A 144,179-nucleotide genomic window follows, 5' to 3' on the forward strand; every position below is an offset into this window, starting at 1 on the left:
AAAGCACAGAACATATACACAGCACTGGATACCATGAGCAGCATTCAAATAATCTAAAGGTAAGGCTATTTCTCAGACCATGCACCTGCTAGCTCATCCTGATCACTGCTAGGTATGTTTCACCTTAAAACTGACCATGCAGCCTGATGTGATGGATGCACCAAGCCACAAAAGTTCCACAGAAACCATGTTCTGATACCTGTTGTGAAGTATATATGGTAGTCTAGGAAGATGGCCCAAAATGGCCTGCTATTGTTTGTAATTTTATTGTCAGCTACACTCTGTGGTAGTGGATCTGGTCTGCTTGCAGAAGGCCCTAGGTTCAATTCCTGGCATCTCTAGGTAAGGCTGGGAGAGACCCCTCCCTGAAACCCCATGAAGAGCCACTACCAGTCAGTGTAGACAATGTTGAGCTAGTTGGGCCAATGGACTAACTCAGTATAAGGCAGCTTCCTATGTTTGTAGATAAAAAGGCCTTCTGACAGTAAGCCACTGTGTGATTAAGTACTTTAAACATCCAGGCTCTAACATCATAATTTACTCTTGAGACAAATAACATTATTATCGTATTTTTCCGTGTATAAGACTAGGTTCTCTCCCCCCCTTCCTTTCCTTTCCTTTTTTTGAAATACTAAAAATTAGCTTTATATTGGGGCTCGTCTTATACACGGGTAGTGCTTAAGTTGGAGTCCCCAAAAATACATGGGGGCATTTATACACGGAAAAATACGGTATCTTCACTTTGGTGTACTTCGTATTTATAGTTAGCAAAATGCAAATGGAGCCTGAGTGCAGAAAGTAAAATGTCGGTAAGATTTTACTGAGCAAACAGGACAAAAACAGCTTATGATCTGAGAAGAAACAGATGGGCCTTATTTCTTATTTCAGCATAGTGCACACAATTGCTGCTTAAAAGGGAAGCTTAGATAGTCTAGTTTTAGCCTTTTAGTTTGTAACCCAGGGTGCCTTAAGGGAGACTGGATTCTCTGGTATTCCCCCCCCCCCACACACTTTCTCCCTCTCAAAACAATACTAACACAAACAGTCTTGTAAAAGTTAAAAATAACATTTACTCACTCCGGATTCTTGTTGCAGAGTAACAGATACAGCCTTTTGTTCTGGTAGGATTAAAATGGTAATCCAGTTGCAAAGACATACCTTAGTCCAGTTTAAAATGGAGTCTGAGCTGGAATGAGGTCAAAGAGCAACGAGCAACTGCCCAGCCAGGTGAGGAGATTATATGTGGCCACACCCTCCCCCTGTCAGGGGACAATGGGAGTGGCTCTAAGTTCCCTCTAGCAAATTTAGAGGAAAACTCTTTGAGCTTCAGCTCCTATCATGTGCCTATCTAGCAAACACTCATTGCTGGTTTGACTGCATTGGAAATATCCCACAGTTCCAAGGGAACCAGTGTAGGATACAGTTTCAACATTGGAGCTTTTTCGGAGCAAAACATTATTTTTCTTAGTGCAAACACAGAATATACCCTTATTATAAACATGCTGAGTCTGAATCCAGCTAATTCTCCAGATTAAAACATGTGGAAGTTGCACACGCCTATACAGTATTCAGATCCACCTTGACATGAGAGGCAATACAATTTTCAGCTAATACCAACAACTGGTGCAGGTGGTTACTAAAGCCCTCCTCAACACATTGCGCTGCAGTGCTGGGTTCCCATAAGGTTAAAAAAAGACACAGGGGTGGAATATGATCCTTTACGTCACCAGGTCTTTAGGACACCGTGAGGCAGATGCAAACGTCTGAGCAGAGAACAAGAACTCCTTCGTGAGGACTGTGGTCAATGCCATTTTTCCATTTTAAAAAGGGGTGATAAAACGAAGAGAAGCCAGATATACTGGTCTAACACAGCTGGAGGTCCTTCTGAGCACGCCTTTTACATTGGCAGCACTACTCAAGTACAATTTGTCTGTGAGAAAAATCTGACACTTGTAAGGCAGCCAAAGCCTTCACAAGCTGTAGTGCCAGCTGCATCGGCCTGCCTGAGGCATTGAGCGAACCATCTGAGCAAGCTGCAAGGAAATCTCTGCCACACAGTTGGGGGACATGAACTGGATACATTCCCTGAATGATCTCTGTTTATATCAAGTGGCAGACATTTTGTATGATTATCCCCCTGCTTCCTCTCCATTTTTATAAAAATAAAAATTATTATAATTTTAAAAGGACTAGCCTGTAAAAGAAGATGATGAAAGATTATTATTATTATTATTATTATTATTATTATTATTATTATTACTACTACTACTACAACTATCACTATTATTAGTAGGAGTCACATTAATTAGCCACAAGGAAAGATGTGAGTTGAATTGCTGTGTGACCTTATTACAGCTTAGAGATCTTAATATGTTTCTGTAGTGAACAGTCAGGAGCCGGAATGTGTTGTAATTAGCTGTAAAGAGCTCTGACAGGATCGATAATTTGCTCATTGATCTTTTATATCTCAAAAGCTGCTTTGCACCCAGAATTAACTATCATGTGAGCCGAGCTGTGTCACTAGTACATTCCTAAATGAGGCAGCCGAGTGAGGATGGGGAAGAGAGTGAGCGAACATGATGTCTTTCATGTCCAGAGTTGAGATAAGTTTCTCTTGTCTCCAGCCAGTCTGTAGCTGGCAGCAGCCAACTTCAAAGATGCTGCCCTCATCGCTTCTGATCCAAAGCAGGGATTTTCTCCTTTTTGGTGTCCCTCTGCTCTGAATAATTCTCCGATTTGGACACACATTGCTTTCCACTTAAAGGCTTTTGGCAGGAGCGTGTCTTTCTGAGCACACTGGCTGCTGGGTAGATGAATTGGTGGTGTGTAGTGATCAAGGGGGAGAGCTTGGCACATGCAGTAGATAATGCCTAGGAGTTCAACTGAAGGACAAAAGGGAGACGAAACATCAGGCCACAGACTGGGAGATAGACATTTGGCCCCTTCTGAGTCTAACCAGCAGGGGACATACTTGGAAATTGTACAGCAAACTTCCCACACACACTGATTGTGGGCCCAGCCTTGCCTTTATGCCCATGACAATATCCTGGTTTGTAACTACGGTATATTTTCATGGGTACAGAGTTGCAAGGCTGTAGCTTGTGTGAAAAAGAAAGGTATCTGTATTTGCCTTCGAACGCTTATACAGTATACTGTACTCTGTTGCAATCTACATATGAAGATACAGGCCACATTCACAACAAGCATTTAAAGCACTTTGATATTACTTTTAACAGTCATGGCTTCCCCCCAAAGAATGCTGGGAGCTGTAGATTGGTTATGAGTACTGAGAGTTGTGAGGAAACACCTATTCTACCCCCTGAGCGACGAATCCCAGAGTTCCCCATTAAGAGGGGTTGGTTGGTAAATAACTCAGATTTGTAGCTCTGTGAGTGGGACATGGGTCTCCTAATAACTCTCTGCACCCTTAACAAACTACATTTCCCAAGATTCTTTGCGGGGGAAGCCATATCAAACAGCTTGAAAAATATCGTGTGAATGTGGTCTAAGTACAGTCAAACCTTGGTTTACGCCTACCTCTGTTTGCGTCCGCTTCGGCGAGCGACCGCCACGGACCCGGAAGTGTTTACATCCGGGTTCCACGGCATCGGATGCGCAGATGCGATCTGCGCAGCTCCCGCATGCGCAGAAGCGATCTGCGCAGCGTGTGCGCGTGCAGAAGCACTCTATCGGTGCTTCGCACATGCGCAGAAGCATGCCTTCGGGGAGCGACTGCTTCGGGGAGCGACCGCCAACCGAAGTACCACTGTATGGAAAAGCTCTACTGTACTATAGTTGAATTCCACTTAAAATTGCAACAAACCAATGGCTACTATTCAGGCACAATGGGCAGTATTGAACTAAGTTTTACTCAGAGTAGATCCGTTGAAAGTAAAGACTTCATTAGTTTTAGTGGTCCTATTTTGAGTAAATTGAGTAAAATTCAGTGGAATGCCACCCAATATATGCCTGGGAAAGTGGGCACTGAGTTCCTACCCTACTTCAAAATAATTGCTAGTTTCTAAAATCCTTTCAGAATTGCACAGAATAGATCCAGGTAATCTCCGGACATAAGGCCAAGCATTTTCAGACATATATTTTGTTGCCGGGGGCTTATACTCTTCTATGAGATTCTCTGGGGATCCTTGTATGCCACCGTACATGGATTTTTCCTCCCCATCTACTAGATTTGCCATCCTTGGCTAAGCACAAAATGCCTGAGGGCGGCTTCATGCACCATGTTCCCAAAGCAGCAAAGAAAACCCAGCAGGAGAGAATTCCAGAGTTTGAGGTTGACATCACTATGGTGCTGAGTTTCCTATTTCCACACTAGAGATTAACTTTATAAGCACCTCTTATGGCATGCTGCACCTATGCTTGGCATATGTAACGCGGTTTTAGTTTGCTTGAAGCCATAGAATCAATTTGGACCAAACATTTCAGGGTTAATGCATAAATGTCATTCAAATCTTAGACAACTTCCTGATTTTTTATTGGAGCAATGATATCAGACTGTTGCCTAACATCATTAAGATCAGTTCTTATCAAACCAGACAAAAAGAAGAGGGGCAAATGTCCCATCTGCCCAACAGCTTGTAAAAAACAACAACCCTCATTTATTGCCCACATTTCTTCTAAGTAGCTCAGTGGGGCATCCAGGTTATTTAGTGAACTTCACAGGGGCGTACCCAGGATCAAAATTGGGGGGGGCAAGGGGGCAAGGGGCGGGAGGGGAAGGGCCACAGTGGGAATGTGGGCGGGGCTACGTGGCCTGCGTCCTCCCAGCTCTTCTGAGGAGGCAGCCCCAGGCTCTTGTTCCCGGCGCGAAGCTCCAGAGGTGCGCGGGGAACGCAAGCCTGTGGCTGCCTCCTCCACTTACACTCCCCGCTCCCGCTTAGCGCTCCTCCGCTTACGCTCCCCTCGCACCTCTGGAGCTTTGTGCTGGGAGCCGGAGCCTGGGGCTGCCACGCTGCGCCCCTTAGCCTTTTGCTTCTAGGGGGGGCAATTACCCCCTCCTGCCCCCCTGCCCACGGCACTGGTCGCCCCTCTGGGAAGCTCGCCCCATCGCCCGGGTGCGCTGTTTCTGCCCCGAGCGCAGACGGCTCAGCCTCCTCCTCCTCTGCTTCCCACCCGGCTCCCCACTGTGCCTCCTGGGCTGGCTCCGCAGCCACTGTCCCTGGCTGAGCTGCCCCTGCAGCTGCTCTGCATAGACATCAAGGCACCCAGCCAGAAAAGTGAGTGTGAGTGCCTCGATCCGGGGAGAAAGTGGGGGGAGGGAGGATCTTGGAAGGGTTGAAGGAGCCTGCAGTGTGTGTGTGTGTGTGTGCGTGTGTGCGTGCGTGTGTGCGTTTGCTGCTGCTGACTGACTGTATTTCGAATTGGGGGAGTGTCTGTTTCTCCTGCTGCAGGGGAGAAAACTACAAAGAAGTGACTTCTTGGTGGGGGTGGTCGGGGTGGGGTGGGGAGAACAAGCGAGGATCCCTCCGTCTCTTACGTTTACACCCCACCGCTTTTGCAGCTCGATAGTGGGAGGGGGAGAGGAGAAAGTGCGATGGGTTATGAAAAGGGGAAAGGGGGGAGGGCTGGTCTGTTTCTTTCTGGCTGGGGCCACGCGCCCCGCTTTTTGCATTGAGATTTCTTCTTTCTTTTTAGCTTGGGGGGGGCCAGCTGGCTTCTAGAGTAGGGCAGCTGCCCTAACTTGCCCCGTGGTGGGTACGCCCTTGGAACTTCATGTCTAAGAGAGGATTTTAACTTGGCTTTCCTCATTGCTAGCCTGCCACTCTAACCACTACACCACATGGACTCTCACATACGGTATGTGTATATAGTTTAAGAGCCTGTTAAAATAACCTGTTTTCCTTAAATATATGCTGATATCTTCAGTTGAAAAATTGTTTAACTCTCAAGAAATGCATATAACGTCAGGGGAAAATGTACAAATTATAATCCTTTGGCACTTTCCATTTACACAGTGTTTTACAGTATAATTGTGTTTTCTAGGAGGGAAAAGGAGCCAGTACTCACCATGAAATTGTTACAGTAAGAGCTATGCTTTTAACATTTTTTGGGGGGGGGAGGTGCCGGTACAGTGTACCCCTAGGGAAAAAAACCACTGGCTTTGCCAACCCTGTGAAGTAAGTTGGTATAATGGCAATTTTAATTTGATGGCAAAGCAAGAGAACAGCATGCCCAATAGTTCCACAGTGGAAGTGGAATTCAAACTGAGGATCCATAGAGGTTTCTGAGCTTCAGCCAGGCTGACACTGATTTTGGGAAGCAAAGTTTCTTTAAAAGAAAGAAAAAAAGTACTCTAGTCTAGAAGAATACTCTAGAATTTAAAAACTCATTTTTAGAAAAAAGATGCTGATAAATTATCTTAGAGTTTGAAAATGCAGGATAGGTTTAAATTGAGCTCCCTTATTTTCCACTGCAGAGCAAATAGGAAGTAGTAGGACATTTTTCAAGATGTTTCAGTCTGGCTCCAACATCCTGCCTGTCTCAAAATAACTCTTGCTTTAGCCTGACTGAGGAAGTTTATTTTCCTCGGATCCTGTCACACATTGCACTGTGCTAATCAGAAGCATAGGTTGTAATTTTTTTTTTAAAAAAAGCATTTGCATGGTTTTCTATGAACTGTAATAAAATAATTAGGAACAATGAAGCACTCTGATGCCATGTCATGTATGAATAAACCTTACCTTAACCTTCTTGAGAAGCAGCCCCATAGATGCAATTATTGATGATGATGATGATGTAAATTTGTATGCTGCCCTTCATCCAAAGATCACAGGGCAGTTCACAACATTAAAATACAAAATGAGAACACAAAAGACACAATACGGTAATTGAAAATGAAAACAAACCAATAACCCTCCTTCTTTCCTTCCTAGCAATAGTGCTCTGAACAACTGGGGTGGGGGTTGGTGGAGAAACCACAGCTTGGGAGATGTACACATTCTGTGGCTGTAGAAAGCCCAAGGTTCACTTCCTGGTACCTCCAGTTAAGAGAGTCAGGTAGGAGGTGATGGAAATTTCTCTCTGTGCCTGAGACCCTAGAGAGCTGCAGTCATTGCAGAAAATACTAGTCTTGATAGATAAAGTATGTGGTTTGTCTCCAACTAAGAGTGGATCCACTGGTATCAATGGATCTAAGTTAGTCTTGTTTGTTGTTTTCATTGGGTCTACTGTGAGTAGGACTGACATCATAGGCAATCTTCTGACCTGATAGAAAGCAGCTTCCTATGGCGATTGGAGTGATTTGATTGAAAAGCTTTCCACCAACTCTTGTGCTACAGTGCAGTTCCACCCCGAAGGCAATAAGACAGCACCTACTGTGTTATATGATCTGAAGGAGTCTGAAGGAATGGATTTTCTGTTTTTTAAATAACAAAGTGCATGAGTAGTAGAAAAGAGAAGGCTCTTATTGAGAGAATCCCCAGGAAGACTTCCAAGGGATTCCTTGATCAAGTCTAACAATATGGATCAGCTATTTAAGTTTAAATGCATCACATATAATTTTAGATCTGGTAAATTGAAGCTTGCATATTGGTACACTGAAGCTTTGATTTGTAGCTGCCATATGTATTCTAACCAGATTTCTTTTCTGGGGGTCACAGGGGTATGCATACCCCTAAACATTTTTGGATCTTTTTACTTTTGTCCATTTACTGTATTTATTTCCCCCAATTTGAACTATAAAATGGTGATGTAGAGTAAAAATGAGAGTACTCCTAAACATTTTTTTAAATAGAAAAAAAAGCACTGATTCTAACCCTTTTTTCTTATAAGGGCTGCTGGAAGGGAAAGCCTAGTACATAAAAGTTATCAAAATCAACGTTTGTCATTTATCCACATGGCCATAATGATATTTTCTTACCTGCTTAAAATATTTTTGTTTCACTAGCATTTTTACAGAATTAGTTTGATTCGGTGTTAATAATTTGTTCTGTATTTTATATTACAATTTTATGATGTTTCAATGATTTAATTTTATACTTCATTGCAATTTAAAAAATGTTGGCTGTGCTAAATGTTCCTTTAAACAAATGAACATATAAAGTAAAACAACTTCCTCAGAAAAGAAAAATGAAGAAAGTCGCTTGTTTTAAACACAGTTGGCTTGGGGGTTTCCAATTTGCTTGTTTTTTAACAGATCACTCAACTCCTGGAAACAGTGTGGGCTTGGTATACAGTGGTACCTCTACTTATGAATTTAATACATTCTGAACGCATATTCGTAAGTCAAAAAAATTCATAAGTCGAAGCAACCCTATCTAAAAATTCGTAAGTAGAAAAAATTCTATTCAAGATGGCAGACGGAGCTCCATTCGTAAGTAGAAACATTCGTAAGTAGAGGTACCACTGTAATTTAGAGTACAGTGGTACCTCTGGTTAAGAACTTAATTCATTCCGGAGGTCCTTTCTTAACCTGAAACTGTTCTTAACCTGAGGTACCACTTTAGCTACAGGACATCTGAAGGCAGTCCTGTTTAGGGAAGCTTTTAATCTTTAAGAAATTAGTGTATTTTAATATTTCTGTTGGAAGCCGCCCAGAGTGGCTGGGGAAACCCAGCCAGATGGGCGGGGTATAAATAATAAATTATTATTATTATTATTATTATTATTATTATTTATTCATATCCCGCCCATCTGGCTGGGTTTCCCCGGCCACTCTGGGCGGCTTCCAACAAATACCAAAATACATTAAAATATCACAGATTAAAAACTTCCCTAAACAGGGCTGCCTTTAGGTGTTTTCTAAATGTCAGGTGGTTGTTTATCTCCTTGACCTCTGATGGGAGGGCGTTCCACAGGGCGGGCTTATATGAGCTATAGATCATGCAGGGTCTAAGAGAATTAAGTGGAGTTATCAACTTATTATGTTTATATTTATTCTGCTTCAGACAAGGGATTTTACTTGTAGATCTTTTTTTAACCTAAATGTATTTTGCACCATTCAAGTCCAAAAATCCAAGCCACCCTTTGCTGTGTAGATGACTCTTCAAGTGACGTACATTACCAAGCAACTCAGCACTCTGCAGATTTAAATCTGATCGGCAATAACAGGTGGTTGCTGTGCTGATTAACCTTGGAAAGATGACCCCCCCCCCAGGGACTATTAATTTACATCTGATGGTTGTGAGATAAAGTAAGGGTTAATTAAGGAGCTGTTCCCACAGGGAACAGACGATGTTCAGGTGGAAAGAAGAATAAAGTGATGCAAAAGCAAAACAAACAAACAGGGCAAAAAGAGCTGCCTGACACATCAGCATGGTGCACAACTGTGTGTGGATGCAGAACACTCCACTGTTGGGGAGAAGTTTTATATCAGTGGCACCCTGCAATCTGAGGGGAGAACAGATCCACAGCACTATCCAACTCACAGCAGAACTATTAGCAAAGGATGTAAGGCAAGACATGCATTCTGAGTGCCTCTGTAGCTCAACAGACCCTATTCTGAATCTTCTTCATACCCATAGCTGCCAAGTCTCCCACTGAAAAATGTGGGATCAGCAGCGGCACGGCACCGGAAGTTGCTTCTACGCATGTCTGGACATGCATAGAAACAACTTCCGGTGCCGCTCTGCCCAATTTTCGGTGCCCTGGACATGCGTAGAAGCGACTTCCGGTGCCGTGCTACCCATGTATGGGCACCGGAAATTGGGTGGCACCAGGACCCAAAATGGAGCCTCCATGGCAGGTAGGAAATCTGGGGGACTTACGGGATTTTTTTCCAATCCGGGCTGCCAGCGGGAAATGGTTTAAAATACAGGGGTTTCCCGTTAAAATGGGAGACTTGGCAGCTATGGTCATACCTTCTTCTAGTATAGGGTTCATGTCTTTTCTTCTTCTTCTGCTAAGGTTCTGGTTTAGCACCCTAGTTTAGATCACTTAAGCTTTGAGAGTGTTGTCATGAATTTCAGAAACAGGGGATAAATTCAAAGCCTTATCTTTAGGTAACAATTTTTATTTTATAGTATGCTTTACATGGGGATTTCTGATTGAAAACATCAGCATGGTTCTATGACCAGTTTTAGAGTTTTACATGAACCAAATTCTGGGGGGGTCTTTTGAACACCCAGACGTCCAGAGATTTATTAAGCTCAAGCCAGCAAAGTGTATTCTTAGCAGGGATTTCATTGCCAAGTGAGAGGACAGCATGTCTGCTGGACTAATTTGCTGCTTGCAGTGATAACTATGAGCATGTGGGCTGGGTGCCCCACCCAGGCGAAGGAATCTTAAGGAGAGGCAATTTTGCTTCAGCCAAGGGATTTTGTTGGCTCCGTACAATTCAGGCAACATAAAGGCATTCTGCATGGCACTGGAATAGTTGCAGAGGGGGATCAATGACAAATCTTTTAAAAGAACTGTATTTACAGGTTTCTTTCACTTAGCTCAGTAGCAGCCAGTGGCGCTTGAGCGGGTGGAGCTGCATTGCTCTGCTGACTTCTCAATGCCTCATGTTGCTGCTGGTTACCGAGAGGGAGAAGAGGTGGGGCAAGCCAATAGGGAGCTTGGCATCATCCGGTGCAGTGGCAGAGCCAATTCACCACTGCTGATGCTTCACTGCATCATGCCAAGCTCCCCGATACCTTGCCCCTTGCTCCTGCAGTAACTGGCAGCAAAGCATGATGCTGGGAAGCAGAGCAACACAGCCCCAGTTGCACTGACCCACTGGTCACTACTGATTTAGTCTACAAGCCTATTTCATTTTGTAGGACAACATAGGAACCCAGTCTTATACTGAGTCAAACCATTGTTCCATCTGAGAGGAGATGTGATAACCTTCTTCAAATATCTTGAGGGTTGTCACATAGAAGTTTCCTCTTGAGCTATCTAGGGTAGGACCTGTACCAGTGGATTCAAATTACAAGAAAGGAGATTCCCACTAAACATTGGGAAGAACTTTCTGACAGTAAGAGCTGTTCAACTGTGGAATCGCCTCCCTTGGGAGATGGTTAACTCTCCTTTCATGGAGGTTTGTAAGCAGAGGTTGGATGGCCATCTGTCATGGATGCTTTAGTTGAGATTCCTGCCATTGCAGAGGGTTGGACTAGGTGATCCTAGGGGTCCCTTCTAACAATTCTATGATTCTATCTAGCTCAATCTTGTCTACACTGACTGGCAGCAGCTCTCCTGGCTTCCAGGCAGAAGCCCTTCCTGGGTCTACCTGCTGATGCTGGGGATTGAAGCTGGGACCCTCTGCATGCAGAGCAGATTCCCTACAACTCAGCTATGGCCCTTCCATTCCTGAGAATCTTGGGGTTTAGCCATTTGAATAGCTAATTATAGGTGAACATATTTTGAAGAGAAGTGCCGGTACTCATTATGAAAAGTTGCCACCCCTTTCTAACATTACATGGATAAATATTTGCCGTGGGTGTCAGAACAGTTCCAAAGAGGCTACTACCAAGCAGCACCTCCATCCTAAACATTTATCGGACTGCATCCTCAAAGCACATGGAGGTTGCATCACTGTGGGCACAGCAAGTTTGAACTTGAGCCACAGTTCACCGAGGGTAAAATGGTCAAGTGGGGCAGGTCCACAAGGGTTGAAATTCAAATGGTTGTCTGTAAAGGGGAAATGACATGTTTAAATCTAAGCTTTCCTGAAGCGAGGAGGTTTTTTAACTCTCAGCCTCAGCCAAGAACATGCACTGGCGATCCTTTCTGCCCTGATCCTTCTGGACTGCCCCAGCTGCCATCTACGTGGGTGATGTCAGCAGTGCAGTGTGTGGGCTCTCTGGGCATCACTTTTCCCTCCGGCTGGGCAAAAGAATGTAGCACTTGCTTGGCCAAAGCAGGGAACTGAAATCTCATGGAATGATATCACAGGGCAAGAATTCTCCAGGCAGAAACTTAATGGAGAAGCAAGCCCCGAGTTTTATGCAGTCAGCATCCAGTCAAATGCTTCCATGCCGGCTTGCTGACTATAAAGAGCAATGGGGCAAACAGCCAGGAGCGAATGTAGCATTCTGAGCTCAGTTTTCATCCAACATCCTGCTTCAAATTTGGTTTGTAATCAAGTCCTTTTCTTTAGTCAGGGTGTTCTGTAGAGTCTATTACCGACTCTGAGCTATCTCAGCGATCGAGCCTGGCATAGATTTTGCAAGTTCTGAAAAGCAAAATTGTAGAGGAGCAAGGAGGGTGTTGTTGTTGTTCTTTTGCCAAAGACAGGCATTTTAGATATCACAAAGGAAAGGTGTCTAGGCTAAATGCGTGGAAGGAAACCCACCAGCCCCAGGCCTCCCTGATAGCTGCATGTTCAGCATGGCATTGAAAGAGAGTCTATGACTTGGTTCTTGTGTAATTTATTTATTTTAGTACATTTGTATACTGCCCTTCATCCATATATAGCAGGGCAGTTCACAACATAAAATACAATATAAAAGCATGAAATATATAAGGGAGCTGGGAACTGTAGTTCTGTGAAGGATAAGCCAGGGTTCCCACAACTCTTTGGGGAAGGTCAGGTGCTTTAAATGTATGGTGAATACTGTCAGGAGGTCCTACACACAAGTAGGAATCCGGCAGAGATCCTAACAAACACATAGCCTTAGTGTAAATGAGCAAATATGTTGGTTTCTCTATAAAATATTACAGCTACTTTTCTTCATCTCTGGCTGTGCTGCTGTAAACTAAGCCATGGATTCATTTAGCATTATGTCTGAACCCAGGATCATGGTTTATCTTGCTCCAGACAAACCATGAGCTGCATCCAAGCTTTGAGGCATGACTTACTGTCTGTGGTTTCTCCAGGAGAAACAGACCAAGAGTCCCGGCCGGTTTGGATATAATGCTAAGCTGAACATGTGCAGGAGACTTTGTGATTGGGGGCTATAGAGTTGCAGAGTCTAAAGCAGGCATTCCCAAACTGCGGCCCTCCAGATGTTTTGGCCTACAACTCCCATGATCCCTAGCTAACAGGACTAGTGGTTAGGGATTATGGGAATTGTAGTCCAAAACATCTGGAGGGCCGAGGTTTGGGGATGCCTGGTCTAAAGTGACCTGAGGTTTGTAAAATTCAACCTCCAACAGAACAACAGGGGTGGCATGAATCATGAGAGAAGCAATGACCAGCTTCATGATTTCCCCCAAATTGTGATTTTTTTACACAGCACATACAAATATGGTTTTTGTGATATATCACTATGTTGAATATAATGGTACCTCGGTTTTTGAAAAACCCAGAATTAACTTGCTTCGGTTTTTTAACGCTTTTCAGAAGTTGAACTTGCCACATGGCTTCCATATTGAGTTTTCCATAAGTAAATGCTTTGGTTTTTTAACGTTTCGGAAGTTGAACTGTCTTCCAGAATAGATTACGTTCGAAAACCAAGGTACCACTGTATTATGAAACTATTACCATGACGTTGAGTTCAAACCAATTTGGGATGATGTATAGATACATCGCCCAGTCCTAAAGCCATGTAGTGGTTAGAGTAGGTGTGTGGAACAAAATCTGACCAGCAGGTTGGATCCTGTGCTCTCCACACCTGTGAACCACTATGACAGATCCATAACGCCACCCACCTGTCAATGCCTAGGACTTTGCTGTAATCCTTACAGCACAATCTATGCACTTAGCTGAGTGTAAACCTCACTGAACAGTGTATTTGCTGTAGGATTAAAAGGCATTGGATTGCATTGTAAATTGGCCTAATGCCTGACTCTCTGACTTTCTAGATGTCATATTGACTTTGTAGATATAACCCACTTGTTTGAGCAAATGTTCAAGCCTGGGAGCTCTGTATTACAAGATACTTCAAATGTAGTGGAATTCAATAGAATCACTGGCATTTTCATGACAAGCCATGTGCAATCAGAATGAATATGTAACTTAATGGGTAGAAAAAGAGCAAAGGCAGCAAAGAATACTACTCGAATCAGCATGCCTAGAATCTGAAGAGAAGCCTTTGTGGACTTCTGTGGTTATTGATCCAAAAGAAAGGACACCTGGAGGGTGAGAGAATGGTGTCACAAGGAAATGCAGCCATACGAAAAAAGGCTTGTACAGCCTCTGTACAAATAGAGACAATAAATTTAGGGAGGTTAGTGGCAGCTGCCACACACCCTGCGTTTAAGACAGCATGGTCCTATTTGTATAGTGCACCAATGTTCTCTGGTTTAAAACATAAATATGTGCCCACAGGAACAGGAGTAGAAATTCCTCCTACCTTTTGGCACCCCAGACTTATAGATTCAGGACTGGCATATGTAATTTGGCATTTTAAAGAAAGCTAGGATGTTCAGTTTTCTTTAAGGCAGGTGGTCTACTCATCATGCAGCCCAATTCAAGTTGTTTTGGCTGAGATTTCCTGTGCAGAGAATAGGAATTAAAACAAAACAGTTGTGTAGCATCAATTCTTAACCAGTGCCCTGCAAGCTTCATAGTCGTAGGAATGCTTGTTATTGTGACTAATGCAAACCGATAGCCCCTGTAATTTGATGTTGCAAGCCTGGAGGCAATTTGTAGCCTACTTTAAATAAATCTGTGGGAAACAACATGGATAATGAATATCTCCAGATATTCCCTTTCTGGGAGAGGGGAATATATGTTGGCATTAATGAGGGAAGAAAAAAATTCAATGGTATACCACATGCGAGCTCAAAAATGCAGCTCAAGACAGAATGCAGCCATGGATTTCTGTGTGTGTTAGGTTTATTTTTTAAATATACATGTGTTACAAATCAACCTACTTACCGGTATTTCCCAAGAATTGGAAACAAATGTGTTTCCAAACACCCACCCACACCCATTATCACTATTTGTCCATCACTATCTCTGCTTCTATAATATTATATATTATTGCTGCATGCGCCCCAATCTCTGAGCAGCAGAAGACTCCAGGGGTTCCAGTGTTTGTCCAGGATTCAACTTCCTTGGAATGAATGCCAATGGAGACAGTGGTGTCATTATTACGGTATTATTATTATTGCTTATTATTATTGCTTATTATTATTATTATTATTGATGACACAACCTTGATGGCAGAAAGCGAGGAGGAATTAAAGAACCTTTTAATGAGGGTGAAAGAGGAGAGCGCAAAATATGGTCTGAAGCTCAACATCAAAAAAACCAAGATCATGGCCACTGGACCCATCACCTCCTGGCAAATAGAAGGGGAAGAAATGGAGGCAGTGAGAGATTTCACCTTCTTGGGCTCCTTGATCACTGCAGATGGTGACAGCAGTCACGAAATTAAAAGACGCCTGCTTCTTGGGAGAAAAGCAATGACAAACCTAGACAGCATCTTAAAAAGCAGAGACATCACTTTGCCGACAAAGGTCCGTATAGTTAAAGCTATGGTTTTCCCAGTAGTGATGTATGGAAGTGAGAGCTGGACCATAAAGAAGGCTGATCGTCGAAGAATTGATGCTTTTGAATTATGGTGCTGGAGGAGACTCTTGAGAGTCCCATGGACTGCTAGAAGATCAAACCTATCCATTCTTAAGGAAATCAGCCCTGAGTGCTCCCTGGAAGGACAGATCGTGAAGCTGAGGCTCCAATACTTTGGCCACCTCATGAGAAGAGAAGAATCCTTGGAAAAGACCCTGATGTTGGGAAAGATGGAAGGCACTAGGAGAAGGGGACGACAGAGGACGAGATGGTTGGACAGTGTTCTCGAAGCTACGAACATGAGTTTGACCAAACTGCGGGAGGCAGTGCAAGACAGGAGTGCCTGGCGTGCTATGGTCCATGGGGTCACGAAGAGTCGGACACGACTAAACGACTAAACAACAACAACAATTATTATTGCTATTATTAGTATTATTGCTAACAGTGTTTTCTTACACATACATACAGCCTGAGCATAGGACGCAGGGGCTCACAGCACAAACACTCTCCCCATTGCCTCCCCATTAGGCTTCCGGGAAAACCTCAAGTCACAGCTTAGGGTTCAGCACAAAGCATGCACACATGTGCACACACAGATGTCCTCTTGCCTTATTGTTCTCCAACCTAGAATGTTGTGGCATCTAGCTAGGTGAGACGGAAAGAATCTCACCCATTTATCTCCACAGCAACTGACAACCTCTTTGGACATGCAAATGGCTGTACTAGCCAAATAAGACCTTAATAAAGGAATTGGTTTGGCTGGTTCAGCAGCTTTATTCCTTCTAAATTTTAACCTCATAGACACAGGAGTCATTGGTTTGGAAGGTACCCACACGTATCACCCCCGCCCCCCCAGTTATCAGATGAGTAAAGTACAGTCAAATTCCCCTGAAACAAATGAACTTGGAAAATGTATTGTTTCTTCCATAACACTGTAGCTTTAAGCAACACAACATGTTGTAGTAACCTGTATAACTTGAGGATAACCACCCACTGTTACCAGGAAGGGAATCAAGTGTGCAACTGCTGAATGGATGAGCCCCAAAAGTCAAGAAAGAGCGGCACTGAACAATTGGTTTAGCAATTGGGTGTCATTATGTATTATTGTAGGGATGACAAAAGTATATATTATTGTTTTAAAAAGCACAAAGTATATCTTTCAGCTGGTGCGGCACATAGCAATTAGGAGATAGGGTTTTGCAGCTCTGCAGAAAGCATAGTCTCTAATTCCAGTTGACACTGCCTAAATTAATTGTACTTGATCACAATGGAGCTTTAGAAGACTTTAAAATGTTACCTTTTATATCCTATAGCGCCACCAAAAACACTAGTCTCGGCAGTCAACCACAATAGTTGTTCTGCCTTTTCTTTTCCTTGTGCTTCCTTGCATGGTTGAAAATCAAAGTGTTTAGATGAATGCATCATCTGGTGCATAGTAAATAAAACATAAAGGGCAGGATAAAACGCTAGCTCCCGAAGCAATGAATGTGTGCATTCCCCTGCGGATATCCTCCAGCTCTTGAGGCCCCTTCAAACTACAATGTGACATAGGAAACACTGGAAGAGCAATGGCTGGTGACAGACATGTCTCCCATGGCTAGTTGCAGCTTTCTAGATCAGGGGTCAACAACCTTTTTCAGCCATGGGCTGGTCCACTGTCTCTGACACCATGTGGTGGGCCAGATTATATTTTGAAAAAAAAAAATGAACGAATTCCTATGCCCCATAAATAACCCAGAGATGCATTTTAAATAAAAACACACATTCTACTCATGTAAAAACACCAGGTACGCCCCCACAAATCACTCAGAGATGCATTTTAAATAAAAGGACACATTCTACTCATGTAAAAACACACCAATTCCCAGACCGTCTGCGGGCCAGATTGAGAAGGCGATTGGGCCGCATCCGGCCCACAGGCCTTAGGTTGCCTACCCCTGTTCAAGATACTCAGAATAAACATGCATGATGGCCTATGCATGACCTTTGCACTTCTCCCCGAAAATCTTAGCTGTGGAAGGAGCTGAGAACATCACTGGGGGGTTCAGGCACACTGGGCCACATCAAACTTGCACCAGACCTCACAGAAGTGTGCAGGCAGTACTCATACAAAGGAAGGCTGTATGTACAGCTGTTGTGCTTATGCAAGGTTTAATCTTCTCCCTCCCAATTCACTGGAAGACAGATAATATAAAACCCCAATGAACGATAGGTGCTGCCCTTCTAATAATTCTGATGGGTGTGTCTCTTTCTCCTGCATGGCTATTTTATTGTAGTTTCTATAAAGGGGCTAGGAAAGACCTAATATAAAATTATTTTTATTAAGGTCCCAAAATATATAAAAAAGAAAATGCATACAAACAAACAACCACTATTCTCCCCCCCCCCAAAAAAGCAGGATAGGTATGAGATCATGGATAAATCAAAATCCAGACAATTTGGTAAAAAGAAGAAGAGAGAAGTAAAAAGACCAAATATATCTTATTATATAGTCCTTCTCTGGCCACTTTTCTGAGTCTCTTATTGCTTCAGGGCTCCAATAAGACCATCGCAGAGCAAATGGGAAATGTTTCGAATACCGTCATCTGTATTAGACCACTTAGGATTGAGATAGAGGTGTGTGTATGTCTATGTATAGTTCAGCATTATATGCCACCAAGGCCATCTGAGCCTCAAGCAACAGCAATGGGTCCAGAAGTACTCCCAAGCTGCATACCCTACTTACCGTATTGGCCTGAATATAAGCGACACCTTTTCTCCAAATTCTGACAGCGGAAAGTTAAAGTGTGGCTTATATTCACAACCTTCCCTTTCCCCCAACGGCTTGGAGGATGCTTAGGAGAAGCGGGCGGGCTGCATGCCATTGCCCCACGCTCCTGGGCTGCTCTTGGTGGGGTGGGGGGAGTCACGCCACTTTGCCGGCAGCCTCTCCCCCAAGAGCAGCCTGGGGGTATGGGGCAATGGTGTGTAGTCTGTTCACTGCTCCCAAGCCTCCCCAAGTTGCCAGAAAGAAGGGGGAAGGGGAGAATGCTGCCGGCAAAGCAGTGCGTCTTTCCCCAGAAGCAGTCCAGGTATTGTCTTTTTTTCTTTTCCTTCCTTCAATTTTAAAGGTGCGGCTTATTCTTTGCATCTTATATTTGGGCCAATATGGTATACAGCATCCATAACAATACCGTATTGTTAGAAGAATGAGGCTTTTATTATAGAAAATTCTAGCATGATGGAGCAGTATTCCTGCCCACCTCTCCAAGCTTCATGGGCAGATATAATTTTCATGCTGGCATCACTTTTTAAGCAAGGAGCAAAGCTACATTCTGATGCTTGGAAAACAGAGTCATAAATCTTCAAAGATCTTAGGCTTGCAGAGATATTATGCTCTGGTATGCTGGCATACTGTGAAATGCTATCTGATGATGTATTACAGGAGGGTGTGTGTGCCATCATGCTGACGCCAAGTGCAGAAGTGTGAAAAAAGTGAACACTTGTTTTGGAAATGTAAGGGGAGCAGCGGTCAAGGGCCATGTGAATTTCCACCTGGATTTTGCCTTTCAGGGTAATTTCCTCCTTAAAGGCTGTCAATTTACTTCTTCATTGTCTAATATGTCCCACTGCCAAAAGCTGCAAACCTGCCGAGAAAGTTCTTTACGAGGCAAGCTGGTTCATTCTGTGCAAGACGATTTTCTTCTGCTTCAGTATTCTCTGACTCATCAGCACCAACTTTTTATAAGTCCCTATTTGCAGATACACAAAGCTAATATGACAGAATTTTTTTTTTTAAGTTTGGTTTCCTTTGAAGGAGAAATATTTGTTTTATTCGCAAATATACAGGTAGAGCATAAATGGAAGCAGATCTGCTGCCTCACCTGAGATTTCCAGAGATAGGCATTCTGCACCCCCAAGATGCACCCAGCCTTCAGTGAGCCCTCTGCTTTTTCTCTCTACTTCTGGCCTTGTTTGTCTGAAAAACACACATACCTTACATCAAACACCTGCCTTTGAGGGATGTCACCTTCTCCAAACTCAGATTGTTTTCTCATTCCAAACATCCAGAGAAATCTCAGTACTGAGGAACCATAGCATAACAATTTCATCCTACAAAGTCGTCTACTAGCCATCCTAGGCCATGAAAGAACATTAATATTCTTTTGTAAATAAAGCCCAAACTCTGATAAGGCTGTTGCTTTAAGGCAGAGGTGGGGGGAGTGTGGCCCTCCAGATGTTGGATTCCAGTTTCCTTCATTTTTGACCATGTGGGTAGGGTTGCCAGACTCAATAGAGGACAGGACTTCTGTGCCTTTAATTGCCCTGCTCATTTTGAGTCTGGAAACCTTTGGGTCTGCTGGTTTCTCTTTAAGGTTTCCAGACTCAAAAAAGAGCAGGCCAATTAAAGGCACAGAAGTCCTGTCCTCTATTGCGTCTGGCAACCCTACATGTGGGTTGGACTTGATGAGAGTTGAAGTCTACCACAGGTTCCCTACTCTGTTTCAAGGCAAAACCATAGTGATGGACCCATTCACAATCATCAGAGAGTAGGTCCACAACGCTACTGTACAATTAGGTGTAAATATATTATACACACATAGTCAGTTCCTGAATTCAATCCTATTGTCACAACCGTGCATGGTGAAGAATGGAGCTCAGCGCAGTGCTTGTAGAAAGGAATGATGTATGTAGAAAGTAGCATCTATTCAGTTCTGTGGAATTAGTAATTGGCCAGATTTGGATGTGCCATCACTTCATGTGACTGTCTGAAACTGTCCATAGGATGGAGGAGAGCCCTGTGCCTGACATTGTGCAGCCTAGCATGCACACACACAGAGAGAGACCCTTAAGGGACCAAGCAATATAATGGCTCTATCTGTGCCTCTGCTTTCAAAATGGTGGACATTTTGCTAGTATTAAATAACATTGGTATGTTTCAATTCATTAACATTTTGGCTTGCTATGAAATAGGACAGGCAAAAGAAACTACATCTTCACCCAGTGGCCCTGAGAAATTTGTTCTCAAAAGATGACCGCTGATTGGGATGGCTTTAAAAGAGAATTTTAAGAATTCATGGAACATGAGGCTATCAATGACTACCAGCCACGACGGCTTTATTCTACCTCCACAGTCAGAATTAGTATACCTATTATACCACTTTCTGGAGATCCCAACTGGAGAGAGTGCTGCTCGTGGTGCTTCCTATAGGCTTCTGACTGGCGATTGTGAGAGCAGGATGCTGAGCTAGATAGGCCTTTGGTCTGATCTAGTATGGCTCTTATGTAATAAATAATAATAATAATAATAATAATAATAATACATCATTTATACCCCACTCATCTGGCTGGGCCTCCCCAACCACTCTGGGGAGGTCCCAACAGAATACCAATAATAATAATAATAATAATAATAATAATAATAATAATAATAATAATCGATAAAAGATCGAACATTAAAAACTTCCCTAAACAGGTCTGCCTTCAGATGTCTTCTAAAAGTCAGATAGTTGTTTACTTCCTTGACATCTGATGTGAGAGCATTCCACAGGGTGGGTGGCACTACCAAGAAGGCCCTCTGCCTGGTTCCCTGTAACCTCACTTCTCACAGTGAGGGAACCACCAGAAGGCCCTCGGAGCTGGACCTCAATGTCCGGGCTAACGATTGGAGTGGAGACGCTCCTTCAGGTATACTGGACCGAGGCCATTTAGCACCAACACTTTGAATTGTGCTTGGAAATGTACTGGGAGCCAATGTAGGTCTTTCAGGACCAGTGTATAGGGTCTCGGCGGCCACTCCCAGTCACCAGTCTAGCTGCCGCATTCTGGATTAGTTGCAGTTTCCGGGTCACCTTCAAAGGTAGTCCCATGTAGAGCACATTGCAGTAGTCCAAGCGGGAGACAACCAGAGCATGCACCATTCTGGCGAGACAGTCTGCAGACAGGTAGGGTCTCAGCCTGCGTACCCGATGAAATTATTAATGCCTGCTGTCTCACTTTGTGAATACCCATTCCAAACAGGAATTCATGAGCCAGCTAACAGAACTTCTCTCAGAGACAGAAATATCATAGTATACCGAATATATCTTTGAGGGCACCACTGACATCCTTTTACGCATGTGCTGCATTTTAATTTAGGCAGACTGCAATTCATTAAAAATATTCACTGACTGTAAAAAAATATCTGAAGCTCAATGGGTTTTGATAGGAATGATATATCTAAATGAGTGCCTGGTAACAAACTTTTTTTGGAGGGGGACTCAAACTCTGTCTGTACAATGGGAGATACAAAATAGGAAAATATGTTCTAATTATATAAATGAGACACAAAGGAAACCAGAAAAGGCCATTGTACTCCATGCATAAAAAAGAGATTAATAACCCCCAGAGTGTGGCATATTTTATCTTCATTTTTAGTAAAGAAGGGTATATTGAACAGGTCAGTGTTGAAGGGGAGATGAATGGGACCAGGGAAAAGGAAGATGGTGCTCAGGTTAATAACCCTTTGGTAGCTGTGTAGCTTAGGGCTAAAAGTCTCAAATTATTTCCAATTGTTCAAGATTATAGCAGGCCACTCCTACTTTGCATCTGGTCACCCTGTTGACTATTCAGGTAGAAATGTTATCATTACCGTTATTATTTATTAAATTTATATACTGCCCTTCACCCGGAGACCTCACGGCGGTTCACAAGATAAGGGCCACCTGATATACTGAAATATTAGCACCCTCCTCTACACACCTGTAAGGTTATTTAGATCAGGGGTGATAGATCTATGACTCTATAGATATGGCCATGCGGGCAAGGACTGATGGGTCTTGGAATCCAACAATATCTGGAGGGCTGGCCACGGATTCTCCTGACTTAGCTCGTCTGGGTTGCTGCACCTCATAAAATATCACAGGGTGTTGACCCCAAAGGGGCGAATATTCTGCCCTTTCATTATCCATCAGCTACTTTCAGACATGTAATGATACATACCGGTATCTTTCCCCAGGCTTCCCCAGACCCGTAACATTGTGATTACTGAATCCCTGTTTTTACAGTAGAGTACTGCTGTTCTGGTTTTTATGTGGTATCTGTTTTTATACAGTTTCTTTGTTTTTATGTTGTATTTTTGTAAGCTGCTTGGAGGTTTTTAAAGGGTAGGTTCGAAGGATCATAAATAGATAGATAGATAGATAGATAGATAAATAAATAAATAAGCATCATTAATAAACGCAGCAGTACTTACCCACCTAATTTTTAACATTCTGTTTGGTGGCAACTGATGGATAAAAACAGGCACTTTAATTGGGGAGAGAAGCAGCTGCTCTCATTTTATACTGTTACACTCGATCCACTTTGATTGGCGTGGCAATTCCAAGGCATAATGCTTCTGTTGATTTGGTTTCCCTTTGGAAGGAGGGCGCTGGAGGCAGATGACGTTTCATAATTTTTGAGTTTGTTTACAAATATATAGCTTGATCATAGGGGGGGGGGCAGCCAGCTTAAGCTTTCAAAAAGATCTACTTACGCACACCAGATTTTCAGAAAGAAGCAGTCCCTCAGGAGGTACATCCCATAGCTTGCTCTCTTCTTGTCACTTTCTCAGTGGCTGTGCACATAATATACATTTAAAGCACATTTGAAGTGCATTTTCTTCCTCAGAGAATTCTGAGCACTGTGGTTTGTTGGGTGTGCTGGGAATTGTAACTCTGTGAGGGGTGAACTACGGTACCCAGAATTCTTTGAGGGAAAGAATGTGCTTCGAATCTGCTTCAAAGGTTTTAGTGCAGGCATCCCCAAACTTCGGCCCTCCAGATGTTTTGGACTACACTTCCCATCATCCCTGACCACTGGTCCTGTTAGCTAGCGATCATGGGAGTTGTAGGCCAAAACATCTGGAGGGCCGCAGTTTGGGGATGCCTGTTTTAGTGTGTGTTCTCCAAAAACAGTAGCCTGACTTCTGAATTATTTGTTGTCCTCACATCTGGCTTGCCCCACCTGTCTGGCTGGAGATGAAACAGCAGGGTAAGTCATGCTCCTTGACTAACTCCTTGGCCTCTGGGGATATTCATTTGTAATTCCCCTAACAGAAGATATGGCTGGCAATTTTGTCACTCCTTATTAATTAGCATTTACAATCATTCTCAACCTATTAACCTTCTCCTACTCACCCACCCCCATCTCACAACACTATTTTAGTTGAACCTGATTATATGGCTGCTGTTGCTAATAGCAAAGCAAATGAATCACATCCCAGCATTATAAACATATATTTGTATGTTTTTAAAATAGTTTTTTTAAAAATTAGTTTTTAAATATTTTATGTCTTTGATTATTCTGTTGTTCGTTATCAAAATACATTCAGAGACTGATCATGGGGGTTGTTGTATACTTCCATCAAAATTAAAATGTAATTCAGTATTATCTGATGTGTTCATTTTATCCAAGTATTGTTAATACTACAATTAAACAAAACCACACTTAAAGATGTACTTTCATATCATTAGCTACACACACTTCTTCATAGCTTTGCTCCTTAGGGGAAAAAATACCCAGGAACTTCAAAAGGATCTTAATACCCAAATAATCCTACCTATTTAAAAGAGGCATTTATAGAAATAATTAGCTAGCCCTAGTAAATAATCCACTGGCATTTACAATAACCACCCTTACTGGAGCTTGGAATAAATATTTTGTTGCATATAAAGCTATAAATAACAAGACTGATGTCAGACACAACTTGGATAGAATGGAAACTTGGGTGAACGGGTTGCACAGTGCTAAGCTATGCTTGCATCTCTTTTGATTATGGAAACAGCAACCCAGCCAATGTCAATGTTTACAAGAGGAGGTGACTAGTAAAACTAACCAATAATGAGGTTCAGTGGGTGACTATACAGTAGTTGATCATATGTTGAGACATCTATGGTCACTGATCAATCTCACTGTTGTTTGGTTCTACTGTTCATTCCTTTAGGGAACCAAAATACTGAACTTATTTCCCTTTCCTGCTTAACCAAAGGGGATGCAAACACATATGAACATCTAAGCATGCAGATTTCATATAACCAAGTTTCCTTTGTTTTCTGTGGTAGCTGGTGCCCACTGGAACTGGTAGGGTGGAAGAGACAGAGAAGGCCAATAGTAGGTGAAGCTAGATCTGGGGGACTCTCATTCACACGAAGTTTTAAAGCAGAGATTGGATGGCCATGTGTTAAGGATTCTTGAGCTGTGGTTCTTTAGCAGGGATTGGACTAGATGAGCCTTTGGGTCCTTACAATTTTATGATTCTCTGATAATGGTAGGCAGAGACAGACAGAGGCAATGACTGGCAGAGTTTTGTCCCTGTCCTTCTCCTAGCTAAATTCTACAATGGCAGCCCTGCAACTGAGGAGGAGGAGGTGGGTGGGGCTGAGAGACTTCAGAGAAGTGTGACTAGCCCAAGGTCACCCAGCAGCTGCATGTGGCGGAGCACTCAATCGGAAGCTGTGTTGGACATTCCAAAAAACGTTCACAAACTGGAACTCTTACTTCTGGGTTTGTGGCGTTTGGGAGCCGATTTGTTTGGGAGCCAAGCCGTTTGAGTACCAAGGTAGCACAGTAGTTGTAAGAAGGCAGATAGACGGAGGCTAGCTATGGACAAAGTGAGATTGCTGGATATTGTTTCTCGAGATCTATGCAGCCCCCAGGTTAATTTCCCAAAGAAATATTTATTCCTCACTTGGTGGGCAGGGAAGAAGAGGAAGAATGGGAGGAGAAGGAGTGATTCCACTTACTTTGTTCCAGCTTTATCCATGGCTGGTTTCAGCTCCATCCAGAGTTGATATGTGGTGCGTGATGGACTATTCCCAAGAGAATGTGGTTGCCCACCTGTTTTAAAGCATGGTTTATTCTCAGCTCCCACAGAAGATGTCAACCTTAGAAGAATCATTTTCTTTCTGTATGAATGGACTCGTGTGAAGAGTTATGCAAATTAAAGTGAATTAAAAGCGAACTGAATGCTCAGCAACATTATCATTAATTTCGTTTTGAAGGTCGGTGGTTTCGAATCCCTGCGACGGGGTGAGCTCCCGTTGCTCGGTCCCTGCTCCTGCCAACCTAGCAGTTCGAAAGCACGTCAAAGTGCAAGTAGATAAATGGGGACTGCTAAAGCGGGAAGGTAAACGGCATTTCCGTGTGCTGCTCTGGTTCGCCAGAAGCGGCTTTGTCATGCTGGCCACATGACCTGGAAGCTGTACGCCGGCTCTCTCGGCCAATAATGCAAGATGAGCGGCAACCCCAGAGTCGGTCACGACTAGACCTAATGGTCAGGGGTCCCTTTACCTTTACCGTTTACCTTTCCCCACAAGACTAGGACTAGTCCTAGGTAGATAGTCTTTTCTTTTGAGCCATGATTTATGCTACTTTGAAATAATTTTTTAAAAGAATGTCTATCCTAATGCACTGTAGCGAGAGTAATGAAAAAATCATGCCTTTTAATCTATTATGAAGCAATTAAGATGCTGATGTGTGTTTCTAGCTGATGATCATCTGCTGTACTAATGGGGCCTGTAAATTTATCAGTGGGTGGGAATGAGACGCCTCAACTTTATTCTACTTGAGCTTTTTGGATTGGTATTCAGCTTGATGTCATATGAGCCTGACAAGAGCAGGCCCTGTGAAGTCAAGGAGAAATAATGCCTAGCATTCGCATGTCCTTAAACAACCTGTACATTTTGTAAAATATCAGGGAGTTTTATTAATGGAGCAGAGGCTTAGAGATGAAAGAAGTGTTGAGCACCAAAGGACAGACTGGAAGTCTATCATGTATTACTTTCAAATTGCTAATGAGGAAAATGGCAATGAAATCCTGGAGACCTTGAAGCCTATTTGAGAATCTGGTGTGGGTGTTTCACACCTTTTCCTGCTGCAGAGGAGCACACGAAAAATATATTATTGTGCAACCTTATGCTTGTCTGGTTGAAAACAAGTTCTACTCAGTCCACTTATTACCAGGTGAATGCATATAGGATTGTAGCTTTACACCACAGTCCTAACTATGTCTGCTCAGGAGCAACTCCTATTGAATGGTGATTATCCCCAGGTAAGTGGAGTTAGGGTTGCAGCTTTAGAATGTGATATTTAAGCATGTACTTGATTGTCCTTTTGAAACCAATGGAGAGCATTTCTAATATTCTGAAATAGTGCTGCTAACTCCAGTTCAGGCAGAGAACAATGAAAGTGAGAAGCTTCTAGGAAGCATGGCAGAAATCATTACTTTTAACCAACAAGTTCTGTGGCCTCAGTGATTATGACTTTTTAGATTTTAGAATGATAGTGTCAAGCAAAGAAAAAATGCCAATGCAGAGAACAATGCAGAAGAGCAACAGGCAATGTATGTACAGAGTTTAGATTCCTATATTCCAGCCGTGATAAGATCAGAATGATGCTGCAACAGATTGCAAGTCACAGGTTTCTGGAAGCCCTGCAAAGAACCAATTTCTAAATTGCTACTTACGGTAGTTTATACAAAAGAATGGGTAACAGCCACCAGCTGTAATATAGTGCTGTTATATAATTGTAATATAATGACAATTTATACATTCTTCAGACATTCCCTCTAAACAGCTTTGATCCTGAGAGGTGCCAGCAAATTGCATCGGGCTTTCAGCCTTCTGTCAAAATGTGCAAAATGTTACGAACGAAGCTGCCCCTTTACAGTTTCTGTCTTGCATGCGGCAACTTTTTAAATGAGAGCCTTGCGTCATTTTTTTTTAGCCATTCCTGCTAACGCAACATACTGTGTCAACCGAGCTTTGATGGAAGCATGTCTGGATTATCAAAAATAACTTGTGAGCAGAGACGCAACAACTGACTCCCACTACAGCATGCAAAGTATTTGTGGCATGTACCTAAGGTTTCAGGAGCTTGCAACTGTGATGAATTGATGTGCCTGCGCATGCACCAATCTGTGCATGCATCACCACCCCCTGTAGGCTGTCAAGTGCTCTACATGCACACATCCATGGAGTGAGTTTAATTCAAACATCAACATGGATACAGTACTACCGTAGTTGAGTTAGTGGAGTGTTGCTCTTTATGTCCACAAGACTGCACACTGTCCTCTTGAGCTAAAGGTCAAGAACTCTTTTTTCCAATATTACTCCTCTTCACTTGGCTAGGTGCTGCAATTCCTTCAGATATACAGTAAGTGGCGAAGGGCAATGGAAACATAAACAAAAGGCTTAAAAGCAGTAATGTGGGAAAAGCTTCTTTAATTCTCATGCTCTGAATAAGATGCGATGGCAAGATCTGTGAGTTGAACTGATGATATATTTCACAACTGGCATAAATAATTCTGGGATACATTGGTTTTGAATATAGACAGTATGGAATGGAAAGGCAGAGGGCAGACATTTAGAAATTGAATGCACATCCAAGGCTAGTCAACCTGGTGACCTCCAAATGTTGTTGAACAGTATCAGATGCTGGTAGACTACAAACTCTCACTGTGCCTGACTATTGGCCATGCTGGCTGGTGCTGATGGGACTTGTAGTTAAAAAAAACCCCTTTTGTAGTTCAAAAAGAAGACCAAGGTGGTGTAGTGGTTAGAGTATTGGACTAAGGCTTGGCAGACGGGTTCAAATCCACACTCAGCCATGAGGATTGCTGGGTGACCTTGAGCCAGTCACTTTCCTACCTCACAGGGTTGTTGTGAGGATAAAATTGGGAGAGGGAGAACCATTTCCCTGTATGCCACCTTGAGCTCCTTGGAGAAAGGGTAAGACATAAATGTTCCATTGTTGTTGTTATTCCAACAACAATAACAGGAAATCTAGAGACCACCAGGCAAGAGAATGGTGTCCTAGTCAATGTAGCATATCAATTGGAAGTGCAGATGTGGAAAATATGTGGAAAAAATGAACAGTAGAATTAAGAGTGTTGTTTTGCCCCCAACATTGAACACAACCCTAGGTTTTAAAAGGGTACGAATGTTTTCTGGAAAAGCATCAGGCAGGTTCTGGATACATTATCTGAGGTGGGTCTAGCATGGTTTGAATACATTAGTTCTCACCTGCATAGTCCAATATGGCAAGAGGTCCCTGATGCCAATGACTTCCAGTAATGCGAGAAGCCAGGTTGAAGCACATAAAGTGATGCCTAGTGGGGGATGGCTCTTAGCCAAGAATGAGGAACCTGGGGCCCTCCAGATGTTGTTGGAATACTAGATATCAGATGGGTCAATAGCAAAAACGAAATAATCTGTATTTTCTTTTTCTTCATCATGGAAGTGTTTCCCATATGTAATGAAAGGTAAAGGTAAAGGTAAAGGGACCCCTGACTGTTAGGTCCAGCCGTGACCGACTCTGGGGTTATTGGCTGAGGGAGCCGGCATACAGCTTCCAGGTCATGTGGCCAGCATGACAAAGCCGCTTCTGGCGAACCAGAGCAGCACACGGAAATGCCGTTTACCTTCCCGCTGTAGCGGTAGCTATTTATCTACTTGCACTTTGACGTGCTTTCGAACTGCTAGGTTGGCAGGAGCTGGGACCGAGCAACAGGAGCTCACCCCGTCACGGGAATTCAAACTGCCGACCTTCTGATCGGCCAGCCCTAGGCTCTGTGGTTTAACCCACAGCACCACCCATATCCCCCATATGTAATGAAACCTATCTCCAAAGAGCGGAAGCCAAAATGCAGCATCTGCCCTTGTAAATGAAAAGCACATCCAGGTACACCAACACCTGGGACTGGTGCCTTGCGCACTGCTTTTAACCTGGCCAATGTCACACTCCTGTAAGTGGCACCAAACAACTAAAAGAAAGTCCCAGCTGAGATGCTTCTGATGGGATGGAGGTCCCTGCGCTGGAAGTGTGAGCTGATCTTTAGCTTCTGTGACACAGAACTCTTGGTACAAGCCACTGGCATTTATGTCTTAAGGTGGGATGGATAGCCTATGGCCCTCCAGATGTTGGCCTACATCTTCCATCATCCTTGGCTGTGTTTTCTAGGGCTGATGGGAGCTGCAATCCAATGACGCAGGTTTTCCATCCCTGTGGAGGGGAGGGTGAGGAGCAGAGAAAGGTGGTGTACACGGAGCGATACAATAGCAACTTTGTTTTCTAGTTTTATGCCATTAACTAACAAGCAAATTCCAAACAGATTGTGTTCCCACATAAAGATAAGACAAAGAAATGAAGTTGCATGCAGGATATACCTTCTGAATATGAAAACACCCTCTGCTGCATATCTCACCGTATAATATTCACTTGATCATCACCATCTCTCACAGTATGATTTTACAGTCTGCTGCCTATGAAATGCGCTAAGAAAAAGATGTATCCTTGGGTGTTTTTCAGGTCTGGCAACACCAGACCATGTTACTCAGGTTTTTAAACATGAATCTGCGCTCTGTGAAGAACTGCTATGACAAATATAGGGCTGCTGCCAAAACCAGTAGTCCCAGATTGCAGTCTTCACCAACCTGGTGCTTTCCACATGCTTGAACTAAAACTCCCAGCTAGCACAGCCAGTTACTGGGTGTTGTAGTCCAACACACTGGGCAGTAGCCAGCTTTATTCATGTATTATTTTTATGTATAGTCCACCTTTCACCAAACGGCTTGAGGGGGAGTTACAGAAACATAACCATTAAAACGAACACAATCTACAATTAAAATCATAAAATAAAAACAACAAAGGCAACTAATATCAGACTAGAAAAAGAACAGCACAGAACTCCAGTGCAATGTCCAAGACGGGAAGCCATCCACCCAACCAAAGATTAGCAAAGGTTTCTGAACCAAGCCCCCCCCCCCCAAGTCATGGCCACATTCACACCACATACATAAAGTGTGATGATACCACTTTAAACAGCCATGGCTTCCTCCAAAGCATAATGGGAACTGTAGTTTGTTAAAGGTGTGGATAGTTGTTTCTAAGAGCTACAGTTCCTGGGGTGATTTGACAATCAATTCCTTTTCACAAGGAACAATGGAAACTGTCACTGTGAGGGGAATAGGGGCCTCCTAACTACTCGCAGCAACTCTAATAAACCGCAGCTCCCACAATTTTTTGGAGGCAGCCATGCCTGTTATGGTATCCTAGCACTTTCAATGTACGGGGTGAATGTGGCCAGTGTCTGGTACAACTTTTGTTTGCATAGCAATGTAATTACACCGTGCATTTCTCTGCCCTTGTGATACCATGGGCTGTTGCATGGAAAAGCCGATCTGGGGTCATGCAGTAAACCACACTGCACATCATGAAAGGGGAGGGTAAACTTGACGCGGGGCTGCCATTTTGGACAGCAGCTTTATTCTTCTTAATCACAGGTAGTTCTTTCCCCAAAGGAACACCTCTAGCATATTAGCACCAGGCAGACACTTGGCAACACCATAATGCAATGGCCTGATGATAGCTCACCAGACTCCTCCTTCCTCCTTCCATGTATGTGGCTTGAGTCTTTGCAAGCTACTGTTGAGCATGAGTAACCCGCCTTAGCTTTGGGCGTGGTTTAGAGTAAGAGTCCTGAAAGACAGACCCTAAAAGTTTCCCCAAGTCATAAAAACAACCGAGCCGCCTGAAGTGTAACTAAGCCAAAATAAAAATAGGCAGTTCACCTGGCAGCTCTCCGTCTTCTGTCTGGATCGGGGACAAGAAGATCAAAAGGAAAAAGAAAACACAGGGTCATGCGTGTTGGCTCCACAGCATAATCCATGAATGCCTTGCCTCTCCCTCTTGCTGAGATCCTCTGGGTCTCAACTCCGGCTCCCTTGCTCCTCCCCTCTGCTCTTCTGCATCTGTAACAACCCCTTCTGCCAAGGTTATAAACAAACAGTAATAAAAGAAATGAACTGAAATAGCCGCATGCAGCTAATTGAAGCTTATGGACCTCAGCTGCATCCAGGAGGAAGACTACCCCAGATACAGTGAATACTGACCAGCACATGGCCTGTCAGAAATGATGATGATTTCCAGTCCATTGTGCTTCTCTGGGCTAGTGGGTTGTTTGCTTCTAATTTGCAGAAGCCTGGCAACTCATGATGTGCATAAATGGCAGATGGACTTATATAGCTCACATTCCTGGTTCTGGCTTCAAGTGCCTTCAGGTTGTGCTCAAAATCTCATAATGCAATGATGAGGTCAAAGGCCTCACCAGAGTGCAAGACTTTGTCCAGCATGCCAGGACCACCACAACCCCCTCAGCTTTTTCTTCAGGCAGTGCCAATGGAGCAGAGGGTTTTATGAGTAGTTAGGGAAAAGAAATTCTTATTTTCCAAACGAACTGTAGTTATGTTTATGTATGCGTAGGTGGGTGTCAGGCATTTCTAAAAGAAAAGAAAAAACTTCAACACTTCACCTCACCAGCACTACAATTCCCAGGATGCTTCAGGGGAAATTAGTTTGTAGTGAGAGATATGCCCTACCCCTTTCCCTTAAAAGTTGTCTTAAAAACAACAGAGCAACTGTTGATCTTGCACTGCTGCAGCACTTTCTCTCTTGTTGCATATTTTGATATTCCCATTAAGACTTAGATCAATACTTTTGAAATAACTCTAAATGTGAGACAAATAAACATTTTAGAACCCTATAGGTTGGGGAAAAGTAGATTAAAAAAAATCTGGCAAGCAGGAAAAAAACACCTTGGTGTAACTTTTCAATTGTGGATTTTGCAATTTGGGAGCTGTTAATTTAGGTAGGCAAAAAGTGTTTGTCAGGATGGATGTACATACCTAAAACTGATTTTTCCACTCTGCTGCTTTAGGCCACAGCTTTTGCTGGTTTACAAATCTGGGGACGAGAGAACTTACAATGAGTGGAAGAGCTCCTTAGTGCATCAAAATTACTGGTCACAATGTGCATAAATGTGGGATTGGTATTACAAAAACGGTACAATGTGTGTGGGGGGAAATCTTTTCCCCCCAAAATTGCATATGGCTAAAAATTCTGTATGAAGCCTAGAACTTCATACAGTCTATCTACTGCATATTACATACCAATTTCCCCTCATTTGGTTCACTATCAGGCAAGAACCAGCTAGTGTTCTCCTTGCACTCTCTCAACACAACACAATAATAAGCCTCACTTGATGGCCTAGCTTCTTACAGATAGTATCTGACAGTTCTGGATCCCCAGGATAAATGGCCATTTGGTGCCTTCCAGCACCAAATAAACTCTATAGCTATGAATCATCATCAGGAAGTCATTCATGTGGAATGGAGAAAAACGAACAATAAGAGTAATGCGTAGATTGGGGAATGGAGAAAGACATTTCAGTTGCTATGGCTTTTTACTACAGAACTGCTTGTGGTCACTACTAAACCTTACATAATTCTGCATTCAACTCACTGTTAGTCATGTGAAGCAGGTATGTTTGGTAAAAACAACCTGAACAGCTACATATCTGTGTGTCTTCTTATGCGATCCATGTAATGTTTCTATTTGACATCTGCAGTTATGAATTTAGGAAGCTCTTATTCAGAATATGGTCTTATCTCTTCCTTCAGACACCCCACCCCCATTATATTAGTAGCAGGAAAATCTCATGAGTGGAAAGCCTTTTCCTTGCAGTGGTTTATGCAGTCAATATAAACCATCTTAGTCGTGTGTTTGTGATTAATTGACCTTCTTATGCAGAGCTCACACCATGGCCTTAGTTTAATAACCACAGCGGTAACTTGCTAGCTACACACAGAAAAGCAAATAAACTGGTGTGTGTGTGTGTGTGTGTGTGTGTGTGTTTAAAGACAAATGAAAACATGACCAGCATCACTATGCAGACCAATTCGGTTCTCAAGGTCTTTCACACAGAAGGAAATTTTCTCAGTCTCGTAACTGCAAAGCAAAATCTTAGGGAATCTGGTGGTTTTTGCTATACAGTGGTTTCCCCCAAAATGGTTGGTACTACCCCCTAGGGGTGGGTGGAAGGTGCTGGAGGTAAATGACTATCAGACTTTGAAAAGCTGATATCGCTTGGTCAAGTTTATCAATTTCATTGAACTAAACAGTTTTAATTGGATTTTGAATGAATGAGCAATTAATTGTTAATGTTTTGAATTTTGCTGTGTTATCATCCTCCTTAGTGGTTCCTGAATAGTGCTACTTATAAGGTGGGGCAGGGGGCACTGGAGTTGAGTTTATGGAACTCAAAAAAGGTTGGGAACCACTGGTATAAAGGTTCAGTTCCTGCCAAATGTAATGATAAAAGTATGCCTCTTTCTGACTGGGTAATGGGATGAGCCAAGGATGTCTCCTATATATTTTAAGATGTGGGGCCAAGCCACATGATTAGTTAGCATGTCTAGAATGTACCCCTAGAGACTGATTTGTGCCTCTGATGAGAAGGTTACATGATAGCTTCACCGTATGATGAGCTTGCAGCTAAACCCACAAAACAGCCAATCCATTAGTTTTGTAGACTGCATTGTGAAATTGGCATGTAGTTTCAGCCTAGGTAACCTAGCTACATGGTTATGTGAATAGTCCCTACGTAGCACATTAAACTTTTAGCACTGGAGGAACTATTTTGGGGATGGGTGAAAAGGGAAAACATTATACAACCACTGGCTATAGTGTATTATTAATGCATAGTTTTTGGGGGGAGACTGCTTGCCAATTCAGGTTGCAAGGCATCTCCAGAGCACCAGGTCTTGTTATCTGACATGAACACATGAACAGGTTTACTGTCCACCCACCCACCATCTTGGGGCCATCCCATTCATTCTGCTTCACATCCTGACCACAGCCCAACAAAGAATGAAGTGTACTTTGAAGTTTACTTTGGCAAACTCTTTTTTGGACTCTAATGGCTAGCATGTTTCACCTAGCTATCCAGAAAGGGGTTCTGATGGCATTTGAAAAGGCTAAAATAGCTGTGTATGAAATTAGTACCAAGCAGCTAAACCACTTTGCTACATGCAAGCAATAGTTACTTCCAGGTTGAAAAAGTTCTTTTGTTAAATTGGAGAATGTTGATTATTTCAAGTCATTGATCTGGCACAAATGATTCCCATTGGTATATATATATATATATATATATATATATATATATATATATATAGGCAGGGAGCCTCATACAATGCCTTGTGGATATATCAGCAAGGCCATTATACTAGTGTATTTTCTAGAAATCATAGGTCCTAGTTCATATAGCTAGTGATTCACCACATAATTGTGTCTGGGAGTGTCTAGGGACTGCCACAGGTTTATGTGAAGGTTGTACATGGAACCACCATGATTAAAAACACACAAAAGGCCCATCTAGTCCAGCATTCTTTTCTCGCATTGGCCAATCAGATGCCTATGAGAAGACCACTGTTGAATGTAACAGTGCTCTCTTCACTTGAGATTCCCAGCAACTAGTATTCAGAGACATATTGCCTCTAACAACAGTTCGAAGAAAGCCATTGTGGCTAGTAGCCATTGATAGACTTATCAAGGATTGTTTAAATTTGCCATGATTGTGCAAATGAAGTATATGATTCAGGTGCATATGATACCTTTACACAATCCCAGCTGGACAATCTTGCATATTCTTGGTTACAATTGCACAGGGGCTTCTGGATATCTTAAATGGGTCACAGTTGCTGCAACTGTAAAATCTTCCCCGTACATCACACTATGCAAACCCCTAGCTTTTCTGAAGCTTGGCACCTCATTCTGAAAGGCTGTATTTCTGTGAAGGGGGCTGAACTTCAAATATGGAGGATAAAGAATCAGGAGGCATTTAGTACCATCTGTAACTCCCTATAGTTCCAGTGACCTAGCTCAAGGTATGAAGGCGGAATTTATAAACAGCAAGAGAAATTTGCAGCACATGCTTCTTCTTCCCCCAGGAGATTGCGGGCCTATATATCAAGTGCTAAAATAATGATTGCACCATCAGGTCACAGTAAGACAAGAATTCCCAGAGGATCCATGTTAAGCAGTATGTACTTCTGCATTCTGATCCTAGCAGGAAACCGTGTAGTATAGTTCACAAGCCAAATTACATTTGACTTTCTTTTTGCATCATGAAATATATTGGCACAAAATTGTAAGGGAAGGCTACATGGTCCCAGGTTCAATCCCTGGGTTATGCAAGCATGGCTGGGAGAGACTCCTGGTTAAACCCTGGAGAACTGTTACCAGTCAGTGTAGACAAAACTAATGTAGTGCCCTCATATGTTGTTGGACTACAACTCCTATCAATCCCAGCCATCATGGCCAATAGACAGGAATCGGTGGACCTGAAGTTGAACATCTTGGGGGGGGGCACTATATCGGCTAATGCTGGTATAAACAATAATGACCAAGATTTATTATGGCAACTTTCTATGCTCCTAGTTTCCAAGCACTGTTTTACCTTAGTAAGAAACTGATTATATAGTGAAAAGGGGTTAAAGTCTTGTGAAATTGAAACACTGCCTGTAACATGTTGCTTATTTGTTATTCACCATTTCACAGACTGTTGAAAACAGAAGTCCCAGAATGCTAAAATCCTCTGTGTATATTTCAGTTACATTGCACCATCTATTTTAGTTGAATGCATTGTTGTACTAATTGGTGACTTGTTACCATTGTTCTCATATAATCTATATATTAAGTAGGCAGTTGTATGAGTTAAGGATTTAGAGACCACTTTCACCAGTTATTACCCCCATCCTAAAATGTCTCTGTACAACAAGCCTCCAAGCATGTTACAATGAATTCAGGGTACCATCAGAATCAGACATTATACAGCTTCATTATCTTCTACTATATACACTCATTTTCCCTAAATAACATTTATGCATGCCATATATATGTGCACACAGAAATATCTTCACAATTATGTATATTGCAAGTGCCAATTCAGTAAAGCAGGCTGAAGATTGTGCCCGCTTTTGACAGTTTTCAGCATTATTATTATTTGTTTCAATTACAACTTTGTTCCAAGTACCACAATAATTTTGTTCTCAATTTAACATCCTCTTTGTCTCTAGAACAAGAATGGGAATGAAGAACATCTGTTAGCAAATGTTTCAAGTGAAGGGAAAACTGGCTTGAATACTTTTTTTAAAAATGACAAATCCTGTTTGATTGTGCTTTTATATTGTTGGATAGCTAGCATGCATCTATGTAATTTGTCAGCAGGCATGAAAATTACCTAATTAAATAAGTAAGAAAACTTTTCATTTTCTCCGCATGACAAGAGTGTTACTGGGGCAAACTCACCATTTAACACAATTTAAATAGGACATATTAACAATTTCTGTTACAAACACCCAGTGGATATTGAGAAGCTTAATAAAACATAAAAGGGTTTATCTTGTAAAACAAATTTGGCATAATCATTTTTCAGGCAAGGTAAATCCTTTGCTTGTCACTGGTTGAATCGCCTTGTAAACTGATATATTCACAGTATTAGGACTGCATTTCATTCCAAACGCATGCTGGAAAGACCTGAAATTTCATTACAGCCATGAGTATTATAGCCAAATAAAACGTTAGTCAAGCATGCTTTTAACAATTATTGTAATGCTTTCACTCTTTTTTGTGCCTCTAGTTAAGAAATGGAAATATAGTTTAGAAAGGGGTTATTCTATAGAAATAACTCCAATGGCACATTTAGGAAAATGACATTGAATTAAAGGAAGTTTTCTATATTTTATGATGTGATCTGTAACTTTACATGTGATCATAGGGTAAAGATATAGCTAGGATGAGTAATTTTGGTGAGTTAATATGCTACTCGGTTTGAGCCCACATAATGCCTAATGCCTCTGAAATGAGGACTGTGGAGTGCTTTGTATTCAATAAATGAACAATTTTATAATGTTAACTCTGGCCTTTCACTCATTCACTTTATAGAAGCATTATTCATACTACTGAACTGAAAACTATATACTGTAAAGCATTTAATCTGTATGAGGCAATGGAAAGGATGGCAGGTAAGACAAGAGATTTTCATTTGTAAATGATACATATCGTTTGCTAATCAATTTCACATTCGTTAAGTTGGGGGGGGGAACCACAGGCTTTCAAATATATATTAAGAGAAAACCCATACACATTAGTAACAATTTCTTTTTATTAGAGCAAATACAGTTAAGAAAACTGTACATTATCCATTTTGGGTTCCAGAATTATAAATTAAGAAGCTCATTAGATAAAGAGTTCATTCACAGCAAGAAATTTTAAATAGACAAAGTAACATATCATTAAGTACATTGGCAGATCAATGAACTGTCCAAAATGTAGTGTACAGTATACAACCATCTATAAATAGCCTTTTATGTAAAATACAGCTGTGCACATTTTAGAAAAATACCAACAATTTTTGATTGGAGCTTCGTTTTTTAAAAAAGCTTATAAATCATACATATTTATAAATGGAAATAGCATGCTTAAATTTATAAACATTTTCAAAAGCCATGTTTTTTTAAATAAACATGTAATAAAATGTAAATGTCAGTTACAAAATTATTTTAAGCAATAACTTAACAGGGGTGAACTGTAGATAAGAAAGTGTGTTTATATAGGACATCAAGGCTTGTTACGATTTTAAAAACCTGAATCTCAATTAAGAAGTAGTTTTCTAAATTTAAAAGTAAAACAAGTTTTCCTTCCTTAACAAACATACAAACACAAGTTGTTAAACGTTTCATTTGCTGCCTTTCTGCTTTCTTCACGATTTCCACACTGGTCAAAACACAGGATTCTCAAACCCACTTCTGCAAAAAATGCCACTGTATTACTGCCCTGCTTTGAGCTGTTCCAGGCTATAAAAACTATCCCTTATTCACTTCCATTTTATGGGCTGCCTCTTACAATTGCTAATGTAGCTATGAAGAAAACTCACTATTAAACCATGCAAATAATAATAACAACAATAATTATAATAATAAATTACAAATAGGATAAAACTCCTGAAAAGTATTCTTTTCTCTCAGATAAACCCAAATCCAAACCCTTTACTTTTTATTTCTAATTAAAATGCTGACTTTCAAAATGACCACTCCACATACAATTTTCCTATAAGTAAACAAGCATGCTTTTGAGTAATATGGAATACAGTAACTACAGCCGGGGTGGGGTGGGGGTGGGGGGTGGATCATATCATCAAACACAGGACTGTAAATCTAGTTAAGACACAGAATCCAAATGAAAGTTTGAGGCTTAAGTTTTAACTGGCTGAGGTAAGATTACAGACTCATTTTAACAACATTAAAAGGCATCAAACTGATAATCAGTCATTGTTAAATGCTCTACCTGAATGTATTCAACATGAAGCCTGACCTTTAAAAATATTTATTTATTATGTTAATGAACAGTTTCTATTGTGCAATCAGGCAAGACTGTAAATGCCAGCAAAATTTTGCAATATTGAGTTAAGACTCAAACTGCTGAGTGGCACACTTATCAAAATATTCTACCTTGCTCATCCAGTACGCCGATACATCCCGATAAATTTCACAGCATAAAGAAACAATTCTGCTTGCCACTGTCACTAGGAAGATATAAATGATGGCTTAAAACACTGTTGCATATTGCCTGATAAGCCTTCGAGGAAGATGATTTTACCAGTTTAGGTAAAAAAAAAAAAAGTGAAGAAACTGACCCTTCTAAGAAAATATCTGTACTGCACATATGCTACAGACTTTGTTTTTCTGAAGCAGGTGAAAACTACTGAAGTTTTCTAGGCTGGTCTACATTATTACATTATGGCTGTACAATGATTTTAAATAAATAGTAAATTAACAGAATCATGCATGACCAAATGAAACACGATCTCCCAGAAAACTGCAAGGAGATTTTAAGAGCAGCAGGTAATGGAATAAGACTGGTGAGTGATGCTGCTAACTATTTCTTCTAATGAGATAGGAGTGAATACTGGAATCACTTCCACAGCAACAGAATCCTCTGACCACATTCCTCTGGCAGTCGCTTTTCCCATCTCCCCCACCAAAAACATCAGACGGCAAAATAGTAAGGCAGCTGTTAGCTTCCATCATCAAAAGTGCAGCTCTGTACATTTCCAGTTTAGTCACACTCTTTGCTGGAACAGATGGAGTAACCAACGCACTTTACTTGTTGGGCTGCTTCAGCAAGCTTGTGTGTGCGCACGCTTGTGTGTGAGGGTATTTTTTTCCACCTTGCTTGCTTGCTTCAGCTTTCAGAGGACCTCAAAGCCACAAATCCTCAGCAGAGGAACTGCTGCTCAGGCCCCTGGCTGAGTTTTCCAAGTTTCATCTCTCTTGTGTCCCATCCTAATTCCATGCCTCCTTCCCTGTGTCTGAACATGACTCGTGCCATTTAAAAGGCTGATGACACAACTGCCGAGAATTGTGGGCTTACGCCACTAGTTGTCATGACTTCACTGAAGGATCAAAACAGTTATATCATTAAGTAACTATGTTGAATCACATTCAGGCATAGCTAAAATTAAAGTGCCGATATAACATTAAACTTTGCAAATAGTACAGCTTTGTCATTTGAAATGGGAAGGATTAGAACTGAGATTTGGGGGAGGAGAGAATTTCAGGTGAAACATGAGACCATTCTTACCTTTCCTAATTCCAATCAAGTTAGAAAATGGACAAAAAGAATGGCTAAACCAATATTCAACAGCATTACCAGGACAATCATGATTGAATTAGGACCCTGAAAGTGAAATAAAATGGAGTTTGATTACATTCACACACAAAATAAGATAATGAATAGATCAACTGTAACCTTGAACATTATGCTGCTTCTAAATTGTGTCATAATAGCAAAAACACAAGATGTGACTCTTTCTTCTTTGTAGTTTTACTGTGCCCTCTTGAAATGTTATTTTGAAAGCAATAAATTTTGTTCCTGATTCAACACATCTTTAGTGTGATTTCTTGAGACATCCAACTATTGCAACATCTTCTAAAATAGGAGAAAGTAAATAAAAGTGTGATTATCATATGGATCGAGCAGTTCCCCCCCCCCTTGAAATCTAGTTATGCGGTGGAAAACAAAGCAACACTAAGGGCTTCAAATAGTCTTAGAAGTGCAGGTGAAGATTGAAAAAAACCCCATTTCACCTTGATATCTATTTGCTATACAAATACTATAAATAATATATTTTGAAGGAAGGTTTTTCTGCCTTCGTGGCAAGTGGAAAAAACAAAACAAAATTCGCTGACATTTGCAAAAGCAAACAAAGATTAGCAAAAGAACTACCGGTATACTGAAATGTTAGCCCTTGCAATGTCAGTCACACATTCTCCCCTCCCTCATCTGAGCCAGATTATACAAATCCTCTGCAGAGGAACATTTCACTTTGAGATGTAAAAATGGTAAGAAACCACAACCAACTTAACCATCACCTCTGCCTGAAATACAGACATCATTTCTCTTCTACTGCCATGGCGGTTAATCCTTCAGCTCTAAACTGAGAAGAGCAGCCTCTGCTGCACTGTATGCATAATCTCAGAGCAACCTTCAAAAGCACATTTCAATCCTAATATGATCCCAGCATTATTAGGGTGGATTCAAATTCGGGGAATATTGCATTAGTTTTCCTGACTAGCACTTTCTCCTTTTCTAACATTCCTTTCACACTTCACGGAGTACCCTGTTTTCCCTATTTTAAGACATAGTCATAAAATAAGCCATAGCAGGATTTTTAAGCATTCAAGGAATATAAGCCATACCCCGAAAATAAGACATAGTGATAGGTGCGGCAGCAATGCCGGCCGCGGCAGGAGGAGGAGGAAAAAAATAAGACATCCCCTGAAAATAAGCCATAGTGGCTTTTCGACCAATATACTGGCACGTCAAGCTAAATTCCATTCACAGCAGTGGGTGTGGTGTGGCACAACAACAAACACTATTGGAGACAACTTCACAACTCTTCTACCCAGGGCCGTCTCAAGCCGGTCGGGCGCCCTGGCGCGGAGATCGCTCCGGCGCCCCCGCCCTGGTGGGCGGGCACAGCACGGCTTTGCCGCACAGCACCCTCCTGCCGGCCCGGTGCCCTGGTGCCCCACGCCGAGACTACTCCTAGAGCCGGGCCTGCTTCTACCCTTTCTGCACCTGTTTATGGAAGTTTTTAATGTTTGGTGTTTTAATTGTATTTTTAATATTTTGTTGGAAGCCGCCCAGAGTGGCTGCGGGCAACGGCGGGAATGAATGAGTAAATAAATAAATAAAATCATGTATGCTTCTGTTCCCTCATGACTTACCCATAAAAACAGAAGGGAAGTGATGTATGACAGTATGCTACCCAAAATTCTGTCACTTTATGCCTGTGATTTTCTGGGTTAATGGGGCTGCAAATGGATTATATCTGGAGCCAATTAACAGCCGAATGATCCTAAACTTGCACTTTATTCCACTAGAATTCCAGAAGTGTCTTTTATATCACGCGAAAGCTCAAATATAATATGGAAATCAACAGTTAGGGGAATGAAATTAACTACCATGTGAATGCAGCCTTAAGTGTTACCATGGAACTAAATTTATGGATTAAGTTCAAATAAAAAGGTTATGCTTTGCTGGATTATAAAGAAAGATAAATGCAGAGTTTCAAGGAGTGTGAACAACAGAATGAGAAATGGGATGGGGTACCTTGAGCAATGCCAAAAAACCCGCTCTAAATTGCTTAGGCATTTTGGATTGATCAAATAAACTGCAGAGAACTTTGCTCCACCCATGGAATTAACAATGTGACTCTTAATTCTGGCTTTTAAAACATTGATAGTGAGACTTCAAAATGCTTTAGGGTGAAGCACCATAAATAAGGCCTCACAGCTTTCTACAAGGGCTTAAAATAGAAAAAGGCAAAATTAGTCTCTGCTTTCCATGACTGATTTGAACAGGTGTTAGAAAGAAGCTGTAACAGAAAAGCGTTATGCATGCCCGGAATTGTCCGTACAACTCTTATATAACAGTATGCTTAAGGCATAAGATAGGGAAGCATGTAAAATGAAGAAGAAATTAAAAGCAAAAAGCAAAAAAACAAAGCACATTGCGGTATAATACAGTGACATATTGGCTCACTGTTAAAAAGACGATCAACTATAAAGAGCTAATGTTAGTTTCTGATTAGTCTACTATTAAAACTAATAGTAGTTCTTATTTTTCATGCAGAATTCCCTCATTTATGGAGCACAGTGAAGGGGAGGGCTGTTGCTCATTGATCCCATAGCCAGTCTCTGTTTTCTTTGGCTAAAAGAACATCATGTACCAGGACAAGAAATATATCCGGTTCCAAACTTGAAAATCCTCTACCTATGAAAGCAGACAGTATTGGGCTGCGTAGACCAGCTGCTTGACTTGATATAAGGTAGCCCCCTAACCCAATGATGTGATTTATTTACATAGTTTTAATTTTTTTGTTTTAGAATCTGTGTATCCCTTATAAACGTACGTAGTAGTTTATCAATATATTGTCAAATAAACAAAAAATCATTTCAGTACTCCAAGACTTATTCAAAACATTTTCGGGCACTTCTGATTAAGCTGTCAAACCTCATCAGATAGTATCTCCAATAGCTTTGCGGTTCTCATTTCTGCGGAATGATTCACTGGAGGTTCTCTGTTTCTGAAAAGGCTGGGAGAAGAGGTAGAATAAGGAAGGTAATTTCCCCCCCTAGGGTTGAAATAGTACTGAAGACAAAAGGAAAATCTGCAAGCAACATTATACAAAACTTCTGTGCCAACTAGACCTTGATAGCACACAAATCATTTTGGAAATTCTTTTGATGCTCAAAATAACTGGAAGCTACACGGGAGAAATTCTGAGGACAGAGAGGTTATCTCTTGCTTTGAAATAGGTAAAAAGCAAACTGAGCTACCTCATTTGTAGCACACATTCAATTGTATCCAATGGTGTCCATGCAAGAGCAGAATTCCCTTCTTGCATAAAGGCACTAACCTTTCCTCTAATGTTCTCTGCAACCTCCCCCACCCGCAACTGTGCTCTGGACATAGGGATGGTAATGGAATTTGCTAAAAGTCCACTTGTCCATTCTCTCTAAAGTGGTTTGGCTGGCAGTGACTTTCCACAGAGTTCCCTGATACTTGCTTTTGTTCTTGATTTTTTTTAAAAAAATGACATTTATTCCAATATAATTCAGTCAGCTACTATCATCAACATTTTAACTTAACTGGGTACTGCTAAAATGTGTATTCACTTTAACTTCTGTCTCACTGAGGTGCTAATGTTACTCATTAACCATCAATAATTGTTTTATTTTTAGACTTTCTCTCATTTTTTGCCCTCTGTGACACAGAAAAACAGCATACAGAAGGCACAGTCATAGTCTTACAGCTTCATATGAATCTATAATAACTAGTAACAAAAAATGAGATTTTCTTGCATTTTGTGAACATTAAAATATAAGCCTGATGCACGTATTTTTTGTAATAACATTATTACTTTACTATAACATTATAATAAACTGTTCAATTTTCTATCATCCTGTTTATACTTATTGCTTTTTCATTATTAATCCTTGCAGAAATACAATCTGTGTCATTATATATATTTTTTCTGGGCAAAATGTGGGTTGGGTGTATTGCGTGTATGTGTGTGTGGAATCATAAACACACAGTGTCAGTCTTTATATTGATGGAGGACAGGTATTTCACTTGGCAAAATCCAAACCAACAATCAAGGAAATTCATTCACTTGACAAAGAATCAATTGAATCCTTATCTGGATATTTGGGACACTCTCTGGAACAGAACTCAAAGAGCAGAAGAACTGTCAATGTTTTTGCTAACTTAGTAACTACTGTAAGGCCACATTTCACCTTCATCATGTTAAACTGGTATCACTTCTGTATTTATGTGTATTTTTTATCTACACAAAAGTTGCAGCAAATTATTTTAAATATTTCTCGACTGCCCTTTAGGGCAAAGCCCTTGTAAGGCAACTTACATGTAAGAAAACAATCATCTGTGAAATGACAATTAAGTTAATATTTCTGTTTTCCTTTCTCCCCTTATGCTTCTAAATATTAGCTGTAGTTTGGTTTGGTGTCCTTTTACTGTACCCTGAAAACCAGTTTTACATGATCTGCCGTCCTAGAATGACAACTCCTGAACTCGCTTTAGCCACAGATTTCTTTGCACATTCAAAAAGTTAATCCAAAGTTTCAGGAAGGTGAAGGAGTCAATCATCTCTGATAAGATTACATATAGCCTTTGGACTATTCTCTCACATCCTGAAATAAAGGTTTCCTCAATTGTTGCACAGTACAAACCCCATGTTTGCTACAAAAGGATGCACTGTAAGGGAGCTACAGTCTATCTCAGATTCTTTTCTAAAGCACCCATGCACGCCTACGAACATACATTTCTTGGTGTGCAAAAAGGTGTGCAATATTTGATGGGTACATATAAAAATACAATGTGAGAAGCTTCCTTAGCAGTTCTGTGAAAGACAAGAAATTTATAATTTTTGATGGGTAAGTTCTCATCTATAGCATAAACATAGCAATGTATGAATGAACGGAGGCAGTCAGCTAGGTGTGAGTGCGTGAAAAACCCAATGAATCTTTGCTTATGAAAACAGAAGTTGTTTTCACTGGATAACACCCCAAAAATGATAACCAGTAAATCTTGATTGGGTAAACAATCTCTAGTTTTGATGAATGAGCACAATCTGCTGTTAAAGAAAACTATTTAGTAGAATGAAGACAATCCTCAGTGCTGAATGCAAACAATGCCAGTGAAACACTGGCATAGCACCAGCAAATGTAATTCCAATTTAAAGTGTGAAGCAGATGCGTTCCCCCCCCCCCAAGTTGCCCATCAAACTGGTGTTGAATTGCCAATATGGCCATGTTTATCAGTGATATAAAATTAGTATTTGTTCAGCAGTCCATGCTGCATTAGTTGCCCTTCCTCAGGTGAAACCTCAAGAAGCCTCTTATCTGTGACTTTATTCCACACTGCTGCCAAAGCATTCAAAAGCTTGTCACTATGTGAGTGGGGTCAACCACACACAGATCCTTCCCATCCAGCTGTCACCCTTAATTTTAGCCAGGTGGCAACTGCATGGGACAAACTCATGTGATAAGCCTTACAGCACATGGGCAGACCCGTTAGTGGCAGTGTGTGATGCAGTCATGGGTAAAGAGCTTTCGTGCTGCTGCTGCTGCTGCTGCAAGGTCTGAAGGAAATGTTAGTAATATGAAGAAGTAAATCAGTGTTTTTAGGACATTTGCAGATGGCAGACCTCCAGTGAGTCCTAAGTATTGCAGACACAGTAGTGGCAAAGGAAAAAAAGAAATACTTACTAGTTCACCAGGTTTAGAAATGATGGTGGTGGGGCTGCCAGTACTGTCACTGAGCAACCTTTGCTGATTCTGCTAGACTATTTAGACTTGCAGCAATCAAAGTGGGGATTACATTGAACCTCAACCAGCCTGCAGGTATCAGGTGTGCTGTTAGAGCAGGAATTTGCAAGAAATATCTGAATGGGTTACTTGGAAGCCACCCAGTGGCCTCGGTATTGTAGGTTCTTCCATCTTAGGAAGACTTCTAGAGGACATTCAGAACTTAGAAGCCCTCTTCAGGCTTGAGTGAAGCCAAGCTGTGTGAACATAGGGCTTGCTTGTGTGCTCTGACGCCCATCTACAGGTTTAAGACCCCATGCAGTCTTTTGGATGCCTGAATAGGGTTAATGTGTGTATGAAAAGTAAAAGCCTTTCAGTGAAAGAGTCACCATTGACTTCATCAGTATTATTGAAGTGTGGTGAAAGAAAGGGAGGATTTCGTACACACTGCTTGCTTTCATCCTTGCCAAATATTTTATGAGATATTAATTTGATGTGAACGTTGAGAAAAATGTGAGCATTGAGATCAAACTGATTGATGTTGTTAATTTTATAAATGTCCCTGCTGCGAAACTGATCTATCCTGAGTACTTACATAAAGGTAAAGGGACCCCAACCATTAAGTCCAGTCGTGGACTCTGGGGTTGGGGCGCTCATCTCGCTTTACTGGCCGAGGGAGCCAGAGTTTTGTCCACAGACAGGTTCTGGGTCATGTGGCCAGCATGACTAAGCTGCTTCTGGCCAACCAGAGCAGCTCATGGAAATGCCGTTTACCTTCCCGCTGGAGCGGTACCTATTTATCTACTTGCACTTTGACGTGCTTTCGAACTGCTAGGTTGGCAGGAGCTAAATGCATGGGGCAACTTGAATGCAAGGAGTGTTTTTTAATACCTTATTTCGATGGGGGAAAGGTTTGTGCTCAGTTAGGATTGCAAAGTCCAGTCCTAAAGAACAGGAATCTAAAAAGGGTTCTATTTAGGCTTCAAATTAACTGCTTCTCATTTGTACCCTTGAAGGTGAGAGAATTCTGATGGAGATGTAAAATAAACTGAAAACATAAAACATAGCAGGCAAACGTCACCAAATACACTGAGTATGCCTGGCTACTCAGAACAGAAATCTAAACAGAAAATATCTTACATGGTTTCTGGCCTATGCCCAGACTTGAGCTCTCAATGCCCAGTACCTACCATACTGACTTCTCTTTCCACTGAAGAAAAGAAGTCATTATTTGTGGGATTCTTTGGTGCAACAGATTCAGGCTTCTTTAATGATTCTTTGGCATCTAACTGAATCCCAGATTTGTTGGGGCTTGGCTTCTGAGCTGATGCTACTAGTGCAAGTGCTGAAGATGATGGGTTGGCATAGTCCTCGTCTTCCCCGAGCTCAAATGGGTACCTTTCTGGATTCGATTTCACATAATAGCCATGGTAATGATCATGCAACTCCCCATTCTCTGTGTGGGTAGGATTGTTGCGGGGTGACAACTTTGGCTGGGGCTTTACCATCATATCCTCCTTCACAGGTGCTTTCGAATAAAGAGGTTTGTTGACCACAGGTGTCACATTTTCACTAGGTAAATTCTTTTTTTCTTGGATTAGTCTGACCTCAGAGGAGAAGTTTTGCTTTTTGCCTTGTTTTGCAGGGGAAGGCTCAGCAGCGGGGAGGGGGCTCTGCCTTGGGCTCTCTTCCGGGGTCCCAGGAGGTGTAGTGCCTTTTCGATAAAAGTGAGGAGATTCTTTTGGTGTAGGTGCTTTTTCCTGAGCTTTTTCTTCAGGGTTTTCCTTAACATCTGCACCTTCTTGAAATCGCTGCTTGATATAATCAGGACCTAAAATTAACAGTGACAAAAGCAATTAAACTTGAGCACTTGTATCAAGCTACTGAAACAAAAATAAGGAGATCAATATGTAGCATTTTCCTTCTAACAGACTTATAGTTTTTACTCTCTTTCGCTGTTGTGGGATATTTTTCTTTTGGATTAATTGCTTTTACAATTTATTTATTTTTTTCTGAAGAAATAAAATTATAAATACCGTACTAGTGGCTTTCTTTTTATGCCCTTCTTTTGGCTAAAACATAGGAAAAGCTTTCATTAGTACTGTATTTACAGATGCAGCTTTTAAATGCTGCTGCTTCCTTGTTTTGTGTTCTCTGTCAACAAATGCACTTGGAAACATTTCATCAGAAATTGCATTTTGAAATCAAATCAGTGAGCAAGACATCAGAGAAACCTAGGACTTTGCTCCCATTTCTACCCCAGAAAAAAGAAATGTGGACACAAGTTCTGATATGACACTTTCTTTTCTACATCCTGGTTTCAAAAAGTAAGCCCACATGTATACCAAAATTAAAACAGGAGAGTGAGTTGAGGGCAACCTGAAACAGAATTGTGGCAAAATGCCCAGTGTTTTTACACTGCAAGTTTTCACCACTTGAAAGCATTGTTTATGGTAACATGTGCAAGTTTCAAAGTCAGTTCTTCCTGAAGCAGCTTCCAGGGTGAAGCAGCTTCATTTCTGGCATTACTATTTCTTTGAATTTCCTTCTTGTCTGCACATCTTTCCAGCACTGAAGTACCAAGTAACCCATGCAGAGCCAGTAGATGCAGGCAAAGAAGAGGGCTATCACCTTGTTTCTCCATGTCTTGCGTTTGCATACACAGCCTAAAATAGCATTAGCACTTTTGTGGCTGTATCACATTTCAAATACATGGGCTGAGCCTGCAGTGTTTGCCAGTTCACTTCAATGGGCGTAGGATCACGTCTCTCATCTAATTTGCTGACTCCTATCATCTCTAAGTTTGTTTCACAGTATTACGCTTGATCGAGTTTCTTTCTTCCATTTGATTATTATTATCTCTTTCTGTTTTGCTTTTTGGAAGTTTTAACTCAGATTGAGCAACACTTACCCCAATTTTCTACCACTGGCTTTCAAGAAAAGGGACCTAAGTGAACCCTTTCTCCAAAGGAGACTTTTCTGGTGCCATTTGTACTTCTCTATCCCTCTTTGGGCTTTTCATCTTATCATCACTGACGCTTGGTGAAAACCACAATCGAATTTCAATTTTTATATCAACCCTTTGCTACATATGTCTGCCATGCATTCTTTTCTTCTTCTTCTTCTTCTTTTTTTTTTTAAAAAACACATTTTTATTTTGGTTGTTAAACAAATACAGATTCTACCATGCATTCTCAATAAACAAGAACAACAACAACAACAACAACTCATTTTGTTTCATTTCCTATGCATCTACCATACCCTGATTCTTCTAAAGTTTCTAGAAGCCCTCTCTTAAACACCCAGCATAATTTTAGAAGGGAAAGCTGCAGAATTAGTCTCTAGACCTAAAGACTTATGAACAGTATAATAATTTCCAGCACATAGCCCTGAAACTCAACAGTTGTGGAACATTTTTATTATTTTTTACTTCCAGGGGAGTAATTGCACTGGCATGCTAAGGGGCAACTACTTCTGCTTTAATTAAAATAAATTAAAATCACTTACATAACAGAGATGTATCTCTGAGTGTCTGTGACACACATTTGAAACATAATAATAATAATAATAATAATAATAATAATAATTTTTTATTTATACCCTGCCCTTCCCAGTTTAAAAACCGGGCGCAGGGTGGCTAACAGCATATATAAAACATTGATTAAAATGCAACTTAGAAACAGCATAAAATACAACATAAAATTCAAAAATTCAGGGGTCATTTTGGAAAAAAACAAAACAAAAACCCAGTCAGTAGACATCAAATGATCACCAGGGCTAACTGGCCAAGTTGGTCCTGCTAGGGCCAGCAAGGAGACCAGAGAAGAATTTAAATGTGGGGTCCCAGAAAGGGTTTCTTCATGGAAGAGGAAAGGGAAAAGGGAATAGAGGATCAGGCTAATTCAAATTGAAGGCCAGGCGGAATAGCTCTGTCTTACAGGCCCTGCGGAAGGAGATCAAGTCCTGCAGGGCCCTAGTCCCGTGGGACAGAGCATTCCACCAGGTCGGAGCCGTCACTGAAAAAGCCCTGGCCCTGGTGGCTTCCTTAGGGCCCGGGACCTTTAAGCTACAGTATTATTATTCATGGACCTTAGGGTCCTCTGCAGGACATACCATGAATGAAATCCTCAGTATTTCGTTTAATATTTATTTGTTTACATTTATTAGTCATAGGAAATTGGAGGCTGCCTTATACTGAGTCAGACTCCCAGATCCATCTAGCCCAGTACTGTCAACACTGACTGGCAGCAGTTCTCCCGGGGGATTCAGGAAGGACACTCTCATTCCTACCTGGAGAGTCTGAGGATTGAATCGCAAACCTGCTGCAGACAAAGCATGTGCTCTACCACTGAGCTATGGCCACACTGACCTGGTCCTCAAGGTTAGGTTACATTTTCATATGTTTCTATATCACTCCCCAGTGATTATTTACAGAGAGTTCACCCCCCTCCCAATGAACACACAATAACATCAATAAAACAACAGATTAAAAACTACTGCAGCAGAAGAGTTGCTCATAAAAAAAGGCCTGCTAAAATGAAAAAATCACCTTTCGGTGCCAAAAATACATTATTGTAGGTGCCAGACAAGCTTCCTGGGGAGATAATTCCCATAAACAGGAAAGAATGCTGAGAGAATGCAAAGGCAGTATAACTGTATACCAGCTCTGTCTCATCACTTAACCTAAAAGCATATAGAGAAACACATATGCAGAAATATATCCTAACTATGCAAAGGAAAATTCTGGGAATCACAATTAAAATGGTGTTCTTAAAACAAATTAATATAACATGAAAACTCTCTTCACAGACAGAGTTTGTAAGCAAGGTTTCCAGTTAGGACAAATATTTATGGCAGCTATAAATATATATTTATAATAAAGACAATGAATGTGTCTGGCAATACTCCATGCAGAAGCCTCTAATTACTCATCTCCTGAGCATTTTAAAGGGCCAGTATAAGAAAGGATATAAAAGTTCTGGCAACTTGTTTTCAGTTGCATGTAATAATAATAATAATAATTTTTTATTATTCGTACCCCGCTCATCTGGGCGGCTTCCAACAGAAAAATGAAATAAAATAATCTATTAAACATTAAAAGCCTCCCTAAACAGGGCTGCCTTCAGATGTCTTCTAAAAATCTGGTAGCTGTTTTTCTCTTTGACATCTGATGGGAGGGCGTTCCACAGGGCGGACGCCACCACTGAGAAGGCCCTCTGCCTGGTTCCCTGCAACTTGGCTTCTCGAAACAAGGGAACCGCCAGAAGGCCCTTGGTACTGGACCTCAATGTCCAGGCAGAATAATGGGGGTGGAGAGGCTCCTTCAGGTATACTGGACCGAGGCCATTTAGGGCTTTAAAGGTCAGCACCAACACTTTGAACTGTGCTCGGAAATGTACTGGGAGCCAATGTAGATCTTTCAAGACCGGTGTTATGTGGTCTCGGCGGCCGCTCCCAGTCACCAGTCTAGCTGCTGCATTCTGGATTACTTGTAGTTTCCAGGTCACCTTCAAAGGTAGCCCCACGTAGAGCGCACTGCTGTAGTCCAAGCGGGAGATAACCAGAGCATGCACCACTCTCGCGAGACAGTCTGCAGGCAGGTAGGGTCTCAGCCTGCGTACCAGATGGAGCTGATAGACAGCTGCCCTGGACACAGAATTGACCTGCGCCTCCATGGACAGCTGTGAGTCCAAAATGACTCCCAGGCTGCGCACCTGGTCCTTCAGGGGCACAGTTACCCCATTCAGGACCACACCTGCCCGCCTCCTGTCACCCACAAACAGTACTTCTGTCTTGTCAGGATTCAACCTCAATCTGTTAGCCACCATCCATCCTCCAACAGCCTCCAGGCACTCACACAGGACCTTCACCGCCTTCACTGGTTCTGATTTAAAAGAGAGGTAGAGCTGGGTATCATCTGCATACTGATGAACACCCAGCCCAAACCCCCTGATGATCTCTCCCAGCAGCTGCATGTAGATGTTAAAAGGCATGGGGGAGAGGACAGAGCCCTGAGGCACCCCACAAGTGAGAGCCCAGGGGTCCGAACACTCATCCCCCCCACCACTTTCTGAACGCGGCCCAGGAGGAAGGAGAGGAACCACTGTATGACAGTGCCCCCAGCTCCCAACCCCTCTAGACGGCCCAGAAGGATGTTATGGTTGATGGTGTCAAAAGCCGCTGAGAGATCCAGCAGAACTAGGATGTTATGATGCTTAATGCTTTTCCCGGAGAGGTAGCTTTGGAAAAAACACACAAGTTGCAACCAGAGTTTCATAGAAAAGACTAAAGCAAACTAGAAAGTGCTGTTCCTTGAAAGGCTTAGAATCCCAAAAGAGAATTAATGTTGCTTAAAACTGCACTCTTTCAAAGGGCACATTATTTTTCATGGGAAGCCGGAGAGACATATTTTGTGAATGCAATTATCAGACAGCGTTTTCAAGAAACTGAACATGCCCATGGCATTGTGTGTTAAAGGACAGTGAGACATTAGGAGCCTCAATGTGCACAAACCATTGGAGAATAGGACCTTGTATCAAATCACGGTTGGCCCATGTAACTCAGTATTGTCTCTCAGTACTGACTGTTAGTGACACTGTGCTGAGGACTGAACTTGAAAACCTTTGTGTGCATCACTCCTCCCCACTTTTAGTTCACATGCACTGACATTTTTATGGCTAGCTTAGTGTTGTCATATGTCCGGATTTTCCTGGACATTAGTGGGATTTCAATGGCGGAAGTGACATCTGGGGGGAATTTCCGAAAAGTGGCATTTCCTCATGGATTTTCTCCTAAAAAAAGGTCAACAGATTTTCACTTCTTGAAATATGGCAACCCTAGCTAGCTTACTGTGGCAACTCCCTGAGCTCTTTGCTACTGTGGCGATTCCACATCTTTCCCTAGAATACACCTGATGTGCCTGTATATTTATTATCACATAGCATAGATCACGGGTGGCCAACTCCCAAGAAACTGTGATCTACTCACAGAGTTAAAAACTGTCAGTGATCTACCCCCCTTTTTGGGGTTCAGGTCAAAGTTGTTGAACTTTTCCTAGGAAGGAGGAAGACCGATTGAACGGGGGGGGGGGGTGGTTCAGGTCAAAGTTGTTGAGTTTTTTCAGGGAGGAGGTAAAATGTTGAGCTTTTCTTGGGGGAGCCACAGTTGTTCAGCTTCTTTGGGGGGAGCCAATGATCTACCAGTGATCAACTGCAGACATCCAGTGATCTACCGGTAGATCACGATCTACCTGTTGGACATGCCTGGTATAGATGAAGTTTATATATTTTTTCTAATGATTCAAATAGCCGAATAACAAAAAAATAAGTAACTCCCTCTTGCTCACTTTAGTTAGGCAACATTTTCTGACATTCAGTAAAAAGATTACAACAGTAAAAAGATTGCAAACTACTGCAAGGATGGCATAAGCAACAAACTGTTGTATAGCTGTAAAATTAGACCAATAAATATTTTTTTACTCATAATATCTGGCAGAGATTCCTTATATTCAGGTTTTAGTGTAAGAACTGACACATTTGTTTCATAGGTAATATTTTCAGCCAATGAGCTTGGTACTTAACACACATCATATAAAAGAAAAAAGATTTGAAAACTGGGGAGAGTGTTTTGCTTTCAGTATATATGGACTCTTTAAGTGGATTAGTGCTCACTTGCATTCAAGGGAGAAAAGACGCTCAAATAAGGCAAGATGCTAGCTGTCTGCAATTTTTTTTCTTTCCATAAAAAACCCCCCACACTCTTGTGGAGTTCCTATGTGCAGGCATGTACTCATTAAAGGACAGATTGCTTGCTTTTCACGCTAAGCATTTCTAGTCAAGAAAAGGGTAAAATTACATTTCCCCACAATATTGTCTTTCAGGACAATTTGACACAACAAGAGACTGTTGCCTAGCTACAGTCAGGAAGTGCAGAGAGCTGCCATGGCTAGAAATGGGAACTGTCAGATTTTTGTGCTGATGTCACAAATGAAGAGCAGGTTGATGGGTAAGGTGTGATGTGTATTTAGGCTTCAGGGCAGCTCAATCCATCCAGCAAACCTACTGTGTCCTCCTGACTTGGAAAAAAATACGAAGGCTTGGACTATGCTTGCCTACCTGGAAGACTTACGTTCTGGCTTCTGGCTCTAGCTTATTAGCATTCAGCTGCCTGAGGTCTAAACTAGACAATATGGCAGAGTTCCATGATCAAATCCACTATTCCTTCTAGCAGCTTCACTCCCGCAGCACCAATTTATCAGCATCTGCTCACACATTTCCACTGTCTCATCTAGTTTTCTCCTAAGGTCTATGACTGGCAGGCAGGACCAGGGTGGATAAAAATCAATGATTTTTTTTTAAAAAAATAAAATCAAAAAATCGGATTTTTTAATTTAAATCGGATTTTTTAATTTAAATTGGATTTTTTTATTTAAATTGGATTTTTTTTAAATAAAATGCTTTTAGTTTTTTAAAAAGCAATTTATTAAATTTTCCAATAAACACATTAAACAATAACAAAACATTCAACAACAAACACAACAACACACAATAAACACAAATTTTTCTCCTTTTAACGTCTATTCCATTATCTCAAAATCACTATGCTCTGCCGAGCTTTGACTTCCCTCCCTCCTTTCATTTGGTTTTCTTATCCACTCCTATCTCGCAGTTCCTTTACTCCCTCTATTTAAAGTCATTTTGTAGGATTTATTTCAGTCCTGCAAGTGTCTTTAAACTTCTACAATTCCTCTCCATGTAGTCCACAAATTTACTCGTGTCTTTTTGGAACCTTGCCTCTCCCTGGTTTCGGATCCTGCTAGTCAGCCTTGCAAATAGTCCATCATTTTTGTCTGCCACTCTTCAATTGTCGGTAACTCCTGAGTTTTCCATTTTTGGGCTAACAAAGTCCTAGCCATAGCTGCCAAGTTTTCGCTTTTCTCGTGAGGAAGCCTATTCAGCATAAGGGAAAATCCCTGTAAAAAAGGGATAACTTGGCAGCTATGGTCCTAGCCGCGGTTGTTGCATGCATAAATAATACTTGATCTCCTTTTGCAATCTCCTGACCTATATGACCCAATAAAAAAGCCTCTGTTTTTGGGGGGAAAGTGTATTGAAAAATCTTTTTCAGCTCATTATATATCATTTCCCAAAATCTTTTAATTTTTTTGCATGTCCACCACATATGATAAAATTCACCATCCTTCTCTTTACATTTCCAGCATGTTTTACTACTCATCCTATACATCTTAGCTAATTTTACTGGTGTTAAGTACCATCTATACATCATCTTCAAGACATTTTCTTTCAGGGCAGTACATGCAGTAAATTTCAATGTTTGATTCCACAATTTCAGCCACGCATCGTATTCAATATTATACCCAAAATCTTTTGCCCATTTTATCATCACTAAATAAAATGCTTTTTGAGGAAAATATATTACCATCCAAAGGTTATTCCATCATGAAATAAAGATTAGTTTTTTAATTATGTATGTAGAATAAGGTTGTACATGTTTAATTTTTTTGGTAAATAAATTCCATTAATCCATTCACAATGTCATGCTCTTCCAGAGGTTTTTGTAAGATTATTGGGCAGTTTCTCTGCCTGCAAGATATTATCACAGATGCTTGGTTTACTTTTGCAGTTCTCAAAACTGAATTTGACTCAACAGAGATCACATGCCTCTTCTTCACAGCAAAAATGTTATAACATGAACAGAGTTGAGAAAAAGACCTTAATCCTATTGTTCTACAAACCTATGAATACAGAATCAACCCCTTCAGTGCTAAGTTTCAAGAAGTTCAGTGAATAGAATAGAAACACTATTTTTCTGATTGTTTGGAGTGGACAGTATTTAAGTTTTTCATGTGTAGGCTGGGCTGACAGTCTAAGTTTCTTAATATATATATATATATATTGTTTTTGTTTAGCCAAATTACTTAACAAACATGGATGTTTGTTTAAGCAAATAACATATGCTGTAATGTTATTGTTTCAGTTTAATAAATCTATTTAAATTGTTATTATTAAGGTAATTATTCTTTTTCTCCTGCCTAAGTACAACAGAAAAGTTGTCCAAATACAGTATGAATGATTAACCTATTAAACTGGGGATAAAAAAACTAATATGAAAAGTTGTTACCGGTATTCTAAAAATCTTCATCTACCAGCATATTAAAGTTATACCAGCAAGAATTAGTCTTTATGTAGAAAACTATGATTTAAATCAAGCCTTACTGACTAGTGATTTAAATCATGATTTAAATCGTGATTTAAATCAGTTTGATTTAAATCAAATCCACCCTGGGCAGGACTGAGGCTATCTGATGCATCACTGAATTTTTGTAGCACCTATCAGCAAGCTTTGGAGCTGCTACAACCTAATTGAGTTAGGAAACAGAAATAACTGGGAAATGGTTATCTGTGGATAACAACTTTGAAATTATTTTCTTTCTTCTGAAACATTTAGAATTCCAATTTTTAAAACCTATTTTATTTGCCAAGTACTTAAGGCTGGTGTTTTTTGTTTTTTGTTTGTAAATACCGGTAAGAGTCTGTTAAACATGTGACATCATTTATGCATATGTTACATCAGAAATGTTTTAAGCTGCATATTATTATATCAGAGTGGATCTTAGCTGGCTCTAGAAAAGGTGAAAACATATTTCAAACTTCTAACATGAAGATAGTAAGCATCTGTCTATAAATACCGGTAAGTAACATAGCAAGGGCTTTAAATTACAAGAGCTTTACAGTGGCATTACTACAGGCTCATATATCTTCTTGTGTAGAAATGCCGATATACATTCAGGCAGCTGGTGTAGCATTAGGAATAGCAGGAGGGCTCCAGTTCAAGTCTCAGGTCAATTATAAACTCACTGGCCTTAGACAAACTATCTCTCAGCCTCATGCTGCATTACTCTAGTATGAAGATGATATTGCTCAATAATATGGGTCCTAAGTAATGTCCTTTTAAAAATGATTTCATGATGGAACAGATATGGAAACCTTACACTGTATTAGCTTGTTCTCTTTCAGATAATGCAACACCTCAAACATGCATAAACTTAGACAGAACAGTCCTCTGAGGACACGTTAAGTATCTTGCTCAATATCTGGATTAAGGAGCTGAATATGAATCAGGACCCAAGAATATATGCTAAAGGTCACACGAACCTTTCAGGCAGATATTCTGTAGAGCATGTCATTTCTTTCCTTTCCATGTTAGCTTTTGAAATGGAACTATTAAGCCACTCCTTGGTTTTCATGGGAAGACATGGATAAGAACATTTTTTTATCATGGTATTTCTTTAAGCCATGTTCCAGTTTCATGACACAAATATCTGATTCACTCCTGCTGGTTAAAGAGCCTCCTGCCATGTCACTGGGATCAGTATGTGGGCCACTGAAGAAATGGTTATATTTTGTATCTATTGCAGCATCATTTTTGCAGGGATTGTTGAGCAGTGGCCTTAATATGTTTATTTCTGTAAATCCTCATGCCTTCTGCAAATCACAAAACCCAGAGCATTACAACGTTGTGGAAGCTGTAACACAGGGTTCAATAATGCCCACTTGCTTGTGTAACAAAAATCAACTAGTACAATGGGAATTTTGGGTTGTCTTTTCCCTGCCCCCCCCCCATCATTCATCTACAAAGTCACTCAATTCCCATGTTACCTGGCTGGTAGAAACCTGGGGAAAGTTCTCTGGCGACTGCTCTGGCGATGTCACACTCCTGACGAGCAGATTGGCTGGCTTGATCTGCAGCATCAGCTTTAGCCCTTGCATGCGCAGTTCTGTAGAAGGCATTAAAAATGTGTATGAGCACAGCTGCATCAATACAAGTAATTCATATAAATATGAAAAAAGCCCATCTAGTCCAGCATCATTCTCCCAGGGGGAAACCACATACCCCTGGGAAGCCCAAAAGCAGAGCAACTTGTGATTTCTGGCATTCAGATGCCTATTGCTGCCAACAGTGGAAATAAGCCATAGTCATTGTGGCTAGTAGTCACTGATAGCTACCATATAAAATTCAACACACCAATTTTAAGGGCAATATGCAATATGCCACACAAGGCATATTGCCACTACAGACAAAAAAAGCAGAGCAATGTAAAGGTAGCAGAGTGCTTAAAATGCCACAATATTGTTCTTTTTGCTAACAAATTTACTATGCCAAAAGTTCATGTGAACCACTGTGTCGTTTTTACTACAATAAGCTAACACGACTACTACCCCCTGGACCCCCCCCCCCGGGCATTTGACATGAACCATGAACCATTCAGCACCATGGATCAAATTCATGGGGGGCAGAGAGCTATAAATAGTTGGGCATCAGTTTGTAGAACAAAAGCAGCCGAAAAAGTAACATAAGAAAAGATGGGTGCACAGCACACCTGAAACCTTATTTGCCCTTGTTTGCATTTGTTGTTACTTCAGTCACATTGATACAGTTGGTCCAAAGATCAAGGAAGAATAACAAGAGGAACTGTACTGGTAACATGTTTCACAGATAAAGTATAAAAGGCGAGAGGGCAGACAGTATGAGAATATATAACAGTATACCATTTTCCCAAGAAGCATCTGAATAAATCACAAAATGTAAAAATAATTTGCCCTCTTCCATTCTTCTCCATGTAAGTCCTTTTAAAGGAATACCGGGAACTGCAGTTTGTTAGGATGCTAGGAACTGCAGCTAACAAGAGAGAATGAGAAATGAAAGGAACTGGCTCAGCAGCTGATTGCAAGAGATCGGGAGGGAGATAAGAGAGCTAGCTCCCTTCCCGGCCCCTCCGGCCCCTTGCCTAGGCCTCAATTGTTGTCTGCAGAGGGAGACATGTGACTGGCTGATTAGATTATCTGTCTGGAAACTGTAGAAATGGGTCCCTTTCCTAGAGAAGCTGCAGAACTGTGAGTTGAAACAGGATTTTAAAAACAGGATTTTTCCCTTTGCAAGGAAACTCAGCAACTTTGAGCTGATCCTAAAAAATGGAGCTTTCCTCCTTTGCAAAAAAGATGCACAACTCTGAGCTGACCCCCCCCCCCATGGGGCTTTTCACATTTGCAAAAAAAGCTGCACAACTTTGAGCTGATCCTTTAAAAAAATGGAGCTTTCCCACTTTGCAAAATAAGCTTCCTCAAATATTTATTGGGGGGGGGGCAAAGGCACCCAGGCCTCTAGGAGTTGGCTGCTATGCCTAGGACAATTCAAGAAATTTTTTTCTTCTTGTTTTCCTCCTCTAAAAACTAGGTGCGTCCTATGGAGCGAAAAATACGGTGCAAATTTGTGTGGGTGCATCTTCATGTCTGCAAATGAGATTGTGATAAGTACCTTGAGAGTGTGGTATGAAGAAGAAACCACCAGAGCCCCAGCTAGAAGATGAGTGGAGGGACCTCCTTTCTCCTTTGGCAGAGTCCAGAAGCCCAGGTCATCAATGGACTTACTAGCTGTAACCCATATAGTATAAAGTAGGCTTAGCCTACTGGGGCGCCCTCCAGATCTTTTGGACTACAAGTCCCATCAGCCTCAGCTAGCATAGCCAATAGCCACAATGATGGGAGTCCAAAACATCTGGAAGGAACAACACAGACAGTTCCAGGTATGAAAACTTCACTGAATAAATATTATAAATGGATGCAAAGCCGGTAAAAATACAAATCTCTCAAAAGATAAAAACAGTCCTCCTTCAGTGTGAAAAAGAAGATGCATTGTTATTCCTATCCTGCCCACAAACACAAGAGTTCCTTATTTGCCATTCACTTCATTTTCCAATACATTTTCATGTCTTGCACTTGTGTGTATCGTATACAACCTTTTCTGTCAACAATACATATACAATACATATACCGAAGCCGTATGTCATCACATATGCAAGCAAGGGAACAGACTTCACTCATAAACACAAATCTTGTCTTGATTTTTATGTTAAAATAAGTTATCATACCATTTTCCATTTATCTTCACTCTTTATCTTTTTCTACTGTTCTTCTAACTATCAGACATTTATGCCAATTCAACACATGCTAAAACTCTCAAGCTCTGGCTGTCCCTCTTTTCTGCCCTGACCTGCTGTTCACCCTATGCTTGGGCCCCTGCCTTCTGCTTTTCTCTTTTCCCTCTATGGCCTCCCATAGCATTTGGCTCTCACCCATTCTTCCTGACATTTGTCCTCTCACTCTCTGCCAAACCAGCAAGTAGAGAGTGGCATTTGAGGTTTGTTATAATTTATGCCATTCTTTCCGCAAGACTTCCTTTCTCCATTCCGATTCTGAAACTCAGCTGCTTCTGCTATACATTTTGTCTCTGTTTTAAGTTATTTTGTACTTACTTTCATTCAAGAGCTGCTTCACACATTAAGGATTTACCACTGTTAAGTAAACCATTGCAATTTACTCTGCATGAATATAGCATAGTAGATACACATTTGGAAGTTAGAGTCCCTCCTTTCTCCATCTCATCAGAGGGCTTCTTATGCTAACAAAATTTGGGGAGGAGAAGTTCCCTTGTACAAGTGGAAGTCATTCTACAAGTGCAATGACTTAACTGAATTCAACCCTGGGTGTCTATTTTTATATATAAAGTATTGATGTGCATATAAAAGGTAAAGGGACCCCTGACCATTAGGTCCAGTCGTGACTGACTCTGGGGTTGCTGCGCTCATCTCACATTAGTGGCCAGCATGACAAAGCCGCTTCTGGTGAACCAGAGCAGCACACGGAAACGCCGTTTACCTTCCCACTTGGAACAGTACCTATTTATCTACTTGCACTTTGACGTGCTTTCGAACTGCTAGGTTGGCAGGAGCTGGGACTGAGCAATGGGAGCCCACCCACAATTCTAAGATTAAGAGTCTCATGCTGTACCGACTGAGCCATCCTGAGCCTAAACAAGCTCCTGGGAGAGAAGTGATTTAGAGAGTAAAGAATTTGGACAATATGGTTCTAGGTCCAATGCCAGGCCTTTTGTTCTAAGTCTAGCAACACCAAGCAAAGGATTACTGATGCTGTGCTCTGTTGAACAGATCATCCTTCTGGTAAGTGCAGACTCCTACACATTGGGACATTTATCAGAACTCTTGTGCGTCACATCTTTGTACAGAAAGTACTGACAGATGGAATAAGAATGTGCTGTTTCTGTCATCACTGTTATGGGTATATCTACTCATCTTATAAAAAGAACCTCTTTAGTTTTCACTTTTTAAAATAGCTCCAGAATTAAAATATATTAAAATCAATTGATCGTTTTGAGTATGTTGAGCTATTTCCCACATTTCACTAAGAGAACCTGGAATGAATTTTACAGGTATGAATTAAGATTCTGAAAGCCTTGGTTGGGGGTTAAAATACGCACCCAGAATTCAATGCTGGCCAAGTCCCTTTACTTAACAGCACAGACGAGTGAAGGCAAACATACACCAGGTTTGAGAAATCAAAACAGTCTTGTGTATGTGGATTACATCTATGGATCTCTTTTGGAAAAATAATGTGAGGGCTATCTTTTCTAATAAAATCTGAAACCCATATTCTCACAATTTGGTTGCTCCAACCCTTTAACAATCAGAGTATAAACTTTGGTAAGTTAAGACATATAAAATATATAATTGAAAATGACATATATTCTGCAACACTACACAGGTAAATATCAAAATTAAAGATATAGTAAAAAGCATTACCCAACTCCAAATGACCAGCACATAAATATATCGCTTCCAGTATACTTTTGCCTCATCAAGGTTCCAAATGTGCCAAAAAATATAAAATAACATTAATAATGAACAAAATATAAATGGCCTAAGGTAAAATACCATTATGATAATGGAATTCTGTAACAATAATTAAATTGTGTTATCCTATAAAGGCCCAATACTTACTTGGAGGGGAGAAAGCCAGTTAGACAATGAAAATTAACAATTGCACGGCTCCCCCTGCCACCGTGTCTTGTAAGTAAATAACAGTATTTCCATTAACTGCCTCCATCAATGCTGCTGCAGAAGCAGTTTCTCCTAGTCCAGGTTTCCTTCCCTTGGTGGCAATTTCATGTATGGTACTTCTTTACAATATTATAACAAGGCAGAAAGAGAAGACTCACAATTCTGTTTGCTGCTTTTGTTTGCAAGATCAAATATATCATTAGAAATAGCTAGCTTAAAAAAGTTCACCTTAATCCATTGAAATCAATTGTAAAGAATAGGTGGGGTTGGAGTTGTTCCTTCAAGCTGTTGCTTGGCCCTGTGCGCATGCCCCCACCCCATAACTGTTCACAGTATTGCCATGATGTCATAGCTCTTCTCCCATCTTTTGATACTAGGAGGCAAGTTCCAGTGAATGAATTAAGTGACAGACTGACCAGTGTCAAAGTGATAATTCTTTTAACTCTACAGAATCACATGCTACATCTGTTGTTAGCATGGGTTTTTTGCAAACAGGGAGAAGGAAAGGAGAGAGCAGCAGCAAGTATAGATTGCTGGCAGCAGGATTAAGTGACTGTAAAGTCTACCTCCAAGTACAATATTCAGGGAAGAGGGAAGGAAGAGCTGGTTGGAGAAAGAAATACAAAATTTGTGAAAACAGGGTGGGTTGCATTGCAATGCAACAAGCTGAGAAAGAATTTGTGGGAAATAAGGCATATGATTACTCAGTGGCAAGGTAGCAGTTCAGTTCACCAAATGTTAGCTTACCAACAGCCTTAAATAAAACTTTTATTAAAAGTTGTTGCTACTGAGTGGTATCCACTGTTCACGGTGTAAGCTTCCAGTCAGAGAAAGAGAGTTATGCTTCTGTGAATGGAGCAACACTGGAGCTCATCCACTATCTTCATATTTTAAAAAAGCCTGCAGTATCCTAAGAATGCATTTCTCTTCTCTTGTTTCAGATTGTGTAATGGGTTTGAGAGCAAACTATTGGGCGCGGTTTACTACAATAAGAGTAAACATACATACACGCCATGATGAGCACAACAAAATGTAAGCCAATTTAATTGTACACTTAGTGGGAATTTTACTACTGCAGGAATCTTCACGTAATTCACAAGCAATTAAACTCAAAACAAAGAAGATGGGGGGGGTAGTGTTTACATTTTATGCACCTATTTATTACACCACTACAGGATATGTACTGAGTTCTTTAAATTAGTGGGATTTAAGGAGCCTAGTGACATGCAACTTCAAATCATAGCTGCCAAGTTATCCCTTTTTTACAGGGATTTTCCCTTATGCTGAATAGGCTTCCTCGCGAGAAAAGTGAAAACTTGGCAGCTATGCTTCAAATCTATCTATCATCTATCTATCGATCTATCATCTATCAACATTTCCTATAGTTATCTGATACTTAAAGCAAAATATAACTTTTATAAAAGATGTGAAGAATCACAGCCTAACGAATTCCACCCTCATGGTCTTATGGTCCCCCATGACAATTTCCAGTCTAACCTATCCTTACCTGCCAAACAGAAATATAGGAAGTTGCCTTATATGGAGTCAGAGCACTGATCCATCTAGCTCAGTTCTGTCTATGCTGACTGGCAGCAGCTCTCCAGGGTTTCAGTCAGAGAACATTCCCAGCTGCATCTGCAGGTGCCAGAATAAGCCTGTGCCCTTTCCCAAACATAAACATTGACACCTATGTCTTGGTGATTGAATTGCAAAAAATATATATTACAATACCTGAATATACTCTTGTTCATAACAAGTATATTAAAAGCCTTTGTATACAGGAATTGTAGGTCTGTTCATTTGTTTTTAACAGGTGTTCACTGCTCCAAAAAAGTCCAGTTCGTTCCCCATAATAAAGTTCTACTAATAAAGCATGCTTTTCAAGTTGAGATAAATGATTCAAGCCTTTGGTATCAAATGCTGAATATCAATATTTTTAAATGTTATTTCCCATGATCAGCCTTTGTTTACAAGCACATAATTTCCACCGATCTGAAAAGACACTATGTTTGGATAGGATGATGGAAAGGTTTTTTTCTTCAGCAAGTAAAGTAAAACTGCAACACACTGCAAACTAGCTACCATTAAGCAAATGGAATATTTGTCACAAATCCAAATACATTTCAAGTAGATCCTTTAAAGCAAACTCTAATGTTCCGAGTTAAGCGAGTACTTAGCTCTGTCCTGTACACTTTCATTGCAACGCTTCACTGAATTTTAAAACATGACCAGCACATGACTTATACCTAATTATTCCAGTGGACTGATCAACTTACATCAAATGGCTGGATGATTAAAGTGTTTTAGAGAAACCCCAGGTACAAAGGTACTGTATCATCATATTAGCATTATTTACTAAGCAGAGAGTCCAAAATTGTTCAGAAATGAATATCTACTTTAGGTCAAAGAGTTAGAGCTCTCTACAGAGTAATACATTCATTATACTATGAGTTTTAAAGACTACTTCTCTATTAGGATGCAACAGCACAGAGCAGTGGCTCTCTGAGCCTCTTGGGCTTGTTGATAGGAAGGTTGGCAGTTTGAATCCTGGCAATGGGGTGAGCTCCTGTTGGTCTGTTCCAGCTCCTGCCAACCTGGCAGTTTGAAAGCACGTCAAAATGCCAGTAGATGAATAGGAACCGCTACAGCGGGAAGGTAAACGGCGTTTCCATGTGCTGCTCTGGTTTGCCAGAAGCAGCTTTGCCATGCTGGCCACATGACCTGGAAGCTATACGCCGGCTCCCTCGGCCAATAATGCAAGATAAGCGCGCAACCCCAGAGTCGGTCACGACTGGACCTAATGGTCAGGGGTCCCTTTACCTTTTACCAGCGGGAAGGTAAACGGTGTTTCCATGTGGTCTTGTTTCCATCACGGTGTTCCGTTGCTCCAGAAGTGGTTTAGTTATGCTGGCCACATGACCCGGAAAGCTGTCTGTGGACAAATGCCAGCTCCCTTGGCTTGAAAGCGAGATGAGCACTGCACCCCAGTCGCCTTTGACTGGACTTAACTGTCCAGGGGTCATTTACTTTTAACTTTTACCTATTAATCATAAAATGATTTCATGACTCAGTTCTGTCTCCGCAGATGTTTCTTATGCATTAACTATGGCCGTGTTTACATGTAATAAGTCATGTTTATCTTAAATCCTCCCCTCTACTGCACAGGTCCTTGTGTGTCATCCTCTGCCCCCTGGTCAGCATCCACATAGCTCAAACAAGTACTACTATGACTAGCTGTATCATCCAAACCTGGACTGTGTTTTGTAAGTCTGAAATAAACCAAAGTTTTTTCAGTAAAGTATATACTTCCTTTTTAATCCAAAGCATAGGATGGGGTTCACCTAATGAAACCCATCAGCAAAAGCCCATGTAAGGACCTTACTAAGGAATTAGTAAGGACTTCTGCTTGTGCAGTGGGACTTCTCCCCTCTCCTCCAGCTGTGACCCCCCAATTATCTCAAGGGAATCAAGAGAACACCTAGAACTGTGAGGGGAGAAGGAGGATCCTTCTGTCTATCAAGCCAAAATGCTGACACTGACAGAACAATTAAAATAGCAGAACACTAAATTCCTCCCAGTGTCTGACAGAAAAGGAAATAGTTCAGGTCCCACAAAAGGGTCAAAAATCCTCAAAAGATTATATAAGAGGAGATAGAAAGATAACAGACAGCCTTTGAGGTCAGTCTCATATACTAACCGAACCAAATACTGTAGAATGTTACAGAAGTGACGGGCACAGAAATTCAAGAGTGCAGGCAGGTCACATCAATTATTCTGGCAGGAGCAGGGACAAGTTATATTTCCTTGCCTTCCCTAATCTTGGGCTTCTTCCTCGTGAGTAGATTTGCTGACCATGAATGTTCCAGGATTCTGGCTGAAATGGAATCCTTCTCAGCTAGCATATTTGATGCAGGTGTTAGTAAGTCTGCCAGATGTGGAAGGCTCCATTTCAACAGCCATATTCTTCTCCTTCCCACAAGTTCCAAGGAGAACTTGCTTTCCACATGATGTTTGAACAGACACTGCATAGACCATCAGCATTGCTAGCTGGTAGGGGTATAGTTTTCATCTTCAAGGTGAGGCCTCTCTAGCAAGCAGATCTGTTGCATCTTTTAAGATGAGCCCTGGTGGATAAAGCCAAAGGCCAACATCTTGTTTCTTGCAGTAGCCAACCCTATGAGTATGGGAGAACCTCCTTCCTTACTTGCTTTTGAAGCCTTCTAGGTTGGTGGCCATCACCACAGCTTGTGAGAGCAAATTCCATAGTTTAACTATGGGCTATGTACAGTAGTTTCTTTTGACTGTCCATGTTCTCAACACTATGCATTATTCTATTCAACTCTATCATACCCTTTGAACGTCACTTGTCTTTTCCCTAAACTAAAATGCCTCTGACATTGTAGCTTTTTCTCATAGTCAAAGCTGTTCCAAGTATTTTGCCTGCCTTTTCTATTCCTTTCTCAACTCTAAAATATCATTTTAGAGATGCGTCAACCAGAAGTATACACAATATTCCACTTATACATCTAAGACTGTGTATAAGGCATTTACGACATTGGCAGTTTTATTTTAAGTTCTCTTTCTAGTGACTCCTTACATAGAATTCACATTTTTTTCATAGAGTGGGGAGATTACAGGGGTTTGGACTCGATGATTCTCTGGGTCCCTTCCAACTCTTACAATTCTATAATTCTATGAAGTTGCTCAGATTTAGATCCGAAAAAGGGAAAAGATGAATATTGAGATTGCTGCACAGTGTTGACTCTGGAAGGCATTCATGTTTAATAGGTTTGAGCCTGAAAGATTTTCAGGAGGTGATTAAGATATCTAAAAAAGGTCATATAATTTGATTCCTGGAAAGGATAAAAGCCCATAGAGGCCTGCTGGTTTTAAATGAAACACCATGTTGAAAGATTGAGAGGCCAATGGGGAATACTTTGATCCTGAAAAATGGATCTTTACTCCACTACTGTGAACACATCATAGTATTAAAATAAACAACAGTGGTTTACAGAGCAGAGCTAGAACAAGGGATCCTATATGGGCAATAGGGTTTTGGAATTATAGCAAGGGGTACACTTAACAAGGATAGAGAAAGTTGGTGTGGACCATTTCCCCCTTCATTTATTTACAAAAGTAAAACAAAACATTCATTTTTTTTTGTTCAGTGGGTTAATCCAGCAAAGTAGATACAGTATGTGTAAAAAAAATTACACTCAAATGTTTCATGAAAACAATAATACAGTAGTCATGAATGCTCAAGGAGGAAGGATGGGGTGGGGGTGGGGGGGAACCTGAAACAAATGAAAATATCCCAATTAAGAAGCATATTTGCAAATGTGAAATGCCACAGAATTTAAACATTTTTCTTTATGGGGATGACATCAACATCTTGACAAGGTAGAGAAGCGAAGTATAACTAAAAGCAAAGCTGTTGTGTAATTGATTTTTTTCAGCACAGAGACCCAAAGTTGTTCTGCCCAAATTGGTTAACCACATACTGGTTCTAAAGCAGAGATTAAACCATGGCTGACCACCCAGAGCAAGAAATAACAAACAGAAAACGGAATAAGACATCTGGTTAAGTTTATTGTTTCGGGCTGTAATAAACACAGGTAAGATTATTTACTTAAGCAGGATACCCTACCTCTATAATTAAAAAGCAAAGGAAGTATGATTTGTGTTTCATACCTATTGGTTTTAGTCAGGTGTAAACTCATTCATAAATTTAAATCAATTACTCAATCTATTAAAATGCATATAATTGACTGACTAAAAGTTATTAACCTAGAGACCAAAAAAATAAACAGGGAGGCATTTACATGCAACCCTGCCCTAATGAAATGCAGAACTGAAATTGAGTCTCCACTATTGCAAAAAATAAAAATGTCCATAACCATAAATAAGTTTCTAACTAAACTCCAACTAAACAATCACAAATTATTAAATAAAGCCATGACTGGATAATGCAGCAATATTAATAATATTAATATTAATATTACTATGCCCCCTTCCTCTTTTGGTGCAGATGTGAGACAATCGGAAGCTTCCACTTTTGCCTTAGATCAGGCTTCCTCAATCTTGGCCCTCCAGATGTTTTTGGCCTACAACTCCCACAATCCCTAGCTAGCAGGTCCAGTGGTCAGGGATGATGGGAATTGTAGTCTCAAAACATCTGGAGGGCTGAGGTTGAGGAAGCCTGCTTTAGATTAATTGCAACTTGTCACAATTAATCTGAAACGGAAGTGGAACAGGTCTGGATTTAGGTTTGATGAGGCCCTAAGCTACTGAAGGTAATGGGGTCATTTATATGTCCAGCTGTCCTTTGTCAACAAAAATTTCTTGCTGTTTTTTGTGTTAAATATATGCCATATGGTAATATAGGGACCTAATAGGTATCTAAAGCCATTTGCACATGTTGCCATGCAACCACTCCATGCAGAATGTAGGCACCCTATATATAGAAATGAGCAAACCAGTGATATTTTAGGGAGCAGGCTAGCAGTCGGGGCCCATGACTTACGTCATGGAAGCCTACACAACACAAAACACTGTTGCTGTATGTAGGTTGTTTTTTTTAATCTTATATTTTGGAAATAGACATCCAGGTTTTTTTCCTTTAATTTTTGGGGGGGCTCTCAAGAGAGTAGGGCCCTAAGCTATAGCTTGTAGCTTATACGTAAATTCGGCACTGAAGTGGAAGCATCTGATCTTCTGCTTGTGGCAGCTCTGAAGGAGTGTGGGAGAGGGGGAGCAAGAGAGGTGAAAGCTTGGTGTAGCTTCTTGAAATCAGAAATCATGGTTTGAACTCAGTCAGTGTTACAATGATGTGAATGGAAACACGACATATTTGAAATACATTTTCTATTTTGTTCAGCAGCCTATGCAATAATATCCAATCAACCTCCAAAATCCTTTGGAGATCTCCCCCCCCCCTTGCAATGGCCAGATGGCAGAATTGAGCTATGGGAATTCAGTCAAGAGACAGCCCAAAAGATCAAAACATTATGGATATTCAAAATACCTTTGAATTTTGTTGAAACACTGAATAATTTTCTATTTATGTTTGTGCAAAGGATGAGCCATAATGTAGCCTATGAAATATCACTCAGTTAAGAAATATTCAGCTAAAAGATAGTCTTTTGACAGCATTACTTATTTATAAAAATTCTAACCTGCCCTTCATAGAATCAGAGATGGAAGGGATTGTGAGGGTCATCTAGTCCCATCACCTGCAATGCAGGCATCTCCACTAAAGCATCCATAGTAGGTAAGGATTCAGCTCGCTGATTGGATCCAGTTTATCTCCACTACCTTATTGTCTGCATCCCTTTTGGTGGAATCCCAGCATCCTGTTCTCACAGTGACCAGGTGCTGACGGGAAACCTGCAGGCAGGTCCCTGAAGGCAACAGCACTCTCTTCTCTTGAGAACCCCTGCAACTGGTATTCAGAGGCATACTGCATCTGGCATAGTTACAGGTAGGTAGCCGTGTTGGTCTGCCGTAGTCGAAACAAAATAAAAAAAATCCTTCCAGTAGCACCTTAGAGACCAACTAAGTTTGTCATTGGTATGAGCTTTTGTACGCATGCACTTCTCCAGATACACTGAAACAGAAGTCCCTTATATATAGTGAGGGGGTGGGGAGGGGTATTACTGACAGTGGATGTAGACCTTGTATCTTTATGCTGGCTAATCATTTTCTGGCTGGCACTTGTGAAAGCAAGAGAGTTCTGCCAGGAGAGAAGGTAATAACCCTAACTAGGTGGTTCTACTGCATACCAGAGAAAGCAAAGAGGCAACTGGAGGATCAGGATCAGGACCTTCTTCCACAGTAAGTCCGTTCAATGCCACTGGTTTCAATCAAGGCTGGCATTAGATGGCACAATAGCACAACACTAATTTATATTACAGGGTTTGGTCCTTTTGCAAGGCAAGAAATCATTTACAAACCAGCCAGTAGATAATCTACAATGCAAAGCACAATCCTGAAATATTTCAATCACAGGATCATACTTTCCAGAAGTTTCATGATATAAAAACCCCCAATGTATTTATGAAGTCACAGGTGAAATAATTTCAGTAATTAAGTAGCATATCTAAATAGCTTATGGTTAGAAAATTGAAATTAAAATTACAGAAACATACCATGCATGCAAAAAAGAAATAATTGTGCACTTACTAGTTCCTTGTTCGGGTTCAGAATGCATCAAATCTTGCTTCCTTTGATATTCATACATTTCCAAAAATATTCATTATCATCAGCATCATTATTTTTACACGTGATGTGTTTTTTGTAGAGATGTGTTATGACTTTCCTATATTAACCTGAAGCATCATTTCATTTAACTTAAGCTGAATGGTTTACTCTTTTTTCTTTAACTTCTAATTCCGTTTCTAATGTATAAATGCAAGCAAAACAAAGTGATTGACTCTCTAAGATTGCAGCATCTTTTAATATACACATGTTCTGCAGTTTATTAAAAAAAATTAGCCACAGATGACACAGACAGTCAAATACACCCAGTTAGCATGCATATTGTCTGTATATATTTAAACTACAGTATGTATTTGCCTATTTGGCTCATAGTAGCAACTGGCAGAAGAATGGAGAGGCCACACACATTACCAGTTTGAAACAGCATCAACCAGTCACCAGTCAGTTTGGCAACTAAGGGCAGATCCACCCAATTATGGTAATTCAGATGTCATGGTACCAACCCACCTTAAATATTTAAGGAGAAAAATAGCACCAACCCATGAAGGTCAGAGTCATCTACCTTTAAAAATATTTTTTGCCTTATTGAATGACAAGTGATATACACTGCCTTGCTAGGAAATAACTTTGAGTGAAACACACCACCACTAAGAGATAACTTGTAATTTGAATGTCTTGTTATTAAGTCACCGTCAGTGCACTGGAGTGAATTCCAACCTTTTTTGAACTCTTCTGAAATACTGCTGGAAGCAAAGAGTGGAATCTGTGATAAGGAGTACTCCAGTTCAAGAGGGAAGATTAAGTTGATGGAAATGACTTCAAGCTGTAGAACACAGATGATGACTGGCATGCAGTGTTATTTATTTTCATACAACAATTCAATGCACTTTACAAATCCCAGAAATGTAACCAATGAAATTTGAACTGAAAATTCTAGATTTTTATGTGTGTCTCTGTGTGCATATATAATTCTTCCTAAAACGGTAGAGCTGAACCAGAAGTAATGGAAAAAATGCTTCCTGTGTAGGTTACCTTACACAATATTGTCTGTTACAATATTTAAGTTACAGCTAATGGTTTGATCTTCCTACCCATAAACTATTCTAGTGTAAGTTTTTCTATATAAACCTGGGCTTATTTGAATAAAAGCGTGCTATATATGCTAGCAGAGCTAATATTTAAAGTGAACATGTTGATGCTCAAGACAAGTAATATAACAATATTATATCTAATGATTGAATACAGATAATGTTTTGCTTGCAGTGATTCAGTTGATGTGGAAAACCAGGTTATAGCTGATGAGATGGGAACAGCAATCACCATAGCAACCACCTATCTCTTAAGAGAGAAAGTGGGGAGAAGCACTACAGTTATCTCTCCTTACCTATCTAAACAGCTTTGTTTTGATCCTAGATTTAGGGATCTTAAATAACTATTCACCTTGGCATGAAGGTGAGAGAAAAGATATGGGTATTATTACAAGGACAAACATGCATATCCCTGAGTTGCTATTCAGGGAATACCATGATGGGAAAGGTAAACTCACAGAGTTGTTCCAATTAAAAATAAGGGGCAGTATCCAACTAACTCGCTCTGACAGTGCAAGGATTTCTGCTTGCACAAGGAAACTTCGCCCACTATCCTTCCCCGTGCCTCCCCATATATGTTTTGGTACTTCCCTCAACCCTTTGGAGCAGATTTGGGATGGCACAGGATATGTGCAGAGAGAGGAGGGGTGGAGTTCTGTTGCACAAGCAGATATCCTTGCGCTGATGAATAAAGTTTCTTCAGTGCTGCCCAAACTTGCTATTTTCTATAGGATGATAAATTGAGTTTTTGTGTAGGTTATGTGCTTAACTGAAGCTTTTTCAACAACCTTCTGTGTGGCAATGTTATAGCTAAATTCCAATTTTTAATTTTGTAGTTAAAATAACATATGTAACAAATGCAGGGTGTTTTTTTAAACAAACAAACCAACAAACAAACAAATAAACAGAAATGCCTTAAATCCAAGTAATCCACACACACATCTAGATTTACATTCATGCTTGATGAGCAACATAATTATACAAGACACTGCACAGCAAGGCATATTCGAAATCGCTTTAATTACCCAGCAGCTTGATAATTTTGGGGTAATTGCAGAACAGCTTGCAAAGTTGCATTTAGATTTATTTAATTTTAAAACAGCTGTATATTAAAAAGAAAAGATGCTGCAGTATGTAAGCAATTTCTAAGATTTTGCTTAAACCCCTCATTAGTCTCATTACAAATGCAAAAAAATCAAATTATTTCAAAACTAAATTGATAAGCACTCTTGCATCATCTTTAAGCTTCGAATATTTATGAGGGATATAAATTGTTTTCCTGATGGCTGGCAAACATTTAAATTCACTCAGCATGATGAGACTGTATGATAAACCAAGAGTGTAAATAAGCAACCCTCTGTACTGACCTAATTTACAGTGTATCAACCACAGCTCAGCGAATGGAGCATATGCTTTGCACATTGAAGGTCCCAAGGTCAGTCCACCACATCTCCAATTAATGTAACAGGTGATGGGAAAACACCTGCCAGAGATCGTGGACAGACACTGCCAGTCAGAAGAGACAATACTGGGCAAGGGAATTAAGGCATGGCAGCTTCCTATGTAGCTGCATATACAACAACACCGCATTAACTATACAACAATCCACACCTCAACACAAAAAAAGATTATGCTTATCTGTTTTAAGACTATGTTCATGAGAGTTAAGGACTGCCATTTAATTAATGGCAATGGAAAAGCATTTGAAGTTGTTTTTTGATACCAAAATGGCAGTTGCCCCAAGGCAACTGATCCAGATAAAAACCTATGCTGACCTGGAACAATGGATTCATATTCGGAGCAGAGGAACACGGCTGAGGAACTGGTCACATAAAAGTCTGTAGCAGAAGTCCTACTGAATTCACAACACAGTCTGTATGAATGCAGGCCAAGATTCTAGCATGAATTGCTACGTTTCAATTAACATAGCCCAAATGTCACAGCTGAGCTCTGGCTAAAATAATTTAAACTCTCTAGGCAATAAGCTTACAGAATCTTCAACTATAGTGTTTTTCTCTCTCAGCAAGCCTGATCTTGGAGGTAACCCTTCTAGATATTGCCTAGCTAAATTTTTCCCCCCATCTGATGATGCCTCTGGATACTGAAAATCCTCAATATGTATTACAGGGAAAGCAGAATTACTTTAAAATCCAGCTCTGACATTTGGGATATATTAAATCTAGCTTAGTGCCATGCTAGAACTAAGCCTGCATTTACATTGATGGTATTGTGTGCTGGTCACGTAAATCGCAGAGCTCACTGCATGCATCAGTTGTCTTAAGAGGTATTCATAGCACTTACATAAGCAATGTATTGAACTTTGTGAAGCAGTAGAGAATAAAAATCCTGCTTATCAGTATGATGTCCACAATTCATTTCAAAGATACTTTATTTGTATGTCAAAATAGGGGGGAAAAACTTGCCAAGGATCGGAAGATATAGCTTGTTAAGGTACCTTTTTGGGAAGAGACGGAGCAAAATAAATTCACTTGTAAAGTTGAGATTCTTCACATCCGTACCTCAGTTAATGTCTGTTTCTGAGCCACTAAAAACATTCTCCATCTCTGTCCCCCCCAAAATCTATTGTGCAAGTCTTATAAGCAGTGATTATTTCTCTTTCAGGAACCTGCTGGTTTGTGCTAAACAATGGTTTAGCTCAGTGTTACATGTGAATTGTCAGTTTATCTGAACCTTTAGCCATAGTTAAACTTAAAGAAGCTAGTTTTATAACCCATGGTTTGAAGCTGGCTTGTTTCAAACAAAACATAGCTAAGATTAAAATGTTTGTCCAAGCTGTATCAATAAGGTTTGGATAAACAAAAATGGAAGTGAACTCCTCATGGCTGTACTGGACAAGCATGAGAGGAAGGAGAATGCAGATCCATTGCTTACAGAGGCTTGTTCCTGTCATGGTAAACCATGGCTGATCATGATGTATAAATGCTGCTAGAAAAACCATGACCACAGCATCACTCACAAGAATGTGTGCATTTAGCAGGGATGGGGAACCTGTGGTCCTCTAGATGTTGTTGGAATTCAACTCCCATCAGCCCCAGTCATGGTCAGGGATGGTGGGAACATCAAATACAGTGGTACCTCAGGTTAAGTACTTAATTGGTTCCGGAAGTCCATACTTAACCTGAAGCGTACTTAACCTGAAGTGAACTTTCCCATTGAAAGTAATGCAAAGTGGATTAATCCATTCCAGACGATGAAAAACACCCTCTAAAACAGCAATTTAACACGAATTTTACTGTCTAATGAGACCATTGATCCATAAAATAATTGGTTCTGGAAGTCCATACTTAACCTGAAGCATACTTAACCTGAAGTGAGCTTTCCCATTGTAAGTAATGGAAAGTGGATTAATCTGTTCCAGATAGGTCCGCGGAGTACTTACCTTGGGTTAAGTACGCTTCAGGTTATGACTGTAGATGTTTTGCTGCCATATTATAACAACTTAAGGTAACAATCCTATAGATAGCTCTGTGTTGCAAGATGACCTCAAGAGCAGATGTTAAAACAGTTGTGGAGAACCTTTAGCTTGTGGCTGATTAGGTGTCAGGCCTAGGTGTTTGACCCACCAGTCAGTTTTGTGAGACCCAAGCCCATCTTTCTCATACCTGATATCAAACAACGTCAAGTGTGGGAAAGTTCAAGCTGCAGTCATTGAGGAAGACCTGGAAGCATTTCTAATTATTCACTTGCAGACATAGCTTAATTCAAGCTGCAAATGCTGTAGCTTGAACTTAATCACTTGACATCATGTGCAGCCCAGCTTAAAAAAGAGCCATTCATTAGCGTTCTTTGGGTATAGTCCCCCCCCCCAAAAATAATTCCCCACATTCTGCCAGCTTGCCAACAAGTATATCATGGATGACCTTGTCAAAAGCCTTGCTAAAATCAAGATATAATACATCTGCTTGACCAGGCTAATTAACTTTATCAAAACAGTAAGTGCCAATTTTTATTTTTTATTTTATTGTAATCCCAGCATCCTCACCCTGCAAAACTACCAGTAATAATAAAAAAGGCATACTGACTAACAGTGTGTTCTAGATTGAGTGACCAGCAGTTGCCTTGCTCTCCTTACCTGCAGCCTTTTGAATATGGGGAAACATTTGCTTCCCTCCAGTCTTGTGGCACTTCACCTATTCTCCAAGAATTTTCATAAATGTTAGACCTTGGGCCCATTCACACTTACCTTTTGCCTCACCCTTTCTAGCACAGATCCATGCTTTCCCAGTATGTGTCAGAGCACTTTTAAGCTTTTTGCTCCAGTGCTTTCCCCACAAAACCCTGTTCTTTACTGCTGAATCAAAGCAGATGGCAACCTGCAGAAAATACAAATTTCCCTTTTTTTCTGATTCAGTGTTAAAGAACATGTTTTTGTGGTGAAAATGCTGGGGCAAACCAACCAACCAACCAACCCTTGGACACAGACTAGGAAAGCACAGGTGTGTGCCTAGAAAATGCATGGCAAAAGTGGATGAGCCCAGAATAGCTGAAATCACACCTGCCAGTTTCTTTACTAGCTCTGCAATTTTGCATTTTTAAATTGTTGTAACCCACCCTGGGACCTAATGGTAAAAGGTAGGTAAGCAATCAAAATACTAACAGGTATGCAGTACCAGCTTAACACGATTATGATACACCAAGACCAAAACGCCAACACGGCTTATCTTTAATCTGTGAGGGTTGCTTTTGCACACCTGTGATGTTGGTGTGGTTAGTCAAATGTGATGATTGGTTCTTATTATTTGAAATGTATTTAAAATGGTTTGTCACATTTGCTCTGTACTTGCTGTGCCTGTGAAGATCTTATATATGGCACCCCCAAACTGCGCCTCCCCAGATGTTTTTGCCTACAACTCCCATGATCTCTAGCTAAGAGGACGAATGGTCAGGGATGATGGGAATTGTAGTCCAAAACATCTGGAGGGTCAAAGTTTGGGGATGCCTGATCTTATATTCTTGATGTAACATGTTAAGTATATAGGTAAGACACATAATGAGATGGTTCATGTGCATAGATTGTTTTCCTAGTCGTTTATTGTGACTGCATGTTGCTTTGTATTATTTAGTATTGTGAACTGAAGAAGCTGTTGCGAAACTTGCTTATCATCAGGAGTACAGGTCTTCTGATCTACTGTGCTGCGTTTGCCAAGGGACGGTGAGGAGGTGTTCGTCTGTGTCTGCCATCCACACATGACCCCTTCCTCTACACATGGCTATGTGAAGAATCCTTTCCTGTGACCATTCCCATTTTACATGACTTTGCGCTTCTAATAGAGAACTATCTGCAGGAAAATTTGCATGTTTGCACTGCGCCTTTGACATTATGATATACATTACTGGCAGAGTTGTGCCATCAGTTGACTGTCTGTAAGTATCTCCCGGCTTTGACATGCACGTTGCACTTTAATGTGTTTAATCAAGTGAAATTGTTTTTTATATTAGCAAGCTATGTTGGTGTTTTGGACTTGGTGTATCAAAATACTAACAACAATAATTCCATTCCAAGGTTTCATCATCCAAGAAATTATGAAGCCCTATGTTTAGAGCACAATTAATTTCAACCCATACATGGATGCATTAATCTCATGGTCCTGTCTTAGTCACTGTTTTGGCTTTAGTGAAATAGGTAAAAGAATGACCAGTCCTAGATTGTTGTGGTGGTGAAAATAATAAACACAGTGAAGTGTATTGTACACATGAATATTGCAGGTGTATTTTATTTGTGCATTTTTGGTACTATCCTTTTCTGTAGAATAGATCTCCAGGACAGCTAACAATAATAAAAATAGAACAAAAGTTAAGAACCAAGCAAAAATAAAGAAATGCAAATGCTATATATTACATGCATACACGCCTGTGTCTTAAACATAGCAGCAAGTTTCAAATTATCAGCACTCCACGGCATGTATGATAGCGTTTAGGCTCCTGATTATACGTCAAGGAGAGAGACAGCATAGAAGAAGAAGAAGAAACTAACACCAGAAGCAACAAAATGGATTCTGACATAATCTGTAAGCTACCTTGAGAACCTTATGACTAAAAACCACCCTTTTACAATTTAAAATATAAACAAATTATTGAGCATTGGAACTGACCACCTTGGTGAATAGGAGGAGAAAGAATATTTAACTACTCTGGCCTAACTCTTGCATTAAATAGAACACTCACGCAAATCAGACGGGGTAGTGGTGGGACGAACTCTGACACTAAACAGCAATCTGAAACAAAAACATTCTTAATGTTAACAGAACAAAGGAGGCCTTACAGAAGCTCTGTCACTGATTTCATTGGAAGCTGCTGGCTAGAGAACGAGATTCCTGGGAATGAAGTAAGGGCATCAGATTACTACCATCACTGACTTGCTTTGTATTATAGTGGTGTGCACTATGGATATTAGAACAGAGTGTATTCTGATTTAGCTGGTACTGGCAGCCATACAGTTGAGATATGTAACAATCCAGTTCTGCCAGATTTTCAGGATAAATATATAAGGTAAACCTGAGACAGAATCATACAATTGTAGAGATGGAAGGGACCCCAAACGCCATCTAGTCCAGCCCCTGCAGGGCAGGAATACTAACTTCTAACATTTACAGTAGTTAGAAGTTAGAATGTAGAATATAAATGTTTTACATCCAGCCCAGAAACACAGTTAGATGATAAACATACATGAGGCATAAGTAAGTCAGCTGGTGATAGCAGCAGAAAGATGGATTACTGTATCAGTTGGTAGTGGGCTATATTCCTGCTGAATGCTGATAAGTGAATTTCATTCATTTCCTTATTTAGACAGACTACTCTGCTGACCCACCAGAGAGCAGTAATGTACACATAAGCTGTTCCATTTCTGGGAGGCGTATGAACTCCTTAGCTTGTAGCTAAGCACTTGATATTTCTGCATCAGAAGACAGAAACCCTCCCAATGGCATACCAATGGACTGAAGACGTATTGGTTTTCTCAGTTAAAGGGGGGTGGGGAGTCTCTCTGGACACAAGTGGTGGAGATTACAGAACAAATTCACCATTTATTCCTGAACATCTGCATCACAGATAGCCAGGGTGGTGTCATCTAGATGCTGTTGCACTCCAAATCTCATCTGCCATAGCCAGCAAGGCCAATGGCCAGGGATGATGGGAGTTCCATACAGCAATATCTGGAGGATGCCACTACTCTTTTGGGATGGGAAACCTGAGGTCTGGGGGCCAAATGCAGCCCGCTGGCTTTTAGAGCTCTCCCCAGACCACACCCTTAAACAGCCCTTCTCTGTGCTGCCTTGAATGCTTTCGCTGGCTGAAACGTATTCTTGAACTGTGATGCTGCTTCTTGGTCGCTTGGCTGGTGTGTGGTTGCGTACACAGAAACCTCTGGCTTTTCCATGGCCTATTTATTGTACCAAGGTAAGAGTCACATCCATTGCTCCACCTGCTTTTGCCACCAGTGGCTTGCAGTCTTCAGAAGGCTTCTTATATGTGAATGCAGCTCATAGGATGAAAAAAGTTCCCCACAAGGTGGAAATTGACTTTTTCCATTACATGTAACTACGAAATGGACTGCTTTCATCTGTCTCATATATTTTTATATTTTTATTACTATTTATTAAAATGTCTATACAGCCCTTCATCACAGGGTGTTTTACAATATAAAAGCACACAAATGCATACCAGTAGCAAACAAAACAATACCTCGCCTCCAGTTCAAAAGGCATCTATGATTGTTTAATTAGCCAAAGGCCTGGGAGAAGAGGGGTGTTTCTGCCTGGTGCCTAAATATATGTCATGAAGGCGCCAGGCAAGACTCCCTGGGGAGAGCATTCCACAAAAGGGGAGCCACTGCAGAAAAGGCCTGCTCTCATGTTACCACCCTCCGGACCTCTTGTGAAGGGCGCAATAAGGGCGGCCTCAGACGATGAGTGTAGGGTCTGGATTGGTTCATACTTTGTCACTCAGGCCTTTCCCATTGCCACGCCATCCTTCCCCACTCTCTTCTCCATTTCCCTCCCTATAATTGGCTAACTTCAATATTTTGAAAGTTTATTGTGAGTTTATGGTAGTTGGGAAATTTCTTTACTGGGAGTTGGGGTGTGTGAGAGATTAAATAGAAGGATGCTTACCATTGCTTTTAAAAAATAAATTGTTAAATATAAATACCTAGTATATGCAAATATCTAGTTAATTCTTTTGCAGAATTTTGCAAAGTCATTTCTTGCACTCATGTAATAATTAACCTTATTTGCAGATTGTACAGGAACCAGAAGGAAAATTAAACTCACCATCAAAATAAGAGTCCAGCTGTATTTATTAAAGGAGTTTCTGAGGTTGTCATTGGTGCAAATGTATGTTCACAGGAGCCCATGAGCTTTGCTGTCTTTAGTTTTCAAACACATACACCTTGCTTTGTTTGGCATACATGTGCTGGCTGCAGCCACAGGAACTTTACCCGTACCAAAGAGGGGATTGGAAGGCGGAAAATGCCAGGAAGATATATCTCATTGCACAATAGTTAAACAATGCTTCTGTGTGAGAATGGCTTTAATTAGCAGGAAGTTTGAGGTTTTGAATGATATTCAGCTAAGACATTCTCAGATTAGCAAATATGTTGTGTTTAGTGGGTTTATTTTCAGTATTGCTAACACTGGAGATTACCCAGTGTTCTTTTGAATGGCCACATATGTTCATCTTTTATTTTAATTAGGACGGGAATTAAACATTCCTTACTTGGAAAACCGGGGAAGGGGGGAGGGTGGGGAAGCCCACAAAATATGGTTTAACAATTATGAATGGAAGAAAGATTTTTTTTTGTTTTGTATTGTTTTTTTTCTTTTTTGTCACTTTTTTCTTCTCTTTTTTCTCTTTTCTCTTTTTTTATTCTTTTTTTGGTATGACAATAGACAGTTGGATGGATGACCTCCTGCGTACTGCCCTGGTTTACTGGAGCTCCCTGGTGGCAGGGGGGGGGGCTTTGGGGGCAGGGGAGGGGGAGGAGGACAGAAATCCAATCATAAAATGGACCATTTCTGACTGTTCACCTACGTGGGATACTTCTGTGGCAGGGGAGGACCCATGGAGGGGGGTGGGAAGAAGGTGGAAAAGGTGTTCATGTATGTACCGTCTTTTGTAATTTGTAAAATCAATAAAAATTATGTTTTAAAAAAAACATTCCTTACTTGGAATTTTGGGTTGCTATATCTAGAATTATCAGTAGCCCATTAAATAGCTAATTGCTTTGATTCTGTTACATGCTAATCCAGAGTTCACCTTTTGTCACTTAATGTCCTTTGTGATAAAGCATGATGGTGCTCTTAATATATCTGTCAAAAAAAGTAACAACCCATTGCTGTTTGTATTTAATCCACATTGGAGTGCTATGTAAACCCATTGAATCAGCATAGCAAAAGTGGAAAGCAATAATAATGCACACTCATATTCTGATTGCACAGTGATAATTATGGTAATATGTTATTTTACACAGGATGCTTCCATAACTACATTGACTATTATTGGGCCCATGTCTCAAAAGCACTGTGTGAATCGGTAGGATGGAGGTACCAATTGTTAAGGATGAGTTTGCATAATAAATGTGTTTGCCTTCTGTAGCTGTTTCACTGGCTATTTTATATTTTCAGCTGTGAACAACAACAACAACAACAACAACATTGTGGTACTTACGCTGCAAATTGGCTTGCCCATGGGTAGGCAAACTAAGGCCCAGGGGCCGGATCTGTCCCAATCGCCTTCTAAATCTGCCATGTGGATGGTCCAGGAATCAGTGTGTTTGTACATGAGTAGAATGTGCCCCTTTATTTAAAATGCATCTCTGGGTTACTTGTGGGGCCTGCCTGGTGTTTTTACATGAGTAGAATGTGTACTTTTATTTAAAATGCATCTCTGGGTTATTTGTGGGCCATAGGAATCCGTTCAATTTTTTTCTCCAAAATATTGTCCGCCTCCCCCCAAGGTCTGAGGGACAGTGGGAAAGTTTCAGTGCTGAAAAAGTTTGCTGACCCCTGAGATAAACAAACTTGGAACTTTGCTACTATGTAAATACACCCAAAGTTCCAAGTTTGTTTGTTTATCTCATGGGAAGCCGATTAAAGACACTAGGCCTTTAATAAGCATTCTTCAAGACCATTTATGCAATAAAAAAAGAAAATTGTGCTCCTATGTTTTTATGTACATTATTTATGTATTAAGTACTGCAAATTGCTGTAACAGTCACTTGCTTTCTTAGTTAAATTTATCACCCATTTCTTAAGTTTGAAAATGGAGTTAGTGGCAAGTGGCAAGTACCATCTACCATATGGAGAGTATGAGTATATCTTTTGATCAGTGCACAAGACAGATTAGGGATTTCATTTATTTATTTAAGGTATTTATATACCACTCTTCAGGCAGATCAAGGGACGCGGGTGGCGCTGTGGGTTAAACCACAGAGCCTAGGGCTTGCTGATCAGAAGGTTGGCGGTTCGAATCCTCGCGATGGGGTGAGCTCCCGTTGCTCGGTCCCAGCTCCTGCCAATCTAGCAGTTCAAAAGCACATCAAAGTGCAAGTAGATCAATAGGTACTGCTCCGGCAGGAAGGTAAACGGTGTTTCCGTGCGCTGCTCTGGTTCATCACATGACCTGGAAGCTATACGCCAGCTCCCGCAGCCAATAAAGCAAAATGAGTGCCGCAACCCCAGAGTCAATCACGACTGGACCTAATGGTCAGGGGTCCCTTTACCTTTACTTCAGGCAGATCACTCAAACAGGTTTACAAAAGATTATTACAACAAGTATTGATTCTGTTGGTCTATGTCTCACATCACTACCCATCATTTTCTCTGGCTAAGCTGATGGAGGTGCTCTCTGGATTGGTGTTGAAAACTTCCAAGATGACTATTATGGAGAAACTCACCATCCATAATCAAGACCACCACTTCTAGGATGGCTCAAGACTTCATAGCTTTCATGACATATTCTTGATCTGTGCTGTTTTTCCCTACCAGGCAAGAAGATGATGGTCTAAGAAGGCATTATTATTATTATTAAAATTGTCATGGTTGAATCACTTCCTGTTCAGGTTTGGGCCTATAGTGACTATTCTACTCTGTAGGGCTGGAAGATATCAAGGAGATCTTTTTCTTGGTAAGGCTTATTAAGCTTCTGTCAAATCCCTAGTCACTATGTGAATTACAAGGATGACCCTCATTGTTGACATGATCATTCCTAAGCATCCTCTTCCACTGAGCATAGTCCGCCTGGCTCCTTGATACACATCTGAGCTGAGGACAATACAGGAAGTTGACAGACTACCAGAGTGGAAATGACGAAAGTCTTGTGGAGAGTCTGTCTACACAAATAAGAGCTCATTATGGAGTCTGTGCTGCAGCAATGAGTGGTGAAGAAATTTCCTCTGCTAACATTCTTACAATATTGTCCAGTGAACTTTTTAAAAGTGGTTGGGGTGTTTTTAATTATGACACAGTGGGACAGGGAGGGGGGGACTTGTGGCCCTCTAGATGTTGTTTGGTTCTCATCAGCTTCAAGCAGATTAACCAGCTAGTCAGGGATAATAAGAGTTTTAGTCCAACAACAGCTAGAGCAGGCATAGGCAACCTTGGCTCTCCAGATGTTTTGGAACTACAACTCCCATGATCTCTGACCACTGGGCCCTGTCAGCTAGGGATCATGGGAGTTGTATTTCCAAAACACCTGGAGAGCCAAGGTTGCCTATGCCTGAGCTAGAGGACCACAGGTTTCCTATTTCTGAAGTAGGTGATGTGATGGAAGCTTTGGTAGCATGTTGTACATGTTTGCATGACACTTTGATTACAAAATCCACATTACTGTATATGAATAGCATGTCTTTCCTATGCTGTGCATTTCATTTGTTATGTAGATGTAGTTGTTGTGCTCTTTGGGTAATGAAGTTGCCCCCCCCAAAGAAAATAAAAAAGTTAATGATCAGCTCTTTATTACTCTGATGACCTTTCTACTCCAGTGGTGCCCTAGTTTCCAGAAGATTATAGATTCTACTCATCTCTGAATATAATGACATTCATATCATAACCAAAACAATAATTTAGTCCCCAGAAAACACCCCATATAAATGTGGTGGAACAATAAAGCCTAGTGACCTCTGGACAGCCAATATTCAAATAGTGAAAATGTCACCTTGAACACTGAGTTTAAAACAGACATATCCCTTTGTTAACATTTTTGACCCCCTTAATGAGAAAGAATTCAAACCAGCCAAAGAGACTGATCAATGCACTGGGCATTGTACTCACTCATATCCCTTTGACTTTAATGGGATTCTGAATGGGCCTGAGATGCACAGCTACAAAATATCTAGCAAGCAGTCAGTTTTATTTATGAAAATGTGCACTTCAACCAGCAAATTCCTAGACTTCCATAATGTGAACATGTTTTCTGTTTTTGTTTGTTCCGCTGTTGCAGCTCAAATCAATCTAATTTTGTCCTGACATATGCATGACCAACTTCTACAGAAATCAATGGAAACTGAACAAATATACTTGAGGGCACAGCAGTCTCTCACAGTCCTATAACACAGTGGTTTAGTTCTGGGTGGCAAATGGAATAGGTGGAAGAAACAAATAGCAGTAAATACCCAAATAGCTAAGCTCTCTCAGTCAAAAGTGTGAGCTTACCATCCCCCCCCCCCGGTTATCAACAGTACCTTCTGTTTTCAATATCTTTATATACAATTTTGGAGATGAGATTAATCAGCCGTTTTCACTTACATTAAAGGAACCAGGGCAGTACAAAGTCAATGACCTGATTCTGTAAACTCTATGAACTGAGATGTGACTGAAAAGCCAGACTAAAAATAAAACAAAAGGTGCTTGCAGTTTACATCATGTTTCTGTTTTATTCAGAAACTCTTTTGCTTAGGCTTATGGTATCAATGTATTATTCTCTATCTCTATTACTGTAAGTATGCCACTGTTATTCCTGTTGAAAAAAGGGAACTAATTCTACCCAAGGTCAGCCAGTTAGACTGTAACTATTCCGGGACTGGAATGAAATTCTACCATTTTTCCACTGGATCTCACTGGCAAACAGGGAGTAATCAATATACCCACAAATTCAGTTCAATTATACAGCATCCAGCTCAATCGAATGAGTTTACATTGGATGTAAATGACCCTACCTGGTCTGAGTTACTCATGTGCTTGTTATATCAGATTCGGCTATTGCAATGCTATCTACCTAGGGCTGCCTTTAAAGGCCGATTAGAAATTGCAGTTGGTACAAAATGCAGCTACTAGGATACATCAATTGCATTGGTTGTCAAACTGTTTTCTGACTCGTTCAATATGTCTGTATTAAAATAAACAAGCAATAGTTAAAGGAATTCTAGGCCAGCTTTTAGGGCATATAACATCTAAAAGTAAGTTACAACAAATCAATAAAACACAGCATTTGCTCTCAGTCCCACCAATCAAAGTGGGCAAACTTTGGCATTTTCCTATCTTACAAGCATTGTGCTCAAAGGTTCCATCAGCTCAGTACAAAAGCAAGTGAACTTGTATTAATACCATCAGCATCAGCTGAATCCTATTCCTAAACACAAAATTCATATTGCATCTATAATAAGTAAAGCATTTTAAAGATTTGCTAGGCACTAGTCTTACAAGTGCCCAGTTTAGTTCTTGCGTAAAGTGAGACTCGTAGCGTCAGCTTAATCCAGAGTGGAAAGTTGTCTGCCCTGCACATAATTCCACACGGTTGGCAGGGTTGGTTGCTAATGTTTATTGGTGACTGAATCTCAAGTAGAATGCTTGTTACAAATTTAAGTTCACAAACAGAAATTTGTTATCAAGCAACACCATTTTACGGAGGATTTTTTAAAGACGCGGATACATTGTTGCCAAAACCTGCAATGTAGCTCAGAAGTATACATGGCAGCTACAAAGTAGAGGTAAATCTGCTACTATGACTACAGCTTGATATAATCTGCAAGTGGTTTAGAAATCAGGTGTGCCAAAATGCAGATAGATCAGCAGTTAAATTGCTCAGTCCTTTTTACAAACCTCCTTCAAACAGCTTCAATGCTATTGCCCAAGGCAACTGAAAATAAGTTTTCGATACGTCTGCAATTTTAGCACACCACATTTGAGAATGGAGGGCCAAACAATTGCAGGCACTCCATTTCAGTGGCTCTGCTCCTACCTGAATGATAGTTTCCAGATGCTGCTGCTGCATGACAGCTGCTCTGCCTGATGGCATTTATGCTACGAGGTTCAGCAGGTTTCTACCTTGGCTCCCCTGCTGTTTAACAGCTACATAAAACCACTGGGAGAGGTCGTTTTGGCTCATATGTTAACTGCAACTGCTAACGTAATTAACTGAAACATCTAGAAATGAGTACATTTTGCCTGTTCTGACTAACAGCTTGCATTCAAGAAGAAAGTAAAAGGTTGCACTACTGCAAGGATTACCACTAGCACAACATAATTTCCTGTGCCACCCCCAAATCTATTCTGGAGGGTTGAAGGAACCCCCAGAACAGATTTAAGGGACACATGTGGGAGGAGATGTTTCAATTATGCAAGAAGAAATCCTTGTGCTGATGCAATGTTCTACTTAACACCACATTGAATACAACCCATTTGTTTTAATTATGAGAGCCACAAATGGGCAATAGTGGAGAGGCAGAAGCCTTTCAGATTTTGTTGGACTCCAACCCCCAACAACCCCAGCCAGAATTGCCAATTTTAGGGGATGAGAGGATTCATTTGGAAGCTCACAATTTAAACACCCCTGGTCTAAGACCTGTACATTTGAAGTCTTGCTTCAATATGCACCTGCTGTGCTAGAGGACTGACGCATGGTGCTCCCACCCTTATCTGATTACTTGGCTCCATGTGTCATGGACTGGCTGGAGTGGTGGTGGTGGCAGGTACTACTTGGATAACCCCAAAGGGAAGAAGGCTCGGAGCCAGGGGCTTGGTGGTGAGATGACAATGAGTACTCAGAGGGAGCAGACTGGGAGGAGTGATTGGAAGCTGAAAAGGTAATGGGGTTTATTGAGCAGGAAGACTCTGTGGCAGAAAGCAGTCAAGAATCAGAGACAGAAGATGAGACTGGAGAGGAGGGGGGCAGAGAGGAGGGGGCCCAAGAGGCAGAGAGGAGTCAGGCTGGTGAAGCGGTCAGGCTCTCTACCACTCCTGTGGTGACCAGCTCGCCTCCCCCCTGGTCTACTAGAACCCAAAGAGGTATGAAGAGGGTGGAACAAAGACAAGCAAAATGGAGGAGTCTCAGATTGCTTGGGAAGGAACCAGGGGAGGAGTCTTAAAGAGCACTGGGAAGCAAGAGCTACTGGGAAGAGTTGCTGTGCTCACTAGACCTGGCCTCCTGAGCTGTTTGTTTGTTTGTTTTTGACTAAAGAGTCAACTGACACCATGTGAGTTATTACTGACCTCATCCTGGTTTCTGTCATTGACACCATTCCTGATGACTTTCAGTATCCAGTAAAAAAAACAGTTTTGTTTCCTCAGGGATTTTGTTTGGCCTTTAAGGGGTTTTAAATTTCTCAAGCATTTTATTGCTTTAAACAATTGTTACTGGTTTTAAAATATGTTAGTTACCTTAGGAATTTTATATTAAAAGCTGTGTAGGGGGATGCTTAAAATAAATATGGCTTGATTCAACCCATTTTCTTTTCATTTTAGCCAACCATCATGGTTAAGGGCTGTGCTAAATGCATTTGTTCAGATTTCACTAATCCAGTGTCCTCCTAATTTGGGCTACAATTTACACCAGCATGTGCCCACTGGGGCTCATGGGAGTTGTAGTCTAAAACATCTGCAGGGCATCAGGTTGCCAAAGGCTGAACTAGTTATTAATTGCCTAATACAGGATCTGTACAAAAGTGAAGGAACAAGGCCTCTTCTCTAAAAATGAAAAAAAAGTTGGCAAACTTACATTTATTTACTTACAAAACTGTTTCTATACCCACTTCACTCCAGACAATACCAACATAATTTACAACCAAAACAATATAAGAAATATTGTTATATAACCCACACATCCATAAAAACATGCTAGTAAAATATTAACATTGGGGTGCTAAAACTGGAACTAATGGCCTGGGAATGCCTGAGCAAATAGCATGACGTAAGTACACAACAACTGATGCCTGCCTAATAACCAAGGGGAGATCATTCCAAAAAGCAGCAGGGAGGTAGCAGTAGTATTGTAAGTGGGGTGTGCCTCAAGAGGAGACTCCAGCAGGTGGCAAGAGAGGATGGTTTCTGTGGCTCTGCAGTTCCAAGCTAAAAGGAATTGCTAAGCAAGGTCCAGGCTTCCCCTACTAGGTGGATTTCAACAAAAATGAAATCGGCCAGCAGTGTTTCAGCCGCTGAAATATAATAATCCCCTAATTGTAGTATTCAACAGAAGACTAGTTCAGCCCTTCAATCTTCTCTCCTTTACAAAGAGAAAAACACCAGCTCTCCGACCCTTGCTCTCCAGGGGTCAGTTACGGTATCTTTGGGGCAAAATAGCACCAGCACTCTTACTGAGTGAGAAGGCTCAAGCTGACGAGGAGGCAGAAGTGGCCTAGTCATATTTCTGCTCATTACTTTATTCCTACTACAGTTACATTAACACACAAAGTGCAACTCTGTCCAACATGCAAATGAGTGTAACGTGCTGGGTTCAGACAATATGTTTTCTCTGCACTTTTTCTCTCTGTATTTCTCTCTCTCTCCAGCCTTATAGGTATGTGTCACCACAAAAAAGAATCTTTTTAATGAAAGCTAGTGTCCATGGTTTACTACCTCTGAAATAAAAAGTGCACATTTATTTAAAATCTTAGATGTTAAGGAGCCATAAAACATGCAGTAATTATATATATTAAGGAATACTAATATACTAACCATAATTTAGGGTATTTCTATCCTGCTCTAATGATACCTAAGAATAAAAAAGTTGTTTAAAAATACATTTCTGGACAGAAGTACTGAATATTATATGAATATGTACAGGCTATGATCTCCTTTTGATGCTTCATCCTTAAGTCATTAATACTGATTTACAACTGATTGCTACTGCTAACAGCAGCAAAACAGTATATTGCACAAAAAGGGGACAAATAAAGATCCCACTACCTTAACTGATTGCTAAAGAAAAACTTGGCAAACTATTTTAATGATAAAAATTACATACAAAAGAAATGCCACACTTAATCATCAAAAGAGGTGGGCTTTGTTTTTACATTTCTTCAATGGCAAAATAAATGATTGTAAGGGGCAAAGAGTACAGAGAGCCCCCTCCCATCCTGAGGAGCAGCTCCTCCACCAGCAGCAGCAGTGCCAGCGGGGAGGGGGAAGAGTCTAGTGAGGAAGGAGGAAGGAGGAGACGGGGCTCTGATAGCATAGGAGAGCCCTGGCTACACGTGGGAGAGGAAGAGAGAGAGGGGGGAAAGGGGGGGAAGGAAGACAGGGAAAGGAGACCCTTTTTCCCTCCGGTCCCGGAATTACGCAGGAGGAAACGCGGAAGGCGATTTGGCGTGCCCAGACTCTTATGCTGAAAGAAGACGCGGAGCGCGCCATTCCAGGGTTCTGGTTCGGACTGAACGGATGTATCCTGTACAGCTCTATCACTGTAAATAGACTGCACTTAATAAAAGCATGAAAAGGCCAGAACGTGCAGAGTCGTTACTCTAGAGTAGTCGTACCCTGTGACAATGATGATCTCCCCACTCCTTTTAACTCATTCACGGCATTATAGTTTTGTTATGCTGTCTCTCTCCCTTCTTCAAATGCCATTTCCTTTCCTCCCTCTTTTTTTCCCTTTTCTCTTTTGTATTTCACATGTTTCCTCTTTTTGGCATGAGAAACAAGGATGAAACATCCTTGTAGAATGGTTTTTGCTACATATTGTCACAAAACATAATAACTTAATTGGTAATAAAACCAAACACTTTCTTAAAATGCCTGTTGGAAGAAGAGAGTCTTAGTCATGCACCTGAAGTTCAGCAGAGAGGCTGCCTGTCCAACCTCAGCTGGAAGAGAGTTCTATAGCTTGTACCCACTACACTGAATAGACAGCTTCTTGCAGTTATGAGTCATGCATCTGAGCCATGGGGGGCTGCCAACCAATATTCCTCCTCCCCCAAAAGTATCAGTGATCAAACCAGGATATAAGGAATCAGGTGACCTTTAATATATCTTGTTTTCCTCTAAATATTTCATCCTGGTTCACTTTTTACATATACTAATTGTCCCTTAGCTATAAGGTAAAAAGTAAAGGTAAAGGACTGCTGGACGGTTAAGTCCAGTCAAAGGCGACTATGGGGTGCGGCGCTCATCTCGCTTCAGATCGAGGGAGCCGGCGTTTGTCCACAGACAGCTTTCCAGGTCATGCGGCCAGCATGACTAAGTCGCTTCTGGTGCAACGGGACACCGTGATGAGTGCCAGAGCACATGGAAACACTGTTTATGTGGTACCTATTTATCTTCTTGCACTGGTATGCTTTCCGGACCGCCAACATTCTGATCGGCAAGCCCACAAGGCTCAGTGGTTTGGACGTGGGTGGTGCTGTGGTTTCCCTTAGCTATATGGTAACAAGATCTACATCAACTTGCTGCAGGGTCTCGAAGTTACAGATCTGTGCTTCCAAATAAATATTATATAGTCTCTTTGCAAAAATATTATATACTAGCTGACTAGAATCTACTGCCACATAAGTTGTAAACTGATGATTTCACATGTCATGTTCATGGGGCAAATCTGCACACTATATCTTATAGATGTATACCTAAGATATTTTTACGTTTCTACCTAATTATGTTCTGTGTGAACAAGGCAAACACTTGCTATATAAGTGCAACTGTCAGAGACCTGTGACTGGCTGCAGCTTCCTGTTGAGTGTTCACTCTGTGGCAATATTGGACTTCTGCTTAATATGTGAACTGGCACCAAGACCTAACAGAGCAGTAAGAATATTTGCAGTGCCACAAGACTGTGAACACACGGCTCACATATCCCCAACAGCAAAGAACTGGGGGTCTTTCTCTGTCATTAATGTCACCCCCTCCCCTGGTCTCTGTGTGAGCAAGAACTGTTATTGCAAGGCTAGAATATCCATCCCAATGACAGTTACAGAAATAAAAAATATGGCATAAAGCATCCTTTATCCTACACTATTACCCCTAGTGAATCGGGTTCAGAATGTCTTCTGTCTAGCTGTACTCTACACCTGCCTGCATATGCAATACTCCAGTCAGAGAAAGATTTTTTTAAAATCCTGTTAAACCCTAGTATTTAATTTCATATTGTAGTCATGTTTCAAACTTACTTTACTGGGCCAAGATGCCCAGTAAAGTTATTTTTACCAGTTTGTGTAATATGCCTATCACTGTAATACTCAGCAAATACGTAATGAAGGAGACAAGAGCTGAAAGTATACACATTTGCATTCCAAAATCTGCAAAGCCATAATGCAAGGCCTGAAAACCTTTTATCATCCTTGACCATTGGCAAGGGCTGAGGAGTGTTCCTACACACAGCATTTGAAGGGCGCCATACTGGCAACCCCTGAACTAATGCATAGGCTATGGGAAAGTGCCCTAGTATTACTTTTTTAATGAAGCAATTGATTACCGGTACTTCTTATCTTCCTGTTACTAAGATTATTACTATTACTAACACCTTCACCCACTTGCTCTTTTACCCAGTCAGAAACAAACTCTCCCCATGCTGCTTTTCCAGACACAATAGAAAAGTGATTGATAGATGTAAAAGCAGCTTCCATATCTTTTCTTCCACAAGCAATTTCAAGCAAAACAACAGCTAGATGTAAAAGGATTAATCAGCACCCCTGCCATTCCTTTGGCCAAACTCTCAGCATCCCACAGCTTTTTAAAACACACACACGTCAAAAACTAGACACAGTGCAACATCTAGTTTGGCCCAACTGTTCAATAGTCATCTTTAATCATTCTGTTTCAAGTCAACCCATCATTAGCACTAAAGAAGCTGTCTCACACCAGAGGTATGGAATACATTCAAGGATTGCTGCTCCACTGAATAATGCTTCTGTATATCTAGTATTTTCAAAAGTAAGTCCATGGGGGGGACCTTTTACGTCTTTGTGCAGAAAAAACCATCACTCAGTGATAGAGCACATGCTTTGCATACAGAAGTCCACAGTTGCAACCGCTGACCTATCCACTTGAAAGAGATGCATTTGTGGCAGGACTAGCATAGACTAACTGAGACCCAGGAGTGTGGATGTGAGTCAAAGCAGACAGCAGTGGGCTAGATGAATCAATGACCTGATTCAGGACATATAAAACTAATAATGGTTGCATTTGTACACAAAACTAAGATGTAAAAATGTGATTTATTAAGCCATCCTGTTCATGCAGCCACACTTTGCTCTTCCCTTCCATGAGCAGGTAAACAATCCTTGCAGAGGGTAGCTTAGTGTAACTTCCAAACCCAGGATTGTGGTTTGCTTTGCCCTAAAAACAACAACCAGGATTGCTAAGTCTACAACAAACCATGACTTCAAGCTGTTTAGTGATCATTGTTACCACACTTTGGGTTCTGATGCAACTGTAAGCTAGCCTCTTTGTGATTTATTTATCACGAAGGGAGGAGTGAAGTGGGACTGCTCAGGCTACATGGGACAGCACTGAATTCATCCACAGCACAGTTTGATAAACCATACATTAGTATTGCTTGCAAATGTGGCCTTCATCATAAATCCTTGGTGACAAAATTTTTAAAAACTTTCAACAAAAACTAATTTCCTCTTTAAAAACCCCCACAAACTTTAAAAAGGCAATGGAAGAGCAGGCCATTTTTTCAAATTATACATTACTAAGAGAAAACTAAAAAGGTGGTTTGAGCCGTTAATCTGAAGTCTAATAAGATGGTTCCTTGAACACATTTTAGACTAAGCTATTGATGCAACATTTTGCTAGCTGATAATGCTTGCCAAGTTCTTCCTTACTTCTTTACGGAATGAAGTACCAACATTCCTTGGAGGGCAAATTGCATAATTGTGTACCGGTACATTTCCTTTCAAGGTGCAGACTTTTAAACCAGAGTTCTATACAGTATGCACTTGCTTGTTAAGATTTGTTAAAAATGGCTTTTCATCACATAATTCAAATATGAACCTTCTGCCTAGCTCATACTTTAAAAAACAAACAAACCCATTGCTGCATGTACAGTGAATGTACCACTTAAGATTTATTACCTACAAGCAGGATGATTTACTCTAAATGTCAGGGGTCAATTGTACAAGGTCATTTTTTAAAATAGTGCAATACAAATACATCCTTTCAAATTCAGTTATACAATATTTTCTTGCTAAGACTGCAATGCAAGTACAGTACTCCATAATATTTCCCACCATATAATTTCACATGATATTATGAATATATGTTTTGGATAGTGCAAGCTGTATCATTTTCTAGTAATCTATCCTTATCATTCTTGCAAAATGGGTTTTCCTAGAACTCATCAATTCCATGGTCCTAACCAAAGAATTAATTTACAATTGAGAATATCATTAGAGCTTTGTAGGATTATGGTTTGAAATGTTTATCTTCCATTAATAGGTTCTACAATCATGGAAATATTGTCCTACATAAGGGAATTTGAAAGAGAAAAGAATTGCCTCATGGAAAGCTATTGGAAAATGAAATAAATAAATAAAACCAGCAGGTGGCAGCTGCAACTAGCGAGAAGCATGAACTGGCGCTCAAAAACAATTTGTATTGAAATAAACACTCAGGAAGCTTTGTATTAATTTGTACACCAATACATTTCTTTTTCATTTTGTGTCCCACTCTTCAGCATTAATGCTTCCAAAGCAGCTACTTACAAAATAAAAGATTAAAAACCAATACAGGTACAATGTTGCATTCATAGAACACTCATGTAACAAATCAATATGGCTTTCAAGAGATACTTTTGTCAGGTCACATCTATGGAAAATACCCACGTTCCACATACTTCCTGAAACAGTGAAGCAAAGTACAGTAATCCAAATGTCAAACCAATTCCCCACTACTTTTGTCATGTTGGGGTCTCCTTCAGAAGTTATGGGCCCTGCCCATATCGAGAATCCTTAGGGGATGCTATGGTATCTGATCAAGATGAGATACACTTTGCATTCATAGGTGATCACAGGGCAAGTAGCTAGAAATATTTCCAAGATGACAATCAGTGGATGGGGAATGCATGCATGGTTCCTAACTGGATCTGTCCACTCAAGACACCCTAAAATAAATGCTTATAATGCTACAGCAATCTAGTTCAATCCAATAAGACTGCTTCATTCCGGTGCCTCCTCAAAACTGTTGAACCATGTTATCTTCCAAGGTTCACATTATGCAATTCCACTGTAAAAAATGTAATTGGAACCTGCATTTGCACCATTTTGGCCAATATGATTATTAGCTAACAAAATGTTTCTAGTTTGTGTCACTGAAGTAAGGAATAAAAAGCTTTGAAATGACTTACCTTGAGGTTGCAATTTCCACTTTAGTTCTTGCCATGGCAGATGCCCGCTGGGCACCCTCGAGTGCACGCTCCACCTTTTCTTTAGTTTTTGTGTTTCTTAGGGGTATAAGCTGCTTCCTTATTCCACGGACCAAAACATTGTTTTTATACTTTCCCTCTTCCTTGGTGCCATCTGGAAACATGGTACATCCATATCCATGCCTCTTATTATTTAGCCACTCCCCTTCGTATTTCATACCATTTGAGCGCTCACTTATACCGAATCCGTTGCGCTTGTCATTCTTCCATTCACCCATGTATGTTTCTGTTGTGGTGGCATCAACATGGTCTTCCGCTGGGTAATAATCACAATCCCCATCTCCAAAACTAATGGTAGAATTGGCATCGCTAGAGCTAATCCTACTTAAAGCAGCATCGCTCCTGACAGAGCTGCGTTTGCTAGAAATTGACGACTTTGATTCGGATTTTCTAAGTTTTATACTACCAAGAAGGGATCCTCTTCTAAACAAGCCTCCTTTCTTCTTACCACCAATTCCTTCGAGATCACTGTGAAAATTCAACACAAACCCTCCTCTTGTTCCAGCAGAGCTGTCCAAAGTAATATCATGTAGAATAGTGCCATTGCTCTGCTCACTACGTAGTGACGCTAGAGATGTCCGGAGGGGAGAACGGATCACAGTCGCCATGCCATAGGGGACACTTTGCCGCATGCCATAGCCATGCCTCATCCCTCCTGTCCACTGCCCCTGGTATGTACCTTTACAAAGAAATAAGAAGAAACAAGGAAAATGAATAAATATCTAACGATTTTAGTTTGTCAGCAGTGATGGAAATTTATCTTGCATATTTTCACCACTAAAATATAAGCACAGCCTGAAAAGGCTTCTTCTCCCCCCCCCCCCAAGTGATTTAAATAGAAAATAACAAAAAGCCTAAACAAATTAGGAACTGATCCAAGGTTTATATATATCATATACATTGCTTCAAATGCTTATTCTAATGTGGCATGGAATCTGCTGATCAAAGTATTTAAAATTATTTCCTATGTGATAAGCACAAACACAAACCCGAGATAATTCAACTGGTGGACATTCATTTCAGCAAACCCACCACAAGATAGTATCCACTCTGTTTTGTCCCCAGTCTGGAACACTGGGATGGTTTTACCTTGAGTAAATACTGGTAGCATCACAGGCTGAACTCTATGGTATAGCGAGGCCTACCTGTTTTCCTGTTCCTGATGAGACATGCCACCAGGTTAGAAATCCACAGGCTACCCTAAATTACCTCACTGGATGTTGGCAAATGATAATGAGGTATCAAATTTATCATAATTGCATCCATTTGGAATGACTCATGTACAAAGGCAACCTTCATAGAATTCAGTGAATGTTGGTGGCAATGCATATGAGCCATTAACTTGTTATGCCCTCATAGCAACCCTATTTGGCTATGGGACCACAGCATTAAGAGCAGCCTTTGCCTGCTGCCTTTTACTGCCAAAGAGCAGGGGCTTTATCTCTCATCTTAGCACTGCAGTACTAAGTTCTAAGATCAGAGATAACAGATCTCCATACCTAACACATGGCTTGCCCCAAAGAGCCTCACAGGCCAAATTTGGAGGCCTGGCAGGCCTAATTTGAACCATGGGCCACAGGATCGCCATTGCTGTTAACAGCATCATGGTGTAATGTAAGTAAGTAATTACAGTATGTTTACTCAGTGAGCTTGAAGTCTGAAGCTTCATTCCCAAGGCCATTGAGTAAGCTTCTTGTATCTAAACCCCAATGCCTTCAAATTCTACTAATTTAAAGCACTGAGATTTAAGTTAGTTGCAACTAACAACCATGTTCTATTGCCTTCAATGATATGTGAAATACAATGCTGAACGTGTTCACTCGGGCCCATCAATTTTAAAAAAGATTTACTCTCATGTGAGCATGCATACAATTGCAGCCTTACTCATCCCAAACTTTCGATAATTTGGGGATAACATGTATTGTCAGACACTTTCTTGGAGCAATGAAGCCTCTCTGCCTGTGATTTTGAGTGGTCATACAATTAGCTTATGCATATCTTGACATACATTTTTCACATATGGTTTCCTATTTCATTTACTGTTGACAGTGCTGATTTAACATTCCCATGTTTTTAAACCATCAATCAATGCAACAAAATTAATCAAAAAAGTTTCAGCCTGGATTTAAAATGTTTCTGCTACACATTTTTGCATTTCATTTCTGTAAATTATTACTTACTATACAGCAGGCTCTAGGATTACAGCACACACATTTTATTGCATATCCTAGGTGTGCAGAAAATAAAATAAAATTCGTGTCACCTGAAAAGTATTTTAAGAAACATTCCAGTACCCAGATCTGAACACTCCTGGCCAATTATGAATCATACTCAAAACAGACACAATGAAATAACTAACAATGCAAAGAAGTCAATTGATCTCAATATCCATACCTTAGTTGGATACAATCCATAATTATAATATATATAGTGTATAAAATATATGAACTACAAATATTAAAACAAGCAAGATTCAGATTAGGGTTCTCTTTTGTTTAAAACAACGTCAACAAACTACAAAAACCCATTTGAAATAAACATTTGATGTTTTAGCAAATGTATTCCTTTGGAATAAAATATTTATCTTTCATAGTTAATATTTGCTTTTTACTCTCACATATTGTTCTTCCAACAGCTGAGAAAAAGTGGCCACCCACAAACACAACAGAAAGGCATGTTTGGTACTTCTCATTAATGACGTCTAACACACGAACCTCAGATTTTAAAGCACACAACACCCCCATCACTATACAATCCAGCCTTGCAAATAAAATTGCATGGCCAGACGGATGAGAATTAGGAACTAGTCTTTTGACAAAAGAACTCTGATGCTACAGTCCTGCACTGAGAAAACCTTACTATAGTCAAACTAACTTCCAAGTAAACCTGAACAGAGGATTGTGCCGAACCTTTTCCATTAAAAATGTTGCTAGTCTCTATTTAACACAAAGGATATGCTGAAGCACCACTCAGATTTATGCTCTAAATCTAGAGATATCTGCCAGAAAATTGACATAGGTTTGGTCTTGCAATGTTAAAATAAAAAGTCATACTGTTTTATGAAGCTGGCAATATATGGACTTTTGTTCTTCTTCTACCACCGGTCAAGAGCTACAGTAACTCCTCTCTGAGTGATGATGAAAACAACCCACACCGGCCAGGTAGGCTAGCTGCATATGGGAAATGATGTACAGCAGGGAAATGATGGGCAAGTGAAGAGCCATATGCCCTTCCCCGGCCTCAGTGTCCACTTTCAGAAACTCCAGAAACAGCTGCGTGTTAATATGCAACATGCAGTTCGCTTCTTCGCTGAATTAGGTAAGTCCCACTGTGTGCCAATAAATATGCAGAGAAGAGGGCAGTTAGGCTAATACCCTAACTTAGTGGTTCTCAAAGGCTGTGGCGTGCCACACTAGTGTGGCAGGAGAGGCTAGAAAGTGTGGCAGAAAGATTCAAGGACAATCAAAGAAACATTTGAACATTTCAGTATAGTATAGTATAGTATCAAAATAATTATTTTTATTCGCAGAATATAGATAGATAACTTTTCAAAATGAGAACATCAAGAGATACGTTTGTAAACATACTTAAGGTACATGTGTATGAGGCTCATTTATAATTATATTTTGTGAATTATTCATGTTCTTCTGTAGCTAGCTGCATTGTTTTATACTTTCTGGATGTCCCCTGATGATATTATAAAGCAGTTGTGTTCTAAATCAAGCACAGCTTGTTGTTGTTTCCTTTTGTTTTCCAGTGGTTTTTTACCAATTAAAAATGGTGTGGCATGAGAAAAAATTTATTCTGAAACTGTGGCTCATAAAAATAAGTTTCAGAACCACTGATCTAACTATACTTCCCTGGAAGCAAGTTCTGTTGAAATCAATGGCAATTCTATCCAAATGAAGGGCAATTGGAGTAGGATATTAAAACACTGGCTTTTTTGTGTTGCCGACCACATTTTGCAGAATAATGTACCACAGCAAACTTCCTACATACTAGTTATGCAGCATTAATTGCAAACACAAGCAAGATAAATATGCCCAAGTTTTATTTACTTTAAATATTATTATCCTGCCTCTCCCATAGCTTGAGGTGGTTGTGTGACTAATGTATGCAGTGCACTGAAATTTTAAGGAGATTGATCGAATTATACATTTGGGCTGGAATAAATCAAAAGCAGCTCAACAGCTTTAGGTGAGTTTTGTAATTGTAAATGGCAAGGATCCAGCCTATTTTTGTTTTTTGTACAGTGCTCAATATGACACAAGTACAGTATGTCAGTGAAACAATTTATCTGGACAAGATGTACTCTTAACTGACCTAAATGAACTCCTGTTTCATGTCCCCTGTTATGCTCACTTTGCTGCCAGAAGAAATTAGGAACTTTCCCCCCTAAATTAAAGGCTAGTTCACATTTCAGATATCTATGGTAAAATATGCTGTAAGTGCTTTCAGAACATTGCTCTCGAAATATAACTATTCGGCCTTGTCAAACCCATCAGTTATGGCTGGCGCACCAACTTCTTTTGATGCAGATGCCCTGCTCACAGTTTGCTTCCGTACCCTGGTAAACTTTCAGTTGGACTACTAAAACATGTTGCACATGGGGCTGCCTTTGGAGATTTATTGGGAACTTCAGAATTCAGCTGCTAGGCTGCTGACTGTAAACATCTAGAGTGATCACATCCCACCAGTATTCTACACAACCTGCCAGCCCGTTGCCAGGTACAATTTGAAGTCCTGGTTACCACCTATGAATCCGTAAATGCCATGGGAACATGGTCTTGTTCCTCACAAATATGACTTTGCCATCTATTCTTCATCTGAGGACCTTCTGCCCACTACCCAATATTAACTGAATGGCAATTGCAGAGAGGGGTCTTTTGGTTTTTGCACCCTGCCTATGGCAAGCACTCTCCTGGTGAGCTTGCCTGGCCCTAAGCTACTCCTGTTTATCATTTCATCGCATTTCTGTTTTGTTCTATTGGGCTTTATTTGTTTTACAGTGGCTTTTTATTTGATCCTTGTTTTTGTTGAGATTTAATTATTGATTGAACACCCCAGAAGAAATAAGGGAGGGTGGCCTAGAAATGATAACTAACCTGATGCCAACTCTGGGATACCAGCTCTATCTTGACGCAGCTTTTGTTTAAACCAGAATGAGGTTTACCCAGTAGCATGGTACCTCAGGAACATGGTGTTAAGGGCTAACGCACCACCACTACTGTGTGAATTGGCCATCAGGCACAGAAGAAGAAACTGCAAAAGAGTTCTAGTAATCATACTGCATTCCAGAAATATTGGAAATATTTCTATCAGCTGGTGAAGAAAAGTACTAACAATCCTGAAAACACAGGACCGTAACATTTAATCCCTCCCTTGTAAAAGTTAATTTTAAATACCCCATGCATCTGCCTCCTCCAAGAATCCTGGGAACTGTAGTTTGTTCAGAGTATTGGAAATTGTAGCTCTGTGACTGGTAAACTACAGTTACCAGAATTCTTTTTTGGGGGTGTGTGAGTGTGTGTGCATTAAACGTGTGGTGTGCATGCAGCCTCAAACTAATGATGTTGAGCAAGCTAAAAACTGCTTTCAGGGTTTTCAGGAGAGACCTAAGCAACTGTATTACATGAAAATGCTGAGGTGGGAAAAGGATGTCTGAAGGCAACCTAGGCAACCATCTAAATTTAAGTCAGGCAGCCCATACTCAGTCCATCCCACAACACCTACTGCAATTATGTGCCCAAGCAGATAACAGGGTGCTTACTCAAAAATGATTTAATGCAGATTAGATCCCCCTTAGCAACTTAACATACTGTCACAGCAATCAGAGTGGCAGAAAGGGTGGACTTTCCTCACTCTTTTAGTACCAGCTTATAGGAGAATTGAAGGGAGGATCTAATTCAATTTGAAAATTCCAGAGGAATATCTGTGGTTAGCATGCTGCGGCCAAAACAACAAAGCATCTTATGGCAGCTTAAAGGCTAAGCAGTATATAGTGGCTTTCGTGGACAACAGCCCACACTCGGATGAACTGAACTGTGCGATCGTAGCAAAAAGAAAAAGAAAAAAGGGTGTGTGCATTATCTCTTGTCTGCGCTGCAAATCGCCTGTGCAAGACAAGCCGTACAAATGTGCTAATACTCCCTTATCGGTGCCTGTTCCATTCCCAGAAGGCGGAAGATCAACAGCAGCAGCAGGGTGTCAGCCGCCTTACACTTTTTGCATGAAGCTACAAAGGCTTCGCGGCGGTTGCCACCTATGCACGGTGGTGGGATCGATACTTTTTACAGAGAAAACGGGACTATGAGCAATCCTCGCGGTGAGAAAGGCGAAACTTTTGCAGGCTCTCTTCTTCCTCGTTTGCTCCTCGAACTAGAGCACCGCGCGTTTCCTTTCGCAAGCGGGACGCTTCAAAGAATGCACCTGCTACCCGCGTTTGTCAAACCATAGATCGGAAAAAATAAAAGCGAAAGAGAGAGAGAGCGCACCAACTCGGGAAGCTGCCGAGCGCAGCGCTGCACTCCGGCGACCGGGGATTGGACACGCGCACGTGTGGAAGCCGTCGCGCGCCATCTCCGCGCGCCCCCTGGTGGCCGCTGCTCACCCGCCCGCCTCTCGCACTCACCTCCGTCGCCGTAGGTCTCGACGCCGTAGCCGTCCTGCAGCCCGTTGCTCCAGGTGCCCTCGTAGCGGGCTGGGGTGGTGAGGCTCTGGCGCACGCCGTAGCGGCCCTTGAAGCCGTGCGACCACTCGCCGCGGTACATCCACTTGCCCTTCGTCTCCACGCCCAAGCCGTGGCGCTTGCCCTGCGCCCAGTAGCCGTGGTAGGTGTTGCCGCTGGGCCAGGTGTAGGTGCCCACCACCTCGAAGCCGTGCGCCCACGAGCCCGCGTACTCGCCCTGCCCCTTGGGCCCGGTGCAGATGCCGTGCCCGTGGGCCTTGCCCTCCTCCCAGCCGCCGCAGTAGGTGCCGCCATCGTCGAAGTCGAACCTGCCGCCCGTCATTCAGGGGGAGCGGGGCACGCCCGGGCCGAGCTCGGCTCCTCCGCCGCCTCCGGCTACCGCTGCTGCTGTTCTCGGGGCACTGCGCTGCGTCCCCTGCCGAGGCTCCCGCGACAAATGCCAGCGCTCCGTCCCAGGCAGCGCTCCTCGGCTCGGCGCTGGCGCCCGCCCTCCGCCGCGCTCCTCCCCTCCGCCGTCCCCTCCTGCCCCACCCAAGCCCGGCCGCCGGCCGGCTCCTGCCCCGGGCGAAGGAAAAAGGCGGGAAGAGGAGGGGGCGAGGCGGAGCCCGGCGGGGCAGGTGCCTCAGGCGAGCGAGGGAGGCGCGCAGTTTCCGGAACTCTTGAGGGGGGGGGGGAGGATCCCGCTTGAGGGGGAAGGGGGTGTTGTCGGCGCCTCAGCACAGGCAAAGGTGTGAGGGAGCGACCAGAGGACTGGGGGGGGGAAGGGAAAGAGCCATAATACCATACGTTTTAACCACATTTAAAACACATAACAACCCCGCCCCCCCCCCGAATCCTGCCAAGTAAGCTTTAGCTTTGTGAGGTAAACTAGTAGTTCCCAGGATTCTTTGGAGTTGAGGAGACAGGTGCTTTCAATGTGCTTTCAACGTATGGTGGGTGTGCAGCCTGTGTGGGGTAGGGAGATGCACTTGTGGAAAGTGTTGAAGTTGAACAGGTGTTCAGCACTTAAAAAACAACAACCTGTGGGTTCGACCCCCATAGCTGCTTTGCAGTGCCAGGCACGACTCTGTTTGGACTGAGAGCATATCAAGTATATAATAAGCTACGTTGGAGCTCTGAGCATGCACAGAGTGCATTTCCTTCACCATGCACGCTCTGCAACCTCTCTTCGCTCATCTAAACTCAAAAAGGAAAGCTTTCAATTCAGAAACTTTTAGGCACAAGCAAGCTTGATCCTTGGTAGGCTCCTCCCTTCTTCTGAGAGAACTTGTCTGTGTGTGGTTTTTGAAGCTACCTGCTAATTTCGAAAATGACAGGTTTCACGTTGCTTTGAACCCTCCTACCGCTTAATCCCCAGTTGTGTGAAGATAGCTTGTGGTGGGGACTAGTGCTGGAAATTCGCCAGCCCTGGAGCCAAACTGTCAATGGCCTGGTTTTTCCCTTTCATACATTCCAGAGAGATTTCTGTTTACCTTAAACCATCCATTGCCTTTAACCTCTGTCAGTAATCACATGAATCTCCCCAACAAATGAAGGTGCCCCAGTCGTTGTATCTGATGCAATAAGGTGAGGTGGCAGAATGCACTGTGTATCACATTTCAGTCTATAGGTGAGGTGTGCCATTTGTGAAGGTCTCCAATGTATGAAATAACAAACAACACACCTTGCAAGTAGAAAATGAGCATAACTCTTCTTCCTGCTGTGCTCATTTTGTTGACTAATCAGTTACCCATCTCACTAATTCTCTGAGAGCGTCAACAAATATAGAAACAGAGGTGATCCAATTGGCCTTGGCCTGGTGCAAATGCTCTACCTCCATGTTGTTCTTGATCCACTGCCTCTGAATGCCAGTTGCTGGGAATCTCAAGTGGGGGAAGTGGTCTTGTGCTCAGGTCCTGCTTTGGAGCCCCAGGCGCATTTGGCTAGCTGCTGTGAGAGCAGGATGCTGAACTAGAAAAGGTGCATTGGCCTGATCCAACATTCTCATGTTCTTATAAGCCAAGCCAAGGTGTGGGCTCCTGAAGAGGACCCACGCCCACTTTGCTCCTCCCCAGTCCTTTTATCTCAGCATGGTGCAGCAGTTAAACCAACATTTGGATGAGTGTGTCTTCTGAACCTGAGTGAGCTTAGCAGTCATGGGATAAATGTGTTCTCAAATAGAGAGCAGGAATGAAGGGGTAGTTTTCCCGATGGAGCAATGTAGGGAGTAGAGCCCTTTGCTGTGGGAAAACCATAAAATGCTTGTGAAACTTAGGATATACAGACAGTCCAAAGTTGCCACAAAGAGAACAATTTGCAGACTTTCTGGCATAGTATTAGGCCCTGGAATCATATCCACATTTATGTCCTGTGGGATTCACATTAAGTATCTGGTTGGCAACAGTGAGAACAATATGCTCAGCAAGATGGGCAGAGGTGGATTTAGGGCAGTGTGTGCAGTGCAGTTGTACAGGGCCTGCAGCTAAGGAGAGCACCTTCTTAAAGCCCAGTATATGGCTTGGGGAAGGAGACGCCAGGGCTCTGACAGGGTCCTAGAGTCCTCTGTACCAAGTCCGGGTGAGCACTTACCTGACTTTGGGAAGGAGATAGGAGGGCTCTAGGACCCTGCTGGAGACTTGCACCTCCTTCTCAAAGCCTGTGAGGGCTGGGGGGAGGGTGTCAAATGGCTGGCACAGGGCAGCATATTACCAAGGTCTGCCCCTGAGACGGGCCTTTGGTCTGATCCAGCACAGCTCTGCTTATGTTCTTAAAATTGCTTCATGTAAGAAGTTTATCAAAGTGTTTTACAGTAAGAAAGTCCAAACTGTAAAATGTATAGGAACGCACGGGACAGATCCACAGTTGTTTCTTATGGTGGGGAGCATTTAAAAACAACATTCTCTATGTGAAGTGACTGTCATGTAAACTGTTCAGAGATTTATTTATTAAATTAAGTGGTTGCTGTGTGGATAAAATGGTGCTGGTGGTGGCAGGTGGGGAATTACATATGTAGGTAAGTTCTGGAAGTAATAAATAGATGAAGTATAGTTTCTGTCTCAATCGAAAGTCAGCTTTTAGCATTCCCACAAAATAGGGCTTGACAAACAATTGGGTGCTGGAACAATGACTATAAAACAACAAAGATAAGTCAGGAGAACAAGGCTTTTTAGAAGTACTGGAAATAACCCCTGTTGGTGATGGCCTAGGGCCAATACAAAATAAACTACCTGTTTGTCTACCTTGACCTCAGTGGTACTTCCTTCTGGGACTGCAAATATTTTTGCAGAAGCCAGAGCTAATTCAGCAACAGAAAGGGAAGGTGGTTTGACTTGAGGAATGGTAAGGGTCAGAGAACAATACTTTTGTATTACAGAGGCACTGGGGTACCAAAACGGAAGGTAGGAAACACTGCGACAGGCAAGGGGAAAAAATGGAAATAAAAAACTATAGGAAGGGGGCCTTGGAGAAATGGTGGAATGTAGGTTGCCATGGGAACGAGAAGGATTGAGTGTTCAGAGTGGGATGGCAGTTAAATGACAGTCTTGTAAGTGGAATGACAGTCAAATGTCAGTCCCTCTCTCCAAGGAGGAATAGCAGTGTCCAGGGTTAAATGACAGTCTCACAAATGGAAAAAAACAATAGAGTCCCTGTTGAAGACATGTGCATTTTGTAGAACAATGTGAACTGGCATTGGTTATTTGCCAGAAGTGTGGGTTGCGAGGAAGTCTTCAGTTCAAATGTTACCTTAGTCACAAACTTACTCGGAAAGCCAGTACTGTATCAGTCTCATCTCCCCATGCAGTAGAATGACAAAAACAAAAGTCTTGATTAAGGGAAACAGAGATGATTAGTGTAGCACCAGCTTAGACCTTTCCTCAGAAAGGCAGACCTTGCCAAGGTTATGCACAACATGGTTACATCCAGGTAATTGACATAACATACTTCATTTCATTAATTTCAGTGGGTCTACTCCGAGTAGGGCCTAGTTGACTACAACACACACATATTTATTCAGATATATCTCTTGAAGTTTTCCGAGCAATGAATTACACAAGTGGAAAACTTGGAAGTAACTCATGAAGTGAGTTGCCTTATACCAAAATCAGGTCATCTGTCCATCTAGCTCAGTCATGTCTGCACTGACTGGCAGCAGTTCTCAATGGTTTCAAGCAGGAGTCCCTCTCAGCCCTACATGGGGATGCCAGGGGTTAAACATGGGACTTTCTGCACGCAAGGCAGATGCTCTATCACTGAACTACCACCCTTTCTCTTTGGATTCTTTGTACCAACCGTGTTCAAACACATTGATTACATTGGGTTCTACTTTTCCATCAACAGTCACGTCAATCACTCAGCTATCCCACTGTTTTCATATGCTTTTTTGTTAAGTATTGTTTTCCTCTCCTCCAGTTTGCCCACATGTATATATCATGCTGGGAAGAACCAAACCCTTATTTTTCTTTTTGGTTCTGCAGGTGAGCTCATGAGCGGAGAGGGGCAACAATCATTGAGCTTTTCTAGGGCCAATTGAGGATAATATCTCAAGGATACTTACCTGTTAGCAAGAAAAACTGGGTAGAAATATATAGCATTGAGCTATACCATCTAGTTCATCATATTTACTCCCTCTCTGTGTGATGCAGAAAGCTAATGCTCAACATTTTCACCCGAGTTAACAATATCTGGTTACACAGAAAGCAGATGGTTATACATCATTGCAGACACTATTATCTAATTTCTTGTTAGATTATATCCAAGACCCAGCCATGACAGGCTTTTTAGAAAACATGGAACAGAAGTATTTTGACATTGAGAACTAACAGTAGGCATGCTTGTTCTGGGTTGAGCCCCCGTGCATTCAATAGGACTTAGTGCATAGGAAATGTCATTGCTTATTAATAGTACCGTCCTAAGCATGCTTACTCAGAAGTATATTTTGCTGTCTCAATGGGACTTACTGGATGTGAAGCCAATTTTCCTGGGCTGGGATGACACGCTTTATTGCAGGTGTGTCCACTTCTATCCTGGCGCATGAGGCCTGTTTGGCATCCTGCAATCAACACTGTCTCCGTGCTACCCTGTAAGAACATAAAGAGGAGCCCTTCTGGATTACACTAAAAGGCTCATCAAGTCCAGCATCCTGTTCTCACAGCAGCCAACTAAATGCCTATGGGAAGCCCACAAGCAGGACATAAATGTGCATATGATTGCAGGGCTGCTTAATGATGTGCTTGAAAGTCTACCAGATGTACTTTGCAACATGGGATTGTCTGTGCATCCTAAATTTGATATACAGTAATCACAAACATCTTATGGTTTCAACCACAACAAGTTGAACAGAGCTGCAGAATAGTGCTTTGGTTTGTATCGTAGAGTGCCCCACAAATGCTAAAGCTGATTCTTTACAATTGGGCTGGTCATATAATTCATTTTATCAATTCCCCCCACGCAGAATTAAATAGAACTACATGTGAGATTCAGGTTAAATGTGAAAGAAAAATATTGCACAAGTTGGAATTTCCGAGTATATTCTGCTTTGGTGAACCCAGATATGTGGAACTTGCACAGTAGTAGTTCTTGGAGATTTTCTGCAATTCAATTAATTGATTTTATTTACAGTGGTACTTCTGGTTAAGAACTTAACCTGAAACTGTTCTTAACCTGAAGCATCACTTTAGCTAATGGGGCCTCCTGCTACCGCCGCGCTGCCAGAGCACGATTTCTGTTCTCATCCTGAAGCAAAGTTCTTAACCCAAGGTAGTATTTCTGGGTTAGCGGAGTCTGCAACCTGAAGTGTTTGTAACCTGAAGCAATTGTAACCCGAGGTACCACTGTAATATGTAAAGGCAACTTTCAGGGCTCCCCCTTCTTAAGGCGGCTTGTAACATAATAAAACACAATTTATAACAAAATATTAAAATTTATAGCAACATATTTATAAAATAATAAAGCTATCTAAAACATACTAACACATCTTTATTATCTTTTTGGCACTAGGCGAAGATCTGTCTGTTTACCCAGGTCTCTTGAATCAGTGCTTCTCAAACTAATTGATGTGGTGGACTGGTAATTATTTCCCCCCAATGTGACAGGGACCAGGACCACATTTGGTCCCTGAAGTGCCCCACCCTCCTGAGCTATGGTGGAATCACCATGGACCAGCGATTGATGGCTTGCAGAGCAGCACTGGTACACAGACTACCATTTAGGGTAGCACTGTTTTAAACAACTTACATTTCACTGTCGGTTTTGAATTGAGTTTCAAATTGTGTTTTTGTTCTAGGTCTTCTTTTTTTTAAAATTCCTTAGTTATAGTTGTTATTGTTCTGTATTGTATTTTGATCTTTGTTTGTTTATTTATCTGTTTTGAGAACTGCCTAAAAATACTTATGGGGTGACTATAGTAAGTAAGTAAGTAAGTAAGTAAGTAAGTAAGTAAGTAAGTAAGTAAGTAAAGGAAACGGCCTGAACTGAACCTGTAGGATGTGATAGGTATATACACCAGTAAGTCAAGATATATGGGCAAGTGTGTGGTCTTCCCCTCCTGCCCCCCCCATTGCACTTCTACTATTCAGTGGAGGTTTCTGAAGAAGATGAGGGACCATGGTTTCTATCTCATTAACTTTCACACACCCTTCTCTCTTACACACACACACACACACACACACACACACACACACACACACTTGTTGGCATTCACATGTCTCAAGAGGCAATGGAATTCACCTCGGGAGGTGAAGTCAAACCACTGGAGAATCACAGTGCCTGCGGTGTCTGCAGAGATCGGTAACTTATAATTGCTGCCTCCTGTGTTGTTTTTTTGCTGTGTTAGCAGCACCAAAGTGACCTCTTTGGGGTGCAAGCCTGGGCAGTGTACATGGAGGTCCTGGGCTGACCAGATGACAGTATCCCCCTCTCTGTCTCACTGATGTGGTCCAAAGGATAGCAGAGCAAAATGTTTGTCACTAGCTTTGCTGCAGGTGTTGCCGAAAGGAGGCATACAAGACGCCTTCCAACCACCTAAGGGACTCCAGTCTGGATTTGTGTGAGGCTTACACTTTAGCCTTTTCTTCTCCCAAAGAAGATTCTTCACATGGCAGCATGTGCAGATTTTTCCTCGGAGTTTACTTCCCAAGCCTTTCTCATGAATGAATATAGCCACAAGGCAGAAAGGTCAGAGTTTTCCTTCTTCTAGATGGGCTGCCTTCCCATGTTGACGAGTCCCATCTGTCCCTTCTTTCCCTCTACAGCACCCACAACTGGTCTCTTCGGCTCAATCCACTGCAGCCTATATTCACATGCTGGCAAATACCAAGGGTTTGAGACCCATCAGCTACCCTTCATCTGGTGGTAAAGTCAAAGTCAAAGTCGGAAATGAAATGAAATGAAATGCAAACAGGGATAATAATTAATATTCCGCCTCTAAACAGAGCACGAGACATGACAATCACACAGATCTGAACCTCATTTTCGAAGCACTTGCTCACTGCAACTTTCCAGTGCCTGTACATGCAGCAAAACAGATGTGCAGGTGAGCATTAACAGTGGCAAATCTACAATGGTGCTGCATGCTACCGGTAATACCTACAGAAAAGTGTTTCACATGTAGGAATTTTGCAGTGTTTGCAGCACCCAGCTAGCACGCTGATGCTTGCTTTATACAGTTTGCTAAATATGATGGCAAGCCAAGATGTGGTAGGTGATGATAACCCAACACAGCCTTGAACCTGTATGACCCAACACTTGAGATTAGCTGTATTTTATAAGTAAAGAACAGGCTGCAAGAGTTATAGATCTATAATGCCTAAATATAAGAAGCGTATTAAATTGCCACTAAACCATGTTATTGTGTACAGTAGATACCTAGGGTGGGTATCCAGTTAAGATTTCCCCTCCCCCCATTAAAAAGACTGATGCATGCAAGCAATTTTCCTCCCAAGTAAACTGCATGTTTCACTTCACCCTCTCTTGCTAGAAGTGAGTGTTGAAAGACGAAGGGACAGGCAATGTGCTTCTGGTGCCAAGGAGAGAGGAGGCAGCATGCTTGCCCCAGAATAGCAACAGCTGTAAATATGGTCATGCTGCTCCTCCACTCGGAGACCCAGATCACATTCCCAGTACCCAGTGGGGCCATTGGCTGCCAGGCATTCAAAGGCTTTGATAAAACATTTGCAAAAGTAGCTGTGGTTAAGAGAGACTTAATTCCTGTCCTGATCAAGCTGACATCAAGCAAAAACGGGAGGAGGGCATATGGTCCCCGAGCAGAGAGTGTTAACTTCTTGGGATATATATTAAAGCAGCAGCTGACTCAGTGTTTCAAGATATGGGAGTGTGTTCTGCGTGAGAGCTTGCTGTTATTTGTGGCACTGACAGAAGCATGCAACTCCTTGCATAATGAAAAGCGAAGACTGAAAGGGTTCTTTCTCTGTCTCTAATATTCTCTTCGGTGTTACACAACCATCTGTGGTGGAAGTACCAAAGTGTCAACACAAAATGGAGTAGACAAAACCCTCTCAATATTCCAGGTATCTCTCTCACTAATTTAAAAATGCTTTCAAATGAGAGAGCATCAGTGCTTTTTTTCTGGGGGTACACAGGGGTACGCATACCCCTAAACATTTTGTGAATCTTTGTACTTTTGTCCAATTACTGTTTTTATATTTCCCAATTTGAACTATAAAATGGCGAGAGCATCCCTTAACATTTTTTTAAGAAAAAAAAAGCACTGGAGAGCACTATATTTATGTACTATGCACAAATATTTCCAGCTATCTTTTCAGGTGGCTGAGAAATGCCTGTGAAATATAAATTCTAAAAAAAAATGAAATTTATGTCTCTTAAAAATATCACCACCTCCAATCACTAACTCTTCCTTTCTATTGTTGTTTTTTTTTTAATAAAAAAATACAACCTGCAGTTTTGCATAGTTGTATTGTGTAGAGGTATAGACAAAACCCTTATTAATCAGAAAGTTACAGAGCATAGCTGCATTGACTTTGGAGCAACGATACATGAAATCAGTGATACAAGAGAAAAGAATTTATTTTTGACAACTTTTCAAAGGGCAGGCTGCCTTTATTTGGGGGGGGGGGTGGAAGAGGAAATTAGCCTTGTGAATAGCATTTTGGCCATTGATGTCAAATGAATTCCTGGTTCAGCTGCAGACTCACTGAGTGGCCTAGACATGTTTTCATCTCACCTGTTTGGAAAATGGGCATTCAGCAATATTGTTGTAGAATGGGCAGGATAAGACGTGCTTATCTTCCTTGAAACATATGTGCTCTTAGCTACAAATTGCAAAACTTACTGATGGCATGCAATTCCAAGTTTTTGACTGGATGCAGTCATGATGCAGTCTTGCCCATATGCCTTGCTAGCTCTCTTGTTTCTCTTTTTTCCTTCTCCTTGTCCATCTTCCCACACTGCTTTGGTCTCCTTTGCTCTTTGGCAATGTTACATATGGAAGGAAATCATGGGTGGACTCCACTGCCAGAAGTATTATGCCTCTGAATAACAGCTTCTAAATCACAAATAGCCCCACATACCAGTAGATATCTGGATGGTCACTGTGAGAACCGGATGGGGGCGCGGGTAAGCCCTCTGTCACATAATTGATCACATGACATAGTGCACACAAACCATTTGAATGGGAATGGTATACCCTCCAACATTTCTCTGTTGAAAATAGGGACGTCCCATTCCATAATGATAATTTTACTATTTATACACCACACATCTTACTTCTGGGTTGCCCAAGCCACTCTAGGCAGCTTCCAACATATATAAAAACATAATAAAACATTAAACAAAACTTCCCTATGTAGGATTGCCTTCAGACGGCTCTGGGTGTCAGATAACTCCATACTCTTCAACTTTTATCCAATGAAAATAAGGACATCCTAAGGAAGAGTGGGACATTCTGGAAGCAGATCAGAAACTGGGACAGCTTCTCTAAATCAGGCATGTCCCTGGAGAATAGGGACACTTTGAGGGTCTGGAATGGCCATAAACTTTGTGGGGGCCCAGCCCCCTCAAAATTTTTATTGTGGTGGCCAAAGCCCCCACAGCCCCTAGGAGTCAGCTCTTATGGACACAGCTCATTCTTTCTCAGAGGAAAAGATGGGGGGGGGGGAATGCCTCTTCTGATAGTGGATGAACTGCGGTTTGCTCTCCCTCTCTCCTCCTGCTAGCTTTCTTTTCCCTGGTGTATAAAAGAATGTATAAAAAATTCACTGTTAATACAATACAATACAATACAATACAATACAATACAATACAATACAATACAATACAATACAATACATATGATAAAATGTTTTCCCTTTTGGCTTTACTTTTCTCTATGTAATTTGAAAAAAATAGCTAGACGTTCTCTTGAGGATTTTCTGCTTTGCTTCTTCCTATGCTGATATTATAGTCTACTGTGGCATTGCTGAATGCAGGTTGTTATTTCAGACACATGCTGTTGCCTGCTCTATTAATTTCTCCCTCCCATTCTCACACAGGGCACACAGTCAACGTCATTCTCACTTACAAGTCCAGGGTTTGTATCGTTCACTGTCTCTTTCTAACTGGATATTTTTAACCCAAGCAGTCTTCAGTAAATGCTGCATTAGTAAATCTGAATTAGTTAACTTTCATTTGCAAATGAAAATGCTGATTTGTGGTGATTATATTTTAAGTAAAAAAAATAATTGTGGGGTAGTGGAGTGTTTTGTCTTTTTAGGTAGCTCTGATTCTTCTGTGGACAGTGTGGATTTTAATATAAGCATAACAACAACACAAGCAACAGGAAAATCACTTACACAGTTCAATGGGGTTTCAGTGGGAGAGCATGTAAACAACAGTTTACTCAGAGTAGATCCATGAATTAATTTAGACTGTCACCCTAAATGAGTAGTTTCAGAGCAGGGTGACTCCTAGAGATCGTAAATGCTTTCTGCTGAGTTGCTATACGAATTAAATTACAATAGTCACTTCTCTCATATGACTTTTCATCTACAGTAGTTATAATCATGATGTTTTAGTTTAAGAGAACATGCATTCATTTGTCTGGTTAGTCAGCCAGCCTGCAGTCCTTACCACACTTTCCAGGAAATATGTTACACTGAACTTGTTGAAACTCATGAGGAAACATGTATAGGATGACTCTGTTTTTGCTCTTCTGCATTTCTAAGATGAAATGCAATCTAATTTTGAAGCTTTGCCTTAATGAGTACAGTAGTTGTTTGGGATGTTTATTTTTTATTTTTTTTAAGAAGGCTAGGATAAAGTAAGGTAAGAACAGCAGAATGCATTTATTAGAGGGTGGTGAATACAGCCCATGATATCATGGGCTGTCCCCCGAGTTTGCTAGATGACATCGCAAGGGATCGATGCCTCAGGAGAGCGAGGAAAATTCTCAGGGACGACTCACACCCCGGCCAGCAGATACAGAAGTATAATCAGCCACACCAACAGGTTAAAGAACAGTTTTTAATCCGTGGACTTCTGGCAAGCACACAGAGTGTGAACAAGACTGAGTGTATGTGGGGGGGGGAAGGGGGGCTCATTTAATTTTCTCAGTTCACACAGGCAGCAGATCTGTAGGTAAGATGTCCAGTTTTACATACCACTCTCACGTTGCAGATATAACAGGACCTTATCTGACTTGCCGAGATTACAAAGCAAGTGTGTAAGAGAGCTTGGAAAAATCCCAAGCAATTGCCTGGCCCCTCTCTTAAAGGCAACTACACACGAGAAAGTCCTATGGGACCCAGTGGATCTCACTACTAAGTATATTTAGGACTTGAAAGGTAGGGTCCTAACTTTGAATCCGGACAACTAGGAAACTGTGGAGTATTACGGTATGCTACTTAAGTCATGTTATGCACCACAAGGGATACAAAAGTTTCAGAACAGCAGCTAAATGGCTTTTGTATTGTATTTGTATGGCCTACTGTTGTTTCTCCATGCCCATCCTTGTATCCCCCTGCTTCCAGATCATATTTTCACATTTATGATTTGAGTGGAAGTAGTGAGTAGTAGTAAAAGAAGTCTTTTTATTTCATTTTAAGAACTTATCTGAATTGTGACTTCTTAAGCTCCATTTTGTATGGCACTTCTGGAATTAAATTGAAATGGTTGCCACCTTCGCTGCCAACGAACGAGGCACTGAGGGAGAAAGCAGTGACCTTATGTCCTTAAAAGAGAAATCATGATCGCAGGTGCCTTCAATTTGCTCCAGAACTGCGGTCTTTTCATTACTCTAGACCTTTGCTTTTGTACAGAATTATGTACAACTGGGAATACAGGAAGCACCTTCCAAAATGGCTGGGGTTTCTTCCCCAGGAAAATTCCCTTGGGAAACATTTGGAAAAGAGACAAGCAGATTGCAGGTTCCACATTGGTCAGTCTCATGTAGAATAGAGATGTGTTTGGAGTTGCAGGGTTTTCTTGTTGTTGCTTTACACATACACATGATTTGTAATTATCTCACATAATATTGTTTATATGCACATTGGGGGTTTCAAGTAAAACTCATTGTTGTGTGTATGCATTGCATTTTAATATATCTATTATTGTATTATGATTTTACATTGTTGTAAGCCACGAAAAATATATGGATTCAAAATGCATATAATTGGTTAACAAAAATGAAAACTCATTCATTTTGAACTTCACTGTAGGACACAGAAAAAATAATCCCCAAATCCCTTCCATTTCCCCAACTATTTCTCGAAATATGGAGACCTCTTGTGGTCATTCAGGGACATGTTGTTTCCTGGATGCATGTTCATGACTCCTACAGGCTGTGTGATTTTTAGAAACAGCAAGAAATCTTGAGGAGTCTTGATAACAGACAAGAGTGTACTCCATCAGAAGCTGTTCCTCTCAAAGTAAGTTAGTGCCACAATAAATGTATTTGTCTTTAAGGCAGGGATGGAGAACCTATATCTCTCCAGGGGTTGTTGGACATCAGCTCCAGCTAGCATGGCCAGTGGTCAAGAATGATGGGACTTGTAGTACAGCAACATCCAGAGGGCCAAGGGTTCCCAATCCCTGTTTTTAATTGTTGTAGAACTCTTTCTTTTTCTGGCTACGTTTCTATAATTTATTCATCTAGATCAGGCATCCCCAAACTGTGGCCCTCCAGATGTTTTGGCCTACAACTCCCATGATCCCTAGTTAACAGGACCAGTGGTCAGGGATGATGGGAATTGTAGTCCAAAACATCTGGAGGGCCGAAGTTTGGGGATGCCTGATCTAGATTTTATTGTGGGTCTGATTAGGGATACCCTTGCATATAAATATAAATATAAACATAAATATAAATTCTATTTCTGACAATGCAATCCTATTCATATCTACTCAGAAGAAAGCTTCATTGACTTCAATAGGACTTACTCCCAAGTTAATTCAGTACAGGATTGCAGCCTGACACTTATTAAGGAAGTTGGAGTTCCATCATCAAATTTTGGTCTTGTATTTATAGATTTTGCATCACTATTTTTCACTTTCTGAATGTTGCCCTTGTTCAAAACATCGGTAGTAGCCAGATGTACTCAATGTCTCACAATATACCCCCTATTGTATTTGCTTATAGTCTATTTAACATTGCTTTTTCTTTTTTTAATATTCTTGAAGGGCTCCCCACCTTTCTTTATAGGCTGGTTATGGTAGCCGACAGAAAATAAAACACCTCATTTATGCACACAAACAATTGTGCTCCCTAGGTTCTAAAACTTATTTATTTTTGGTTGTAATTTCTACCCTGCTGTCAGCAGTGCACATTTTATTTGACATCATTAAATGCATGCTAATGCCAAAATATGAATATATATATATGCAACCATCTTTGACAAAAGCAAGGTAAATTAATCAACATGGAGTGTACTGAGGAACCATTAAAATTTAAGGAAGGAGTTTAATCAAATTGTAGGAGTAGAGGAATGGAAGGCTGAGCTTGAAAGGGATTATCTTAGCCTCCGGTGCTCTCTTTAAAAATCTTCTCTTTGTGGAACTTACTTTCTTTCTCAACATGGGGAAATCATATACAACGATCCTTGGAGGGCTGTCTGGCAATCAGGTTTCTGCTGCCCCGAATTTAAATTCTTGTCTGGAATAACAATGTCTTGCCTTCATTTTTATTTTTTGCAAATTAGAAAATAGGATACAAGAGAACCCTCTTCCAATTCTTTGTGTTCTGCATTTATATAGGTTCCCTCCGTTGTTGTTCTCCCTCTGTGCCTCTTTTAAATCTCCCTAGGTTCAAACTGATGGCAATTTCAACACTTCTCCCATTTCAGGTTCCAAGGGAGTCTAAGGGCATCGTCAGAACAGCAGCTTCATCTGTCAACAGTGAGCATGCTCAGTCCATGGAGCAGACTCAGTAAGGACGAGAGAGAACAAAATCTCATAGGCAGAATCTCGGAGTGGTGAGTTGAACCGAGAGAAAAGGTGAAATGGCAGAAGAGAAGGAGGACCAGGCTGCAGGGAAAATGCCTCCAGCTGAAGTGTATTTGAAGACAGATGACAAACTGATCCTCTATCACTGGACTCAGTCCTTCAGTTCCCAAAAGGTGAGTAGCTAGAGTACGGTAGTTGTTTCTAAGAATGTCAGATTTCAGAACCCGGACAGCTCCCTCTGTACGTTTTGCCCACCTAAAAGGTGGTTGCTGGGTGTGGATGGACACTCTGTTTATCTAAATGCAGCTGTAAGAATGCATTTGGAGAAGAAAGCAGGGAGAGGGGAGAGTAGGGAAAGGGGAGGCCAGTGTGCTTCTTAAACAGGCCCCAGAACCCTTACAATTGTCATAGTCTAGGGATAGCCAATGTGGTGCCCTTCAGATGTTATTAGACTTCAATTCCCACCAGCCCAAGCCAGCATGGCCAAGGGTCAGGGATGATGGGAGCTGTAGTCCAACAACATCTAGAATAGACCATACTGACTACCTGTCATATAATTTTATTCAATTTAAAGCAGTGTTTCCAAGAATAAATAAATTTAGCAGCAAAAGGAAGAAACAATATTTGCTTGCTTCTTCATACATGGTTTTCTTTACAGACACCACAGAGTGCACTTAGGAAATTAATGGGTATCATGTTGTGAGCATGTCCCTACCAGAATCCACCTGCAGTGTTGAACCAAATTAAATAGTATGTTACTCATTTTCAAAATAGCAGCAGCAGCAGCAGCAGCAACAACAAATTAATTAATTAATTCTATATGTATAATGTTTTAATAATGTTGTTAGTTTCCCTGAGCCCTGGTAGTAGTAGGAAGGGCAGGGCATAAGAAAAACAAGGAAAGGAAGAAAATGATTTCATGTGGATGACAGGTAGAGAAAAAGCCAAGGGGCAATGGTGGCAGAAATCTATTTATTTTCTGCATTTATAGAATGCCTTTCAGGGCTGCCCCTCTCAAGGTAGCTCTCAACATGGTGAAAACAGTCTATAAAATTACAAACCATAAAATGGTAACAATATAAAACCGGAAGAGGTCAATGAGTGGAGTGGCATTGATTGCCTGTTTTTTAAACACTGAGTGCTGCTGGTTCTTGAGAAGAAGAAGGGTGTGCTGAGGAGTGAGACAAGGTGTGGGTGTGATAGCAGAAACATTAGGTTGGTTATGCTGCTGCTGCTGCTGCACCTACATAGCCCCTTGCTCCCTGAGCCTCTCCTCTCTCCCTCTCAGGAACCAGCAGTGATACTTGGTGGTCGAAGGCAGGTAAGCAATGCTACTCTGCCTGCACCACCCCAACAACAACTAAAATAGTGTCCAAAACACAATAACAAATTTAAAATAATCTCAGCAAGAGCTAAAGAGACGAAGGAGCAGCAGAAAGTGAAAAATAAATGGGTGGCCCCATTCACTTTGGCTAGGGCTCCACCCACTTCTGGTTTGTGTTCCCCTGAGGCAATGTGGACCTCAACAGAAAAGTTAAACATTAAAAGAATTAATCTGGGTTAAAAGGAAAGTAGACCCAGAAAAGTGAGATGAATTGGTCAATATTGCAAAAAGAAAAAACCCAGAGGTGAAAATACATGCTCTCCACTTTCAGATCGTTCATGTGTATTTCCAAACTCTGTTAATAGGAAATGCATATTTTTAATGGGACAGCTGTAAATCTTCAACAAGAATGTTCATATATATTTTTCAGGTGCGTTTGGTGATTGCTGAAAAGGGACTGAAATGCGAAGAGCATGATGTAAGCCTTCCATTGAGTGAACACAATGAGCCTTGGTTTATGCGTTTAAATGCATCTGGAGAAGTCCCTGTACTCATCCATAGAGAAAACATAATCTGTGATGCAACTCAGATTGTCGACTATCTTGAAGAAGCTTTTGTGAATGGTAAGAAGAGTACTTTGGTGATTTTTCATAATGTAAATGTTGGGTGTGAGTTACACCTTGCTGCATGAGGATTTGTTTATAGGTGCCCAAACGATTGCCCAAATGTTACAGATTGTCTACAGGTGCCCAAATGCTTCCAGGAGGGTCACATAATGTGCAGTTTAGCCCTTGTGGCACACTGAAAAATGGGGTTAGGAAACTTTGTGGGATGGGTTTGGGATAAAAATTATAGCCACTCTTTGACATGGGTTATGATTTTATTACCCCCATCTCTCTCATAGGATCCCACAGTAGTCCATTTGCCCATTATTGTCTATTGTGACTAATAGTAGCTCTCCAGGGACTTTGGCAGGAGATTTCCCTATCAGCTGTTTCCTTTTCCCTATCAGCTGTTTCCTTTTAACTAGAAGCAACAGGGATTGAACCTGGGATCTCCTGCAAAGCTTGTGCAGTACACTGAATGAGGCAATAGTGCTCTCCTACTGTTGCCTGAGGGACGCAGGTGGCACTGTGGTTTAAACCGCAGAGCCTAGAGCTTGCTGGTCAGAAGGTCGGCGGTTCGAATCCCTGCGACGGGCTGAGCTCCTGTTGCTTGGTCCCAGCTCCTGCCAACCTAGCAGTTTGAAAGCACGTCAAAGTGCAAGTAGATAAATAGGTACCGCTACAGCAGGAAGGTAAACGGCGTTTCCGTGTGCTGCTCTGGTTCGCCAGAAGCGGCTTTGTCATGCTGGCCACATGACCTGGAAGCTGTACGCCGGCTCCCTCGGCCAATAATGCGAGATGAGCGCCACAACCCCAGAGTCGGTCATGACTGGACCTAATGGTCAGGGGTCCCTTTACCGTTACTGTTGCCTGAAAGCATGAAGGTTTGCAACTGAGCCTTCTCCAATGACAGTATTGCAGCGACTAAGACTTTAAACTTTGATCCTTCAATTTTGTTCTAATCATCATCTTTGTATATCTATCTATCTATCTATATAATTTTTCACCCCAGAAAAAATTCCAAGGCTGATTCCAGAAGAAGGAAGCATGTACTATCCCAGGGTCCAGCACTACAGAGAGCTCCTGGATTCCTTGCCAATGGATGCCTATACACATGGCTGCATTCTACATCCTGAATTAGCAGTAGATTCTATGATCCCAGCTTACGCCACAACTAGAATTCGTAGTATGTACCATTGTCTGATGAAAACTCTGCTTGTGCACTGTTAGACAGAATGCTTTAACTCTATTTTTGTGTGTTTATCATAAAACTATTTCCGTTAATAACAAAACCATTTTTTTTTAAAAAAATACTGTTTTCCATCAAATTAATTATGGTGTATTTAGGGGTTAAATCTGCATCAGTAACAGAGAGGTGTTTATACTAAAGTATGTCAGATATTGGAGCAGGCAGACAGCGCTCTTTTGGCAAGTTCTTAAATCAAAGAGTTTCTAACTGATACGTTCTAATATATAGCTGTACTGAAGTATTTTGATGGACGTGGTTTATTAGCTTTTAATGAGCTCATTGTTGTTTCTTCAGGCCAAATAGGCAATACTGAGTCTGAATTAAAGAAACTAGCAGAAGAAAACCCAGATCTTCAAGATGCCTATATAGCGAAGCAGAAACGTCTTAAAGTAAGAATGGACTATATCTGACAGTCAAAAACCCACTTTAGAATGCTACTGTTCCTTTGGATGTGATATTAATGTGATATATTTTTTGTCATTGCATGTATCTTCAGAACAAGCCAAGGTGTGTTGTTATGCATCCAGTGGTGGTTTGGTGGGGAGGTGCAAAGAAAGGCAGTTTTGCTCATGTTCTTTCCAAATACTGAGCATCGCTGCTGGTTCCTGAGAGGGGCAAGGACTGGAGAGTTCAGCAGAGTGTTGCCTGGTGATCATGCCAAACTCACACTCCTGCTGCTACACCCACACTGCACTCCCCACATCATGCCCCCCACCCCCACCTCTCAGGAACCAGCAACGACACTCTGTGTTTGAAAGTCAGGTGAGCAGTGCCATTCTAGCTATGACACTCGCACTGATATTACTGGATGCATAGATGCCTGGCTTACAACACTATACTATGCATGCTTTCTCAGAAGTAAATCTCAATATGTTCAATGGGGCTTACTCCCAGGAAATAGGACTGCCGATTAAATATATAATCTACTTATTTTCCTTAGTCTAAACTGATGGATCATGATAACATAAAGTATTTACAGAAAATATTGGATGAGCTGGAAAAAGTTTTGGATCAAGTTGAGACTGAACTGCAAAGAAGGAATGAAGAGACTCCAGGTAGGAAATTTTCATATTTAGTTCTTGGTCAGTGTGTAGCTGTCTCAGTTAAAGCATCGCATGTTGTTCAATATGTTGGCACTGCACATCAGACATTTGATCAGCACATGGTAAGTTCATTTGAAAAAGAAACTAGTTCATTCCAAGCACTGCAGTTGGTTAAGTCAAAGGTTCCCAGTGTTTTCTTGTTTAAGCACTTTTGTTGCTTTAAGATTGAAAATTTAAAAATGCAGATAAACAAACAATTTAATGTCTTTTCGAGGAATAATCTGGGATTGATGGCTATTTGAACATAATAGAGAAAACAGTGACAGAAACATAAGACCTGGGGTCCTTCTCATCTTATTACTTTTTATTAGCCCCTAACCTTTTTTTTTTTTACCTTCATTCTGATTAGAAAATGGACACCAGCCTTGGCTCTGCGGTGAGTTTTTCAGCTTGGCCGATGTATCCCTTGCTGTTACATTGCATCGACTGAAGTTCATTGGACTGGCAAGGAGAAACTGGGGGAATGGAAAGCGGCCTAACTTGGAAGCCTATTATGAGCGTGTCTTGAAGAGAAAAGCATTCCACAAGGTTTTAGGACATGTCAACAACATATTAATCTCTGCAGTTCTTCCAACTGCATTTCGAGTGGCCAAGAAAAGGGCACCAAGGATTTTTGGCACCACTCTTTTGGTTGGCTTCTTAGCTGGAATCGGGTATTTTGCTTTGGTGTGTCTCCGGAGGAGGTTTCCCAATGTGCTGTCATCCATTAGAGCAAGGCAAAGTTATCTGTAGACGTTTCTTGCCAAACTGTGAAAGGACCACCAATTACACCAAGGATATAATGGGCCACAACATTGCTATATATTAGTACAGGGGTTGCCAACATGGCACTCTCCAGGTGTGGTTTGACTACAACCCTCATCAGCCAACTCTCATGGCCATTAGTAAGGGATGATGAGAGTTGTAGTCCAGCCACATCAGAGGGCACCCCATATTGGCTACCCCACATGAGTAGATTTCTGCTGTCGGCGAGGTACTTATAGAAATGAAATCTTGAAGAAAAATGAAGGAATAGCTTGGATCTGGAGTACTGGGAGCAGAAAACTATGGAATGGGACTTCCCTTTCTACTGCTAAAAAATCTCTCTGGATGGTTGAGAGACCCTTCTGAGCAGCACAGGATGGGGCATAGTGCCGGAAGAAGATTGGATTACCCAAAGTTGTGGGAGGGGGAAGGACCATGCACATCGCGCAAATGCTGCTCTGCTCATGTGATGATTTGGGTCAACTTCTCATCCTCTCAACTCATGCTGTTCAGGAGGGCATTTGGAGCTGTCGGGGGCGGGTGGGTAAAATAATGGGATAATCTCCAGCTTCTTTCTGATTCCAGTACTCAAGATTCTAGCCAATATAACTTCCTTTTCAAATTGTGGCTCATATGGCAATATGCAGTTGGAAAGAATACACAAACCCCTCCCCCATTTTTCCTCTCTCTCTCCCTCCCTCCCTCTTAAAAGCCATTCCTTAATATTTTACTTTATGCGGTCATTTGGCAATTCAACATTTGTCATCGTTCAGCATGATCAGCCCTCTGCTAATCCACCTCTTATATATTATGTAAATGTGGGCCTTCTAAATATGAGCTTTATATCAATTATATGTTGCACCAAGGCTGGATTAAAACACATTTTCCTAAAACACCAGTTAGTTGAATGTACCGTACTTTGTCAGAGCAGCACACATTTAAATCACATTAGGGAAGCACATGGAAAGTAGATTGTGATTAGGAATATAGCAGACAGGTTTCCAAGGCACAAATAACAGTTAGGCACTGGACCTCTGTGGATTGCCCATTAGGAGGAGACACCTTGATGGAATTTTTGCCTTGATTATTCTTCGCACAGGAGTGTCAGGCATCATCAGTCTATTCTGAAGCACTTTGCATCATGCGTTGGATATTGTGAGTGTAAATTAATAGGTGTGTTGCTTTTCTTTTAATGTAAGCATATCTTTTGTGCCTGTGTATGAATGTAGCCCATAATGTGCCTCAGAAAATGTCGTCTCCACAAATATAATTTCTTCAGAAAACACACACACACACACACATTTGTAAACAGATTTGTGTCCAATGAACTGTATTTTGCTTTCTGATTAAAATTGGTTTACCAACCAGCAGTTTGGTTATTAAGTCTTAGTAGTGTGGGGTAATAACATATTAGATCTGGAAAGGGCGTGAAGGCTATAGCACTGGGGTTTGATATCCCATGCTAATCCTACTCATAGCTGCCAAGTCCTCCCTTTTTTAAGGGAAATTCCCTTATGCTGAATAGGCTTCCTCATGAGAAAAGGGAAAACTTGGCAGCCATGATCCTACTCCGAGTAGACCCATTGAAGTTAATGGAAACAGCTAACTTCGGCTGATTAATTTCAATGGGTCTTCTCTGAGTAGGACTCAGTTGAATCCAACTTTGGGACAGGATCTTCTGTTCTGTGGCACAGGTCTTCCCAATATAAGGAAGGAAGGAGCCCTTATCTCCAGAGGACATAAGAAGAAGCCACTTGTATTACCCAACCCTTTCCCCTGGAGGGGAAATACCCACTGGTAGTTTGGATCCTAAGCATAGGTTCCTGGTACTTGAGGAGTTGTTTGTTGGATTGTGAAACCACCAGCTGGATCATTGCTCTGGGGTTTCTTAGTGTCTCTTGGTTTGCCCCGTCCTTGCTATCTACTCCCTTTCCCTCGTTTTCCATTCTTTAAGGATTTAAAATCCACATTGTCCAGTAGTACCAAGGGAATAATTCTGGTGGTGTTGCAATCTTGGTTTGCAGGGATGTGACTTCAGCTCAGCTTCTTGCTTCCATCATTACACTTTGAACTTTGCCTGCTGTCAGCTGTGTGAGCCTCCAGCTTCACCTCCCAGCAACTCTCTCTGGTCTCTAGAGAGTCTTGTGGCTTGAGTTAATGTTTGGGGATACAAGAGCTCTTTACGCAGTGTTCAGTCTCTGGTGGCTACTGCACACGCGTACAGGTCTTTATCTCATATTGCAGCCAGCAAGTGGTGGTGATGATCCAATGGAAGAGGGAGGTACAGTATATATGTATGTAACCCTTAGGCCACATAAATAAAGCAGGTTGAACCAAGATGCACTGTGTCAGAGATGGCTGTAGGACAAATGATTTGTTTTGAGTAAAACAAACCCAGATGACTCAAGGAAAGCATACTGTGGCATATGATGCAGGGAAATGCAACCCCCCTCCCCCCAATCCTGGGGCAAATTTGATTTAGAAAAGAGTTTGTTTTCAGATCAAAAACATTGCATTGTCAGACTGTATGTGTAAAAACCAAGAGAAAGTTTTCTCAGCATTTTTTACACCAAACCCTTTTTGTTCAATACTGCATGTTCAGTTGCACTAATCTTTGCTCTAACAAAGGGCATTGTTAAGGCATGACACTATATATTTGTTTTATTAGGCACCCAGCCTCCTTCCAAGGGCTTTTATAACCTCCAGAAGTAACTATCACCAATTTTGATATGGGAATTATCCCCAAATATAACGGCAGCCTCATAACAACCTTATGAGACAGCTTGGGTGGAGAGATTGCAACTTTCCCAAAGCCACCTGCAGATTTCATAGGTGAACTTAGGTTTACACACCCAACCCTAGCACTTTAGTCAACTGTTTCTTCAGCTCATCAAACTTGGCTTTCCTACATATGCTCTGCTTTTTGGAGCTCCTCATCCTAGACATACCTGCTGATCATGCCAATGGCCCATGATGTCCAGCATGCTAGTCTCACAACGGCCAGCCAGATGCCTTTGGTAAACCTGCAAACAGGACATAAGCACATGGCTGACAAAGAACTGCCGAGGGAGTTGCAATTGGAAAGGGAAATCTGAGAAGTCGCAGTGCTGGCATGGCAATGTCTGACTAAGTTTACAGAGAAAACTTTGGATCTCATCCCTACATCTTCCAATATAATACACTAATGATCAGAATAAGAAAAGGAGATAGGATTTAGCTATATGATTAGAATCAGAAAAGGAGATGTTGTTGTTGTTGTTTAGTTGTTTAGTCATGTCCGACTCTTCATGACCTCATGGACTAGAGCACGCCAGGCACTCATGTCTTGCACTGCCTCCCGCAGTTTGGTCAGACTCATGTTCGTAGCATCGAGAACACTGTCCAACCATCTCGTCCTCTGTCGTCCCCTTCTCCTAGTGCCCTCCATCTTTCCCAACATCAAGGTCTTTTCCAAGGATTCTTCTCTTCTCATGAGGTGGCCAAAGTATTGGAGCCTCAGCTTCACGATCTGTCCTTCCAGTGAGCACTCAGGGCTGATTTCCTTAAGAATGGATAGGTTTGATCTCAAGAGTCTTCTCCAGCACCATAATTCAAAAGCATTAATACTTCGGTGATCAGCATAGCTGCCAAGTCTCCACTGAAAAATGCGGGATCAGCAGCGGTGCGACACTGGAAGTTGCTTCTATACATGTCCGGACATGCGTAGAAGCAACTTCTGGTGCCGCTCTACCCATGTATGGGCACCGGAAATCGGGCACTGCTGGCACTGGAAGTCGCTTCTACACATTTCTGGACATGCGTAGAAGCAACTTCCGGTGCTGCACTACCCATGTATGGGCACCGGAAATCGGGCAGCACCAGGACCCAAAATGGAGCCTCCCTGGCAGGTAGGAAATCCAGGGGATTTATGGGATTTTTCCCAATCCGGGCTGCCAGCGGGAAACGGTTTAAAATACGGGGGTTTCCCCGTGAAAAAACGGGAGACTTGGAAGCTATGGTGATCAGCCTTCTTTATCATGGATCACTGTCTTGTCTTGGCGAAAGGGCTTGAATAACTCAGAGAAGCTATGAGCTATGCCGTGCAGGGCCACCCAAGATGGACAGGTCTTGGTGGAGAGTTTTGACTAAACGTGATCCACCTGGAGCAGGAACTGGCAAGCCATTCCAGTATCCCTGCCAAGAAAACTCCATGGACAAAGACAACAGGCAGAAAAGGAGATAGGATTTAGCTATTTTAAAAATCCCACTCCTGGCAGCTGGTTATTTCATTTTGGGCTAGCTGATCGTATATCTTATTCCATTCTAGGTGGGCGGGCTGCGGTTTGGCTGGCTTCTCACTGTCAAGTGACATTCTTTGGGGGTTCTGAAAGAGTCCTTGCTAGCAGACCACTGTTTGTCTTCTTATACTGCAGGCACACAGAAATTGAAGCAGCAGAAAGCAAAGGCTTGAGATAGGCTGGGTATAGTGTCCTCTTTCTATTGATGAGCAGTGTCATGGCTCCTGACCCTGGGACCTTGCAGTGTGTGTTACCCAGCACAGTGTCTTGTTCTTTTTAGGCAGCCCAAGAGCATGAAGCCCTCTTATTTTTGACCCAAGAAAGACTCAGGACATATTTTTAATGCTTTATTAAGACACAGTTCTAAAGCAATATGGCACACACACACACACACACACACACACACACACACACACACACACGTACAATACTGAAGCACAAATTCTAGTAATATACGTCCTTTAACAACCCTTGTGGTTCCTCTAGAACAGGCATCCCCAAACTTCGGCCCTCCAGATGTTTTGGACTACAATTCCCATCTCCCCCGACCTGTTAACTAGGGATCATGGGAGTTGTAGGCCAAAACATCTGGAGGGCCGCAGAGGTAACCACGCCACAGGTTTTGTCAGTCTGTATAAGGCTCCAGTCAACTTCATCTCACTGCTGGGACATCTTTCTACATCTACCTTAGTAGGATAGCTTTTCAGCCAGCAGGGCTCACTTAGAGCTGTTCAAGGTCCTGTATTTCTTGGCCCTCTATATACCGTACCAGGGCTTCTGATCAGGTTTACTTAGGAGAGAGCACCCCAGCCTTTCCAACTGGGCAGCCTGTTCTGTGGGTGCTTGAGGTTTACTTGTGTAGTTTTAGGACAGGGGTCAGCAAACTTTTTCAGCAGGGGGCTGGTCCACTGTCCCTCAGACCTTGTGGGGGGCCGGACTATATTTTGAAAGGAAATATGAACGAATTCCTATGCCCCACAAATAACCCAGAGATGCATTTTAAATAAAAGGACACATTCTACTCATGTAAAAACATGCTGATTCCTGGACCATCTGCGGGCCGGATTTAGAAGGCGATTAGGCCGCATCTGGCTCCTGGGCCTTAGTTTGGGGAACCCTGTTTTAGGACCTTCCCTATTTTTTGGTGATTGTATTCTTTGCAAACTTGTAAACATTTAATACGGTATTTTAAATTGTTGTAAACTTCTCTGGGACCTGACATGATCATCATCATCATCATCATCATCATCATGTAACAGCTGTGGGAAACTGCCAGTGTTGGCCATGGATACACGAGCTGACACACAAGACCATACTGGTTTTCAGCCAAGTCAGCATATAATGCAAGAGTTGCCAACCTTTTTGGGGCCCATTTACAATCTGGAGAAACTGTCATGGGTACTGCACAAGCACTGCAGCCATTACTACCTCCAAAATAGCCTCTCCCCCATTGCAATTAGGCATGAGATAGCCTTCTTTTGGCTACATTAAAGGGCTTTTTGGAAGCCTAATGCAGTGACCGGAGGATTATTTTTGGCAAGTGGGGGTGGCAGTCACAGCTGCAGAGAGGAGAGTTAATCTTTCACGTCTGTGAATCTCCCAACCCACCACTGTCCTGCAATTAGGCTTGAGAAAAGCCTTCTATTGGTTACAATGGAAGGCTTCTTTCCAATGTAATCTCAGTGTGGAGGGACATAAACACTTCGCATGCTAGGGTGCATACTTATCTAGACGATAGCTCAGTCAGTAGAGCATGAGACTCTTAATTTGAGGGTTGTGGGTTTGAGCCCCGCATTGGGCAGAGGATTCCTGCATTGTAAGGAACTGGACCAGATACCCCTCATGGCCCTTTCCAACTCTACAATTTTATGAAGAATTCATCTCCACCATCTTCCTTACCAAATGACCAAAGTTTCAAATGAAGTCTCAAATGAAGTTTTGTGCTGTGGACAGTGGTTCAAGGCACAACAATCCCTATTGCTTCATATTGTACCAATAACTGGCAAGCATTTCTTATAGTCACAAATGGACCAAAACAATAACAAATATTATTGATACTCTTTAATGCCTGCAAAAGAGCAGGACTTAATTTTACATGGGCAGTTCCTTACCATTCACATCTCCAAACTGTTCTAAAGGAACTCACCAGTAATCTAGCACTTTACTCTTTCTTTCAAATGCCAAATTTATTGGCATCATCCCTTTCCTTGGAACTTTGTGAACCCTCCTAACCTCATCTAAAGACATTAAGAAATTAGTTTTGACGGGACTAAATCCCAGATGGAACTAAATTCCAGTCAAATATCAAACACAGAGAAACTCTCGTTTCTTAAGTAAACATTTGTTGCCTTAAAATTCAATAGGATTGGAGTGCTAAATTATTGAGTGCCTATTTCCATTAATTTGAATGGGCCATTGACTCTGTAACAGTTGTTATGGAACCTGATGATCCACTTACAAGGTACCAGATGTAATCAGGGAGGTACCACCCTGCCAATTTAAAATTACTGTCAACACTGAAATGGCAATTCACTTGCTGAAATTTCTGGTTACTATTTCATAGTACTAATGATTTAACAATATATTCTGATTCTCTGCTCAGTCGCACTAATGAGAAACACTCTTTTCTTTTTTTATTTGGGAAACATTTGGAGGCAGTAAGAAACAGATGAATATAATTTAACTCCATGACCCAGTTATTTTGGCAAAACTGATGAACTGGATATGCTCTGTTTGCAGAAACAAAGTTTAATTTGTCCATACAACACTGTTTATATGTAGCATCTTTTCCTTCCAGTACTAACTGGCTTTAGTTGGAAGTAACCTTAATTATTTCCAATGGACCTAACTTCCGGAGATAAGCCTTTACGAATGATTGAAGTTTTGCTTTAGCATTCTTGCTAATATACTGCAGTTAATCAGCACTTACTGTATTGTAACATTCTGCTATCCATATGCATATCAGAAACTCTGGAACTGGACAGCCACAATGACACATCATATTGATGTGATTCTGAAATGCAATATTCAAATATTATCTGCTATGGCAAATAATCCACAGTTGCAAATCTACTATTTATCGTTAGCGAAAGTGGACACTTCATGCGTTCTCTCTCATGCTTTCTAAATCTGTGCAGAGTCAATTTCCTTCTGCGTTAAGGTGTTTACTCTTCTGAACAGTGAAAGTTAATTCCCTTGGTGCACAATGTCATTTCACTTATTGTGACCTTTACTGTATTCTCTGCAGAAAAACAAAATACCACCAGATGGCAGTGTTTTCCAAGGCTACATTTGCTGGAAAGCTTAGCAGAATTTTGGGACCTTTTAAAAAGCAGCTGCTGATGTTACTTTCTCTTTGTGTTTTGAATAGATTAATAATAATAATAATAATAATAATAATAATAATAATAATAATATTTATACCCCGCCCTTCCCAGTCAAGACCGGGCTCAGGGCAGCTAACAACAAGAATATCAAAGCAAGCATAAAAGAAACAATTCAATTAAAATGCAGATTAAATACAATGTTAAAATTCAATTTTAAAATTAGGAATCTACAAGTGCAACCTCATTTAAATATCTGTAGGATAAAGCCTTAGTGGAGGTAACACCAGGGTCAGACTGAGTCAGTCCAAAGGCCAAGCGGAACAGCAGGCCCTATGAAAAGATGACAACTCCCGCTGGGCCCTAGTCTCCTGAGAGAGAGCGTTCCACCAGGTCAGGGCTAGAACTGAAAAGGCTGTGGTCCTGGTCAAGGCCAGTCTAACCACCTTGTGACTCAGGATCTCCAGTATGTTATTATTTGTGGACCTTAATGTCCTCTGCAGGGCACACCGGGAGAGCATAGCTGCCAAGTTATCCCTTTTTTACAGGGATTTTCCCTTATGCTGAATAGGCTTCCTCGCGAGAAAAGGGAAAACTTGGCAGCTATGCGGGAGAGGCGGTCCAGGGAAGTGGCTAGGGAATCACCAAAGCAATACAGTATATCTTCATAAAGGCATATAGAAGTGCCTGCTTGTGGCAGGTCATTTCAAGGCAATTCATTAAAAGAGTACATTAATTTATCAAGGACATATATACAGGTTGGTCAGGCCTGAGTCATCTTCCAGTCACAAACAATAACAAGCAACAGGAAAAAGAGAGGAAAAAAGAGTAACTTGTGTCCTTTATCTCAACAGCAATAGGCTTCTTACATTTGGCTACTACCTCTCCAGCTTTCTTTCCCTGCTCCTACAGCCATCTTTGTTCCACAAATGTAGGTCATTTTAAAAATTCTTGTGGGCTGCAAAATCATATTAACAATAACAGTGCAATATCGTTTCGAAGCATAAAGGTGGGGGCAGCAAGTGAATTTTATGGCTAAGTGCAAGCTAAGATATTGATCCAACAGCAACAGGCTCCATTGCCCTGCTTCCCTTTGAAGAGTGGGCAGAAGACAGCTCTTAATACGGCAAATGGGTAGAGTCTCTGGACTAGGCAAGCAAACGGGCACTCTTTGGAGTGGGTTGAATCTCTGAGGTTTGTTTGCACTCCATGCCTTGGGTGATGGAGGTGGGGTTGGCTCAGTATCCAACTTACTTTGTTGCCTTCCCCAAAGGGGTAGGCTCCTCACTGACAGGGGAAGTAGTGTCTCCACCAGGCATCCCCAAACTGCGGCCCTCCAGATGTTTTGGCCTACAAATCCCATGATCCCTAGCTAGCAGGACCAATGGTCAGGGAAGATGGGAATTGTAGTCCAAAACATCTGGAGGGCCGAAGTTTGGGGATGCCTGGTCTCCACTCTAGTAGGTGCCTGGCTAGAGGCATCTGATATCACAGGAGCAGAAACCTTCACTGCAGGGCCGGATTTAGGTTTAATGCGGCCCTAAGCTACTGAAGGTAATGGGCTCCTTTATATGTCCAGCTGCCCTTCGTCAACAACAATTTTTTTCTGTTTTTTGTGTTGAATATATGCTATCTGGTAATTTATGGACCTAATAGTTATCTAAAGCCATTTGCACATAACAAAATATGTATTTTATCAAAGTTTTTCCCCCTTTAATTTTTTTTTGGGGGGCCCCCAAGAGAAAGGGGCCCTAAGCTATAGCTTGTTTAGCTTATACGTAAATCTGGCACTGCTTCACTGTCAAACCTCCCTGTATTTAGCTCCTTACTCTCTAGCCTTGGGCTCAGACATGTACCTCAGTTTACGAACTTATTCCGTTCTGGAAGTCCATTCTTAAACCGAAACCGTTCTTAAACCGAGGCACACTTTCCCTAATGAGGCCTTCTGCCACCGGTGCCCTTCCACCATTTGGATTCTGTTCTTAGACCAAGGTAAAGTTCCGGTTTTGCGGAGTTCGTAAACCGAATAGTTCTTAAACAGGGCTGTTCTTAAACTGAGGTACCACTGTATTGGGGTCTCACTCTTCGCTCCATCAATCTTCTAGGACTCTCCCTCAGGGCATCCAGCTCCAACTCTTGGAGGTCTTTCCACTGTTCTCCATGAGGCTCATCACACCAGGCAGGCTTTGCCGGTGTCAGGTGAACTGAATCGGTGTGCCTGTCACTTGAAAGCTATGTGGGGATGATGTCAGTCCACAAATCAATCACTTAATCCAGGTGTGGGGAATTATTTTGAGCTGGAGGGCCACATCCTGATGTGGGAAACTTTCCAGGGGCACCGTGCAAGTGATAGGTGTGGCGTCAGGTGCAAAAGTGGGCAGAGTAATGGATGTGACTCTTATCTAGCCATGACAAATTCAAGAGGTTTCTACAAATTCCCCCTCCCCCCACAGCATCATTGGAGTGTAACAACTAAAATGAAAAAAGATGTTAAAGAACCAAAACTTTCTACCTGCCTGTGCCATGTCAGAATATCGTTCTAGGCTGTTTCATGTCACTTTCACCTCTCGTGTAGCTTAACGTTTAAGGACAAAGCCATAACATTTATTCCGTTTTGTTAAAAGTTAAAGAAAAAGGTCACAATATGTAGTTTTGTGTGTGTGTGTGTGTGTGTGTGTGTGCGAGAGAGAGAGAGAGAGAGAGAGAGAGAGAGAGAGAGAGAGAAAGAAAGAAAGAAAGAGAGAATGCTGTCTTTGGGGGAATTGTCAAAAGCCAACAACATCCCTAATGAATCAATTTTCAGTGATGACAAAACATTCAGTGAGACACAGAACATCTCCTGCTTCCATAATCAGATCTGGAGCATGTTCATGCAACTTCATTTCCTCTCCCCGCCCCCACTTCTGAATTTGCTTACAACGAGCCTGAATGTGAGCGGTGATAGTATTTATATCATAAGTACAGCATCACATGAAAAAAGCATCCTTTAAAAGCAGCCCAGTTGTTTGTAGTTCATCAAGAGCCACATAATAGTCTCTTTTAAAAATGGGGATTGCATGGTAAGCATAGAACTGTGATGCTTTTAACTCATTTAAGCTTTGAACATGGGCATCATGTACTGAACCAAACTTTTGGAACACAGAGTTATTTATTTGGGAAAATGACTCCTTTTATAAAGAGTCTGTGGAGTATGTTTAGGATTGTCTCCAGAGCAGCATCATAAATTTTGTGTTTTGTGTGTTTTAAGACAGCAGAATGCTACAGTTTACTTTAGCTTTTTTCCCTAGACCTCTAATCTCTATAAATGGGAGATTTCAGCTGTCAAGAAAAATCCTGTAGTTTATAGCTTTTTAAAAAAAATTGTACTAGCAGTAGTCATGCACAGGGAGAAAGGCCTTGATTTCTTTGTAGAGAGATCCACTTGAAACTTCCAGGAAATGCTTGTGAAAAGAATATCAAAATAAATAATGGCACATTGCTAAAGTTTCAGCATGGAGTACTTAACAGCTAACAAAACAAACAAAAGATTTTAAAAAAAACCCCAAAACCTGACACAATCCCAAGGGATACATTTAGCAATACATTTAGCAATAATCCACTTTCCATTACTTTCAATGGAAAAGTTCACTTCAGGTTAAGTACACTTCAGTTTAAGTACTCCACGGACTGCCTGGAACGGATTAATCCACTTTCCATTACTTTCAATGGGAAAGTTTGCTTCAGGTTAAGTATGCTTCAGGTTAAGTACAGACTTCCGGAACCAATTGTGTTTGTAAACCAAGGTACCACTGTATTGCTTTGTTCACACATATTTAACCTGAGTTTTTATGGAGAGAGACTTCACAGCACTTGCATCTCAAGAGTTGCATGTTCTACCCAGCAGTGTAGCATTGGATTCAGGGACATCCTAAGTGCCACCCCTGTGTCTCTCTGTAACAGCCTGCTCCAGCCAACCAGCATGGCTGCCGCCCTTCAATTCCCACATGGAGTTCTGCCCACTTCCTCCTCCCCAGCAGCACTTGCAGAAAACAACTCCTCCCTTTCCGCTTCCAGTACCCTGTCAGTCTCCTTGGCCCATTGTCTGTAGCCCATTGTCAGAGGTATTTCCTCCCTTGTTGCCAATGGTAATCCTACTCTAAAATCTACTGGGCAGAGAGTCTGATGTCTTGCCCGTGGCTTACCATTATGCAGTGCTTCTCTTCTAGACAAAAAGGTGCTGTACTCACCATGAAGTTGTTATAGTAAGTGCTGCACTTTGAACAAGTGCTTTTCTTCTAGAAAGAAAGAGGCTGGTACTGTGTACCATTGAGTAACCCAAGAAAAAAAAGCACTGCACCATTATCAAACAAACCAGGGCATATCAAGTTTTGGTTTCTTCAAGCGAGCTGTTGCCAGGCTGGCCTCATGAGGAAGCTAGCCGGTATTATTTCCAGCCCTTGCTAAATTCATGTATTTATGAGTTTTCTTAAATACTATCCCTTCATTGAATGTAGAGGTTTTGGGAGATCTTCCCCACCAATTCCAGAATGCAGAATGAATGGAAATACACTCGCAAACACCCCTTAGCCATCTTGAAACTAAGGTGAGCGCTACAGAAATCCTTCACCCTGTGGGCAAGATTTTTGCAGAAATTTACACACACACCCTTTGTAATTTTCAAATGTAAGTTCCTTTCTCATAAATTGATGGATAATGGTGTTGTTGTTGTTTTTTATACAAAAGCAGGAGAAATGTGCAGCACAGCACTAATCCAGAACATTGTGTAAGATAATTTTTGTGTGTGGGGTGGAGGGTAATGGCCAGTGATGTTGGCATTTCTGAAGCAAATTCGCATGGCAGAGCAGCACCCCAACTAAATGGCACTCTTGAGGATTGGGCCACCAGGATGAAATTATTGTGTCAGTAGAAAAAAACCTCCCATCGACTGCAGTGATTATTGAGAACATCCCCCCCCCCCCAACAAAGGATGGCTTATAATCCATTTATTTAAACTCTCCCCAGATGGGAAGGATGTCCAGTAAATCATCAGCTCAGGTTACTTCTTTTCTGCTAATGAAACAGATTTGTTAATTATGTGTTTATCGTTATGGGAAACAGCATAGAAAAATAGAAGGCCGGTGGATTTTTATGAATACAACAGAGACAAAATGCTTACAAATGAAACTCAAACCTGAGGAGTCCTATTTCAATCCAAGTTGCCAAATGGAGTCTATATTAGTGGCAATTGAAAAACAGGGATTCTGTGACATTGTTTATTTACTATTCCTGAGAATTTATTTTGGACGCTTCTATATAAACACACAGACAGCTTCAACGATCCTCATCTAAAATTATAATTCCCTTAGAAATTGAGCAAGATCCAGCCAGGAAACTAAATTGAGTGCAAGTCACAAGTGATTTGCATTGCCGGAAAAGCTCACGCCATGTGCAGAAAATGGTCTGCTCTGGGAATAGGACTGCTCTTCAGAAAAGCACAGAATTAACATCAGAAAGGAAAAGGGTGCTAAAAAATAAAGTGAATTTTCCTAAAGAAGCCAGTGCTATACTGTATACATTTGTAGATATAAAGTCTGCACATGCAAATTGCCATTTTGGAGGACTTTTTGAACGGATGCCAAAATGAGCTCAGTTCTCACCCTGGCCCTGAAGGAGCATAATGATAGAAGCCACACAATATCTTCCATCCTTCTTTAATTCACTATACAAGGTATAATTAATGGTAAATGATTAAATGTGGTAATTAGGCAACTTTTCTGAACCCAATTATGGTATGGAGCCCTTTCAAACACAGATCTACCAGAAATCTCTGTAGTGCAAAGTTTTTGCCTTGGTTGTCCACCATTTTCGGAACCAATTAGATAGCTGGAATTTGCAATTTGCTGAATGACAAAGTATTCCCCCTACTTCAAAAATAGTCCCATGCCTTGAGAAGATGGGACTTTTCTTTCTAAAGCATTTTCACTGTCAGTTTCAGAAATGGGGGTACCCCAACAATTTTGTCACCTCAAGCAGATGGCACCATCTGGAATATTTCAAGGTACGTGTCTTTCTGATAAACATTGCTTCATAGTGGCCAAATCCACGGATGATAAGGCGATCAGTGATTGCTAACCCTGATAGTTATGTTCTACTTCCACTGTTAGAAGCAGTATACTTTTAAATATCAGTTGCTGGAAACTGCTGGACGGGAGCATACTGTTGTGTTTAGGGGGTTGTCCAAAATTCACTTGTCCTGTGCCTAAAAGGCATGGATCTGATTGGCTTTCCACTTGTCCCATGCTTTCTAGGCAGAGGTCCAAGCGGCTTTCTATTTGCCTCACCCCTTTTCTTGGGAATACCCTCTTCACTGCTGAATTGGAGCAAATGTCAATTCATGGAAAACACATCTGATGTTTGTTGTTCTGATTCAGTGTTAATGTCATGAATGAGCCAGCTCCCAGTGAAGGCTTGCAGTCAGCTCCCGGTGAAGGTTTGCAGGCAACTGAAGAAAGCAGCCAGGAACAGAGAGGGTTAACTGCCATGCAGGATGAGCATCGGCTAGTGCCACCCCCCACCTGGAATGCCAGTTGATAAGGGAGTGGCTAAGAGCGGGTCAGAACCCAGCCAACGCTCTCGGGAAGTGCAAACTGGCACGAACAGAGAAGGAAGCAGTTTTTCAGAATGGGAAGTGATTGAAGCTGATCCAATCCCTCCTAACAGTAGGCTAAGGGGAGGGCTGTTAGACTGGAAACGAAGCAAGAGACACAAAGTGAGAAAGTTCAATATCTTCCGTAACCGGAAGGAGTCTTCAGAAGGGTCATCGTGATTGATGATGCTGGGAGGCTGTGTTAGAGCTATCCGGAGTTATCTGTTATTTTGACAATAAATCATCCTTTTAAATTAACCACGCTTACTGTGTGATCAAGCCAGGGACTGGACTCCTGACAGTTAAAATAGTGGGTTTCCCTGGGGGAAAGTGGTGGGATAAGCAGAAGTGTGAATGATCCCTAGGTTTTGCTTGTGGGCATCCCATAGGCATCTGGTTGTTCACTGTGAGAACAGGATGCTGGACTAGATGGGCCACTGTCATGATCCAGCAAGGTCTTCTTATATTCTTATGACCCCCCCATATTGCCCCCCAATTGCTCCCAGATGTTGCTGGAGTCCCAGCGCTCACCATCCCTCACCATTAGCTGTGCTGGCTGGGGCTCTTAGGAGTTGGAGTCTAAGTACATCTGGAGACCACAGGTTTCCAACCCCTGTTTTACAGGCAGAACAGTCCTATTCAGAAGCATGGAAGCGAATATTTTATGTGCTCATTTTTCATCTTTGAATTGTAGATTATCTCCAAAGGCAAATGTTTGCATGTGAACATGGTAATACAGAAAATCTGCAGCTTTTAATATGCACAGTGGTTCCCACAACGCATCTGTGGAGCACAGTAACAGTTTATATGCTTGGTTGCTTCTGGAAATAGGTCATTTGCATGTGTTGTGCATATGTCTTAGATCTCAACTTTTGCAAACTTTGGCTTATGAAGTACATCTGTGCAAAGCTTAGGGCTCCAGTCCAGCACTAGTCATGCAGAGCTATCCAAGAGCTTTAGACAGTGTCCTTGGACAGTTACACAGGGGGTGAATTAGGCTGCATATCTGCATCCATATAAGCTATACATTCTGAAGTGCAGGGAATGGCAGTCCAGGAGAGGGCGTTCTCTGTGGCAGACCCTAAACTGTGGAATTCTCTCCCCACAGAGGTGTGGCCAGCATCTTCACTGTACAGCTTTCACAAAATGCTGAAGACACACCTCTTTACCCTGGCCTTTGACTAAGGTATTTTGCCTTATGGGACTCAACTCTTCTATTGAATGCAATTGTCCTTCTCTGTCTAGAATGAATTTCCTTGTTTTGGATTGATCTGCTTTTCTATTCGTATATTATATTGTTTTAATCTGCATTGGGACCTTACAGTGAAGGATGTGTAAGAAATGCCATAAAAATGAATAATACCTAAAAAAATGTCGGAATGGGGTAGATTTCTTTCTAAAGGAAAAAACCTAAAAGAAAGTTCTACGTTTAAAATCTCTAAACTTACTAGAGATCTCTTTCTCACAGGGTTTCCCCCAGCACGAAACCTATCCACATAATAATTGCTATGATGGATCTCTTGAAGTGCCAGTGTTTAGGTCTAACCACTGCACTTTACTATGCCTGTTGATTAGGACACTCTTATAAAATAATGTTTGTTTCACCACCCACCCTCTTTCAGAGCAGAGAGCAAGAACATGTGCCATTTGAAATGCAGTCTGATACTTATCAACAGTTACACTTTCTTGGACATAGAGATGATAAATGATAATTTGCAAATTGTCTTCCAGGGATGGTCCAGCTCTTTGTAGGAGGACCCCAAGTTCAGAAAGAATAACTCGTGAGCCAGCAAGAACAGCTGGGGCTAGTTAACATGGGAAGGATTAAACAGACTCATTGGAAGGCAATGCCAAGCTCTGTAGGCAAATCAGAATTTTAAATGCATTGGCAAACCTTGAAGTCATGCAAACTCTGTAATCCTATGCAAGTGGTTAGTTGAGGGGCATTCACACATCAACAAACACTTGACAGTTGTCTTGAGCCAATCCTTATCTTAGGAGCACACACACTTGACATTTTGAGAACACACTTGAAACGTGTGTAGTACATTTATTTTGTTTTAAAAAAGAGAATGTAATGGACCTGTATCTCAGAGTTGATGTAATGTGATAAAGCAACAAGATCATATGCAGTATTGAGTAAAAGTAAATACTGTTCCAGAGCAAAGCAATGGGCTCATTGCACTGTGAGTTGAATGAGGGCAGCTTCCCAGTCTGCTCAACAGAGCTACAACGGAGACAAGTCAACCCATTCTTCAGCCAGATATTAGAATGCTGTGAGATGTTTGCATGTAGTGTGTGTGTGACTCTATTTATATTGCACACCCCAATCACCAAGTAGTGGGAGACTTCGGGGGTCCCAGGTTCCTTGGAGTCGCTGGAGAAACTGATGCCATTGCTTACAACATATATATACAGGCTGCACATGAGATGGAAGGTTCACAGCAGGAATAGTCCAACAGATCCCTATTAGGATTCTAGGAGAATTCCTTTCCCTAATGCCATAGAACTGGATTCCTATAGCAGACTGCTGTTGCATTCAAGTCTTACTTTTGGGTTTCCCATGGGTATCTGCCTGGTCATGGTGAGAACAGGCTGCTGGATTAGATGGCCCACTGGGCCATCTTAGGTTCTAATACACAGAAAGGAAGCCAGGCCCAGTTTTGAGATGGAATGGTCTTCTATTCTCATTCATACAAAAGCACCCTGGTGACACCACTTACAGCTAGGGGTGTGGGCAGTGCTTTTCTTCTAGGAAAAAAAGGTGCCAGTACTGCGTACCCTTGAGTACCCTCAGAAAAAAAATCCACTGTTGATGTGTGTGTGGGGGGGCACGCTTTCTTCTGCTCACTTTCTAGAAGGATCTCCACCTATTTAGTTTCTGTGGGGCAACCCATTGCCCTACAAAGCATATACTTAATTTATACCTTGACTGAGTTATTCACTGAACAAAGAACCGGTTTGCCCGGGTTAGCAGTTTACCTTGGCAATTTACCTAAGTGTCTCACCTTTATCACTGATATTAAATCCACAGTAGAATAGCCCAGTGGCTTGTGACTGAATACAGAGCAATAGTACTCCACCATATCGTGGTTAAAAGGTCCAAAGGCAAGGCAGTGATTATTCTGACTCCCTTGAGTCAAACTGCACCGGCTACACTTTAAACAACCTGATTTATTATCAAAATATACAGACCATGCTATTGCAGTCAATTTAAATAAACAATAAAAGGTTGTTCTAACTTCTGAACTGGACCAGGCTACTAACACAGGCAGGCAGCTGCTCTTATATGCTGCGGGGCTAAGGACAAAGGATAAAATGAGTTGATATAAGCTGACTTTCTTTACTGCAAAGCATCAGACTTCGAAAACAGCTTTGTATGGATGCAGCTGTCTATCATGTGTTTATTTTATTTTGGTTTAATAATATGCAGGTAATGAGATGTTTCATATTTTGGATTTAGTTCAGGCTTTTGCCTCCTTCCAGTCCCAGTGCCCTTGACTACCAGTTGTTGTTGCTGCTGCTGTTGTTATTTCTATATTGCCCTATACCCGAAAGTCTCAGGGCGGTTCACATAAAATATAAAATATATAAAATCAAAACAAAACCAGTAACTCAATAACCCCCCCCCCAAGCCAGCATTTTAAAACAGGGTATAGGATGTGGATCAAGTCAGGCAAAGGCCTGGTTGAAAGGGAATGTTTTTGCCTGGCGCCTAAAGGTGTATAGTGAAGGTGCCAGGTGAACTTCCCTGGGGAGAGCATTCCACAGACGGGGAGCCACTGCAGAGAAGGCCCGTTCTCGTGTTGCCATCCTCCTGACCTCTTGCGGAGGAGGCACACGAAGGGCCTCAAAAGATGATCTCAGGGTCTGGGTAGGTTCATATGGGAAGAGGCGGTCCTTGAGGTATTGTGGTCCTGAGTCATTTAAAGCTTTATAGGTCCAAACCAGCACTTTGAATTGGGCCAGGAAACTAATCGGTAGCCAGTGCAGTTGGACCAGGATTGGTGTAATATGCTCAAACCGTCTTCCCCCAGTGAGCAACCTGGCCGCTGAATTCTGCACCAGCTGAAGTTTCTGAACCATCTTCAGAGAGAGAGCCCTTCATATAACACATTGCAGTAATCTAAACCTTGAGGTTACCAGAGCATAGACAACAGTAGTTAGGCTATCCCTGTCCAGATAGGGGTGTAGCTGGGCCACCAGCTGAAGCTGATGTAAGGCACTCTAGGCCACTGAGACCACCTGAGCCTTGAGCGACAGCAAAGGATCCAGGAGTAGCCCTAAGCTACGAACCTGTTCCTTCAGAGGAAGTGTAACCCCATCAAGAACAGGTGACCTCCCAACCATCTGTCTGAGGAGCCACCCACTAACAGTGCCTCAGTCTTATCTGGATTGAGCTTCAGTTTGTTGGGTCTCATCCAGTCCATTACCCAGGCAAGGCACTGGTCCAGCACTTCCACTGCCTCACCTGCAGATGTAAAGGAGAAATAGAGCTGAGTGTCCTCAGCATACTGCTGTTTATTGTGTTTATTTTGTTCTACTTCACACAGAAATACCTCAATGACATCGCCGCCAACCAGGGCCTGGAAGAAGGAACACATGCCCCCACCTCTGCTCAATTTCTAGAAGGATCTCTGGCTTGGTTCTGTGGCAATTCATTGCCCTAGCTTACATTACAAAGGAGATAGTTAACAGACCGGGCTAGGCTATTCACATAGCAAATAGACTGGTTTGATTATTTTAGCAGTCCCCCTTTCCTGCAGCCTAGAGTCTTACAGCTATAAAACCAAAAAGGCTGGAAGGGAACCCAAAAAGATGTCCAGCCCAATTCCAAACTCATTATAATATATTTTACGGAAGAATGCACATATGTGTTTTGCATATCATCAGTGCTTTCTTTTCTGGGGGGACGCAGAGGTACACATACCCCTAAACATTTTGTGAATCTAAGTTTGGCCTCATTGAGAGGCCATATTTCAATATGAGTAGGAAAATGAAAGTACCTCTAAACATTTTTTAAAGAAAAAAGCACTGCATATTATTAATTTTAAAAGTCTTTTCCTTGGGAGATGGATTCGTTGTGCTGTACAGATCTTTAATTTACTAAGATGTCCCTAGATAAGAAATGTATGAATTCTGCCCAACTGAGTGAGCAGAGAGACAGATGTGGGCTAATTTTGCACCCGCAGAAAGCACCAAACCTTCAGATATGTTTGTTTCATGGATCAAGGCAAGAGATTAAAAAAAAAACCTGGGGCTCAGATTGAGAATCAGTGCGGTGTAGTGGTTGGAGTGTTGGACTAGGAAATGGGAGACCAGGGTTCAAATCCACACTCAACATAAAGCTCACTGGGTATCAGGGGCTGGACTGAGGAGGAATGGTGGGGGCCGCCCCCCTTCTCTTGAGCCGTCCCTAGAACAGGAGGACAGTATAAATTTAAAACAGTGGTTTGCAGAAGGTTCAGAGGCTGCAGAGGGGAGAAGCTGGGAAATATTGGGAGAGGAAAAGCAGTAAGAAGAAACACCAGGGGAGAGACAGCGGATAGACTCTGTGTCTTTGTAGAGCATTCCTGATCCCCCCCTTCCAGGCAGTGGCGAAGCTGCGTGCTCCGGCACCATGGCTGGCATGTGTCCCAGGGGCATGGTGCCCGTCCTGGGAGCATGGCGTGCCACCCATGGGGGCATGGCGCGCGGCGTGGTGGTGTGATGTGCTGTGTGTGTCCAGGGGGTGGCCACGATGATACCCCCCTCCCCGATGGTGCCGGGGGCGGTGCGCTCTCTCCGCCCCCCCATTCCTCTGCCAGTGCTTCCAGGACCAGGCAGGCATTGAGGGTAGTAGAATAGAAAGCTCAGAGGCAGAAAGCTCAGATTAGCCAAAGCAGGGGTGACATAGAATAGGAGAGATGGAGGGGGTGGGACTTTACTCGGAGCAACGCCATTATCTTAGGGAGACTGAATTCCTTCATCTCTCTCTGTGAATTATGGAATAAATTACTCGGTAAGAACTCTTCTTGTTTATCTGCTCCTTGGCTCCCACCATGGAAGGGGTCAGATTCCCTGAAGCCTGACACTGGGTGACCTTGGGCCAGTCACTCCCTCTCAGTGGAGTGACTGGCCCCAGTCTACATCACAGGATTGTTGTGGGGATTAAATGAGGAGAACCATGTGACCACCTTAAACTCCATAGAGGGAAATTATGTGGGATTTAAATGAAATAAATAAAACAAAATAAAATGCCCAGAGGATCTGATACTACATGTTTATAGGACTCCTACATATCTAACATATTTGATCAGCCCAAATAAGCATCGTATTTGGTACTGGAAGGTTGGGAATCAAGACACTACTTTGGGCTGACCCTGGGCTTTCTGAAAACATTCCAAATAATTCCATGAACCTGTCAGGCAGCAAAGATACACAGGCTGAGTTACTGGCCTCCTAATTCACAACCTTATCCAATTAATCTGGATTTATGGAAAGCTTTTAGAATACTAAGCAGTCCTGTTGAGCTGTCATTGTTGCAATTATTGTTTAATCACAGTCGTGCTGAGGTTCAACAGGAAGAACTATTGAGGTAATTGTTGCTGCTCTTGGTTGGCTGATGGTCTCTGACTCTGAGGCCTATAACAGTTCCCTGAAGAATGCTGTAACCAACCCAAAACCTTCTGCTGACAGCAGTTTATAACCTGATGCTCTGGGGCAGTAATAATAAAAAAGAGTTAGGATTGATTTCTGTGCCAATGGGCTCTTACGCATTTTGGCCTAGAACCCTGAAACTTGAGGGTTTCTTTCTTTCCTAATAAATGAACCATATGGTGCCAATGAGGATAACTATTGAAAACATTGTTTTTCCTTGTCTATCTAGGTACTTAGTCACTGCAGAAATTAAAATGACCAAATCATTTAAAAATAGCATATTTCAATGGCAACATCTTCTCTTTGGGGAGTTTACAATTTTTTTGTGTGGCTCCTGGCTCAAGGCCTCCAAATTAGCTTTAAGAACAGACCATTGTTTTCCGAGTGAGCCTCTGACAAAGGGTGAAACTAACTTAACTCATGCCTTCCCACTCCTGTGAATTACTACCCCAGGTAAATAGTTAAATAGCTCCTTCCCACTGTTGACAAGTAGGCATGTCATTTCCAAGATACTGAAGTAGCAATCATCTCAGTTGCATTTCGTACAAAACATGGTTGATATCCAGAAAGTTTCCAATTCAGTCAAGTGATCTGTTCCTGATCCATAAGTTCAAACACACCTCTGTTGCTCAGAATAGCTTTGCCATTCATTTCAACAGGAGGAGCAATTCATTCACATATTATTTCTTTGCAATGGCAGATTGGTTCCATCCACCTGAATTAAATGGGATGCCCCCCCCACTCTTGCTGAACATACAGCAGTTTGCATACACACCAGTGCACACATACCTCTTTGAATTGGGCTGTACGTTTTTTTAGATGTGCATATCTTTCAACAAATGGATTGTTGCTTGGGAACATACAGACTAAAAGCTGCAATTTTGCACAAAGAACAGCAGTCTGGTGGCATAGTGCAAGGATAGGTAACTTGTAGCCCTAGGGATTTTGTGGCTGCAGCGTAATTCCAAAAGTCCTCTGCAAGTAGTCAGTTCAGATAACTGTTAAGAGTGAACTGTCCCCTCTCTGACAGCCTCCCGGAAGAAGAAGAGTGGGGGGGGGGAAGAGAGGTGAGTAGGGAGAGGGAATAGTTCTTTTGGCTCTGGCTATTAGCCAGGTTCACAACCAACATGCAACCCCTGACAGATTTTCCTTGATGGGGGGGAGAAGGAGGGGGGGGGGAGATTGTCCATTCCTGCTATAGTGGTTGAATGTGTTGGAAGACCTGGATACAAATCCCTAGGTAGCGCTAACATCCAAGCCAACTCACAGGGTAAAGATAAATTTTGGTGTTGCTGTGTCTGCAGTCCTGGGCTCCTTTGGGATGAAGGGCAGGATCTAAGTTGAAACAACAACAACAACAACAACAACAATGGTGGGAGAAAGCCTTGTTGGAGAAAGGGCAGGATATAAATATCAGAACTATGTAAATAATAGTAGTGGTGACTAGTTCTAACTGGAACTGGCAGGCCAAAAGTAGGTAGAGTCATAGCCAGGCAGAGCTAATTCATACTAGGTTTGGGCCATCCTCTTCCTCTGTTGAGTTCTATAGCAAGGGGGACACAAAGTAAGGAGAAGAAAGCTGATAGCTGAGGGCTGGTTATAAGAAGAAGGCAGGCAGGCAGGCAGGCATGCTGGCTGGTGTTACTGGGGGAGTGTCCTGTTCACTTTGATGGATGAGCCTGGACAAAACAATAGATATGCTGCAATACAGTCCTGAGATTCTCTTTCTCGACTCTTCCAACAACCACGAGCTCCTTAAACCCTTCTCCAAATTGCCAGGAATGAAGCTCAAATATGGGGTGGAATTCTATGTAGTTCCATAATTCAGCACCAACTCTAACCCTTGCTGGATTTTGTTTGAATGAATGTTTGCTGTCAATCTATCTTTGGGCTCCCTCTGGCGGCGGCTGTTGCTAAGTAAGGTTGCATATACTGCAACATTAAACTTTAGTACAGTATAGGAATTCATTTTAGAACAATCCTGCTTGTATTACATGGGAAAACAGAGTTGTTTCTAATGAAGTCAGCTATATTAGTTTTGAGGGCTGCATAAAAGAGATAATGTTCTTATCTGTTTTTTTTTAATTTTTGTGAACCACCTTGAGTCCTGATTGTGGGGGAAAGTTGGGAAAATATCATCATCATCATCATTAAAAATAATGTTTGGAATTACTTTACTGAGATAACAGCAAGCACCATTACATTATTTACAACTTTGAAAACATACCAAAATGAAACAAAATAGATAAATTGCCATGTAAGTTGCCAAGTTCTTTAAACTACTAAGCAACATATACAACACATCAAAACACTGAACTTGGAGGTCATGTTGGTTATTTTGCACAATTCTTCATTTCAAGGGAATTTGCTTATGAGGTAATTCATCTCTAAAGAGGAAGGGCTGCAGATGAGTGGTTTTGCATGCAGAAATTCCCAGGTTCAATCCCCGGCATCTCCAAGTAGGACTGGGAAAGATTTCTGTTTGAAACCCTAAAGATAGTTCTGTACAATTTTAAACCCTGTGCTACTCTAAATAGTGGAAGGTTCCTAAGTATGTACAGCAGCTTCCCCATTTTAGAACACCCCCCCCATATGTGGATGGTGTAGGGGTGGGTGGGGTGGAAAATAAGAATTTGACATTGGAGGTAGGTCCAGAAAGGATGACCCCACTCTGCCCTCAGAAGAATGCCTGACTAGGGCTAAGGACTAACAGCAGAAGACTGCCCAGAATTTCACTGTTTCAGGTGGAAAATCTAAGAACTGCTTCCAAGCCCAATAACATCTAGAGAGGTTAATTGTCATCCAGGAATCTGACCCAATAAATGCCATTTCTTCTAATATTCTTAGGAAATATTAGTAAAGCCTGGAAAAAAGATGCTTCTCATCTTCTTGGCATTTAATGTATTGTCTTTTGGGAAGCCTCATACGACTGATAGTCGGGTCATGATGTTGGAGTGGGATTATTTTGACCTTGCTTGACTTTCAACAAGAATGAACGGCACTTGGGTTGTCTGTTTGGACTGTGGCCTTTGAGAGTGTTATTTTATATTTGGATTCCACCTACAAAATATTAAGAAGAAAGAGACAATGAAGTGTGTGTGTATGTGTGTGGGGGGGAGGAGAGAGAGAGAGAGAGAGAGAGAGAGAGAGAGAGAGAGAGAGAGAGAGAGAGAGAGAGAGAGAGAGAGTCATTGTAGCTTCAAATCCCCAGTTGTGTGACTGATTCTTGGAGTTAACTGCTTTGCAGATATTTCTGGGATTGACCCAGAAATATCTGTCTTGCTCTTTGATCTGTAAAACAGCTGAACATATAATTTTTTTCCTTCCACACTAGACATTGCAGAAAATATGCATCTCACCTTCTCAGAAACTAAGCAGGAATGCCTTTGGCAAAGCATGATATATGTCCACATCTATTTAATCACTCACCTGATGTTTCCAATAGTGGGATACATGGCTGACTGGTGAGTGCTCAATTTTCTCAGGCCAAGGATGATTTCTTACTGTCTCCAGTAGCCCATATTTTGACAATGACACACACATCTCATTTAGGGTTAGAGCGATTGGGCAGAGTAGACCGTATTGAAGGTGGCAGAATAATATGTCACTGGCAAGGGAAGGTGGGGAGACTCTTGTAGCCCCTCAATTGCTTTGGAGCCATGATGTCATCTGCAGCAGACAGACAAGAGTTCCATTGATTGGGGCCGTATATCAGCGATTTCTATGTTAAAGAGTTGCAGCTGGCATATGTGTCCTGGGCAAAGAGAAATGACTGCCTCCTCTTCATAGAACATCTGAAAATCGCTGACCTCTGGCAATAAAGGTTACATAAGCAACAG

The 144,179-nt window shown here is 41.5% G+C and overlaps 2 protein-coding genes and 1 long non-coding RNA gene across 9 annotated transcripts; 2 read left to right on the forward strand and 1 right to left on the reverse strand.

Annotated features, from left to right (window-relative positions):
- The first annotated feature begins 5,677 nt into the window (after positions 1 to 5,677).
- On the forward strand, positions 5,678 to 36,392 carry LOC118089725 (uncharacterized). Its single transcript, XR_004693175.3, has 3 exons — positions 5,678 to 5,814; positions 6,001 to 6,039; positions 36,253 to 36,392. It is a non-coding gene; the product is annotated as an uncharacterized LOC118089725 (long non-coding RNA).
- Positions 36,393 to 37,322: 930 nt separating this feature from the next.
- On the reverse strand, positions 37,323 to 100,613 carry JPH1 (junctophilin 1). Of its 7 annotated transcripts, XR_015951518.1 has the most exons (7): positions 100,028 to 100,613; positions 93,319 to 94,075; positions 57,249 to 57,367; positions 46,761 to 47,401; positions 42,755 to 42,836; positions 39,818 to 39,913; positions 37,323 to 37,983 (listed from the first exon to the last, which is right to left on the reverse strand). XR_015951518.1 is itself a non-coding variant. In XM_035124534.3 (6 exons), the coding sequence occupies exons 1-5, from the start codon at positions 100,404 to 100,406 to the stop codon at positions 39,833 to 39,835; spliced, it is 1,977 nt and encodes a 658-aa protein (XP_034980425.1). In that variant the 5' UTR covers positions 100,407 to 100,613; the 3' UTR covers positions 37,323 to 37,983; positions 39,818 to 39,832. The 7 variants fall into 7 exon arrangements, 6 of the variants coding, with proteins under 6 accessions (XP_034980425.1, XP_034980424.1, XP_034980427.1 ...); XM_035124534.3 differs by lacking the exon at positions 42,755 to 42,836; XM_035124533.3 differs by lacking the exon at positions 42,755 to 42,836 and having other exon boundaries at positions 37,323 to 39,629.
- A 13,630-nt stretch (positions 100,614 to 114,243) lies between these two features.
- On the forward strand, positions 114,244 to 120,845 carry GDAP1 (ganglioside induced differentiation associated protein 1). The gene is made up of 6 exons (XM_035125480.3): positions 114,244 to 114,624; positions 116,206 to 116,398; positions 117,393 to 117,566; positions 117,924 to 118,018; positions 118,570 to 118,684; positions 119,082 to 120,845. Exons 1-6 carry the CDS (start codon positions 114,508 to 114,510, stop codon positions 119,462 to 119,464), a joined length of 1,077 nt encoding a protein of 358 aa, XP_034981371.1. The 5' UTR covers positions 114,244 to 114,507; the 3' UTR covers positions 119,465 to 120,845.
- The last annotated feature ends 23,334 nt before the right edge of the window (positions 120,846 to 144,179 follow it).

Source organism: Zootoca vivipara, chromosome 8, assembly GCF_965207765.1.
Source record: "Zootoca vivipara chromosome 8, rZooViv2.hap1.1, whole genome shotgun sequence".
Classification (NCBI taxonomy): domain Eukaryota; kingdom Metazoa; phylum Chordata; class Lepidosauria; order Squamata; family Lacertidae; genus Zootoca; species Zootoca vivipara.

Bases quoted from the DNA above. Each gene is read 5' to 3' on its own strand.
- GDAP1 (XM_035125480.3), top strand. From the start codon at position 114,508: ATGGCAGAAGAGAAGGAGGACCAGGCTGCAGGGAAAATGCCTCCAGCT. The intron at 116,399-117,392 runs GTAAGAAGAGTA...TTTTCACCCCAG, and splicing joins TGAAGAAGCTTTTGTGAATG to AAAAAATTCCAAGGCTGATT. The intron at 118,685-119,081 runs GTAGGAAATTTT...CATTCTGATTAG, and splicing joins AAGGAATGAAGAGACTCCAG to AAAATGGACACCAGCCTTGG.
- JPH1 (XM_035124534.3), bottom strand. From the start codon at position 100,406: ATGACGGGCGGCAGGTTCGACTTCGACGATGGCGGCACCTACTGCGGC. The intron at 94,076-100,027 runs GTGAGTGCGAGA...TTCTTTGTAAAG, and splicing joins CGAGACCTACGGCGACGGAG to GTACATACCAGGGGCAGTGG. The intron at 39,914-46,760 runs GTAGGTACTGGG...TTTCACTTTCAG, and splicing joins TGGAAAGAGAAGTCAGTATG to GGTCCTAATTCAATCATGAT.